The sequence below is a fragment of the Carassius auratus genome, chromosome 10 (genome assembly GCF_003368295.1).
Source record: "Carassius auratus strain Wakin chromosome 10, ASM336829v1, whole genome shotgun sequence".
In the NCBI taxonomy this organism is placed as follows: Eukaryota; Metazoa; Chordata; class Actinopteri; order Cypriniformes; family Cyprinidae; genus Carassius; species Carassius auratus.
Genome location: NC_039252.1, coordinates 5339908 through 5460820, shown reverse-complemented (window position 1 = coordinate 5460820; position 120913 = coordinate 5339908). Strand labels below are relative to the sequence as shown.

The window sequence follows — 120913 nt, the reverse complement described above, 5'->3', positions numbered from 1 at the left end:
TAATCAAATGTAATCAGTTACATTAAAAAAGTAACTGAAATTGTTATGCTACATATTAAATTTTGAACAGGGTAACTTGTAATCTGTAATCTATTAAGTTTCCAAAGGAACCTTGCCAACACTGTTTGAGGTATTTGAGGTATCATTTAAAAAAAAAATTACCTTTCAGTATAGGCCTAAGAGTTTGTTTGGCGCAATAACAAACTTTTCGGTAACACTTTCTATGAAGCCCGTATTTATAATACATTATAAGGGTATTCTTAAAGCATTATAATGAATGCATAATGCATTATAAAAATTATATAAACTCATGAAGAATCATAACAACAATTATAATACATCATAATACTTACGCATTTATAAGTTTAAGAGTATGATTATTTATAACAGCTTTTAGAGAAGATTACCTTCAAGCAAATTTTACAATATTTTAGTACAAATGGATTACTTGCCAATGCTCAACATGCCTATCGACCAGGACACTCCACAAGTACTGCTCTTATACATATGACAGATGAATGGTTAGCATGTCTAGATAATAAGAAACTGGTTGGTGCTGTTTTAATTGATTTTACAGCAGCCTTTGATGTCATTGACCATGATATTCTTATGGCTAAACTAAAATGTTATGGTTTTTCATTGACAGCCCTTAATTGGATGGGAAGCTATCTTTCTAATAGAAAACAGAGAGTGTTTTATAATGGATCTTTTTCAGATGCTAAAAATACTTATTGTGGTGTTCCACAAGGAAGTTGCTTAGGTCCTTTATTGTTTTCTATTTTTATAAATGATTTACCATATGTTGTTAATAATGCTAATATAGTTATGTATGCAGATGACTCTACAATGTTTTCTGCAGCACATTCTTCAGCTGAACTAAAGAAAAATTTGAGTGATGAGCTTTTAACAATTTCTAAATGGGTTCAAATTAACAAATTAATTTTAAATATAGAAAAAACTAAATGCATAATTTTTAGCCAAAAATACAATATTTCTAGGGCTGCAGATTTGAATTTATTTATTGATGGGACGCCAGTGGAACAAGTAACAGATGTTACTTTGTTGGGCGTGATACTTGACAATACATTGTCCTGGTCCAAACATATAGATCATATAGTAAGCAGCATGGGTAAAGGTATAGCAGTAGCCAGGAAATGTTCTGCATTTATTTCGTCTTTGGTTTTAAAAGATGTGGTGCAGTCAATAGTTTTATCGCATCTTGAGTACTGCCCTATAATATGGTCAAGTGCATCAGAAAAGCACTTAAAAAAACTTCAGATTGTTCAGAATAGAGCAGCTAGGTTGGTGCTCCATTATCAATTTCAGGCCAGTGTTGCTGATATGCATAGAAAATTATCATGGCTTTTAGTGAAGGACAAATTACATTTACGAGTGTTGGTATATTTTTATAAGGTAATCAAGTATCACACACCATGTTTTTTCTTTGAAAAGCTTGTATATGTTGGTTTTAGACACGATCATAAAACACGTCAAGTGAGTAAGTCTCAACTGTTTTTACCATGTCCACAATCAAATTTGCTGAAAAAGACTGTATTTTATCGTGGCTCTGCTGCTTGGAATGTTGTTCCTATAAATATACGTAAAAGTAATTCAACACATGTGTTTAAAAGAAATTGTGTAAACATGTTGTTAAAGGTATAGACGTACTTCTGCTTGTGCTGCTACTATTAATATGTATGGGTATAGTTTTGTGATGTGACTGGATTAGCAATTGTATTTTTGTTATTATTTTATTTGTTTGAATGATTTTTTTGTATTGTGCAACTCTGTGGACCCCAGGAAGATTAGCAACCACTTTGTGGAAGCTAATGGGGATCCAAATTAACAATAAACAATAAACAATAACACACAATGAACACCATATTAAATCTACTTCATGTACAGTATAATGGACTGTATCATATCTTGACATTGTTTAAGATCTGCACAGTTTCTTACTACAGCTCGTGAGTGGTTAGATGTTGAGTGTTATTTGAGTGTTTCTGTGGAGCTAATGTTAATTAATTTATGTGAGTTTAATACTCCAACTGAAAAAACAAAAAAAAATGCAATGGTTTATATGGTTACATTTTATTTTGATGGCCCCTTTAATTAGTCGACTAGCTCCATTAGTGACCATGGACACCCCATTTCCATCTATAGTGTATATATATATATATTCTCATACTTTTTACAATATTTATGAAGTGGGCATCATATTCTAACAAACATGCGGGAACCCTGCTTGTATATTCACTGATACAGACACTTTAGATCTTTTTTTCCAGGATACTATCTTTGAAAATTAACAGAGGGTTACCATTTTTTTCATAATTTTACATGTGCATCGATATTTCAAAATAAATGTCAGATGCGTAGCCTTTTGCCTGAAATAAAAAAATTACAGTTGCTGTGTTAAATATATATTGAATATAATAATAATAATAATAATAATCTATTCACCAAATAAGAAAACCAGAGTCTTTAAGCTTTCAAATGATATATATATATAGTTTGACAAGATTACTTTAGGTTTAGACTAAGAAATTACTGTTATAAACAATAATATCTTCAATAAACAATAAAATGATTTTTTTTTTATCAGTATATATTAGGGTTGTACACTTCCTGCTTTAGGACCCCAAACAGAATTTAAAAAGTGTAATTCTACAATATGAGCACAAGGTGGCAGCAGCGTCGAGCTCGCGCTCCAGTGAGACGGAGTGACGTCAGCATTCTCATCTCGCTGCACTTGACCCTACTCTCTACCACACATTCGAATATGTTTGTTGCAGACACACGTTTAGTAGGCTACTATTATTACTTAACATAATGATGGCTTCTTGCAGATTTTTTTTTTTTTTCATTCTTGCAGAACTAGGATTATCTGGCCCTTTAAGTGGTGTTTCCATTCATAAAACTTGCATATATTCATCAAAATCCATCCAACTATAAAGATGAAATACACACTTTGCTTTGTGTGTGTGTGTGTGTGTGTGTGTGTGTGTGTGTGTGTGTGTGTAGTTGTGAATGCACTGCGACAGAGCATGCGTGCTGTCTTTGAGTTGTGAGTGCGTCAGCCTAAAGTGACTTCACCAAGACAAGATGGTGGCTGTGGAGGGGGCCGCAGCGAAGCCATGATGCAATCTCTCAATATGTGTGTGTGTGTGTGTGTGTGTGTGTGTGTGTGTGATGTCCCCCGCACAGCTGTGTCAGTCAGAGAAAGGTCCACCAGGCACTGCTAGCAAAGCGGGCACACTGACAGAGACACAGGGACATCAGGCACTTGATGCCCACTCAGCACACAAAGACACGGCCAAGCTGCCCGTCACACGCCACTGTGCTCAAAATATTGGAGAAATGCAGATTCAAATCTTTTATTGAAGGCCACTGTGGTCGGCGAACTCAAACGACGAGTCACACAATAGCACACATTCACAATCTACTCTGAAAAGAACAGCACCTTATCTAAGCTGAAAAATTGAATATTATGTAATATAATAAGAGCAAATCTGTATGTTTTTGTAAACATTAATCATATTTCTTATTAGATTTCACGTATGACTGAAACTGGTGCTAGAATGTATGATTTATTTTGGTAACTGAGAAAAAAGTTGATCACCCTTACTTAGGAATGTTACATTTCATATTTTTAATGTTTTTATTATTATTATTATTAATGTTCATACAAACACATTTTTTATTAAAAAGCATCAAAACTACAATATGAAATGTTCTATAATATATTAAGAGCAAATTTGTTTGGTGAACATATTTTATTAAAAATATTAAATTGATCATTATTAAAAACATTTATTTAGGAAACTAAAAATAATGTAGAGCTGAAATAAGTTTTATAAATTAGTTTACATTTAAAATATATATTATTTTATATTTTATTCAATATATATATATATATATATATATATATATATATATATATATATATATATATATATATATATATATACGCATGCGTGTGCACACACACACACACACACACACACACACTGCAAGCAACTGGAATATTTTGAAACATTTAAAACAAAAAATACATTGTTCAAGGTGAACCTGTCATTCTACTGCAGTATTATAGTATGTGGCTTTCTATTTGTTTTTTCAATCACGTGAAAATGCTTTTTGTGTGCCTGTCGGCTATTTGTGGGTGAAGTGTTTTTCAACACAACAGTGTTCTGGGGTTGGTATTACTGCTCTGAACAAGCCTGGGAAAAAGCTCTAACATGCACTTTAAACAAAAGCAAGTCATTTTTTCCCAGCTTATTTTGGTTACATTTGGAGTCATTATGTATGTCGTATGCACTAATTCCACACTTTCTCTTTCTTTGGAAGCTGATTTATTTAAGGACGGATCTGCTGGTGACAGCGCAGGAACAGCCTGTCATGTCCTGAACGGCTAAGTACATGTAAAGTGACTGGATTACATGTCTTGGTGCTTTAACACTTTGTCATCTAAATCTAGAGCTCATGCCGCATCCACCACACACACACACACACCACTGAACTCATTTTACTGTCAGTCCTGTACAACCTGCAAAATTACCAGCTGTGCTTCTAAAGACGATATAACAAAAGCCAAGATAAGTACACATGCAATCCGTTTGCTTAATCATGGCATATATAAATATATATATATATGTGTGTGTGTGTGTGTGTGTGTGTGTGTGTGTATGTAGTTTCAGCATGCACATATCAGTGTGATAGTCCAAATTCATAGTGATAATGGTATTTTCGGAAGACAGTTGGAAGTGTCCCCTCATGTGACTCTCTGTGGCCCCAGGGCCCCCCTTGCCCCTCAGACTTCACATTACCACATGAATGGCCGGCTGCAAAGGGCCAGTTCAGCCTCGGACGCCAACAGAAGGCAGGAGATTAGCAATTCAATCTGCTCCTGGTCGGGACAGACCTGTCTCCAGTGTGACTGAGACCGAGTGGGTGGGGACCCCCACATCACCCCAGAGCACACGACAGCACTGAGCCATGCCTGAGCAGACCGCTGAGACATCATGGGTACATTTAAATCCCATTACTAATAATAATTATAATCAGTAATACAATAGCTGGACTTGGAGCCTGCCATTAAGGAGACTTCTGAGCAGAATTTAAACAGTAAAACATTCATGAAAAACAAAAAAACATTTGTACTTGATGTTCAAATTTATGTAGCTAAGTGTGGTTCAATTATGAACTTAGATTTTTTTTATTGGGTGTGTGTGTGTGTGTGTGTGTGTGTGTTTCATTAAAATAGAAAAGAATAGAATAGAATAGACGCACCCAATATGTTTCGTAATTTATCTGCAATTTAATATAAATTACAAAAATATTTTTGATTATTCTTAACAGATAACCTTTCCATCAAAACATTTGTAAGTTCTTCGTCATGTATAATGGAGCAAATACCCAAAGGTTGTTTCTGAGTCAACACACAGAACAGAAACGCCCTCTACAGCAAATGGGCTCCTGAGAGGAAGAAGTCATTTCCGGTGAAGAGAGTCGAATATTTCCGGGTTGTACAGCAACATGGCGGCGCCCTTAGGTCTGCACCTGGAGTTTGGGTTTGTATTTATCGCTTTGTTTATGACTCATCGCCTTTGCCTTGTGTTCCATTTGTTACATTAATATACGTAATGAATGAAAAGTCTTCAGACCAACTCAACTGAAGCTTTACCTAAGGGACTGTGCTGATAAAGACGGTTTAACGGCAGTGGCGACAAGAAAAGGTGGTTTAAATGAGAAAGTAAACTAATAAAAATGAAATTCATGTTACGTATTTTCTTGAAGCAGCGCGCGTTCACGGTGTCGTCAGAGCTGTCAATCACGTAGGCGTCGCTTGCACTTGAAATGGACTAAAATAATAAACTGCTTCACTCACCTAAACTGAACAAATTAATATTCGATGTTGACGTAAACTCGGTTGGAGAAGCTTTAGCCTTAAAAGAAATGAGGTTTCCGGATGTTTCTAAAAAGGAACAATGGTTACATCAATCAGAAGATATTTCAATGCTACACTGAAATGTCAGCTAGAGATTTTACCTCGTGGCAGAAAAAGGATCGACACACACTTAGTTTTTTTTTTTTTTTAACAGTGCTTAAATTATACTGCATATCAGATAAATACAGCTCTTATTTTAATAATCAAATCATTGTTTTTCCATTAGTGGTGGATTATTGCTGCTAACTGAACGTTTTGACATATCAGTTTATGAGGAAATGTATATTACTAAGTTTTATGGGGTTTTTACTCCCTTTTTTATAGAATATAGTAGAGAGTGGAAAGACAGAAAATGATGTGGAAAGAGAGATTTTATTCCTTTTTTTTTTGTTTGTTTGCATTTCAACATTAACAGAACATTATAGACTTACAGACTGAGACGTGTTTATTAATAATGCATACTATAACCGAAAAACAAAACAAGAAATAATAACAAAAATAATGCATACATAAACTTTGTAGGGGTTTAAACAAAGAAATACTGATTAAACAAACCAAATAATTTCCTGGCCTTATAGCCTCTCATAGTTTTTACAACCTCAGAAAAAAATGAAGAATGGAATTTGGATTAGTTTGCCAGCTGGATTCGAATCATATAAGCATCACAACTCAGTATGTCAGATCATGTGCACTAACAGCTTCATTACAGCACAACCTCTAGACAATTTTCTGAATTTCAGAGGAGAAATATTAGGCTGTGAGATATACATACCCTGAATACTGCCCAAACGGTACAGATTATCCAACAATAAACATTTCAAACAGTAGTATGCGATTCTCACACAAAGTCATTTCATTGTACAGTTCAGCGAATGCTGTTCAGTTATAATCTTGTAAATGATCATAGCTTTTTTTTTTTTTTTTTATCAAATTCTGTGTTAAAATGTTAAGACATGCAGCTGCATAATCCCAAAATGAGTCAAAAAGTTGTGTTAAGCGCATTGTATTGTGAGTGAAATACAGTATCCAACATAGTTCCCTCTGTTGTATGTGTAGTATATACCACACATGTACTTTGCCATCAGGGTATACCATTCAAACAGAAAAGTTGCGTACTGTGCAAAGTACATGTACAGATGCTGGTCATATAATTAGAATATCATCAAAAAGTTGATTACACTAATTCCATTCAAAAAGTTAAATTGTATATTATATTCATTCATTACACACAGTCTGATATATTTCAAATTTTTATTTCTTTTAATTTTGATGATTATAACTAGGGGGGCGCCGATCACGATCGGCCAATCGTTATGCGCATCTCGTCAGTAAAGCCGGTTCTCTAATCAGCAGTAAATTCAATCAGGTGTGTGATTTCACATAAACCGGCTTTACTGACGAGATGCGCATTAACGATCGTGATCGGCACATCCCGAACTATAACTGACAACTAAGGAAAATCCCAAATTCAGTATCTCAGAAAATTTGAATATTGTGAAAAGGTTCAATATTTAAGACACCTGGTGCCACACTCTAATCAGCTAATTAACTCAAAACACCTACAAAGCCTTTAAATGGTCTCTCAGTCTAGTTCTGTAGGCTACACAATCATGGGGAAGACTGCTGACTTGACAGTTGTCCAAAAGATGACCAGTGACACCTTGCACAAGGAGGGCAAGACACAAAAGGTCATTGCAAAAGAGGCTGGCTGTTCACAGAGCTCTGTGTCCAAGCACATTAATAGAGAGGCGAAGGGAAGGAAAAGATGTGGTAGAAAAAAGTTTAAAGCAATAGGGATAACCGCACCCTGGAGAGGATTGTGAAACAAAACCCATTCAAAAATGTGGGGGAGACTCACAAAGAGTGGACTGCAGCTGGAGTTAGTGCTTCAAGAACCACTACACACAGACGTATCTAACACATGGGTTTCAGCTTCGCATTCTTTGTGTCAAGCCACTCTTGAACAACAGACAGCGTCTGTAAGGTCGCCTGACCTTAACTGGGGGTATAGAAAATCTATGGGGTATTGTGAAGAGGAATATGCGATATGCCAGACCCAAGAATGCAGAAGATCTGAAAGCCACTATCAGAGCGACCTGGTCTCTCATAACACCTGAGCAGTGCCACAGACTGATCGACTCCATGCCACGCCGCATTGCTGCAGTAATTCAGGCAAAAGGAGCCCCAACTAAGTAATGATATTACTTAATACGATATTCTAATTATATGACCAGCACCTGTATTGTATAATACATAATTAATAAGTGTAGTATTGCAGTATGCTATTTAGAAACTTAGGCATAAAGCGACAGAGAACGTAGATGGCATCAGGGTGGCAGAAAGAGCGTCTCAAAACAAATCTTGGCCAGAATCACTGGGTGCAGAGAAATTTTGCTTTTGGCTTTTGGTCAAAGTCCTCACTGCTTTCAAGTCGCAACAGAGTCCTGTGTGACTGTCTATGGACAGAGGTGGTGTTTGTGAGTGGCCTTTCTGAGGCTGGCACACAGGCTGGCTTCTCTCTGTAGCGCTAGAGGACGGGCATCTGGCCAGGCCGGGCGATCTGGAGGACAACTGGGCATTCTCCAGGAGATGTGAGCTCTCTTTATTGGGCCTGCACCTGCTACATGAGTCCTACTCTGACTTCATGTCCCTATCTGTTGTTTTTTTTTCACTGACATGCACCTTCTCCGGTTCTTACACCGATCTCTGTCACTTACGGAGTTGCATTTATTAAATGCTGCTTGAATGCTTGAATGTATACTGTGTTATTCTTTCTTGCTTAAAATTATCAAATCAATTTTGTTTTAAATCTCTTTGTCACAAATGACAAAATATTAAGGACAAGAAACTGAGTTTTGCCATAGACTATAGATGTCAAGTCATTTAAAGCTGCATGGAGCATACTGCTAAATGATTTTAGAAACAGAAGAACATTCACCGAACATTTTTGTTGTTGAAGGTCTACCTGTAAGAGGCAATAACAGCATTATGCACACTGTGTTTTTGCCTGTTTTAGAGGAGGGGCTGAACTTCTCTTTGATGGGGTCAAGAATCATCATGTGACACTCCCTGGCCAATCAGATCCCTGTGAGTATTTAAAAATGTGAATCGTAACAAACCCCTAACTCCACGTTTGCTGTCTGCTTATCTTGTTCTGGATACACCGCTCGTTCCATGTTGTCAAATCATGTCACATCTTGTCATTACATCCTGTTTTCAGTTCTTTTAGAATAATTTGGTCTGTTTTGCGTTCATGTTTCATTCGAACCGCACCAGCGTTCCTTTGGAAGTGGACCAAGACCCATGTTTTTTGTTTGGTTTGCACCAGTGTTCAGATAGCAGCGCTAAACCTTACTCAAATGAACTGCATTTACAGAGTTTGTTTTAATCGCACCAAACATGACAAGTGTGAACACACCCTAGGTGACATAGCTCTGATCATTTGACTTGTTAAGGACAGGAAAGTAACCACCAAGCAATGCTCTAGTCCACCCAGAACACCTCAGCAACCACAGCAAACTATCATTAAACTGTAGTGTTGTGCCAGCTGTTTAGCGCCTTTTCTATACCAAGCCAGTGCTTTACTATTCCCTGCACTGATGACTTAATTAGCTGCAAATATCCTCTGCCTTTCTCTCCCAATACCAGAGATTCGGAAGTAAGATTCACTTATTGGCCTTATGCCCTGCTGGAATTAAAGGATGTCTTTTTTTCTCCGCTACTCCTATAGAAGAGAGTCACACAAATCATAGCAAATTATGTGGCTCTTTCTCCACATCTATCTTTCTTCTGCCTTCCCTCTGTCTGATGCCCTTTTCCCATTCGCCTCCTTTCCTCCCCTGACCTCTGAGCCCTGGTTCACACGCTTCCCTGGACACCTTTTCTTCTAGCCAGTCCTGCTTTCATCCTGATGCCGGGCCAATGGCGAACCAGTGACGGCTTGCCATCACAAATCGAGTTTTCCCCCCTCCACACACCCCTCCCTCTCTCAACAACAATGGAGCTGAGCCCCTTCTCCATACATCCCACCTCCCCCTCAACCACCAACATCTGTGAGCCTCCCTGCACTCGGCCATTCTTCCCCTAACTGCTCCATTATTGGGCCCCTTTCACTTGTAAATGCAGCCAGTGATACTGTTGATGGATCTTTTATGCCTAGTGCTGGGGTCACAGGAAAGGTATGGAGAATGGAGGGCCAGTAAAGGAGGGAGTGACAATTGTTACAAAGCACTAAATCCTTTTTGTGTGCAGTCATTTTTTGGGATGCCTGACAGTACGAATGCCTCACTCCAACAAACACCGTGCGCTCCTACAGCTTCCTGGTGGGACATTTGGGTGAAAGTGGTGGGATGTTTGGTTGTGGGGGAGCAGTTGTATTGCCCCCTGTATTTAAGCACAGAGTGGGTTACATGTTCTCTGCCATCACTGGATTGGAAGGCAAGTCATTTGAGAGTCATTAGTGCAAAAGATGGATTAGGTAAGCGAGACCTTATATCCCGTGTACATGGTCAGAAGTGCCTGCCTGGAAGAACTGTAGATGACATTTTTGATCAGTAGATAATGGTGATATGTTGAGAGCAGGGAGGAGATTCACAAATTCCAGCTGACTAATTGCTGTATCAACAGTTATGAGACATTATAATTTTTCTTAAAGCTTACAAATGTGGGTTAGTTTCTACACATATTTAGTTATTAAGTTAAAGAAACTTTTTCCCCCTTCCTTAAAGGGATAGTTAACCCAAAAATGAAAATTCAGTCATTAATTACTCACCCTCATGTTGTTACAAACCTGTATCTTCAGAATACAAGTTAAGATACTTTTTATGAAATCCAAGAGCTTTCTGACTCTGAATAGACAGCAATGCAACTACCATGTTTAAGGCTCAGAAAAGTACAAGGACATCATTAAAATAGTCCATGTGACATCAGTGGATCAACAGTAATATTATTAAGCTACATCATGAATCTCTCATGAATGCGCATTGAAGACTGACACAGAAGAGAAAACATTGTTAAAGTCATTATTTTGGTTTTCTGTGCACACAAAAAACTAATATCCTCAGAGCTTCTTCAAATTAGGATTGAATCACTGATGTCACATGGACTGTTTTAAAAATGTCACTATCACCTTTCTGGCCAGTTCAGTTGCATTGCTGTTTATGCTGTGTCAGATAGCTCTCGGATTTCACAAATAAGATAGCAAAAATATCTTAATTTGTGTTCCAAAGATGAATAAGAACTAAGGTGTGTGGAACTGTGTAAGTTAGGAACATTATATAAGAATGTGTAGTCTATGTTGAACGTTTACAACGTTTTTTAAAATAGTTATTCTTAGTTCTTATTTAACCTTTACTTAGCCAATTTAATATAATTGAATTATGTCCAGTTTAGTTCTTTGCAGTCCTGTGTCTTTTGTCTAGCACCTTGATCCTGGAGAAACGCTGTCTCGTTTCACTGTATACTCTGACTATCTGACTCTAAACAAAGGTCTTATGGGTTTGGAACGACATGAGGGTAATTAAAGACAGAATTTTCATTTTTTTTTGGTTAAAAGCGTAAAAACTATAAAATAGAGCTGTAAACGTTGTGATTTTTGTGTTTAGTTGGAGAATCTGTTTGGGACAGACGTTCAGAAACTATTAGCATTTGTTGAGATTTTTGTGGTTGCCTAGTAGTAGTTCTCTTTATTTATAGCCAGTCACTTTATCTGCCCGTTCATTGGCCTTAGTCTTTCACTCGGGTCTGAGGTGTATTGAACAGAAATATAACTTTTGACCAAGTGTGTTAGTATTTTTGCATCCCTGTTCCAGCTCTGAGGTTGGGAATATTTTGAGATGCTTGTACTTTGGTGGCCTTTCCAAACAAGAGAAAGGTCAAGCTCTGTGGCACCAGAGTATCCACGACAACATGTCCACAAAAGTGAACGGCGGGAGGGAATGTGGCCACTGAGACCTCGCAGGGGCCTGGGGGATGACCTTGGAGCACTTTTGAATCCCATAGTCCATACGCATGTTTGTGGGCATGATTTAAGTATTTCACGGATGACTGGCTATGATTGCTAAGGCCGACACTGATGCTCAACACTAATCCCGCCTAAATTTTCTGTCCACTGGTCGACGGTGATTGATGAGTAGTGTTGAGCCCCCCTGCTGCCGGACACACATACACACGATCGTCACAGAAATGCCAACCCTCATATGCCAAGCAAGATGAATGACTTCATTGCCTCCCACCCACAGATAGTGGTGATAATGATGATCGTCATGCAAAGAGAAAGGAAACGGAGAGAGTTAGCCAGCCACTATGCTACACAGACGCCGCCACCCTCCCACGCATTCCTTATCCCAGCATGCACCTGTCCGCAGTGACGCATACTCCCCCCCTCCCATTCGTGTGTTTCCTCGTTCTCCTCCTACCTCACCATGACCTATCCAGTTCTTTTCATCTTCCATTCTATCTCGAATGAGGGCAAAAGAGACGTGGGGCATCTTGTTGACCCATCACTCTTCGCCCCTGACTCAAATAAAACACCATTTGTACAAGAAAACGAAGCAGAAGACTCTCTCGCTTCGCTTTTTTATGAACTTCCCCCAATCAAAGAACTGATGTGGCTGAAAGTGATCACGTCTGTTTTTTGCCCCTGCTTTTGGAGCTAGTCAATATCCATTGCGGTAGCATAGCACTGATGCAAGCATCACTCTTCTTTATAGGTTCAGGATTGTGGGCTAGCCGAGCTGCAAGGTACAACGATCGTTACACAACTGAAGAGGCTGACAGCGATCCAATTAACCTGAAACAGCCTCTGATGCTCGACCCCTGGCTCTCGCTGAGAGGCACGCCACACTCTTACAAGCGCACACACTTGCACGTATTGGTGCTGACTTCTCTGAAAGCTTCAGTTCTGGTGGAAACTTGCCCATTCGAGAGTATTGTATAGACCCGCACTCCTGCACCCACTTACTAATTTCTCCTGGTCTAATTACACATGCTTGCATAGCCAGTTAGCTGTAGCACAACTTTGGAAGCAACTACATCTACTAGTCATCATTTTTCGTCAAACTCATCAAGGGTTTCCCAGCCTCCCTTCACGGGTTCTCTGGTTCTAGACGCCATCGCCCATCTGAGACGTAAATGTCCATCCCTGCGGCTCGAATTGAGATTGAGGTGCCAGTAAAATCTACCACCACATGAAGAGTGCGAGAGGACGGTGTTCAGTGTTAAATGTTGCCAAACGCCTCAGTTAATGGAACTCCTTTAAAAAAAAAAACTTCCCTTAAGGGATTTACAGCCGAGATATATGCTGACACGCATAAGAACGCCTACACATTGCCAGCTATCCTGTAATGCCCCTTCAGATATGTCCTAGGATTATATAAAATGAAATTGCATTAGACGTCTTGTGGTAATATTTTCATCCTATTTATTCCAACAATTCACGTAAATTCTAAATGTTGTTGTGGATGTTTATTCACACATGGATTAAACATATGCACAGGATTATATAATGCAGAACTGGGATCAGCAGCAGTATGGATTTTTATTTTTTATTTCTTGTGCAGGTGAGTCCATGCATGTGTTCGGATAGGGTAGACAGAGCAGTAGCTATTTTTGATGTTTTCCAAAGCACCGTCTCTGATGTCACATTTCCAATAAGTGTAATGGGCTTTCTTACAGAAGATGTTCAAGAATACAAAATACGCTAAGTGTGCGATTTGCGTGCTCAGCCTTAACAATGTCAACCACAGCAAACTCGCAAACAATAAATTCAGACTCCACCCCAGATCAACTGAAAACATCTCCATCTCTTCCCTTTTCTTTTTTCTCCCCCCCTTCCTCACTCTTTCTCCGTCTTTGTCTCCACCACCCCTCTAAGCAGAAAACTGGTACGTTCCAGAAATGGACGCTGATGATACAATGTAAATGTTGGACATACCGTTTTGTCCTCCATGTTGGATGACTAGACTTCATTGCTTACACACATGTGCAGAAATACAACAGTTATCCAATTCAATTAGTGCAATAACAGCCAGTAGCTTTGATTGGATAATATTTGACTTTTTATCATAGGTTTACAATGATCGTCTGCCTAAGCACATTTTGTTTTCATTGGGGTGGGGGGGGGGGTTGCTAGACATCCTAGATTTCATTTGAATTCACATAGGACTGCTGGGTTTATGTCCATCAATCACCCCCCCCCCCCCACCTCCATAGATATTTGGCTTTTCGACGCTATCCTTATAACCTGCCTATTCCAGTCACGTTTATCTGGTCGGTGCTTTTGGGCTGATATGGCTTCAGTCGATGGCGTTTACGAATCTGAATTTAAACACCATCACTGCTATGTTTTCAATGACATGCTCAAAAATGATAGTGGGTGAGTCTATTCTTGATATACCTCCTTCAAACCTCCCCCCACCTTGCATTCGAAGCTCTGTCGCGTCACATCGACCATGGGGCTGGCTCACTAAACTCTGACCTGTGACCCTTGACCTCTGTGGTACTCTTACAGGGGACATGAAACAGCTGCTTGCTTGGATCCGAGGGAACATGCTAAAGGAGCGCCCAGAGCTCTTTATGCAGGGCGACACTGTGTAAGTACACAAACGCAGATGCACAGAAAATACGTTACCGATGCAGGATGATGCTCAGGCAAACATACACACACGCGGTAGACACACACTCGTAATAAATGCAGTGCTTCGCATTAGATGCAGAATTGCTGTGAGGTCAAGGAGGCAGAATCACACCACGCTCTCTGGTGCGACATGTAGATATTTGGCCATTGATGAAATAATTATTGCATTAGTAAAGGTAAAGGAAATGTTTATTTAAATGTGTGTGGTGTGCTCAGAATTAGTATGGTTAGTATAGTTCTACAGTCTTGCTTTCTCAGCTCATACTAAACTGTGGTTAGTTTTTTTATTTATTTTTATCATTCTGATACAATCACTTTATCCCCAAAAATATACTTTGGCGTTCTCCAACAGGTTTTTTTTTTTTTTGAGAGAGAGATTTGTCATAAATGACCTTTATTCTTGCACTGACGTAGCTGTAGCATGGACTGGTTACTGAAAAAAAGGAAATCATCTGTGGATAACTGCAGTAAGCCTCTGGTACACAGTGTAGCCTTTAATGGCGGATGAAGCATCCCGTCGACTGTTTAGCCGTGAGGAGCCACCCTTTCACCTACAATAGCACCTTAAAATCTAATCTAAAATACAAAACATTTTAATAAAAAATGTATTTAGATGATTAACAATTTTTTTTTTTTTTTGAGTATCTGATTAGGCAGGTATTAATGGACACTTAAAGCAAAATCCAAAGTGATATTTTACTGTTATATTGTATATAAAGCTGTATTGTGTTAGTGTATTGATCGCTGTAATTATAAATTGTGTGTTAATCTTCATTAGATGATGTTCTTCTATGCACAGCCTTTATTGTGCTTCATCTTGCATGTGTATGTTAGTACGAGAGAAGCTCATTCATTTAATAAACTGCAGATGCAAGGGTCTTAGAAAACCGCAGTCCTGGCGATTTTCATTGTGTATAAACAGGCTGCATTATATTATCAGAGAGCTGCTTTACTGTCATGTTTTCAGTGTAGCTCACATCACTTACATGAGCTCTTCTTTTTTACACACAGTAGACCTGGGATTCTCGTATTGATCAACGACGCAGACTGGGAACTGATGGTAAGAGTGTGTGTGTGTGTGTGTGTGTGTACGGTTCCTCAATCACTCCTTAGGTCCAGTGTCAGCTTCTCTTCATTCATCTAATGTACATAAAGGTTGTGCTGGGTTGCTCTTTCAGGAAAACATGTATTGGCATCAGGATGTAATTTAAAGAAACACAATCAATGGAAAAAAAAGTCAATGTCTCAACTGTCAATGACGACCAAAACCTACAAATCATGTGTTGATTTAAAGCAGAGATCCTTTCTAGTATTTTCCATGTTTTATATTACATGTACATATTTTTTGGTATCTTCAGTGTAGATCATTTTCTTTTATAATGTATGCATCCCTTACAGGGTGAACTGGAGTACCAGCTTCAGGACCAGGATAATGTTGTCTTTATCTCCACACTTCATGGAGGCTAACAGACTTTAAATCAACACCACGCCCATACAGGAGCCCCTCCACCCTTCAATAGGTCAGAAATCAGTTGATCCATCAACAACGGCATCGGTGACCGATTTCAATCCCAGCCACGGGCTTCTCGACCAATCCTGTGAAAAGACTTATTTTGATTTTATTTCTATTGATTTTAAGTCTAATAAAGTGTAACATCATTGGGAATCTGGCTGTGGAGGGGCGTTCACTGTGCCCTGTACCTTACAGGAGCGTGGCAGGGTTAGGATGGGGAGCAAGGGCTCATTAGGAAGGTCACTCTGTCTAGCCAGTGTCCAGATGGATTCTCCTGAGACGTGGTGGACCGGTTGCCCCATGTCAAATGGCTCAGTTATCATTTTCATTCATTTTCTTTTCGAAGCCTTTAGAGTCATCTATTGTATGTTAACTATGCAAATCCGTATTTTTTTATTTTTTACCTGAAATTATTTTTTTTAAATGGTCACAGTATTGTTTTATTTGTGATTTTATATGTAGTGCAAAAATGCAAATCCAAATTCATGTTGTTAGTACTTAAATAAAGATATCTACAATATGTATTCATGTTTTATATTTGTCATAATATCAACCTAAGATTAAGTATTTATTTGAGGACAGGTTTTTTTTTTCTATTTCCTTCTCATAGATTGCAAATAGCTATACCCCAAAATAGTCCTAAATGTACCTCTAAATATTATTTTGTAATTTTGAGACGAGACATTTAGCGTCATCATATCATGCTGAGAAAAAAAGGCAGTTCTCTAGAAAGATTATGTATTATTTTTATGTTGTAGATTGATTTGCGTATACTTCCTTGTAGGGTTCACCTATAGCATCTTCATTAGAATAAACTATAGGATGATGGCGGGAGGTCGAGCACAAATCTCTCCTGGCTGAAGACTCGATTTGCCACGGAAACCCGTGTGATAATAGTAACACTGATACAGATGCTAATGCTGTCGAAGAAGAAATGCGTGATGTCAGTATTTGTGTGTGTGTGTGTGTGTGTGTGTGTTCTCATGCTTCTCCAGGAGTGTGAGCTGTTGGGAGGCCATGAGTCAATTTCTCTTCTATTAAAGACACTTCCTACTAAGATATAAACTAGGCTTATTTAGGTAATCCGCACTCTTGATTTTCGCCAAATTTTCAAAGCGTTTTATAAATAGGATTAGACATATATATATATATAGCTATTCTGGGATAATTTTTTAGCATAAACGGATAAAATGTTATTCAATTATTCTAAATATTTTATGAAACTTGCCCAACATTATAACGATGCAAGAGATTGAACACAAATTTAACCACTTATGCTTAGTTTTATTAATAGTACGTACCCCAAGGTTTATAAAGATATTTACATTTCACTCGTCTTTTTTTCTCATGATAGAATGAATACTACTCGTTTTATCATTCTGTTATTACGAGTTATTCCTATACAATACAGCTATTAATTAATTCTCAGACTAAGCTAGACAATTATGAGGCTTTATGTAATTTTAACTATTTTGTATCTTTTTTTTATTAACTTTATTAATTTATATGTATGTATGTATATATATATATATATATATATATATATATATATATATATATATATATATATATATATATATATGAGAACAAACACAACAAAGTGTGTATCGTTCAGGTGTTTAATATCGTAGCAATAAACATATCGTAGCAATAAAAATATATTTCTATCGGACATCGAAAATCTAAATAACACTTTGCCTACATTGTAATTTTGCCGTACGAATTAAGGAATAGGCCTAATTAAAATATTGTTAATCTGTACACTTTCTTAAATCTTAAAAATCTTATTTTTTATTTTATTTTATTTTTTCAAACACATTAAAAATGTATATAGCTATATTTTTCATTGAGTCTATAATTTGATAATGTTTTCTCGTTTAATACCAAATAAATATATTTTTTTTTGTGTGTGTGTGTTGAGGCCAAGTTCAAGTTCAGGCCTGAAACCTAGCGTAGGTTTAAGCTTAAAAAAAAGTAAACATAGCTTTCTGAATTTTTGCTTCCTCTCGTTTGAATCCACCTGTCCGCCAGGATACGACTGTATAAGTAAAAGCCTAATGTTCTTTTAGTATTCGCTATGTATTTTGGAAACCCGTGCTTCCACCGGAACTAGTTTAGTCAACGGCTCGACGTCGATAACCGTTAGAAGTGCGCCATCGACAGGCAAGGTAATAGCATTTACAAGCTTATCAACATAACAGTGACAGAGAAAAATATAATCGACATTTCTTTTTGGACATCTTGCAAACACACATTCGTTTGAATTTCGTTTAGAGGTTAAATAGCCTACTGTCAAATTGCAATCTACAGTATTTTGAAGCCCGGGAGTGAATACGCTACTTTGATAGGATTGTTTATGGAGATTGTGTAATTGAATAACTTTTGTGATTAAAGTTTTCGTAAAATAATCTAAACGGTCAAGCTCTGGTCAATTTAAGATAGGCCTGCAGGAATCCTTTGGTTCGACTTAGTCATTAGGTTTAAGTAGGTCTGTAGCCTAGCAAAACTTTATTTATGTCTGGCTTGTGTTCCTCCAACGATCCACAATGTGATTAGATTGCTACTTTTAATATAGGCTACTGTTTTATTATCAAACGATTGCTTATAATGCAAAGATGTTGAGGGGCCCACAGCAGGCACCTGTGTTTACCTTTTATTACAATGCACAAAAGATCAACTTAATGGTCAAACGAGGGAGTGCATTGAAATAAGTGGTAGAGCACGCGTTTCTACTTTATTATTTTCATTATTCCCTTTAATTTCTGAACCACACGTGGTGCACGTGCAAAGGTGTCATTCGAACTCAGGTCGATGCTTCCAAAACTCAAACTAAATTCCATCCGTTTTGGTGTTGTGTTTTCCGTTGTCAAAAACCTCACTGAAACTACTTTGTAGTGTAATTAGCAGTTTATTGATTTAGCAAGTGAAACGTATAATTACCAATACAATCAATCGAGTGTCTGAAATTGAATATCAAATCAAGGCAAAATAACTATTTAGCGACAGCTGCCCTGCTATTAAACTGCATTTGGCTTGATGATTGAAGAAAATTCAGAATCACCTTAAATTATTTTTTAGTGTTTGTCCTCGAGAGTCAGACAGATGCCAGCGCGCGCGCACACACACACACACACACACACACTTTTTTTTCCTGTCCCTGTGTCTGTAATATACATGCCTGCAGTGTGCTTTGAAACACATACACACATACAGACAGTAAAATGCGAAACTGCGAAAGAAAAGCAGTAACCAAAAACAATCTATGCAGTGATACAAGTAGCTTAATAAATGAGACAGAAATGATTTGAGTAAATGGCGTTTTACTTCACGCCGTTCCTTTGAAAAGTCCTTCACCATGCAGCTTTGGGCAAAAGATGGCAGTCTCAGTGAATGAGAAACTCAGGCATGCTCAAAGCATTTTCCCACCATGCTTTTATAATCAGCGTGACTTTTTATTCATCTACCAGACACAATGAGACAAGCACAAATACTGTTATGAACAAAACATTAGGAAAAGTCTTACACTTAACGAATTTCGTTTGGGAAATTGTTGAAGATAACTTTAGTAAACAACATTCAAATAACCGCTTCAGTTCTACGTAGACTACACACAATTGTTTTCAGAGAAAATAGAGTCTATATTCAGTTTCCCAGACGAATATGTTCAAGGATGCAAATGTATCAAACAAAAATGTTAGGATAATTATTTTATTTCAGTGCGTTTATCTAGGGAACGTTATTGAAAAGAAAATGTGAATAACTGATAAAAATAATCGTCCCTGTATCATATAATGTTCTTCTTACCTTTAGCGAAACTTTACTAAAAATGAATAGCCTATTTAGTGTAGCTACCGAAAGCAGGGCCTATCTCTCCTCCAGTACGAAGACGATGAATCTCCAGCAACAGATGTCCAGGCACAATTCTTGGATTTAAATTATATTTTACAAGAATTGCGTTTGGACAATCAGTCTCTGGGACCCTTTGATCAGCTTATTTTTCAACTCCGTGGAAATAGATTCTCTGTGTACACCAACTGAAATCTCACATTGTGTCCCTGTGGCTGTTGGGCCTATTAGTAGATTTTCACACAAGATGGTTTTCTTTTATAACCTGTTTAAACACTTACGTTCCGCATTTCTCATTCTTTTAATGCCTGCATTTTACTTTTTTATTTACTAAAGTACATCGCTTTGTTTGCTGTAATGAAATAAACAGACAAACCTATGTTAGTTTATAGTTCTGGCACGTACATTTTACCTCAGGATTAACGAATTCGATTTCAGCTTTCTTACTTTTAAACAAAAAGTTACAACCGGTATTTAAAAAATATAGCTATATAAGTCACGTATTCCTAAACGGGTTTTAACTTATAAACCACAATTTTCATTTTAATCGACTCCATAGTAAAATAAAGATAAAAAAAAATAAAATAACCCTAACATATTTTAGAAAGCTTTTCCTTTGAGAAGAGGGTTAAAAGTTTGACGCGCGTTCAGTGCGCTTGTTAAATCTGGATAGACTAAACCTAAGATAAACCTCAGCTCACCACATAAAAATAAACACTTTTGGGAAAAAAAGAGAGAAATCAAATAAAATGAGCTATAGGAGCAGTTTCGCAAAGTCCTGATTGTTACAGAAGCAGCTCTTCGCCATTTCTGCACCTGTAAGGGCGCACATCCTTGTAGTTCCACCTCTCGACATCAGGCGAAGGAATATCATCTTCTGATGCCGGCAAAACCCGAAAAACTACCAAAAACCATTTCCAGTCGAACCATTTCGATAGTTTAGTTGCCCGTGGTGTGATGTGTCACAGCAAAGCCTCTTCTCTCAACGCAGTGCTGATGAAAATGCGCGGAAGCTTCTGTCCTGTGCGCGCGAGCGCTGTATCCTCACTAACGCAAGCGGAGAAAATGGTCAAATGCGAGAAGGAGGGATGCATTAGGTCGCTCGAAGATCCCTCACGCCCTCAGTAATGCCTTGATGGGACGGTTCTTATGGAATGGCACGGACCATCACGTTCCTATGAAGGCTTTTCTCAAGCTCCCGTAACAATACCGGTGTTGCCACGACGGATGGCGAGAGGGAGTGGGGATGATCTTCGCTTGGTACTGAATTTGAATAACACCATGGGGTGATAAATGTCCATTGTGCTGTAGAAGTAATGAATCTCCACTGTCTTCTATTGCACACAAGCCAGCAGCTGCGAGAGAGGGACCAGCAGCCTCTTAAAGACACAACAGCCCCATTTTCTCCTCAAAAGTGATCACAATCCGTACTCTGTTTATTCTGTCAACACACACTGCATGACGTTTGTTTTCTGGACACCTTTACTAGGGTGAGGAAAGCTAGTACAACGCTGTAACCAGGCACTTACGTAAAATGCATGACCACTTGATCATTTTAAAACAAACCAAATGTCCTCAAAAAAAGAAAGAAAGAAAGACAGAAAGAAGGAAAAGAAAAAAATAGGCTAATAATAATAATAACAATTTATTGTTAGGCTATTATTAGGCCTTATTATTATTATTAAACAATACTGTACATTTTTAAACACATTTTTCCACTAAAAGAGAACTATAGCCTACCCTACAAAAAAATAAAATAAATTTCACTAACGTTATCGTCTATCTGTTATAGTTTAACAAAAACAATATTTTACTTGTAATTTCAATGAAGACTTATAAATATCTCTGAGTAGCCTACTAAATATATAGGCTATATATAAATTATAAAACGTTGAGGCTACATTCAGTAACATCACTGCATTTTTTGGGTGAAGAAAAAAAAAACCTGCCATTTCACTTCACTGTTATTTTTTCAACCCATGTTTCCCCCCTTGTATATTTGTGAATAAACCATCCACCAGTTACTGGTTTTGTGGTAGCCTAGATAGTCTAAATGCAAAACTATTTCTCTAAAGGTTTTAAAAAATGTGTACATTGTGTATATGTTTCACTTCAAATGCAAAACACTACGAAACGTTCTCTTATAACATCAAATATAAACATATTTTAGTTCACTCGCAGTTTCACCTCAGAAAGCGCGAAAACACTTTTATTTTTTTTTTCCTATGATGTATTAGATTAAGCAGGTGTTTCCGGTGAGATACTTAAAAGAAAAAGAGTTAAAGATTATTTATTACATCTACCGCCCGATATACAAGAATAAGCCTTCAAATCTAAGCAAAGTGCTGAGGTAACATATTCAAAACCATCAAAATCATCTAACATTAACTCTCGCTCGAGCGCTCATCCCGTCAGCGTGACTAGCGCGAGCTGAAGGATCCCCTCGACGTCCCTTTTCTCCTAATAAATCATGGCCTAACTCCCGCCTCCTGGGCACTGCTCCTCCCTCTTAAAGTGAAACTATTTTATTCTTTCATCTGTCTGTGTGAAGTAAGCGAGTTAACCTCCTCTTCAGTTCCGCGGGGTGTCTCGCCCGCGTGCAATCCATTGCTCATTTGGCGCTAAAAGCGTCTTTCCCGCCGCCGCCTTTTCACAGTCAAGCATTCAATAGCACCAATCCACTTGAGAGGGTTAACCGCTATCCAGAGTAATAATGCTTGTTTAATGCGAGTATTAACAGAACCCCTCTGACGTTTAGATTTAATTGATGGCTTTTACGTATAGCTTAATGGAAGGGTTGTGCTTTGAATTGCATTTTAAAGAGAAAGTCTGTGCTAGCCTGACACACTTTTCACACGAGCAAATGTTAGGTAGGGTAGGGTTATTTTTGAAATGCAGTTTATATATAGACACAAGTCTTTACTACAAAATAAAAGCTGTTTAACTTCTACACTAATGTTAAGTTCACTAGATTACTTGTGTGATGACACAAGTGTATGAAATGTGTATGAGATGTCTATGAAAACACCACTTAAAAAAGGTTTGCACTAAGCAATTGCTAGATCTTACAATGAATCACAAAGAAACAGGAAGTAGGCTAAATAACATTGAATTACACATGGAATTTTGTAGTAGAAAGACTGAAATAGTATTTTCTTGTAAATCATTCTCCAAAAAAATTAATTTTACATTGAATATATGAAACAGCGGTCATGCCATCGTAAAAAAAATTCTAGTTAATAAACTGACATAAATACATAACTAATCAAATAAATAAATAGCCTAATAATAATAATAAAATAGAAAAAAAAGAATGTACACTCTTTAAAATAATGTCTCTTTATTTGTATCTTTGTTTCCATGAAGAACATTTAATACCCAAACTAACACTGAAATAAACATGGAATTTTGAAGTAGAAAGTAAATAGAATTTAATTATATTAATTATTGATTTTAATTTACATTTTCTAATCATACTCCAATTGTTTTTAGATTGAATATGATATGAAATAGCAGAATGTAATTGTATAAATTCTAGTTAATAAACTGTAAAAAATAAATAATAATAGTAATAATAATAATTTATTGGATGTACACTCTTTAAAAAAATAAATGTTCTTTATAGGTATCCTTGGTTTCATGAACATCCAAAAAAATCTTTCCATTGCACATAAGTTTCTTTATAGTGGAGAAATAGCAAGTAACACTGAATGTTCTTTGCGAAACCCAATATGGTTCTTTGGGCATTATTCTGTGGCATATTTATGATGATTTTTAAATTGGAATTACATGGATATGATTCACGAACATAAAGACATTTTGAAACCAGTAGTTTTAACACCTGTAAGTTGCTTTCTATTTTCTGGATTTCTAGGCTTCTTCGCATTGTGGTACTCAACAAATTTGAAACTCAGATGCAACAAACCTCTAGCAGGGAGAAAAATCCACAAAACTCAAGTTGCCCAGTGGGCCAGCTGGGCAGGATATTGTCATGTCATGCACATCAGGACAGTGGGAAACATTGATTTGTTTTGGCACTGTGCTTTCCCTTTTCACAGATAAATGTTTAACCCAGAAGCTGAAAGGAGCAGTGGGGGAGAGGAGTCCAGATCCACGGGGTAGGCAATGAAACTGGTCCTCTGAGGAAAAGAGGAGGAGGGGAACAATGGACCAGGGAGATTTCCAAAATAAGCTTTCCCAGATGAAGGCATCTCAAGCGCGCTATATAATCCAAACAAGATAGACTGGATCAATGTACACCTAGACCATCTGTGAGAAGATGCTTATAGAGGATAATGAGCTAAAGAAACTTTAATAGTTTATGTATTACGACTGGCTATATAACCATAAAGGACAATTTGTTAGCTTTCATTATTGACATTTTTCACTTTTACTCATGCTAAATTCTGCCAACATACTCCACAACCTGCAGAAATAAACTCTAACTGCAAATCACACCTAATGCGACTGTGTCTGATGATGAAATCTTTTGTTGCTGGAAATTATGAAGATTGCTGTAGATTTCAGATTTGGTATTTGCTTGTGTTTTATCTTGAAGTTTGTCACATTTAAGTAATGTGTGTCTAAAAAGGCTCAGTGTTGTTTCCAATAAAACAATATTTTTGTGCTGATGTCATTATCATAGTTTATTTTTCATTGCTCGCCATTGGCTTTATTCCATCACAACTGCGTTATAGATTTTCTTCACGTAAGTGCAATCTATAAATAGTATAGAGTATCTGCCTGGACTGGATATATTAAAGAACAAAACGATGCGTACAACAGCCTCGGGATATCTACCATCTCCAGGACATCTGTGATTTCAGAGGAAACATCAGTTCCTCAATGGATTCGCAGTAGGTTTTTTATCTTCATTTTTTATTATATCAGATTTGAAAGACTAAGTGATGTTTTCACTGGTTGGATGTATAATAGTTCATATAGTTGCTAATTTGCTGTTCTCATATTTTTTGTCATTTACTGCATTACTAATCCTAGTATTATTGCTCCTTAAAAAAAGAAACGCCAACCTTCAATAGTAAACTTCAGTCCTGCATCACTTGTGTTACAGACACAAATCATGCAGCTAGTTTAGATGTTGATATTACTTTTTAAAATTATTACACCAATGAAATCCTACAGTCAGTATGTACAGTACACATTACTATTCAGATTTTTTTTAAATTGTAATCTAAAAATAAAAATATATTATATTTTATATATATCACATGTATTATATTTTATTTATTATTTGAACAGTGAAATATCACAAACTTTAAGAAGTGGCTGTTAGATTCAAATTTAGCACACAGAGAAAATATTATTTTACTTGTAAATTTTGACGATTTTGCACAATCCCCATGTGGGATATTGCACACATGTCAAAATATTTGATAGCGTTAAATATTTGATGACATCATTATAGCTAATGACATGAAGTGTGTTGCAGCAACAACAACAACAACAAAAAAGTGTGGCACTGGATTAATTTCTGACACTCTTCTTGTTTCCAGCATTCCGGACGCTTCTTGTTAACTTCCTGCACCCCATGCTTAGTTAGCAAACTGTGGAGGAGGTCTGTATACATAGGTCCGTCTCATAGTCTCTCTCACACTTTCTCTTGTTGCCCCCTTCACTAAGGGGAAAAAAGGCACACAAATTCTTTCACTGTGGTTGGCTGGTTGCCAGGCAACACAGACAGTAAGTGAAGCAGCGGTGACTTAGGTTAAAGAGTCTACTGGGAAATTCAACCCTTGTTGTAGGTTTCACAGAGCCACGGTGCTTTAAGTACACACATCCACTCTCAACAAAGCCACAACAACAAGAGACACTGGCTTTTCAAAATGATTTCTATGCTGTCTTATCAGTTCACAAGAGTTAATAGTTCATTCACAGAAATCAAAAATCGCAGTGCAAATAAAACTTCAAAGGAACAGTCAATGAAGTGCTTTTATTTTGAAATGAACGCCGCTGGACAGTTGATTTAAGCAAGCTGGCTGCAACTACTGAAAGGACTTAATTAGGCCATAATACCATTTGCCAGCTGTTGAATCATAGAGAAAGTAATAAAGCAATAGAGAAGATGGCACTATCTGGAGTCCTCAGGTGCACTTGCTCTTACCATTAGGCAAATTGCACCACAGTCTGTGCTTATGTTGTTCACGGAAGCAAAACCTGTCTGTCGTTACTGCTGAAAGTTAAAGGAACAATTCAAAGTCTGAAAATAAAGCTTATTCACCATTATGTCATTTAAAACCTTTCATTCTTGTGAAGAACAAAAAACAAGATGTTTTGAAGAATGTTCAAGTTGCTCTGTTCCTGACAGTGACTCTAAATAGCTGTTACACTTCTCAAGTGACAAAAAAACAATAACATAAACCACCATGAAAACAGACATTTAAAGTTCACTCAAAAATTTGATTTGGAGCAACACGAGGGACTGAATTATCATTTTTTTGAGTGTAATTGCATGCAATGTGCATTTACAAAATAGATCACATTTACAAAAGCCCTTACATTTCAGTTGCAGATAGAAGGTTTCATTTTGTCAATTTTAAATCTCATTTATGCTTTTTCAAATATAGAACTTCGTGTTCAAGAAAGAATTTAGTGTTATTGATTACGAGTTTGCACATTTAATCTTATGCAAACGTGAATGAGATTTGGAAAAGGAGTGAATTGAAACATGTTCTTATATAGTATATTTCACACAACACTATTAGGAATATTTATTTTGTGTACCTCCCTCAACTTTACTGCACTGGGTAAAGTATGGACAAACCCAGCGACTGGATTGTTTTGACCCAGCGAATGGGTTAAATATTTAACCCAACCTTCTGTGTGTTTAAAAAGTATGGCTAGCTTAAAAATCAGACACAATCATGCAATAATCAAAAGGTGAACATTTCTTAATAAGCAATTCATAAAAATAAAAATAAATCAAGTTTTAGATTGTTGGTGTTTGGTGGGTCTTACTCAACAGCAATGGTTAACAGAAGTGTGTTAAGCAAAGCGTGTGCTTAAAAAGGTGTCACTGAATCCCAACTCTACTGATGGAACAAAATCACTGCAACTGCTATAGATTTACAGAGGCAATTTCATCTAAGTGCATTGGTCATCCTGCAGTATTGGCCAAGTGGGAACATATGAGCTGCCCAGTGGTCTGATTACCAGTCAATTTATCTATACTACCAACACATCCCCAGTAGCTCTCCTTCCTCAAGATGCATGTTTTTGTTTTATCAGCCACAAAGACAGTGAATAATTGAAATGCATTTCACTTTCACAGTAGTGCTGGTGGTATTATTAGTCAGACTCAATCTTTTTTGTGCTTCAGAAGGTGGTTAGTATATTTAAAATGGCATACTACCATAAACTGGAAAAAAAAAGAAAGAAAAAGAAACCTTTCACTCAGAAATTCCTAGTCAATTTAGTCAATCCTAGTCAAAACAATTCCGAAGTAATAGTAATAGTAAGTATTGGTAACATTTACCAATTAACTCCAACAGTCTTAACTTTGAAAAATCAAGGTAATTACTTTGCAGAAACTAAAAATGATATACCATTCTATATATGAATATATGTATCACTGTGTGTCGTATGAATGCAGTCTGTACGCATGTCATGTCACGTCACTGCCGTTCACAATTCTTTCCCGTGGCTTCGTGACACAATAAATTGCCCAACAGATGTGCACTTGAGAATCTAGCCAAAATAAGCAACAGGTCCTTCAGGTACCATTCACTTATTGTTTTTCATGTACTATGTAGAAGCAAAATATGCAAATATGAATGCAGTTTAAATGAAGTTTTATACTTTTGTGCTAATGAAGTTGATCATATGAATGTGCTCCACCTGCGTTGAATTGGTTGATTAGCCGAACACACTTCTCCCAAACTTTGTTAATAAAACATCATCTAACAAAATGTTCATCCATCTCAAGTGCAACACCATACCAGGTGTGCTACCAAGCAAGTTTACTCATTATATGACGTAAATATCAAAATGTATTCATTCACAAATCATGCACTAGGGTAATGTTTTGTAGTCATAACATATTATTTTGCAAGGACCTGTACAAAAATAAGCCTTTATTAATAATCTACCCCTCTGATCATTATTTGTGTGAACCGCAATAAAAGTTGAATGTAAAAATGTGTGTATAAGTATGTTTTTTTGAGTTTTTCCAATGGTCCTATGTTGCATTAAACATGCTGTTGTTGCATTCCCTTCAAAACACAGCTGATGTCTTTTTAACGAATCATACTTCCCAAAACGATTCGGTCAAGATTCAAACAAATTTGACAAACTGACATTCATTCAGTGTTGGCCTGTCACTTCACGACTGCTGAGTAAGTTTGCACGATTGAGCTGAGCGTGGGACCGTGAGTGACATTTATTGAGCTGATGAGCCGTGAGACGTCTGTATGGGAACATGTTATTGATTATCACAACGCTGGATGAAGTTCGAGGCTTTCCCATAGTGTCCCAGCTGCCCTTTTGGGGATTTTGACTGACCAGCAGACCCCCCGCACCTCCCATCCCCTTCACTTGTATGCCACATGCTTCATATATCCATAGGCTCACGACAGACCCCCCACTGGGCATGGGATAAAGTGGCTTAATCAAAGTTATCCAGGGGGGGGGAAATGTCCCCACCTTCTCTGAATAAATGTTTGGGCCCGGACTAGTTGTCTTGTGTGCCCCCGACCCCCCGCCACACCCTGCTGCCCTGCTCCTCAGACCTTTGACCCAGCAGTGAAAAGTTAGTTGGGATGTTGGTGAACTCTCTCAGGGTTGGCTGTGCTGAAAGCGCTGGGAAAGTGCCCTCCGAGGGCCATGGGGTTGGAAGGGTAGGTGTGGGTACCACGAAACGACACTCCCTTTGACCCAAGTCTCCAGACCAGGCCTGAACACAGCGCTAATTTAATTGTTACAGGCAGTGCAACGGCCCAATGATAGCAGGGCCACTTGAAAGCCTCTGAAATCAGTTTCGCTGGAAGTCAGCTGTATTCCGTTGACTCTCTCAGCGCCTTTATCTCTTTGTTCTTTGTAGGCTGTTTTCTTTTCTGATTACGCCCTCCAAGGTTTTGCTCTTCAGCAGCATCTCCTCCTTGAGCTTCCAGCTTTCACTGGATCTCTCTGTGAGGAGCGTCTCAGCATTCATAAAGACAAGAACTCAATAGTGTGGATGGCCAATGATCAATTTACATGCAGATAAACAATCAGCAAAAAACTGAATCAATATGGAGTTTTTAAAATGGTTTGGTTGAGTTATACAACAGCTGCATCTTTTATTTTACAAACTTGTAAAACATTTGTTACATTTTATATCATGGCATCTGTAGGTTTTGATATCTATCTATCTATCTATCTATCTATCTATCTATCTATCTATCTATCTATCTATCTATCTATCTATCTAAGCGTCGCATAAGGAAAAATAGCTCTTTTAATGTCAAACCAGTGGAGACACGTCATATTGAAATGCCAGCTGGTTCATTTGTAAAAGCTCAACAAGTCCCTCTTGTGGTTATTCACTGTAGGCAAACGTTGAATTTTCCGAGAACTTTGATTGTTTTGTAAAATATGAACGCTTTCCATCCAAGCAGCTACACATTATTGTTTTAAGTGTATTTGTTTGTTAATATACGATATCTGATTTATGTTGACACACTAATTGTGTGGTTTCAAATTGATTCTATTTTATCAAACTGGTATTTCTTATTTTTGTTCATTCAGAAAGAATGTACATGAAAAAAAACGTTAAGGAATTAGTAATGTACTCTCGGAATTCGCACTTAACATGACAGAAATTTCACCGTAAATGCTCATCTATCTCTATTAATGTCGCTGATTTGGTCTGACAGAAAAAAATAGCTGAAATGGCAGCGGTTCAGGACTCTTTCTTTCTTTGGTTGCCACAAAAACAAGAAAAAAGAAGGTTATTCCTGTTCAGTATGGAAAAACCACAAATGAACGTCAGCATACGGCCCTGAAGATTTTGGCTAGTGAAACAATGTAGCGAAACATTAACGGAACATTCAACGTTCTAAAATGTAACAGTTTTGAAAAGATGTTCCGATGAAATATTCTAAATCATAGTCAATGTAAACGTTACAGAGAACATGAAATGTAACAGTTCGACGAACAAATCCTCACACGGAAGTTGTAACTCAAGACTAGCAAACAGAACACGTTGGCTTGCTCCGGGGGGAACGGAGATTCTGAGGGGGAGTGTGAAGTTTAGGGAAGAGCCCTCTTTTCTTCAGCTGCTGACGCGGATGGGACTGTTTGTGCAACGACGCCGAGGACCACCGAAATCCAACCATGTTAACTTGGATCATAAGTGTTTGGAGCATTCTTGTGGTAGCACAGTGTTACTTTTCGGAGGAAAATTATACCGAAGAGTCAAAGATGCAGCCACCCACGGTCGTTATAGCTATAATCGCACGGAACGCCGCTCATTCTTTACCCTACTACCTCGGAGCTCTCGAGAGATTAAACTATCCCAAAGAGCGCATCTCTATCTGGTAGGTAACTTCCTTCTCTGCCGTTCAAGCTCGCGGATGATCTTTCTTATTATTTGTAGATGTCAAAAGGTCAGTCTTATTTGCATTCAGTCCCCTCCTCCCCTTGACTTTTTCAGACTTTTCCCCAAAACCAAACCCCTTCCCCCAACTAATAATGGTCGGGATAATTATATATATTCTGTGTGTATATATATATATATATATATATATATATATATATATATATATATATATATATATATATATATATATATTGAACTTAAAATCGTTTATCAGCACACTATTGAGAAAATTAACTGGATAAAAATAATGATAATGTAATAATTTTAAATAAATTTTTTTTCTGATTAAAATGGACATGATAAGTCTAATGCTACATTGCAAACAACAAAAAAAGTTTGTTCTTGTAGTTAATTTGTATTAATCCGTATTTCGGTCACTGACAAATAAGATTTCAATCTTTACATTTTTTATTTAAAATGTCACGTGGTTTAACTATCAAGAAATGCCATATTTTCCTTATACCCTGAATAAATATGCGCACACATCATGATCATAATTTTTCCAAACCTTTTTTAGATTTTTTTAGACATACAATTAATATTTACAAAGATCATGAATTATAAATTCATAAATATCATAAATATCACAAAACATTTTAGGAGTTGCACCACGTGACATTTTATGACCTGGACTAACTTTGCCTGTCATAAAAAGGTCACTGTAATGAGGGTCTTTACAGGTCCAGTCTATGATATCACTTCCTGTTGCTTTTTCCAGTACATTTATGAATTGTGGTTGCACCACATGACTTTATAGAAAACCTTTAAATGCAGGTAAATGCTTACATACGTATATAGTTATGTGCACTAATTCCTGTCTCTCTGTTTATTGTTTCCTTTAGGGCAGCGACAGACCACAACATTGACAACACAACATTAGTCCTGCGAGAATGGCTCACTGTCATGCAAACACAATATCACTATATCGAGTGGAGACCTTCAGATAAACCCACGTGAGATGATCATCACACAGCATGCACATATGGCAGAAACTTTGTCCTTTTAAAACTTTTTTTTTTAAGTTTTTGAAATTTAGGTGCTACCACTGAAGCTTGAATTGGTTTGTTTTATCCACACAGATCTTATGTAGGTGAGCTGGGGCCCAAGCACTGGACTAACGGCCGCTATGAGTATGTTATGAAGCTCAAACAGGCAGCGTTGAACTTTGCCAAGAAACGCTGGGCTGACTACATTCTGGTATGACCCAGTTAGAGCATACAGTATACACCCCGATTTTGGATCACACGTTGCTCAAATATAGATATACCAGGAGTATTAAAGATTCAACCGGGTCAGAATTCTTCAAAGTTCATGTAGGCTCAGATCTTGCTGTGGTCATGAATATGAATTGTGCTGGAATGCACTAGAATCATTTTTGCTCATATCATGTCAGTGTTTTATATTTGTTAATATCATGACTATTAAATTGTATAATTAGAATTGTGTCATTCTTTTTGTGTTTATTTCCTCATCTGCAGTATTCAGACACAGACAACATCCTGACAAACCCGGACACACTGCACCTCTTGATGGCGGAAAACAAGTCAGTCATTGCCCCCATGCTGGACTCACAGTCAGCGTACTCCAACTACTGGTGTGGCATCACTCCACAGGTACAGTGCAACCAATTTCCAGTTTGGATGTGTGTATGAGTGTGTGTGCATGTGTACGTTCCAACAACGCAATGAATGATAGCTAACGTTTCATCTTGCAATACACCACATTAATAAAGTTGCCATATCTGCTTTCACTGCTGCTGATCAGTGTATCTTCTCCATTTACAGACTACTGGTGATTTAAATAAGTTTGGGGTCACAGTTGTTTTTTTTCTTTAAAAAAAATGTATACCTTTTATTTAGTACAGATGCATTAAATTATCAGAAATGTCAGCCTTTAATAGTCAAGCCATTTAGATTCTAAGAAAAAAATTCTATTTCAAATAAATGTTTAATAATGTTTCATAATTTTTAGTGCTGGTCAACGATTAATCGCGATTAATTGCATACAAAATAAAAGGTTTTGTTTACATAACATGTATGTGTACTGTTTAGGGTATATTTATTATGTATATATAAATACACTCACATGCATGTGCATATTTAAGAAAAATAGGTTGTTTATATATTAAATATATTTAAGTATAATATGAATATAATTATATACATGTGAATATTTTCTAAATATATACTGTATGTGTTTGTCTTTATATATACATAATAAATATACACCGTACACACACATACATTATGTAAACAAAAACTTTTCTTTTGGATGCGATTAATCGCGATTAATTGTTGCCAGCTCTAATCATTTTTAGCATCAAATCATCATATTAGAGTGATTTCTATAGGATGATATGACACTGAAGACCAGAGTAATGTTGCTGAAAAATCAACTTTGCATCACAGAAATAAATGCCATATGAAAATATATTCAAACAGTTGTTTTAATTGTAATAATATTTCACAATATTTCATCAAATTAATGCAGCATTTTGGGAGCTTAAGAGACTTCTTATAGAACCCCAAACATTTAAATAGTAGTTGAGTAGTATATATATATATATAGCATTCAATTATAATTTAAATAATGTGAATATTTACCTTTATTACCGCTTTCACCAAATATGTAACTAAATATATTGCTACAAAAAGACATGAAATGTTGCATTGGAACTTCTGCATGGAAGATTAAATCTGTGACTTTTTCTTTTGGTTAATTTACGTGAATTGTTCAAGCAAATTGATTCATTAATCACACTTCACAAAGCACACTATGCATAAACAGTGTGGAAAAACAATTCCTCAGTTCAGTTTAAGTGAGGATCTCCTAAGAAATACAACATCACATTTGAAGATAGTAGTTTATTATAAGTCTGTTTGCTCAAACACTTTGTCCTTTGGCTGTGTTGTTGAGTTTTCTGTCTATCTCAGGGTTACTATCGTCGTACTGCTGAGTACTTTCCCACAAAACAGCGTCAAAGGCTGGGCTGCTACCCTGTGCCGATGGTCCACTCCACTATTCTGCTGGACCTGCGCAAGGCAGGCACCAAGAAAGTGTCCTTTCACCCCCCTCACAAAGACTACTCCTGGCCCTTTGACGACATCATCGTTTTTGCCTTCTCCTGCCGAATATCAGGTATAGTGCCCCCTTCTGGATGACTCCAGTAGATGTAATTTCTCTTACGCAATATGATCAGTTTAACATTTGGATTTAGTTGAGGGAAAAATTCCAACCTGTATCCAACTCACAATAACATTTTTTAGCATTGACAGTCAAATAGCTTTGGAAAGAGATGGACTGAGTAAAATTACTGACACTATTCATCTGATATGATTCACTCTCTGAAACAGAGGTGCAGATGTATCTGTGTAACAAGGAGCGTTACGGGTATCTGAACGTACCTGCAAAGCCTCATCAGACCGTGGAGGATGATCGGATCAATTTTGTCCACCTTTACCTGGAATCTCTGAGTGAGTAACACTGACATTTAGATATTCAGTTAGATTATTCGAATAAAACTTGTGCGATGACTTGAAGAACTGACAATTTCAGGATGTCACTTTAAAAACAGCATGCAAGACCTAGCTAGCATGACCTTTGTAAAAAAGAAATGCACTTGTATTAAAGGTGCAACTATAGTACTTCTTTAAAGAATAGTAAAAAAAAATGTAAACACAGATTATATAATGATAGTAAAATAAAAGGCCACTTAAAGACATATTGAGCATGTTGCTGTATATAAATAAAGTATATAAGTAAAATAAGTTTTAAATAATTGTCTTTTAATAATTTTTATCATGCTTTGACGAAATAGACTTTAGAAGTACATTTTATTTTGATGTGCTGACTAACATACTAAAGCACATGAGTACTTGACTATATTTTGAATGATATTATGTTATTTATTATTATAATTACAGTAAATATATATTTTAAATGTATTAAATTGCACCTTTAACAATACATATGTGTAATTACTAATTTATGTAAATACATGACATATACATTTAAATAGAAATGACTTTAAAGTATATTTTAGACAGTAGAAGTACAATAGTACATACAATAGAAGTAATTATGAAACTATATTTAAATATTTACATTAGTATAAAATAAGTGGGTCAAAAAAACTACTAATTTCAGCTAATTGAATCGAATATAAATTTAAGCTTTAAAAAAAATGTATGGAATTGTAACTAACATGCAATTAAGTGTCTGAAAACATTACATCACATTTGCATATAAGAAAAATCTTAAAGTGGATTATTTAAAAAAAAATTAATACACTTTTAAAATATGTAAAAGTGTATTTCTTTTACACAAGAGTGGCAACTGAGAATAATAATAATAAAAAAACATGAGGGATATTATGAGATGAACATTATATTATGAAATTGAAGACATAAATGTGAGATATTAATTCAGAGTATGAGATAAATGTTGCAGTTCTACTTGTGATATGAAGTCACAATAACAAGATATGAAGTTAATTATGAGAAAAAGCTACAAAAACCTTTTAATTTGAAAGGTAAAAACCTGCTTCCATAGCTCTAAGCTTCACAAAATCTGATGATCATGCAGCATGAAATGATTTTCAGTGAGATCTCAGTGTATTTGAATATTGTAGTAATCTGCTGCTAATTAGCTATCAGCTCCTTAATCAAAGGATTTGTGTCCTAACTGAAGAAGTCATTTCTCCCACAGTCCACGGGCCACCAATGTACTTGTCTCGCTATGTCCACGTTCCTCCCAAACGGTCTGATCTCATGGGCTTTGATGAGGTAAAGTGGAGCACATACTCTGTATTTTACCATTGCTTTGAGCTGCATTCACCCCGTGTGTTTGTTCTCCTCAGATCTACCTGATAAACCTGCGCAGACGTCCAGACCGCAGGGACAGGATGCTATGGTCGCTGTATGAGATGGAGATTGATGCCAAAGTTGTGGATGCTATAGATGGAGCGTAAGTACAGACATTTATCCATCCATTGTTATATATGCAAATGAAAATGAGAGCAATAATTGAGTTTTTTCACCGGTGTGTGCATGCAGAGCTCTGAACAGCAGCGATATTAAGATCCTAGGTGTCGATCTCTTACCTGGTTACTACGACCCTTTCTCCGGCCGCACGCTGACCAAGGGAGAGGTGGGCTGCTTCCTCAGCCACTACTACATCTGGAAAGAGGTCAGCCGCCCCTAAAACTATTTCAGTAAACGCCACTGTGTTTGATATTTTGTTATCGCTAACACTTTACACTAAGGCTCCATCAGTTAATGTTGGTTAATGCATTCGCTAATGAACAATACATTTATTACAGTATTTATCAAGCTTTTTCTAAATTTTGGTTAATAGAAATACAACTGTTCATTGTTAGTTGAATTACACTATTATTATCATTACAACGTTATATTAACAGATAGAACTTTTAATTAATAATGTATTACTGAATGTTTAAATTAGCATGAACTAAGATTAATAAATGCTTTAGAAGTATTTCTCATTGTTAGCTAGTTTAGTCAACTAATGTTAACAAATGCAGTCTAAAAAAGAACTTAAGAAATATCTTGAATTCTAATGCTGAGACATTTTTAAAGACATTTTTAGTTGTGTTAACATTTTTCAAGTGTTGAATGTAGCTAAAATAATACTACTAAATAAAAAGTATAAAGGTTTAATGTCTGGATGTTAAGGCTGAATTTATTTGATCAAAAATGGTGAATATTGTGAAATATTATTACAATTTAAAATAATGTCTTCAGTGTCACAAGATTCTTCAGAAATCATAATAATATGCTGTTGAGAACAGTTGTGCTGCTTCATATTTGTGTGGAATCTGTAATAATATTTTTTTCAGGGTTCTTTTATGAAAATTCAATAATTCAATGAAAAGTTCAAAAGAACAACATTTATTAGAAATAGAAAGCTTTGTAACATTATACATGTTTTCACTGTCACTTTTGATCAGTTGGGTGCATCCTTGTGAAGTATTAAATTCAAACCTAACTTCTGAATGGTAGTCTATATTCAAATAATTCAATCTGAAATATCATATCGTGTTTATAGTATGTCAAAATGATTAGCTGTTCTTTCAATCATAGATGGTGGACATGCAGCTAGACAAGGCGCTGATCTTTGAGGACGACATGCGTTTCCAAGCCAACTTTAAGCGTCGCCTGCTGCGTCTGATGGAGGAGGTGGAGCAGGTGGAGCTGGACTGGGACATCATGTGAGTGACACCTGTCTGTCACACGGTTGCTGTGGTAGCTACAAGAAACCAGAATCAGAATATTGCTTTTGCGTTTATTTTTATTTTATAACATACATTTCCCATATCCATGTAGACAATTTCAAATTCTTAGATATTTAAAAGATCCTCCCGCAATCCAACAGTAAACTCATCACAGATGTAGTGCCCTCATCAGGTGTCTTTGACTGTTGCAGATACCTGGGCAGGAAGAAGGTGAACCCTGAAGAGGAAGTCCCAGTGGAGAATGTGAGGAACCTGGTGTACGCCGATTACTCCTACTGGACGCTGTCTTACGCCATCTCTCTTCAGGGAGCTCAGAAGCTCCTCAACGCCGAACCGATATCCAAGATGCTTCCTGTGGATGAGTTTCTACCCATCATGTATGACAAGCACCCCAAGTGAGTAAGACGGTGTTCAGGCCTAAACTAATTTTACTTTAATAGTTCACCCAGAAATGAAAATATAGTCTACCTCGAAAATATAGTCTACCGGCAGCCATATCACCCTGGAGCCCAAGACCGGTTGCCCACTGAAGCTAAGCAGGGCTGAGCCTGGTCAGTACCTGGATGGGAGACCTCCTGAGAAAACTAGGTTGCTGCTGGAAGAGGTGCTAGTGAGGCCAGCAGGGGGTGCTCACCCTGTGGTCTGTGTGGGTCCTAGCGCCCCAGTGTAGTGATAGGGACACTAAACTGTCAACAAGCACCGTCCTTCGGATGAGACGTTAAACCGAGGTCCTGACTCTCTGTGGTCATTAAAAATCCCAGGATGTCTTTCGAAAAGAGTAGAGGTGTGACCTCGGCATCCTGGCTCAATTCACCCATTGGTCTCTGACCATCATGGCCTCCTAACAATCCCCATACCTACTGATTGGCTTCATCACGCTGTCTCCTCTCCACCAGTAAGCTGGTGTGTGGTGGGCGTTCTGGCGCAATATGGCTGCCGTCGCATCATCCAGGTGGATGCTGCACACTGGTGGTGGATGAGGAGATACCCCCTGACAATGTAAAGCGCTTTGAGTGTCTAGAAAAGCGCTATATAAAATGTAACAAATTATTATTATTATTATTATTATTACCTCAGACCATCCCAGATGTAGATGAGTTTGTTTCTTCATCTGAACAGATTTAAAGAAATAGTAGCGTTACATCACTTGTTCACCAATGGATCCTCTGTGGTGAATGGGTGCCGTCAGAATGAGAGTCCTAACAGCTGATAAAAACATGCCAATAATCCACACCAGTCCATCAGTTAACGTCTTGTGAAGAAACAAATCCATCCAGAACTTTTAACCTTTGCTTGACTTGCTTCTGGTGTGGATCACTTGTGGATTATTGTGATGTTTTTATCAGCTGTTTGGACTCTCATCCTGACGGCACCCATTCACTGCAGAGCATCCACTGGTGAACAAGTGATGTAATGATAGATTTCTCCAAATCTGATGAAGAAGCAAACTCATCTACATTTTTGATCACCTGGGGGTGAATATATTTTCAGCCAATTTTAATTTTTGGTGAAACTGTTTCTTTAAATGTTAAAATTATTTGTGAAGTTTAAAGAGTGATGTTGCTCATTATAGTTGAGAAAGTATGCATTCTTCCCCATAAAGACAAATGCATACCGTCATTTTCTCCTTGTTTATATTTTATGAGTACTTCATATTTTTGCAAAGTATGCCTGCCGGAAATATCTCACCACAAATGTGTGTTTTGGTACTCTCTACATAGTTTCTTAACTATGTGATAGTCCTTTGATTTTTATAGACAGAGAGAAACCCAGATCTTGAGTTGGCATTAGCTTTGATTCCTCAGCGCGAGTGGTTTTGTGTGCGCTGTGGATTGGCGTGATGCCATCCATTTCCCCTGTCCGTTTCCTCTCCATCTCTGACTCTTATTCATTTAGCTTGGCACGTCCCGCCTGAAGATCCTCATCCCCACAGAGACAGATCAGAGCAGCCTTATTCAATCTTTCCAGCGATCCGGTGTGCTGCTGCTGCCCCGCGGACGGCTAACCCTTTAAACACCCTTCCCTGTCTTCCCCGTTACACATTCCAGCTAAACGAGTTTCTACTTTAGCCGGTGTTTGCTGCTTTGCTCTCCTTCCAGGTCTGACAAAGCCAAGGGCCGTCTGCCAGCAGGCCCAGTACACACGTTTACCCTCAGCACGTGAAGCACCTCTTCAGGCTTCTGCTGAAAGTATTTGACATTTTATTCAAGCAGCACGAGCCCTAAAGCAATTCATCATCTGATTCTGGATCCTAACCCTAAGTTCCAAGTTATTATTATATTATATTATATTATATTATATTATATTATATTATATTATATTATATTATATTATATTATATTGCTCATACTGAGTGGTAGAACATTGTTTTACATTAGGATAAAATATGGATATAGTGTAAAAATTATTAGATATTATTAGTATTATCATTGCACTCATTGTCTGTTCATTATTACATTATTTTATATTATGTTATATTATTGCTTACACTTATGGTTAGGGATTATTTTTTTCAAATCTGGAATAAAATTTGGATTTTTATATATTAATAAAATAGAATAAAATATTTTATAGATCTACACACACACACATATATATTATAGTATAATTTTGTTTATTTACTTTTATTTGATTGTATTGCAGGTTTTTTATTTATATTGCATATACTTGGGGATAAAATATAGATTTTATAATTAATATAATATTGCTCATACTGAGGGGTAGGAACATCAGGATAAAATATGGATATAGTGTAAATATATCTAGTATAAACATTGTATTATTAGTATAATAGTATTATTAATCATCTTGCTTGGTAATAATATTATATTATATTACTGCTTGTAGGGATTTATATGTATGTGTGTGTGTGTGTGTGTGTGTATATATATATATACATATATATATATATATATTTATATACATATATATATATATATATATATATATATATATATATATATATATATATATATATATATATATATATATATATATATATATATATATAATTTTATTTATATTGTATAATTTTATTTATTTTAACCATAATATTTTCATTTATTTTATTTTATGTACATTATTTATTTCTTAAATGTATGGTTAGGGGTCTGGTGATGTCACATGAACATATTTTAGACCTATTTTCTAAAGCCTTTAATAATAAGCGCTCACATTGCTAAAGTGTTTTATTTTGATGTTTCCTCTCAACAGTGAGGACTACAAATCCCATTTTCCCAATCGGAATCTGATGGCGTATTCCACACACCCCCTTCTGGTGCAGCCCTGCCATTACGCCGGTGACCCGGAGTGGGTGAGCGACACAGAGACCTCTACGCTGTGGGATGATGACAATGTGCTCACGGACTGGAGGGGCTCCTATAAAACTCTGAAGGGCTCTCAGCCACCGGCCGGCCTGCAGAGCGCCACCTACAAGGACGAGTTGTGAGGTACAGCCCCAAAGCCTCATGAATGGGCATCTTCTAAGAGCAGAAGGATCAGGAGTGAGCAGCTCTTTATTAGGAGAGAAATGTCACTCATCATGGAGACCTCAAAACTGGAAGAGACGAGGGAGACCTGGGACCAATCCTTAGGAAGAGTCACTCTACAACAACAAAAATACATTTTTCTTGTTTTCCAGTAAAAATTTTTAAAAAAATCTCTTCGTTAAGATACATTTACTTAGTAAAATAAATGATATGAAGGCACGTTTTCATGCCAGCGCAAATCCAACGGCGAGAAAATTGGAAAAATCAACATTAAAAATGGAAAACATTTTTATTGTAAAACAAGAACTGTAAAGGTAAAAGGGTGCGATACATTTGATGACTCTTATATCTGACCACGAATTAAAACATTTTATTATATATTTGAGGTTGAAAGTTTTTGTCCATTTTTTGGTATGGATTAAGCTAATTTTGCTTTTTTTATCAGGTTATTTTTCTTTATTAACTATAAAAAAGGACATTTGATAGCTTTTACAGAAGTGGTGCATTATAAATTGTATTACTGGAGTTTAAACAGCTGTCATAAGGACTATCATGCTCAGACAATCAAACAAACAGAGCTTAGTGTATATTAGAAATGGTGTGGTCAATTTCTCTCTCTCTTTTTGTGCACTTTTGCTGTTCATGACAAATTTCTGTTCCCATCATTTGTTCTTATTTATTATTTTCCCAGTCTTATTCCCTTCTGTGTCTCTCCAAACTGAACAGTGGGACCAAATTAAATGGCATGATAAGAGTATGCATGAGAGTTTCGGAAATTTTTGTTGTTATTGAAATAAAGAATTACGTTTTTTTAAACATTACATTGTTGGATGTCAGTTGGACGTTTTCTTCTCTTGTCTCTTGGACAAACAATAAATACAGAGGCAGTAGACCCATTACTAGTTAGGACCAGAATATAATCATAAGGTTTTATCAAATTTGACAAAAAGTTGACTTGGCAACACATTGTGGGAAGTAGTTTTACTTCACTTCCAGGAGCTGCTCGCTCTGCTGCGGTTCTATCGCCATCTGTTGGTAAGATTACAAATGGACAGGTACAACCTTTCGGTTTTCTAGAGTGTATATATTTTGAGCGAGTAATTAACTAGGACCTTTTTTTTTTTAATTATTTGGTTGGACTTTATTTTAAGGTGTTCTTGTTACAGTGTAATTAGTACCCTAAAAAGGAACCCTAAACCAAACCATAATCCTAACTAGCAATATTGCAAATACATGTAGTTAATTAACATTACTCAGTACTTAAATGTATAGTTACACTGGAACAAGGACACCTTAAAATAGTGTTACCAATTATTTAAATTTTTTATTATTATTATTTTTTTTTTTAGAAATAGGCTACATTAAACTACCATTAAATTAAACATTACCTGAAATAAAATATAAAAAATAAAATAAACTTATTTCAGATAGTTGCTAAAGGCGACATTTGTCATTTTAAAACTTACAACAAAAAAAAGAATGTAAATGACAAAATAACCAAAGACAAAATTCAACTAAAATTGAATTGAAAACATACATTTATAGTACTATATCAAGGATGCTAAAATAACACTGAATAGACTGAATTTACAGTACATACAGTAGCTTGTACGCAAAGTTTACAAATGTTTGAAGTAGTCTGAAATAGTCGTTCTCAATCCGAGTGAACTTCCTGACATTATTTACAAGAGGCAATTCACATTTCATGAGATCGATGAGTAAAATACACTTCTGAGTGTTTTCAGTTCCACATAAACTATCGACAAGCACCACGGCAGTTTCTTCAGACATTCAGTACCAGACAGGAAACAATCAATACAACAATAAAGCTCAATAAATTAGTAAAAAAAAGCTCTTGTAAATGACACAGAGTCCTTAGTCACATACTGAGATAATCTTTTATGACATAACTGTTCCTCTCACAATACTGAGATGTTGTTAAGGGTTCAGACTGATGCTTATGTCTTTCAGAGCAGTGCAGGGGTCATGTGACAGGGTTCAGTGTCTGAAAGAGGGACTTTCTCAGCTGAAGGCATGTCCCCTCATGACCCCAGTGAACCCTGTTTCATAAGAACAGCAAAACTGCACTGCGTCTGGATTCACATCTGAGCAGTTCATTCTCAAATGAGACACAATCAATGGGTTTGCAATGATTACATTGTAATGATTACTGCACAGAAACAGCAGTTTGAAATGTCTAATCAGATGGTTTTGATCTTCTCTGTGTCAAACCGTTAGCTTGTTATCTTATGTTCTAGGGCTCTGTAGGTTAAACACTGCTCTGCTCTTCAATAAATAATCTCCGGTGCCTTTTTAATATAATTTTACAACAGTTTGTAAGTATCTGAATGAATGGAGGCAGTAATATTGTGGGTGTTGTCACTGATATGCTTCTGTCATTGCTTCATGCAGTGTGTTGTCATATTTCCCTGGCCAGGGGGTGGGCTCACTAAACCTCCTCTGATTGGCTGTCTCAAAGTGTCTAAAACAGAGCTCTCCAGGGTGTTTTTTGGGCTTGTACATAGAAATAGGTCAGCCAATAATGTTCACAGTACATGGTCTCTGGAAAACACTTGTTATTCTGTCAGTGACTCCGTTTCTGTCTGTAAAATTTTAAGACCTTACATTAAAAACACTTTTTGTGTGAAATTAATAATCAAATTTGCATGCATACTGACACCAATTTTATATTTTATATTCATGTTTGTGTTTTATAATATGTTTGGAGTCTAGATCTTTCACCACATAGTTTTAAGAGTTATATTCCTCCTGAAATGCTCAATTATATCCACAATATTTTCTAGGAGCAATGAAGCCTCCTGTAGTTCAGAATCCTTACAGTAGAGCAGATGTCTGAGATCAACCTTTCTGCTCTAATTGTGATCTGCTCCGAGGGAAAACTGACAGCTGAGTCTTCACATGCCAAATACATATGTATAAATCAGAATAAAGCTAACATCTTTTTTCCATATATTTAAACATGTATAACGTAGTAAATAACATTTCTTCCAACTGTTTCTGCAGTCAGACTGAACCTACTACAGATCTTAGTGGGTGGAGAGTTTACACTAGGGTTAATGTCTATTTGGCCGCTTGCAAACCAATGGATCTGAGCAGCAGGCAATAGCACGTTTAAGCTGCAGTGTGCACTAAACAGCACATAACATCAGCAACAGCTAAACCTTTTCTTGTGTTTGTTGTTTTTCCCTCGTGGATTTATTCATCTGACAGGTAAGCAATGCATGCATTTTTCTGGATCTCTCTGAAAAACACTCAGGCTGTCTCAGAACCAGTTTTTTTTTTTTTTTTGGAATGACACACTCCTCTGATGTTTTTAAATGTCAGGTTAACTGACTGGAAACGTAAAGTAAGGTCACTTTTAACCCAATGTGAACGCTTCACGCTTGTAATTTTAAATCCGAATTTGAAAACCCATCTGAAGAAAGAAAAAAAATAAACAGCATATGCTGGTTAGGTATGTTTTGACGCTGAGATGCTGGTCCTTTGCCAGCACATGACCAGCATAAACCAGCAAAGGACCACCATATGCTGTTTTTTTCAACTGGGAATCCAAATTGTAGCTACAAGTTTATCCCAGAACTATCGCGAGCTGTTTAGCAACAGACAACCAACTCATAATTTATGAAATATTCGTGCACTTTACGACATAGGCTACTTTCAGCTCATAAAAGTTCGTAGAAAGTGTATGAAAATTTCCCAAACTGACGATCAAGCAGTTATTGCAAAAGGTCGCGTGCTCGAGCGTTACCTGTCTGGACACCCATCGATATTAATTCCGTCAAATTATGCAAATAAGAACATCAACTTTTCCCTCAAACAGGTTCGCAAATAGACACAATTGTGAGCTGCCGAGACCTGACTACACAGGAGCCCCTTCGCAAAGCCTCTACTCCAGCGTGAAGTGTGAAATCTTGAGTCTGTGGTCAGACACGTCGCAGCTCTCTGTCCGTCTCATTCACTCTTCTGCAGTTCAGAAGTTCTCCACAGCACAGCTGTGTTCGTCCACATGCTGTGTCAGGCAGCAATCAGCCATATTTGAGCACCAGTTGCTCTGTTTATGGACATACTTAACAGCAGTCCCACACTCTTAAAGAAGTAGCTAACAAACAGAGGATTTGCGCTCTTTCAGTAAGTTTTAAAGTGGGCGACAAAACGCGAAGTTACAGAATACTGACTTCACACACGCTGACTGCTTTATGGTGGTCTGTTTGTTTTTGTATTGCATGCCAGGCATCTGTTTTACAAAACGCGTGAATTTAGTTTGAAATGTCGACTGTTTCGCACATTATTATTCTTTATTTAGTCGTCAAGTAGTTTACAATTTCACCGTGTTTGCATTGCATACGCTGAGAATCGGAAAAATGCTTCAGCATACATTTGATTTACCATCATGTTCTGCAAAGACAAGTTGGCCAGTGTTTCTAGATGATTGGTTTTGTAAACAATGCCGGTAGGTAGGCTGACTTCTCTACATTTAAAACATTTCTGGATTTCCTGTAAATCATTTCACAGAACAATTCAAATCATCTGCACAAAGACTGAGTAATGTAAGCGGACTCGCAAGGAAACTAAATACTTGTAAAATGATGATCAAATGTTAAGAATAGAATAAAGATAAAGAGAATTGAAACTTTTAGCATTAGATGAATGAATGAAAAAAAAACATTTTTATTTTTAATAGACAAGTAAAATTGCAACTGTTTATTATAATATGCATTATTTGATAGGAAAAACTTTTTTTTTTTTAATGGGCAGGTATTCTCTGTCAGATACTGATATTGAATGAATGAATAATTGATTAATTAACAAACAATGTGAGATAAAAATGGGCCCAGCACTGAACTCTGAGGGACTCCTTTACGGTCCGTTAACAGTTTGTAATGAAAGTATGTGTTTATGGTCTTGTACCATTGCAGGGGCCATGGCCTTCTTTGGAAGAGCAGCACGGAGGGTGATGGCATGCCGACAGCCCCTCTCACCCCTCGGACGTGCCACCACCCGCTGCTATAGCTCCCAGTCGACACACACCACAGAGAAGAGCGTCCCCTATGAGAAGACCCTCAAAGAGGAGGATGGCATCGGTGGGCCCACCAAACCGCTGCCCAAGTCTGCAGATGTTGTGGTGGTTGGAGGAGGAAGCCTGGGTTGCCAGACCCTCTACCACCTGTGTAAACTAGGCATGACCAATGTGGTTCTGCTGGAGAGGGACAGATTGACTGCAGGCACCACCTGGCACACGGCAGGTATTGCACTTTGTTTACTTTGTGATTAGAGACTCTTTTGAGTAGAGTTTCTTTCCGTGCTCCAAAAAATTAAATAAAGTTTCAGTGCATAATGTGTACAAAAAAAGAGAAAAGAACCTAGGTTGCATGTTGCATAATTAATGTTACAAAGCAGATTTAATCCCTCACTTGTACAGTGAGTGTAGTTCAAGAGTTTACTCCATGAATAGGCTTACATAGTTGATTTTGTAATACTTAAAGCCAAATCATTTGACGTACCAGTACCATTCTTTTGAATTTTGCTTCTGTTTATATAATACAGTCTTTTTTACCTTTTCATAGGACTTTTGTGGCAGTTAAGACCTAGTGATACTGAGGTGGAGCTGTTGGCTCACACTCGCAACGTGATCAGCTCAGAGTTGGAGGAGGAGACTGGCCTCGAGACGGGCTGGATCCAAAATGGAGGCCTGTTCATTGCTTCCAACAAGCAGCGACTTGACGAGTACAAGCGCCTCATGTCGGTATGACACAAATACTAAACCATCTCATAGATCCTTCCCTAGAAAATCTATAATTGATTAAACATAATGAATGAAATGTGAGGGATTAAAGATGAACTGATATGTAAAATAGATTTTGCATTTCAGCTGGGTAAAGCGTACGGTATTGAGTCGTACGTCCTTTCACCTGCTGAGACCAAGGACCTGTATCCTCTGATGAATGTGAAAGATCTTTATGGCACGCTGTATGTGCCTAAAGATGGCACCATGGACCCAGCGGGCACCTGCACCACCCTCTCCAGAGCAGCCACCGCACGCGGTGCCACAGTACGTCTCCATACCCTTTACTTTTTAAAGTGATGCTTGAATGATTCTGTATAGAAGCTAATGGAGCACAGGGTGAATTACTGTATTGTAAGCCAGTGGTCTGGTTTAAGTTATGACTGAATGTATGAACCATATTGTTATGTTTATCATTGATTACAGGTGATTGAGAATTGTCCAGTGACTGGTATCCAGGTTAAGGTTGATGATTCGGGTGTTAAGAGAGTGAAAGCGGTGGAAACTGCTCATGGGACCATCCAAACACCCTGTGTGGTGAATTGTGCAGGTCAGAAGGATGCAGACATCACCAGCAGAGGGCAGTCTGTGATAGCGAAATGACTTTTAACACAAGCAGCTGTAAAAGTTTTTCCAACTTCTTATTTTATTAAATGATCCTTCTGAAAGCAGATTTTTTAAAATTATATTCGACAAAATTACCTTAACTTAACAACGCTCTTTTGAACAACTTTTAATGATTATACTATTTTTTAATTTGTGGTTTATTTGAGGTTATGATTTCTTTATCAAATCTCATCCAGTATCTGTTTGAGTACAATAATATACAGCAAAATCATGTTTGTGTTTTTTTTTCAGGTGTCTGGGGCACTAAGTTGGGGGAAATGGCAGGCGTCAATGTTCCTTTGATTGCCATGCACCACGCTTACGTCGTCACAGAAAGAATCGAAGGGATTCAGGTGAGCTCACTGTCCAGTTCGGCACAGAACACAGCAGACACTCAAATTCCCATCAAGGAGAGAGATGCACATATTAAAACCAGTGAGGTGGTCATTTGCATGATTTATTCATACTATGGTGCATTCAGGGAAACAGAGCAGAGTCCAGCATCCATTATTGATTGATTGATAATAATGATTACACTAGAAAAAAAAATTACAGAGCAGTTCCATCACTTTAGTATGTGATATTTTGGTTCTAAACCCTGTGTTTAATTCTCTTTGCAGTTCAGTTTAATCATGTGCTGCAGTAGCACTGCTCCATATTTAAATGAAGTAATTAGCATTATATTTAGTGCAAATATAGGTCGGTTTAATTTAATGGAAAAGGATTTTACATTCAGTCATTAAAGTTATTTCAGATATAGCCACTTGCACCATCCGACTAGTGCTGCAGGATTTTCTATCTTGTATAAGTGTTTTTACACTGTCTATAGAAGACTTGTGCTAATTTAAAAATGTTACCAAGGAAACCAAGGGATTGTACTAAATGAAATGTGCTACCAAGGAAACCAAAGAAAATGACGTGTGACAGACAAGCATCAGTTAGACTGGTGTGAAAGTCAAGAATAGATCAGTAATGTTTCCCACTAGATTACTGTTTCCCAGCAGACATGGAGTTACATTTGTGTTTTTACATACATACATTATATATTATGAAGAAATTTGAAACATTTATACTGCTGTTCAAAAGTTTGGCATCACGTTTTTTTATGTGTTTTTTTTTTTTAATGGATTGCGCTCATTAAGGCTGCATTTATTTGATCAAAAATACAGTAAAATTGTGAAATATTTAATATGGTTAAAATAATCTTCTATTTAATATGGTTTCAAATATAATTTCTATCTGTGAAGCAATGCTGAATTTTCATCAGCCATTACTCCAGTCTTCAGTGTCACATGTAAATTAGAAGTGATTTTAATATGCTGATTTATTATCAATGGAGGAATAAAATATTAAAAGAAACAGCATTTATTCCAAACAGAAAGCCTTTACTATCACTGTTTAGCAATTTAACGTATCCTTGCTGAAAAAATAAATAATTTTTCAAAAAGGAAAGAAAAAAAGTACTGATCCCAAACCTTTGAACAGTAGTGTATAGGTACAAAATATTTCTATTTTGAATAAATGCTGTTCTTTAAAATTTTCTATTCATCAAAGAATTTAAAAAAAGTATCCTGTGTTCCAAAAAAAAATTTAATAATATTGAAAGCTAAAATATGTAACTAAAATTTATCCTGTTTGTAATGGGGCCAATAAAAATGGCAGAGCAATTGATAACCAAACTATTTAAGATGTATTTTCTAAACATCATGGCAACTTATATTTATTAAATGAAGGTCATCTCCGGTTCCTGAATCACAGTGAAGCTGTACACTGCTAGATTGTATATTCCTGCACTATTTTCCTCAACTTAGCACTCAACATTGAATATAATTTCGTTCAGCACTGATTTTGTCACTGCATTCATTCCGTCACCTGATGTCTGTAAGTCCTTTAGTGAATTGGTCATCATTAGTCGATGCACATCTGTGTTGTGTCTGTCTTTCTTTTGTCTTTCTTTGTCTGTTTTTGAGCCCTATGGGGGCGTTTTGCTCTATTCATGCTACACTGCAGTGGCAAAACACAACAGAAGCTGTGGCATAAGCATTTAACTCACAGCCTCTCTGTGGTTTATGCGACACTGTGTGTGTGTGTGTGTCTGAGCTTGTAGTTTGATGCATGGTTGATGACAGCCGTGTTACTCCTCACAGAGAGGCCAGCTAGTCATCACTGAGAATGAAGAGATGAAATGTTTGTCAAGTCAGCATATTAGCCTGATTTCTGAAGGATCATGTGACACTGAAGACTGGAGTAACGATGCTGAAAAACGGCTTTGCATCACAGGAATAAATAAGACTTTAAAATAGATTCACAAAGAAAATAGTTCATTTAAATTGTAAAAATATTTCATGATATTACTGTTTTTCCGAAACTTACATTTTTATGAAATAAATGCAAACTTGGTGCAAAGAAGGGACTTCTTTGAAAAACAAAAAGCTGGTAGTGTGTGACTGAACACACTGCTTGAAGCAGCATGTGGTGAGATGGAGTCATGTTGTTGTTTAGTAAAGCACCATATGGCCTCTACAAAAAGCCTTGTCATACATGAACGTAATGAGCTAGTTGTCTTTTGAAATGATGAGATTTGAAATATGATATGAACTAAAATGTCTTTTTTCACTAGAATATGCCCAACGTCAGGGACCATGATGCATCAGTCTACCTCCGTCTGCAGGGTGATGCTCTCTCTGTGGGAGGCTACGAACAGAACCCCATATTCTGGAATGATGTAAGCTGAAGTATCTGTGTTTACAAATCTGACAGTAAAATAATTTTAATGAGACGTAACAGTTGCTATTCTTTCCATATTTTTGGATGTGGTTGTTTGTGATATATTTTCTGTCTTTGGTTTGAGATCCACAACCTATATTTTAGTTTAGATATGCATGATCACACAATGCCTCTGATTAGTTTTTCATTAAGAAGTTGATTTGATGTGCATTTCATGTGCACATTAGGTGCATAACTGAGGTTCCCTATCTCTCGGTCACTACGAGTTATGTTGAACGACATATGGGGTCTCACTTGGGAGGTCAATCATCTCTGAGTTTAAGAGAAAACGCCAATGAAAATTGGCTAGTGGATTTAACCTTACCTGAGCCACTCCCCGTGCCAACGGGTATAAATAGAGCGACAGGTGCATCCACTAATTAGATTTTTGCTTCGGAGCCGAGTAGTTGTATGAAAGCTGTTATACTCCACAAAGCCATTCATCTGCTGTGTCGGGAAGCTGTTCTGGTTTGTGGTATGGCGCAAACAGTGGTGTCCCTTTCAGCGATTCCCCTGGGAGCTTCAACTAAGAGAGCAGATTTCCTAAAAGAGCAAATCATGGACGTTGTCTTCCATGTCTGGGCATTCAGCACGCTGAAGATGCGTTCGTGGATGGTTCATGCATGCACTGCGTGTGTGACCATGGCAACGCTGCGATCGCGTCTCTCCTTTGTTAAAAGGAAAGGAGCAGACCCCTCTATCACTACCCGTTCCAGTTTCTCTGCCACAAGCAGAGGACCGCTGGCTAGTGCTCTGGGAGATTTGAAGGTGACAGTGAGAGCTTCTCCGCAGAGCCACGCCCCACGGACCTCTTACCCCTTCTGCAGTGTTTGTCCTGTGCGGCTGCTGGGTGATTTTGCTGGGCTGTTTTATGACAGTCTCAACGGGTCATTCAGTTTGCCGTCGGCTCACAACCGCGTTTTACTCTGGTTCCTTTCTTCCCGGATGTGCATGGGGATGGCCCATTTTTACGGCCGGAAGCAGCTCATTTCGTTCCTTCATCCTCACTACCCTCGATGGCGGGGCAGCTAGGGGTGCGTTGACATTCCCCTGCAGGAGAGTGCGATTGCGGTGCACTTGTGTCCGCAAAACGCTGCCACTGGGAGGAATAGTCTGCGCCTCTCACCCAAGGCCTGTAAACTGTCGGCCGCTCTCGCTACCAAGGCTTACAGTGCTGTGGGCCAAGCTGCCTCTGGTTTGCATGCCATGGCTATCCTGCAAACTCAGCAAGCCAAGGCTTTAACAAATGCAAGAGGGTAGAACCAACCCGAGGTTGATGCAGGAGCTGCGCACAGCGACTGACCTCCCCCTTCCGGGTGACGGAAGTCACGGGTCCCTCGGGAAGGCGATGTTCACTCTGGTGGTCCAGTAGTGCCGTTTCTGGTTCAGCCTTGTATGTATGAGAGACATTGACAAAGTGCACTTTCTCGATGCTCTCATCTGCCAGGCTGTCCTGTGTGGCGATGCTGTCAGGGGCTGTATACAGCACATCTTGCCACGACGTGATCCTCCGGTTGCCACCATTCCGTCGTGGGCAGTGCCTCAGCCTGCTCGTCGACGTGGGTGCCCCCCTGCGTCCTCCACACCAGCTCCGGCCCGTGCTGAGAGTTCTTCGAGGCCAGTGCATCATGCCCCGCGTATGTCCTCTAGGAAGACGACTAAGCGGCCCTGACACGGGCAAGTCGGAGATGTGGGAGACTGCTCTTCAGGAGCTGGCGGAGACAGAGCCACTCCTTCCCCCGGAGGAGGGCCGGGTGGAGAATCCTCAGTTTTTGTTTCTTTCTGTTCTGCCGCTGGTCCAATGGCCGACTGCACTCACTTTTTCATAGAAGAGCAATTTCCCTTTCCTCCGAGGTGCAAGGCTCACGGGTTGACGATGAGTGACGCACTGCCTCCTCATTTTCACCCACAATGCCCCCTTTCGGTAAAGAGGTCACTGTTCGTAAACACAACTCCTCTCCACGCGTCTCTGGCCAGTTCTTCCAGGAACATGAGGATTGTGGCTGTGATGACTCGGAACGCAATGCCTGCTTGGCCATCCGACACAACTCCTCATTGCTGCGGGTATGTCGACTGTCCCTTTGGTGCCACTTGTACGGGAGTTTGGGAGCGTGGCTTGCGCTGCCCAACCCGTCACGCTGGCTCATTCGGACGGTCCGACTCGGTTATGCGATTCAGTTTGCCCGGCGACATCCCAAGTTCAATGCGTGCTCGGGACTTCGGTGGCAGTCCGGGACACCTCTGTTTTGCGTGAGGAGATTGCTTTCCTGCTGGCAAAGGATGCAATCGAGCCGGTCCCTCCAGCCGAGATGAGGACAGGGTTTTACAGCCCTTACTTCATCGTACCCAAGAAAAGCGGTGTCCTTTGGCCTATCCTGGATCTGCGAGTCCTGAATCGGGCCCTGCACAAGCTCCTGTTCAAGATGCTGACACAGAAACACATTATCAAATGCATTCATCCCCAGGACTGGTTTGCAGTGATCGACCTGAAAGACGCTTACTTTCATGTCTCGATCCTCCCTCGCCACAGACCTTTTCTGCGGTTTGCATTCGAGGGTCAGGCATGGCAGTACAAGGTCCTCCCCTTCGGGCTCTCCCTGTCCCCCCGTGTCTTCATGATGGTCACGGAGGACACCCTTGCCCCACTCTGGGAAGTTGGCATCAGGATCCTCAACTATCTCGACGACTGGCTCATTATGGCCCGGTCCCGAGAGCAGTTGTGCGATCACAGGGACTTGGTGCCACGGCACCTCGGTCAGCTGGGGCTTCAGGTCAACCGAGAGAAGAGCAAGCTCTCCCCTGTGCAGAGAAGCTTTTATCTCGGTATGGAGTTAGACTCGGTGAGTATGACGGCACTCAACCGTGCAGCCGACACGCTCTCACGACAGCTCACCTTTCCCGGGGAATGGCGACTCCATCCCCAGATGGTCCAGCTAATCTATAGTCGATTTGGGGAAGCCCAGGTAGACCTGTTTGCTTCCCACAAGTCCTCCCACTGCCAGCTGTACTATTCCCTGTCCCAGGCCCCCCTGGGCACGAATGCACTGGCACACAGCTGGCCTCGGGCTCTACGCAATTATGCCTTTCCCCCAGTAAGCCTGCTCGCACAGATGCTGTGCAAGGTCAGGGAGGACGAGGAACAGGTCCTGTTGGTTGCGCCTTACTGGCCCACCCGGACCTGGTTTTCGGAACTCATGCTCCTCGTGACAGCCTCTCTCTGGTGCATCCCCTTGAGGAGGGACCTCCTCTTTCAGGGGCTTGGCACCATTTGGCACCCGTGTCTAGATCTTTGGAACCTCCACGTGTGGCTTCTGGACAGGACGCGGCAGACCTAAGTGATCTGCCACCAGCGGTGGTAGACACTATCACTCAGGCTAAAGCCCCCTCTAGAAGGCAGGCCTATGCTCTGAAGTGGAGTCTGTTCATGAATTGGTGTTCTTCTCACTGAGAAGACCCCCGGAGATGCCCGGTCAGAGTCATGCTTTCTTCCCTGCAAGAAAGGTTGGAGCGTGGTTACCCTCCACCCTGGAAGTGTATGTGGCTGCCATTGCAGCCCATCACAATGCAGTGGACGGCCGGTCCCTGGGAAGGCATGACCTGATCATTAGGTTCCTGAGGGGTGCCAGAAGGTTACATCCTGCTAGGACACCCTTGAATCCCTCTTGGGACCTCTCTATTTTCCTGGTGGGACTTCAGAGGGGTTCCTTTGAGCCGCTGGATTCAGTTGAGCTTAAGTTCCTGTCTCTAAAAGACAGCGCTCCTGGTCATGCTCACTTCCATCAAAAGGGTCGGGGACCTCCAAGCATTTTTGGTAAGTGAATAGTGCCTCGTGTTCAGGCCGGCCTACTCTCACATTGTCCTGAGACCCCGGCTGAGATACGTGCCCAATGTTCCCACCACTCCCTTCCTTCAGAAGCTCTGAGCAGCTCCTGGTCTGCTTTGGAGGCCAGCAGAAGGGGAAGGCTGTCTCCAAGCAGAGGTTGGCCAATTCCCCCTAACACGGGGATGTGACTGCCTTTATTCTCCCAGCAGAGTTCCCCAGTTGGCGTACCCTGGTCGAGCATCCTCCAGCACCCTCGGCAGTCAGACTTGGCGGAGCAGTCTGTCGTCAGGCCCAGTACTGGTGTTAGCATGCCCGGAGTTCCGGTCAGCCCCTGTGCTGGGCTAGGTGTTCATATGGCTCGATTCCCTACTGGTAATCCCATATGTTTATTTTTCCACGGTAAGGTTTCCCTCTTGGCAAACCCCTGCCTTCCCTTGACAGACCCGCTATGTCAGTCTCTTCTGGCAGCTGTTCCATACCTACTCTAAGGTAGGACCTGCCTCAGAGAACCATTCCATATGTAGTACTGCCCCCTGGGTCAGTCCATATCGGTATGTCATGTCACCTCCCTACGGGTAGGATGTGGTCTCCGTAGCAACCTTTTCCAAAGGCTCGCTTCCCCATTGTCTTGCCAAGCTGAAAGAACAAATAGGGAAGATTTGAAGCAATCTTTCACTTAAGGTTGAAATCCCTTCCATTAACTTTATGTGGGTGGAACAGCAGTGTGGCCTTCTCCAGCAGCGATGTACTCACCCTCTGGCCCCTTCGGTACCAAGGTCAGTGAATTTGTGCTAGGGCTTTGGGAAGGTTACGACCTTAAGCGTAGCTTTTGTGGCACGCCACGTCTTGCCGACAATTGCAGCGCCACAGGGTTGTGACAGTGGTCAGGTTGTGGTGTTTTCCATAGGACCCCATATGTCGTTCGACATAACTCGTAGTGACCGACTGATAGGGAAGGTCTCGGTTACGTACGTAACCCTCGTTCCTTGATGGAGAGAACGGAGACGTTATGTCCCCATGCCACAACCTTGAACCGGTCGCTGTTGCCGGGACACGTTCTCGGCTCCTCAGCATAAAACCTAATGAGTGGATGCACCTGTCACTCTATTTATACCCGTTGGGATGGGGAGTGGCTCAAGTATGTTAAATCCACTAGCCAATTTTCATTGGCGTTTTCTCCCAAGTGAGACCCAATATGTCGTTCGACATAATGTCCGCGAGGGTTACGTACATAACCGAGAAGTTTCATTAAAATATCTCAAAGTACGTTTGATATTAATGATTCTTAATGAGCATTGGTCAATATTGTGCATGCAAATTTCTGCCTGTTTTTACATTTAGATTAACTTTTTTATCATCTAACAAAAGTTCATTTTTAAAAAACATTTTACAAGCATTTCAGTGTTACTTTAGTATTGTTTATATATATTAATTATATTTATTACTATTTAGAATTAGCTTTTATATTTCTATTCAGCTTTAATTTATGTAATTTTACATTTGAGAATAAAAGTAGCACCTTTCTTTGCATAAACATTTGGGCGGTGTTATGCAAATCTTTCATATTTTTGATATTTAAGTAAATTTTTTAGGTAATGTTCATTTTATTTAAAGTAATGAATATGTTTTTATGGTTTTAGTTAACCATAATAAACTCTTTACACCAAAAATAAATAAAATTAAACCGATGGTGAAACATTTTGTACTCAGAAATTGCTAATAAACGTCATAAATAATTATAAAGAAACTGCAAAGGAACAGATTGAATTAAACATGAAATGCTGAAATAGAAAGTATGAAATAGTATTTTTTTGTTAAACATACTTAAGTAATCTTTCTTTTATGTACATCTTTAACTCTATTTTTAGTGTATTTACTGCATATAATTTTTGTGCCTGAAAAAGAATTTAACGTTGTTCAGTCCAATCAAATAAGAAGGGGGAAAAAAAAAAAGAGTTTTCATGTAACTAATATGGGGCTCTTTGCACTGATATCAAATTTATTTGTCAAGAAGTTTGCATACTGTGCACAATATACTGAAATTGTATTACTGTACAGTAGTGTGATATTCCATACGTAGCGTGTGTGTGTTTGTGAGTGCTTCTGTCTACAGAGGTTTTTTTAACCCTGTCACCTCACATTTGACCACATTTATACAGCATTGCCTTTATATGAACTCCAGCCAGCAGTATTCTGTGTGCAACTAAGCTTTCTCATTAAATTCACCCTCTGTTAGCTCATGCTTTCAATAGAGAAAGCAACAGTCATGCTATGAAACAGCGGATCAATATCTCAGGGAAGTGTGAAGAATTTGAGAAATGTGTTTGTAGAAACGGTGGCGGTCTGAAACTCTTAATGAGACAGTGTGAAGCCTGGCAGGGTTCTCAGCACATGCAGTCTCTACAGTTTTATTTTTACACTTCAGTCTGCTCCACACCGACCACATATTCTCTCCGTTTTTGTGATCAGCATTTCATCAGCTGTCAGATTGCTCACACCGTCTGCTGCTGCTTTCCATCCCATGGTTTCGATTTTCATTGTCAGTCCCCTGTGGGAGCGAGAGAAGACAGTGGCAAGTAGAGGACTTTGCTTAAATAAAATTACAAATTGAGAAGTGTTCATGGTGGAAGCAAGCTTGTTGTGCCAAGAAAGTGAAGTTGGAGCTATGCGGATAGTGGGAGGAGGTTCAGTCTGTTCTGTAAAATTAACATGAAATCAAAACTGACTCTATAAACGTTCTTAATAGATGTCGTCTTATGCTGTAAAGAATAAGGCCCAATCCCAATTCTATTTTATACCCCTTCCCCTACCCCTCCGCCTACCCCTTCCCCTTGTCCCTTGAAACAGAGTGTCACATGACGTCATTCATCGTCTAGCTCTTACAATACACACATATACTGGTGTGCATTAGAGCCTTTAATTATCGTTCTGTATTAATGAGCTGCTTACTGACACACATATCGGAAATCGCGCAGCTCACACATCCAGGAGAAAATAAACTTGTCAACGCTGCCCCATGACTTTTATTAAATACAGTTTAAATACTGAATCGCTACATTATATTTTCCAGCGACGAGAGGATACAATCGCTGTTTTTAAGTAAACTCACTCTAAAAAGATAAATGCACAGACGCGAATACACGCAACTTCTCTCTCTTTCTCTCTCGAATAGGCAATATTTGAGAAAATGGTTTAGCGATTTCTAATTATTGGGGGGATTAGCCCCCATCAATGTCTACGGCAGTTATTGCCCTGATCAGACATATGCTGTGACACTATCATGCAGTCTGTAATAATATGATGTTAGCAAATATTAGCAAGATTTGGCAAACATTTCTTTGAGTAACATGACCGTTAATATGAACTCACAATTTAATGTAACATAAATCAAATTATTACTTTTCGTTAAAATATTTATTTATGCCAAAAAAGCTTACATTTATGTGTCTTTTTGTTCGCTGTAGCAGCCATGTTTCAGAGATAATTCATACCCCTTCGTCTGAGGTGTGGTCTCAAAATCTTCATTTGAAGGGCTATATGGCCCTTCCCCCTTCCCCTCAAACCAAAAGAAAATCGAGACACCCCTACCCCTTCACATGAACGCACGAAACGGAGGGGTAGGGGGAAAGGCTAAGGGGTAGTATTGGGATTGGGCCTAAAACTGACTTTAATATATATAGATGCAATAGATATATAACTTTACCTTAATAGATATAAAGAAATTTTCAAGATATAAACTCACAGTTGCAAGATCTAAACTTGGAATTCAGAGAAAATAAATCTGTATACTGTAGAGAGATGTAATGTCTGAATTGCGATAAATAACGTCTGAATTGCAAGATATAACGTCTGAATTGCGAGATTTAATGTCTGAATTGTGAATTGTGAGATGTAACGTCTGAATTGCGAGATGTAAAATCCACATTGCAAGATGTAAAATCTGAATTGCGAAATACGTCCATATTGCATGATGAAGGTATGAATTACAAGCTTTAAAATCAGAATTGAGAGCTGCTAATCAGAATTGCATGATGTAAAGTTCAAATCGGAGATATAAACTTGGTTCAAAGTGGCAAGAAAGTCTGAACTGTGAGATGTAATGTCTGAATTGCGAGAAATAACATCTGAAATGTGAGATGTAAAGTCTGAATTGTGAAACTCAGAATTGAGAAATGTAAAGTCCGAACTGCAAGAAATCCAAATTGCAAATTTTTCGTAAGGTGAGGTGTGTATAATATCTGAATTGAGATGTAAAACTTGAATTGTGAGACGAAAGTATTAATTGTGAGATACAATGTTTGAATTATGAGATGTAAATTCCGAATTACATGGTGGAAGTATAAATTGCAAGCTATAACATCCTAAGAGATGTAAAGTCCAAATGGTGAGATGTAAACTCACAATTCAAAAAAGAATAGACACTTAATTAGACACTGTCCAAAATAACTAACTAGTTATTTAAAAAAATTTGATGCAAAGGTGATATAAAATAAAGTATAGTGTTATAAATGTACATGCATTTAAAAAGAAAAAACGAAACTGGATTTACGATGCTGGTTATCGTTAAATGTGTCAAAACAGCCCTGTGGAAAAAGTATTCGTTTTGAGATAAAAAGTTGTAATTACACTTTTAGATTTTTATTCAGTGGCAGAAAGAGCTATGAGATAAGTAAAGTGGACTGGGGTCATAATCCTGAGTTTATTTCTCTCATTTCTGTCTTTTATGGGACTTTTTTTGTGATTTTTAAAATGTTGCAATTACCTTTTTATTTATTTATCCTGTGGCAGGCTTTTAAAACTCCAAATGCACAGATCCTCCGTAGGGTTTGGCAAAGGGTCAATTGGACACCAGTAGTTTAACATGATTGGGGGTCCATATGTCAATGACATGTTATCATCCAGTAAGACCTTCCTCTTGGATCATAGATTCAGTGCTGGATTTATGAGCTTTATATGAGATTCAGTGAGCTCATTACTTCTGACCAGGTCACTCCATTATCGTGTGTGTGTGCTATAACATTGTGTATTTGTTCTGTGATTCTCCAGGTGTCTGATAAGTTTGCCTTCAGCTTGTTTGATCTGGACTGGGATGTCTTTATGCAGCACATTGATGGTGCTGTGAACAGAGTACCTGCTCTGGAACAAACTGGAATCAAATCCACTGTCTGTGGTCCAGGTACGTAAACACACACACACACACACACAGACAAATGCATCAAACGCTCATTTGACAACATCTGTCTCTGACACATTTAAAGAACCGGCTCATAAGTGTTGTCTGTTTGGGAATCGATCTACACTTTTATCACTGTGTGTTTTTTATCATATAAAGGAATGGCCCATAAGAGTCATTAATTCTGGAATTAAGCTACACTATGTGCAAAGTTTAATGTGTTTCTGTAGTCATTGTATCTTTATCAGAGCATTACACAGACTTCATGACACTGAGTTTGCTTTCGCTGTGCTCTGCCCGTCCATCTCACCAGCTGATTGGTTTACTAGACTGCCAGTCAAATGACTCTGCACTCTGATTGGCTGATTTGTCACCATTCAGGCTCTCTCCAGAGATTCAGTCAAGTAATAAAAGATGACCGGTGTGAAATGCGGCTAAAACACTGTAGTGACCGTCATGTAGAAAACTCATTTACTTCAGAATAAAAGAAAACATAGCAGCAACAGGAGGAAGTGACAAGGCTTAAAATTTAAAACAACATTCTCAGCACACTTAGAATGTACTTCTATTCAGAAAACGCAATAATTATTCTGTAACAAAGGTTGCAACACGGTCACTTGCAGAAGGGTTTCGGGTCAGTGGATGAGCACTCCTCAAATCACTTTAAGAGAGAGCTAGCACAGGCTCCATTTACCCACTCGTCAGCTATTGAAAACTAGATGTTGAGCATATGTATAATTCAACTCTGCTGTCATTGGACTTTGCATGAATACCATTTAACACTTAATTATACCTTTTGGTGTGACAGCAGTGTCCCATTGGCCATTAACTGCATCCACTATAGTCAAGAACTACACTTGAAAATCAGCGTTACGTGATTGAAGGCCACCTGTGTACAGTGGTGACTCACATGATTTCAGAATTTGCTGCTCACACTCGTGCTGTGTATCATTGGCCTTCTGTGACGTGAGTCAGTATATCATGAACATTGCTCAGAAGTCTTCATCCACTAAACGTTGATGACTCAATTAACTAGTGACACCATTATGTGGTTTCACAGTAAATATCTTCAACAGATTGCTGTATTATATGATTACTGATAATCCTTCGAGGTCCGGTCTGGATATTGTTTTATCATGAATTTTTGTGTTAAAAACTAAAGAGTCATGAAATATGCATGTGTTTTCAATTTCTGCTGTCTTTTATTTTATGGTGCCATTGTGTGAGTTTTTGGAATAGGAAATGATAATACTATACTAAACTATAATAATAACTACAATAAAATTAACTGATTTAAATTCTTATATTTAATTTTAATTTAATAAAAAATACAGTAAAAACTGTAATATTGTGAAATATTATTGCAGTTTTAATTAACTGTTTTCTATGTTAAGATATTATAAAATGTAATTTATTTCTGTGATGCAAAGCTGAATTTTCAGCACCATTAATCCTTACTCAATGTTGAAAATAGTTTTAATTGCTTAATATTTCTATGGAAATCACAACACATTTTTTTCTTTTTTTTAAATTACCATTTACATTTTTTAAACAAAGAACAGTATTTATTTGAAATAGATATCTTTTGAAAGTCTATAAACTTATTTTATATATATATATATAAACATTTTTAATACAAATAAAGAACATAAAATGGAAAGAAAACAACTTTACTCATACTGAGAATGTCATTTGTATTAAAGAAAAGTTTTATTGAAATAGAAATGTATCAAAAAAAAAAAATGAGACCACATTATACTTATGAGATTCATCTACTATTAACAATTTTTCTTTAAACTAAAAAACAAGATTTTGTAAAATAATAATTTGTGGCAGATCATTGTTCATTTTGTTCATGGAAGCAGAAGTTGCTCAAATTGTAATGTTAATATAATAATAGAATTTGCAATTAATTCATTTTAAAAATGATAATTTTCACTAATGATCTCATTTTTGGACTTCCTTTATATCAACTCAGACGTGTTGTATTTGAGTTTGGATGGCTTGATCGCACCACACTTTCTCACTGGATCATGTTTAGTCACTTTCTCGTGCTCCAAAGCCTTTGGTTTGCTGTTGTTGAAAGCCGTGTTTGACACCACAAGGTGACCTATGAGGACGGCAGTCAGAGCGCTTCGGCGATAGCGGCGTGTGTATGTGTGTGTGGTGAAATATGAATAAGAGCAATAGAGGAGAGGAAGATGGATAAATAAAATATAGCTGCAGCCTCACCCTCTCCTTTTGCTCTCAGAGAGCAAATGATGCTGTGGAAAACACTTTCTCATGTGGAGTAATGGAAAAGGTGTGTCTCTGCTCTTCATCTCTTTTGCACTCGCAGCCTTTGTTTCTCTGATGCTTTTGAGGGTCATCCCATGATATCTTACTACTGAAAGCTTTGACCATTACGAATAGACCATTAAGTGAGCGCACAGCAGCGATATATATCTTTAAAAAGCCTTTCAGAATAATCTGATCTGACCCACAGTTTCCCACCTCTCACCCTTATTTTCTTAACTTTTTGTGTTTAAAAGAGCCGCATTATAAACTCTCAAAGCAATTAGTTTTCTTTCTGAAGTGCTTTTCAAGTGTTAGTCAAGTTTTCTTCCACCATTAACAGTCGTAATTTCACCACAGGCTGGTCCAGAATGTATCTAACTGACATTGTACATGTAAATGTGTTGTTACCTCAAGAATGTTTGTTGCTTAATGTAATATCCTCCTGTGTAGGCTCTTAATATAAAACATGTCATAGTGAATAACATTAAAGGGATAGTTCACCCAAAAATGAAAAACATCTCGGTTACGTATGTAACCTTGGTTCCCTGAATAGGGAACGAGATGCTGCGGTGACGTCACCACGTATGGGAACACCTCCGGTGTGACGAATGTCTGAAGCCCTATACCATCCCGCCAATCCTATTGGCCAAATGGCGCATAGCACCACCCTACGCATGCGCACGCATGATATACCTGGGTGCAGCGCGCCATTTCGCTCAGATTTCATGACTGAAGATGAAGAAATTATCAAGGTACGGAACGGCCAGAACCGCAGCATCTCGTTCCCTATTCAGGGAACCAAGGTTACATACGTAACCGAGATGTTCCCTATCATAGGTCACTTCGATGCTGCGGTGACGTCACCACGTATGGGAACGATATACCAAAACGCCTGACGTACCTGATAACTGAGATCCGAGGAAGCATCTGCTCAAGCGGAGAGAACCCGGGAGCCAGGAGCCATCCTCACATCCAGACTGTAGGACCATCCTGCCGCAGCACAGATATCATCCATAGAAGATCCACTGAGAAAAGCTTGAGAAGAAGCCACAGCTCAAGTGGAATGAGCCTCAATTCCTAAGGGCGAAGCGAGTCCGCGCGCCTCATAGGCCAAAGAAATTGCCTCCACCAGCCAATGGGACATGCGCTGCTTTGTAACCGCATGGCCCTTACTTTTATGTCCAAAACAGACAAACAGCTGGTCAGATTCATGCCAAGGGGCTGTACGATCCACATAAGTCTTTAAATCTCTCACAGGGCAAAGACTTAGATCTCTTGAACCAGCCTCAGCAGGTGAAAAAGCTTCCAGGAACACTTACTGAAAGCGAAAGAGGTTAGATGCGACCTAGGAACATAGTTAGGCCTGGGCCGCAGCAGCACCTTCACAGAGCCCGGTGCAAATTCCATGCATGAGGGTGAAACAGAAAGAGCCTGTAAATCCCCAACTCTCTTGAGGGAGGATAAAGCCATGAGAAGAAATGTCTTCAGTGTCAAGAATTTATCCGATACGGGCTCCAAGGGCTCAAACGGATGCCCTGATAAACCTAGCAACACAATGGATAAACCCCATGAAGGAACTCGCACAGGGCGGAAAGGCCTCAGCCGTCGCGCACGCTGTACGAAACGAGAAACTAGTGGATGACGCCTCATAGAGGCACCGCCTATGTATTCGTGGTAAGCTGAAATGGCTGCCACGTAAACCTTAAAAGTGGCTGGTGTTACGCCATCCGAAAAACAATCCTGGAGGAACTCCAGCACTGAAGCCACTGGGCAGTAAACTGGATCCACATTACGATTGCCACACCAGGCTGTAATCAGTCTCAACTTGAAAGCATATAAGCGTCTCGTAGAAGCTGCTCTAGAATTCAATATAGTCTCAGTGGTTTCAACAGAAAGACCGGGACATACTAATGCACTCTGCTCAGTGGCCACGCCCACAGTTTCCACAGATCCGGCCTCGGGTGCCAAATCAGCCCCTGTGCTTGTGATAATAAATCCTGTCTGAGGGGAATCTCCACGGAGAGCCCGCTAGCAGACTGATAGATCCGCAAACCACGGCTGCGTGTGCCATCGCGGAGCCACCAGAAGCAGCTGTTCCACTCTGTCCCGCCGTATTCTGCATAATACCGCTGGGATCAAACGAATCGGAGGAAAAGCATACAGACTGGTCCTGGGCCAGCTGTGAGCTAATGCATCCACGCCCAGGGGCGATGGGGGGCATAGGGAGAACCATAGCGGGCAATGCGTAGTCATGTTTGACGCGAATAAATCCACTTTCGCTTTGCCGAATATCCACCATAAAAGATCCACCGTCTGGGGGTGTAATCGCCATTCTCCCTGTTCCAGAGCCTGTCTGGATAGCAGGTCCGCTCCGAAATTCAATCGTCCGGGGACATGAACAACTCGGATCGACAGAAATTTTCTCTGAGACCAGAGAAGAACATGTCTCGCCAGCCTGCACAGGGGGCGAGAGCGTAATCCTTCCTAATGATTCAGGTATGAGACAAACGCTGTGTTGTCTGATCTGAGCAGCACAAGACGGCCGATCAGCAGATTCGCGAATTACTGGAGAGCCAGAAAACTGCCAGTAATTCCAACCGGTTTATATACCAACTGCGTTGTGCAGCTGTCCACACTCCATGGGCTGGTAGCCCTTTACAAACAGCTCCCCAACCGGTCAAAGACGCATCCGTCGTGACGGTCTCTGGGAAAGCTCAAATCCCCAGCCGAACCCCGGTAGGAGAAACTCGGTTGGCATCCATAGTTTTAACGACATCACACAACTCTGTGTCACCGAAATCGTCGGATGCGGAAGACAACGGGGTGAAATATTTCGTCTTTCCGCCCACTTTTCCACTGAAAAGGGCGCATGTGAAGTAACCCCAGACAAATTACGGGTAATGCCGCTGTCAATCGTCCAAGTGGTTAACAGACGGACGCCCTGGAGCCGCAACGGGGCCAGAGCTACATCCATGCATTGAGAAGTACGGGGTCTACGACTTCTATAGCCCCTTTGCTCAGCAGAGTTGACATCTCCTGTCACAACACTGCTATTACCATCAGTCTACCACCGTGGAAAGAATTCAGCGGAAAGAGGCGGGCCTCTAAAAAGCGAATTGGTGTATCCGTGACAATTGTGCGTAACACCCATTGAGAAATGCCGGGCAAGCGTTACACGCGACCCAAAACGATACCAGCAGTCTCAAATTTCCGCTTTCTGCAACGTTGTCATACACATAATGTCCGTGCACGGAAAAGCCTGCAGCATTCGTGCACAGGGGAAGTGTATGCATAAGAGCTATTGCGTCCCGTTGTGTATAATCCTGAACGTGTCCACGGCAGGAATTAGACCAACGAATTGAACATCAGGCTCTGCCGCTAACTAAAACGGCGGCTGTGCGAGCCGTCATAAACGGGTCGTCTGTGTAAGACCCTTGAATCACCCCTCAAAATCTGAAAGCTGGATTGCGCAGTGTCTGAGGGATTATTAGTTATTATTTACGCCTGGCGTCACAGCCCGATCCAATGCTGCTCGAAGCGCTGTTTGCTGCGAGACAGTCAATGTTAGAGCGTAGGGACTGCAGTGAGAGTGTTGGATGCGCATTAGCGGTCCAACAGCACTCTATAGTGGAGGGCACAGTCCCTGGCGAACATGAAGTAAAGCGCATGCGTAAACTCGCTGCGTTTCGTTGTGTATAATCCTGAAGCGTATCCACGGCAGGATTTAATTCACCAAGATAAAAATCGGGCCACGTCGCCATTGCGAGAACGTGGCGGCTGTATGAGCAGTCATAAACTGGCCATCTTTGCCAGCCTTTTGTGCCGCCCCTCAAACTCTGAAGGCTGAATAGTGCAGAGTGTCTGAGGGGGCGCTCAAATGATAACTCAATCCAATGATGCTCGAGGTGCCTTTGCTGCGAAGACAGTCAATGTTAGAGCGTGGGGACTGCAGTGAAAGGGTTGGATGTGCATTAGCAGTCCAACAGCACTCTCTAGTGGAAGGCACAGACCCTGGCAAACATAGAAGGAAAGCGCAAGCGTCAAACTCGCCGCGTTTCGTTGTGTATAATCCTGAAGCGTGTTCACGGCAGGATTTAATCCAACAAGATAACAGTAGGCCACGCCGCTAGCGAGAACGTGGCAGCTGTGTGAGCCATCATAACTGGCCATATCCGCCAGTCTCTCGTGGCGTCCCTCAGACTCTGAAGGCTGAATAGTGCAGAGTGTCTGAGGGGGCGCTCAAATGATAGCTCAATCCAATGATGCTCGAGGTGCCTTTGCTGCGAGACAGTCAATGTTAGAGCGTGGGGACTGCAGTGAAAGGGTTGGATGTGCATTAGCAGTCCAACAGCACTCTCTAGTGGAGGGCACAGACCCTGGCAAACATGAAGTAAAGCGCATGCGTCAAACTCGCTGCGTTTCGTTGTGTATAATCCTGAAGCGTGTTCACGGCAGGATTTAATACAACAAGAAAACATTAGGCCACGCCGCTAGCGAGATCGTGGCAGCTGTGTGAGCCGTCATAAACTGGCCATATCCGCCAGTCTCTCGTGGCGTCCCTCAGACTCTGAAGGCTGAATAGTGCAGAGTGTCTGAGGGGGCGCTCAAATAACAGCTCAGTTCAGTGACGCTCGAAGTGCTTGTGCTGCGAGACAGTCAATGTTAGAGCGTGGGGACTGCAGTGAGAGGGTTGGATGTGCATTAGCAGTCCAACAGCACTCTTCAGTGGAGGGCACAGACCCCGGCAAACATAGAAGGAAATGCATGCGTCAAACTCGCTGTGTTTCGTTGTGTATTATCCTGAAGCGTGTCCACGGCAGGATTTAAACCAAAAAGATAAACATAGGGCCACGCCGCTAGCGAGAACGCGGCAGCTGTGTGAGCCGTCATAAACTGGCCAAATTCGCCAGTCTCTTGTGCCGTCCCTCAAACTCTGAAGACTGAATTGTGCAGTGTCTGAGGGGCGCTCAAATAACAGCTCAGTTCAGTGACGCTCGAAGTGCTTGTGCTGCGAGACAGTCAATGTTAGAGCGTGGGGGAAGAACGAGAGGCTTCTCGTAAAGAACCGTAATAAGAGAATGAAATTTTTCCGAAATAGACACGACTCGATACGTCTAGACGAGACTAGGTCGCGGCGGAGTTTGGCGCGATCCGTTCGGCTAGAGAGGTAGTCAAACGGCATCGCTATATAATAGCATGTCACTTAATCGTGGCAAAAACCCGCGCCGTTCGTGATATGCGCTGATAAGGCTGCTTCCAGGACCTCGAACCTCTTGGTGGAGGTCCGTGAGAAGGGTAGTTTATCCACCGCGTGGATAGCCACATAATAGCACACTGAGGAAGGGGAAGCGCGTTTCTCCTGTCCGCTCGGAGGGAGAGAACCGCTTATGCCGGTCAGAGCCTACTCTGAGTAGAAGCTGCGGTTAGACAACATAGTATAAAGCAAAACTGCTCTGATTAACGCGCTCGAGTAGGGGAGAGCGAGCAAGTGGAAACTCCAGTGCATCACTGTACTCATAGTCAAGCCGCACATATCGCCCCTAACCAACACCTCGTGCGGGGCCTCGGCGACCGCAGAAGCGAACGGTGGGGGTTAGACGCGAGGCGACTGAAGAAATAGACTCCAGAGCGCGGATACTTTTCTTATTTACCATAGCCGTAGGCTATCACAGAGAGAACATGAGAGAGGCTGCAAACGAATCTCTCATGAGTGCCTCCCTGTGATAAACCCATATACGGCTCTTACCTTTCGTTGACTCATCGCGTCCGCGAAAGAGGAGTTAACACTGCTCGAAGAAAATCGCTGGAGAACGCGAGATGATAGGGCACAGATGATTCGCTATTCCTGAAGGAATGAAATCTGAGCGAAATGGCGCGCTGCACCCAGGTATATCATGCGTGCGCATGCGTAGGGTGGTGCTATGCGCCATTTGGCCAATAGGATTGGCGGGATGGTATAGGGCTTCAGACATTCGTCACACCGGAGGTGTTCCCATACGTGGTGACGTCATCGCAGCATCGAAGTGACCTATGATAGGGAAATTTTGTTTATCTGTTTACTCCCAGGGTATCCAAGATGTAGGTGACTTTGTTTCTTCAGCAAAACACAAACAGAGATTTTTAACTCAAACTGTTGCAGTCTGTCAGTCATATAATGGAAGTGGACAGGAATCACGGCTTTGAGAGTCAAAAAATATACACAAACAAAACCAAATTAAACCCTGTGACTTGTGATGATACACTGATGTGCAAAGACACAAAATGATCGGTCTGTGCAAGAAACTGAACAGTATTTATATAGTTTTTTACCTGATCATTTTCAACGCAATATCTGACTGTTCTGAGCCCGTTCGCGTGAAGCATCTTCTTCTTGCTTTATGGCGGATCGCAGACTTATAAGTGCATTACCGCCACCTATCTCTCAAATGGACCATTGACACTCTGTCTACAATCTCAATCTCGAGTGTCAATGGTCCACTTGAGAGAGAGAAATCATCAGGAAATTTTTATACTGGAAGTGAACTTATCCTTTAATAATCTGAGGGGCGGCAGAGTTTTGTGTTGGGAATGCTAACACAAATGCCAATATAATAAACTGTTCTCTGCTATCTTAAAAGATAATGTTTCTTCCTGTAGTTCTGGTTAAAAATCCAGTAAATGGAAATGTATTTTGAAATGGAAGTGTATTTTTACACTCTTGCTGGTTTGTTTTCCTCCAGAATCCTTCACTGCAGACCACAAGCCCCTGATGGGTGAAGCCCCGGAAGTGAGAGGCTTTTTCCTTGGATGTGGCTTCAACAGTGCAGGTAAGAGCATGGCGCTTAAACACAGTCCACACACACCTTTCTCTTCCACAGCTGACCAGTGCCAAATGAATATTTTAACCATGAAAACCTGCAGTGTTCAAATGCAAAATCCAGTCCCACCCACTCCCCATGTACAGCCACCTACTCGAGATCAACGCAACCTGATCTCTGACCCCTGCATGTCCAGTACTTAAGCATCCGGTCTGCTCTTCCTCTTGCATAGTCTTTCACTAGCGACAGTCCTGGACCATGTTGTTGCTTCCTATGACTATTTTAAGATTTTTATTTGTACTGTATTTGTACTATATCACCCAGTACATTTAAATTCAAGAAAAAATTGCAAATGAAAGCATTTTAAGGGGGTATTTTTGGATGCAGATTGCTTGTGATTTTGAAGGTCAGATGAAACTCAGTCCGGATCTGAAGTAATGCTGAATGTGCTCAGCTTGGGGCCGGGTCACCTTGCAGGCCTCAGACATGCTGACGGACAACAGCCCATGATCGTGTGAACGGATCAGAATACATGGCCATACGAATCACAATCAGATATTAGACGCATGCTTGCTTTTTTATGACACATTGTTTCCTGACCTCAGCATGCAAAACTCATTTCCTGGAACGAAAGGAGTACAAGAGGGTGTGATTTGGTTATGTTATATGATATACAGTACCAGTCGTAATTCAGACACATTTACTCATTCCGAACCTGGCTTTCTTCATACAGTGTAGAGATGTTTTTGTCTGGACCCCGTGGACTGTTTTTATTTTCTTCTTATCTTTTTAATATGCATAACCAGACAAAAGTTTGCAATTATCAAGATTTTTTACAGGAATACAGAAATAGAGAACAGTTCTTTTAAATTGTAATAATATTTCACAATATTATTACTTGTACTGTATTTTTCTGTTAAATAAATACAGCCGAAAATGTATCAGTGGTGTAGGTCATACAGATTTGTAATGACATGAGGAGGAATAAATGACGACGTACTTTTCATTTATAGGTCACTAATCATTTTTGGACAAACCATTATATCGTCCTTAAACCATTAGATAAACCATTCAGTCTGGAAAGAAGCATTGAATGTTTGATTAATTGCACATCTTTTGCTCTTTGAGAAAAACGGTGCATTCTAATACAGAGACGATTACCCTATGAATGTCAAAACTGTAATGAAAAGTGGGTATTAGCCTGGTACTTACAGCGTAAGATGTTGATCAGGGATTCTCCTTGGGTGTGATTGCATCAGAGCTGTGGGATATTATTATGTGTGTGTGTCCATCAGTATGCATGACCACAGAGATGTCGTCCTTCCATCGTGTCTGCACGTTTGTCTTCAGTCTGGCTTTTCCCTCTCTCTGTTCTCAATGCTAATCTTACACCAAAAATATGCAAGTGAAAGTCGTTTTGAAGAGTTTCAGGGCAACCGGTTAAATGGTCAGACTTTTGATGTGTTCCTGGTAGCAGAAAAGTTCAATCTGAGGCAGATGGTGGCCCATTGGGGATGTGATTGAAAAGAGCTGCTATCCTTATAGAGAAAAACACATAGTCTCTCCCTGCATCTGAATATGCTGACTTTTCTACTATATAGTAGGCAAAAAACAGCCGTCTGAATTAGAATTTTTTTTTTCTGTATTTATTACTAATGAACCAAAATTAAAAAAAATTTTTTATTTTTTTTGAATAAATCTGTAATGAAAACTTGTTTTTATTAAAAAATGTATTAAAATATTTTGGAGCATCTAGTATTTTTAAAGTTTGGCTAAAATATACTGTGGGTTGTTCTCTAGCGTTTCCTCAATAAATGTAGTACCTCTCTAATCGATATTCAATTTCAGATGCAGCTTCTATTTCAAAAGCTAGTAAGCCATCTACAAACCCGATTCCGAAAAAGTTGGCACACTTTACAAATTGTGAGTAAAAAAGGAATGGAATAATTTACAAATCGCATAAACTTATATTTCATCTACAATAGAATATAGATAACATATAAAATGTTGAAAGTGAGACATTTTGAAATGTCATGCCAAATATTGGCTCATTTTGGATTTCATGAGAGCTACACATTCCAAAAAAATTGGGACAGGTAGTAATAAGATGCCGGAAAAGTTAAATGTGCATATAAGGAACAGCTGGAGGACCAATTGGCAACTTATTAGGTCAATTGGTAACATGATTGGGTATAAAAAGAGCCTCTCAGCGTGGCAGTGTCTCTCAAAAGTCAAGATGGCCAGAGGATCGCCAATTCCCCCAATGCTGCGGCGAAAAATAGTGAAGCAATATCAGAAAGGGGTTTTTCAGAGAAAAATTGCAAAGAGTTTGAAGTTATCACCTATAGTGCATAATATCATCCAAAGTTTCAGAGAATCTGGAACAATCTCTGTGCGTAAGGGTCAAGACAGGAAAACCATACTGGATGCTCGTGATCTTCGGGTCCTTAGACAGCACTGCATCACATACAGGAATGATACTGTTATGGAAATCACGGCTCAGGAATACTTCTAGAAAACATTGTCGGTGAACACAATCCACCGTGCCATTTGCCGTTGCCGGCTAAAACTCTACAGGTCAAAAAAGAAGCCATATCGAAACATGATCCAGAAGCCCAGGGGTTTTCTCTGGGCCAAGGCTCATTTAAAATGGACTGTGGCAAAGTGGAAAACTGTTCTGTGGTCAGACGAATCAAAATTTGAAGTTATTTTTGGAAAACTGGGACGCCATGTCATCATGACTAAAGAGGACAAGGACAACCCAAGTTGTTATCAGCTTAGTTCAGTTATCAGCGCTCAGTTCAGAAGCCTGCATCGCTGATGGTATGGGGTTGCATGAGTGTGTGTGGCAGGAGCAGCTTACACATCTGGAAAGGCACCATCAATGCTGAAAGTCATATCCAAGTTCTAGAACAACATATGCTACCATCCAGACGTCGTCTCTTTCAAGGAAGACCTTGGATTTTCCAATGTGACAATGCCAGACCACATACTGCATCAATTACAACATCATGGCTGCATAGAAGAAGGATCCGGGGACTGAAGTGGCCAGCCTGCAGTCCAGATCTTTCACCCATAGAAAACATTTGGCGCATCATAAAGAGGAAGATGTGACAAAGAAGACCTAAGACAGTTGAGCAACTTGAAGCCTGTATTAGACAAGAATGGGACAACATTTCTATTCATAAACTTGAGCAACTTGTCTCCTCAGTCCCCAGACGTTTGCAGACTGTTTTAAAAAAAGAGGGGTTGCTACAAACTGGTAAACATGACCTTGTCCCAACTTTTTTGAGATGTGTTGTTGCCATGAAATTTAAAATCAACGTATTTTTCCCTTAAAATGATACATTTTCACAGTTTAAACTTTTGATATGTCATCTGTATTGTATTCTGAATAAAATATTGAAATTTGAAACTTCAACATCATTGCATTCTGTTTTTATTCACAATTTGTACAGTGTCCCAACATTTTTGGAATCGGGTTTGTACCTAGACAGCATTTATGGTATATTTTGACATTCAGGAAGTATAATAGTTCTGCCATGGCAACTTTCTGAGAGTTTGGCATGGTACTGTACATGACAGTGTTAATGTGTTTGGTCTTGGTGGAACAGATCTGCTACACTGCTGGCGCGACAGCGCAAGTACTGTGACTTGCTACTGCCAATACATCCAAAGATATAATGCTGTGGGCATGTAAAAATTACTACAGCTTGACATATAATATGTATGAAAGAACCCCTGTAGATAACATATGAAATTAACCCATAGCAGATCTGTAAGGTGGAGCTGGGGAAGTAGAGGTTTTCTGAAGCTCACTGCAACTGCTAAAACAAGCACTTGCTGAGTATTTTCATGTTGAGCAGCAAGCTCATTGACTGCTGATGTGAAAAGAAACCAATCAGCTGCATCATGTGATTTGATTGTATCAGCCTGCGTCATTTAGAGTTTCATGACAGAACATTTTATGCAACATTTGGTGAGAAAGATATCCTGAAATACAGCAACATCAGTGGAGAAAAAAAATCATTCAAGATGGTCAACAAAGAGAGAAATTAACCAAATAAGTATTGACTTAAAATAGTTCAGTGTAATAAACATTAGATCAGCTGTAAGCTTAGCCACATGCTAACAGTGATTTACTCTTAAATCAGTTGTGGGTTAAAGCTGCTGTGGGGTTCATGTCATTTTCTGTCTACATTGTGTAAAGCTTATTTAATCAGTTCCTTAATGAGTTTTCACGGTTAAAACTGAGTGAACAAATTAATCTGAAGTAATTATGAGTATAAGAAGGTGGAGCCACAGAGCAAAACCCACCCATTGCATAAACCAATGGCAACGGCAGCCATATCACCCTGGAGCCCAAGACCGGTTTCCCACTGAAGCTAAGCAGGGCTGAGCCTGGTCAGTACCTGGATGGGAGACCTCCTGAGAAAACTAGGTTGCTGCTGGAAGAGGTGCTAGTGAGGCCAGCAGGGGGTGCTCACCCTGTGGTCTGTGTGGGTCCTAGCGCCCCAGTGTAGTGATGGGGACACTATACTGTCAACAAGCACCGTCCTTCGGATGAGACGTTAAACCGAGGTCCTGACTCTCTGTGGTCATTAAAAATCCCAGGATGTCTTTCGAAAAGAGTAGAGGTGTGACCTCGGCATCCTGGCTCAATTCGCCCATTGGCCTCTGACCATCATGGCCTCCTAACAATCCCCATATCTGCTGATTGGCTTCATCACTCTGTCTCCTCTCCATCAGTAAGCTGGTGTGTGGTGGGCGTTCTGGCGCAATATGGCTGCCTTCGCATCATCCAGGTGGATGCTGCACACTGGTGGTGGATGAGGAGATACCCCCTGACAATGTAAAGCGCTTTGAGTGTCTAGAAAAGCGCTATATAAATGTAACAAATTATTATTATTATAATTAATTAATGTTAAACAGTCAACAGGAAGTTTTCCTTTCCTTCAGATTTTGTTTGAAATTGTCACACATTTCACTTGAAGTATGTCAGGGCCTTTAGGATGCTGTATTGGAAGGCAGCTAACTATGTGGGCAGTTCTTGGTTTTGATACAGAGCCATATATTCTCATGCACCTACACACACATATATGTGATCAGGTTGTCTTATATAGCGCTCTGAAGCTTCCTTCTCTCACAACATCCTTCTCTCTTTCATTTTATTCCCCCTTGTTTTCTCTCTCATCTCCCCTGACATTTTCAGAAATACCGCTAGTGATTTGGTCGCTGCTTTGATGAAGAAAGAGAACTGGTATGTGTGTGTGTGTGTGTATATATATCCTAAGAGGAAAACATAGACTGGAAAGTCTATCCACATGGTAGCATTAACTCATGTAATGTTGAGCTCTCATTCCTGCCCCAAGAGTTCAACGGTAGCTCAACACAGACCTGCTGTTGAGGCTCTGCAGTCATCAGGGAGGCTCATGTGCTGCACACTTCATGGATGTTTGTAGACTTGCATATTGCTCACAAAATGGCAAGAGCTTGCTGAAGTCAGTGACTGAAATCTGGTCGGTTGGCCATTTCCAGAGGTGTAAATGTTTCTAATGGTGCATCACTTGAAATGGATATTTCAGCCAGAAATAAAAATAATTTACTCATTTTGTTGGTACAAACCTGTATGACTGCCTTTCTTCTGTTTTGTCAGGACAGTATAAGTAAAAAAAGAATGGCCCTCACTTAAAATATCTTCTTTTATCTTCCACAAAAGAAATTAAGTCACTTTTGAAATGGCACGATTGTGAGTAATGCTCTGTACACACCAAAAGATAATTGGGCTGATTTTGGGCCGATTTCCCCCGTTCCGACAATCCTAGCTATGTCCCGATTATCTTGATGGTTCTACATATTATCTAATCAGTTTTTCCCTTTGTGTTAGGTGTTTTAAGAGTGTCCGAACCTGATCGGAAGAACGTTCTTAGCCGGCCCTAATCGCAAATCGTAAATATTCAACATGTTTACTATTTATGATCAGAATTCCTGATGTGTGGGGGGAACCCAGAGGACAAACGTGCGCACGCTCTGGAGATTATCACGTGAAACGAAACCATATCCAATCAGAAAGTGAGATGATGGAAGACGGAAACAGTCATGACCATTGCTCACCTCTAGCTCACTCTGTAACTTGTACAGACCATGTTCCCGCCACCTCCACGACTTCACCCAAACCCTTTTCTTTTTTTTCCAATTAATTTCTCGCAAGATTTTGTGAGATTTCCTGTGTTCACAGTTGGGATTCTGGGTGAAAATCTGTTCATGTGTGGTGTTCTGTCACACACTATAGGAGCAAAACGGTTAAATTTAGGATTTTTTAATCTCATGTTTGTGGTCGATCACATTTTGAAAATCCTTTAAGATGTAAAAAATCTTTTGGTTTTTACCCAGCATAAATTATTAAAATGTAAATTTTTGGGTGAACTGAATATTTTACTTAGAAACGCCTTGAGGCAGATTCAGGGTCGGGTGGGGTGGTACAAAAAGGCAGAATTTCATGATTTTCTAGCAGTTCTCAACAGAAACAGTTCTTAGTGACGTAAAAAGCACTATGTGCAGGTTCAGACAGAAAATGTTTTTGCATCACACTGTGCGCCTGTTTTTCTTGGAGTTTTTCTATGTAAACTCTAAAAAGATGCGTTTGATCTTTTGCAGAGTCTCGTGCATGACGCATACATGCTATAAATTATAAACATGATCAAGGCTTAGCTGAAAAAGTGCTGTTCACAAACTTTCTGTTGATTGATAGAAAGTAAAAGGCCTTTTATTATAATTGTTAAAACATCCACCCTTGATTTTATAAAGTAAACATAAGAATAACTTTGATGTCGGCGGCAATAGCTTTGAGGTTATTGCACCAACACATAGCACAACTATGTTTGTGACTACCCGAGTTCGAATCCCATCTCTTTAGGTCCTTTGCCGATCCCGCTCCCCTCTTTTCACCCAGTGCTTTGCAGTCTGTGCTCTACTTTCCTGTCCATTAAAAGCATAAAAGTCCATTAATAAAACTTAGAAAAACTAATAACTTTGATATTGTTAGTAATTTCTTAAGATTAATATTTGCTGGACTAAAACTTAAGTTTACTTGATTATCCATGTATCATTTTTAAAGAAAATCCTGTTTAATTTTAAGTATCTAATATGACCATCAACCTTTTGAGGAATGTTTAATATTTTACTGACCTTATTGTGTATCAGTCACTCCTATATTCCTTCTCTGCTAATGTCTCCACTGCTAAAATGACATCCTACCATAACAAAATTAACAATTCGTCTAACTCTCGCATGCTTTTTAAAACATTTTCCTCACTGCTTTGTTCTCCTCCTCCCCTTCCTGCTTCCTCTCTAATAGCTGATGACTTTGCCACGTTTTTCATTAATAAAATTAAACACATCAGTGCACAATTTTCCACACCACAATCAGTCAAGCAAATATCACCAGCAAACTTACTCTTATTTACATCCTTCTCTTCACTCTCTGAGGCAGAAGTCTCAAAACTCATCCTATCTAATCACCCTACTACTTGCTCGCTTGATCCTATTCCATCTCATCTCCTTCAAGCCATTTCTCCTGCAGTTGTACCTGCACTTACTCACATTATCAACACATCCCTCCACACTGGTGTTTTTCCCTCATCATTTAGACAGGCACGTATAACTCCACTACTTAAGAAACCCAACCTCAACCCATCTCTTTTAGAGAACTACAGACCAGTTTCCCTTCTTCCTTTCATTGCAAAAACACTTGAACAAGCTGTGTTCAAACAAGTCTCTACATTTCTCACACTCAATAACCTCCTTGACAGCAACTAATCTGGCTTCAGAAGTGGACATTCAACTGAGACTGCCTTTCTCTCAGTTGTTGAAGCTCTAAGACTGGCAAGAGCGGAATCCAAATCTTCAGTACTTATCCTGCTTGATATGTCTGCTGCTTTTTACACTGTTAACCACCAGATCGTCCTATCAACCCTACTGGCAAAAGGCATCTCAGGAACCACACTTCAATGGTTTGAGTCTTACCTATCAGATATCCTTTAAAGTATCTTGGAGAGGTGAGGTGTCCAAGTCACAACATCTAACTACTGGGGTGCCTCAGGGCTCAGTTCTTGGACCACTTCTCTTCTCTGTCTATATGGCATCATTAGGTTCTGTCATTCAGAAACATGGCTTTTCATACCACTGCTATGCTGATGACACTTAACTCTACCTCTCATTCCATCCTGATGATCTGACGGTAGCTATCCGCATCTCAGCTTGTCTAACAGACATTTCTTGCTGGATGAAGGACCAACACCTTCAACTCAACCTTGCCAAGACAGAACTGCTTGTGATTCCAGCAAAACCCATCGTTTCAACACAATTTCACCATATAGTTAGCACATCAACCATAACTCCTAAAAACAGCTAGAAGCCTTGGAGTTATGATTGATGATCAGCTGACTTTCTCAGACCACATTGCTAAAACTGTCCGATCCTGCAGATTTGCTTTATTCAACATCAAGAAGATCAAGCCCTTTCTTCAGAACATGCTGCGCAACTCCTTGTTCAAGCTCTTGTTCTGTCCAGGCTGGACTATTGCAATGCCCTCTTAGCAGGTCTTCCAGCCAGCTCTATCAAACCTTTACAATTAATCCAGAACACGGCAGCAAGATTAATTTTTAATGAGCCAAAAAGATTACATGCCACACCTCTGTTTATCAATTTGCACTGGCTTCCAATAGCTGCTTTCATAAAATTCAAGGCATTGATGTTTGCCTGCAAAACTACCACTGGCTCTGCACCCATTTACCTAAATTTTTTACTTCAGACTTATGTGCCCTCTAGAAGCTTGCATTCTGCAAGTGAACGTTGCTTGATTGTGCCATCCCAAAGAAGCACAAAGTCACTTTTACAGACTTTTTAAATTAAATGTTCACTCCTGGTGGAATGACCTCCCCAACTCAATCCGAGCAGCTGAGTCTTTAGCCATCTTCAAGAATCGGCTTAAAACCCATCTCTTCCATCTTTATTTAACCCTCTAACTTTAACACTCACTATTCTAATTCTGTTCTTTAAAAAAATCTAACTACCTTTCTAATCTTTTTGTATTGTATTTTATTTTCATTTATTATGCAATTGTGTTTGTGAAAAGACCTCTAACACAAGCTTGCTCTATTCTTTTTTTTTTATTATATCTGTTTTCTTTGTATTTATTATATTATTTAAAGGCCCATGCTACATGAACTGTGTTAACTGAGACTTGTTATAGCACATATATCCTTACTCTTTTTGTTGTTTTTGATTGCTTCCACTGTCCTCATTTGTAAGTAACTTTGGATAAAAACGTCTGCTAAATTAATAAATGTGTAATCTAAATGTTTATTTGTTCACATCTCAATCATTTTTGTATTACATGCTATATTTTGCCTCCACAATAAGAACTACAGATCTTTGATCATGAAATAATAATTTAAATATCATCTTACTTAGAAATTTTATTGGGAGATATAGATTGCAAACTGATATTCATATGCATTTTATGTAAGTAGTCTGTTATACTATTATAAATAATATATACAAGAATTATTTTTGCTATACACCAAGAACAATAACTATAAAGATAAGATATAGTTCTAAAATCATTCTCCATATTAAAGAAGTCCACACCACAGCTATAATGATAAAGTCACTGAGAAACAATATAGTTGGAATCACTTTCAGTGATTTTTTTTTTTTCAGCTGACGAATGAAAAAAACATTAACAGCCAATCAGAATCCACCTTTCTATAACTAGCTCGAGAATTTAAAGCAGACCTTAGGTCTATATTCCAAAATGTTCATAAATTAAAACAATTTAAGTCTGGAAAGTGCACTTTAATGACTATTTAAAAAACTTGGGATGACAGTTAAGGGGTTGAACTCAAAAATACATTCGCTGTATCTCTCTGCTTTGTCATGAGTGCTCAAGAAATGCTGAAGAGTTTAAAAAAGAAAGTAAGATGAAAATTCTAAGCTTCCTATCACTGTTTATAAGTCCTGTACATTAGGTTTAAATCCATCCAAGGTTAAAAAACATTGTCATTTTGTCAAAATATCATTTTAAAATTACCTCAATTCTCAGAGATCCCCAAACGGTTTGCGCGAAGCTGTTCAAAAGATTCAGTTTCCTTAAACCCCACCTTTCGGTAGCATACTGTGTTCTGATTGGTCAACTGACATAGTCAGGTTTGATTGGTTGTTCCGCACACGCCCCCACGGTAAACAATGCGTTAGCATCTGTTTGGGGTGAATTATGTCTTATTCCTCTCATCACGAAGCAAACAGTAAAATAAAAAAACTTGAACAGTCTCGCTGCTTTTTCTTCTGTGTGGGTGTATTCAAGCCGCGCGCTTCAGTTTGAATCTGAATAGCGCATTCAGCGCGGGGCATGGTCACATATAACGAAGGGAGACATGAAAAACAGATATTGCGTTGTTTTCATATCGATTACTTTATCACAGAATATCTGTTAGCAGCACTTGTTTAGTTTTAAAGTAGACATGTCAAGCTTTCTATAGATATCGCTCTCATGTCTTTTCGTTGAGTATTCACGGAGTTACACTTCATTTTAATGACGTTTTTGTACATGACGATCAGCGCAGACAGGCCGCAGACAGCACACATACTGATAAGACGCTCGGGAGAAAACAGACACATAACTTCATTATCATACTTCGCGTTGTGATTGTGATTCGGACTTTGTGTGGGGGTGGGGCAGCTCAGAGATCCGTTTCTCCCAGGACGGTAGGCGGAGATTATTATGCAAAGTGTTCCTAGTGACGTACATAGAGATGGGCAAAAGATTTGAAATCTATAACGACTCGTTTCAGCGATTGAGAGTCGACTCCTTACTTTAGAAGCAAATAACTTTATAAATCGTGTAGTTTTTGGTTTAATTTCTTTGCACATTGTTTACACTGATGGACAGCTACATCATACACTGTAATACAGGTAATTTTTGATTTCCCATCTGTGTGGCTCTTTAAGCGATGACATGGCATGGACTTCAAGGCGGCCATTACTCAGCAATTCTGTGGTTGCTGGCTAATGTTAATGAAGTCATCAGCCAGCTAATGAGCCTAAAGTCCTTTAGAGACACGCTAACATCTCCACTGGCTCTCGCCACGACACTCACACTCGCCCATTTATTTCACTCCCCATTTGATTTGCCTCTCACTTCACGATGTCCTTCATTCCTCCTTGGTAGTACTCTGCTTCTGTTCATTATTCCTCTCCTGTCTGCTCAGAGCTGGCAAAGTTTGATTTGCTCTGATGGTGCAACTCTTTTGGGTCTCGTTCGTGATGAATTGATTGGCAGCTGTGTCACATTGTTTCTAGAGAAGTACTTTGTAAGTTGTTAAACACAAGTTTGATTGTCTGAAGTAGGATGAAGTTGGATGTCAGTTATGAATGTGGTGGGATGATGATTGACGTATCCTCTGTGATTTGATTGGCAGGTATGATGTTAGGAGGAGGATGCGGCAAAGAGCTGGCTCACTGGATCATTCACGGCCGTCCCGAGAAAGACATGTACGGATATGATATCAGGTGCGTTTTGTGCAAACAAGCATTTCTCTGAGTTAGTCGTGACACAAGTAATTATTTGCGCTTCACTGAGTCAAGAACTATTCTGGGGTGCGTATCCCAAAAGCATTATTAGCTAATTGGGGTCATTAGTTCCATTGAACTCTGTTGGAAACGATGGAACTTGTGACCGTAGTTGCTTTAGGGAAATGCACGCGGAACTATTCAATGAGTCATTCAATTGTTAGATGATTAAAACCAGTAACTTATTCATTTTTTAATTTTCTAAAAGATTGTGAAAGTGATAAGTTCACAGTTAAGTCTAGGGTTGCTCAAAATAAAGCCAAAATCACAATATGACTCAATGCGACTATTAAATCATAAGAGATGCACATTAATTAAATAAATGCACTGCATGTTTTAAAGTGAAGCACTGCTTCATGTTTATTTACATGTGAGCAGCTCATGATCCATTGTTTTTAGTCTTTTTGTTTTAGTCTCAGGTCACAGTAAACGATGCCCGCACAAACTCAGTGCTAACCCAGCTTTTGTCAACAAAAGAGAAACTTTTCCATCCATTCGGTTGACTGCCAAAATAACAGCTGGATCAAAAATTACGAAATTCAGATAAATATTAGTTGTAATGTAATTGTATAGTCCTAATGCAAAATGATTATTATTATATTTTTCTAAAATACTCCTTTATTAAATTTTAAGTAATAAATTATTATTAATCATTTAAATACGAATTATTAAACAATTAATAATAGTCATAATTATTATTAATTAAATATTAATTAAATTATTATTAAATCATCACAATTGTGTAGCAAACCTAGAGCTTATTTATTATTATTTATTATTATTTAATGATGTTAAATTGTGATTTTTATTATTTTTTTTATTAGAAAATGTTATCCAAAACGATTATTGCAGCCCTTAATAAGACTATACTGACATATTTTAAAATGGTGTTTTGTCCAAACTGGTGAAAGAATTCAGACATTTAGGAAGCATTAACCACACCAAACATCACGATGATCAAGCTTTCTAATAAATAACTAATAGAGTCTGAAGGAGTGTTAGAAACACCACACACAGGTTCTGTTCATACGCAGTGTTCAGTGGCCGCATAATTGCATCTGTGAAAGGAGCCTCATGACCCTGAGCTCAGGACATGGTCAGCTGCATTCAGGACACTCTGAACTCATATTCCAGCCTGCGCTAGCATTCACTCCTGTGCCTTCATGATGTTGCGTATCTGAATGTGTGTCTCAGTTTCTTATTTGATCTCTCTTGTGCTGTCTCAGGCGGTTCCACCATTCCCTGACCAACAACAACCGATGGATCCGAGAGCGAAGTCACGAGTCGTATGCCAAAAACTATTCAGTAGTTTTCCCGTTTGATGAGCCTCTGGCCAGCCGCAACATGAGGAAAGACCCCTTCCACCAGGTTCAGCCCTGCTCTTTCTTCTTTTTATCCCCTTTGAACCACCGACTCGAGACGTCTTTATTTTACTGTCCACAATAATTAAATATAATTTCCTATACATGCATGCACATTAAATGGACCCATATGGGGAAAAAGCTCATTTTATCTAAAGGAGGAATATTTTTTTTTCTCTGATTTTGTAGTGAAATATGTCCAGAACATATCAGGTAGATGGTATTTTTTGCTGTTAACACACCTTTAGTAGTGAGCTTAATTAGCTTTGTCAAGACAATAATGTAGCGGAGTACTAATGGGAAAAAAATGCATCTTCCTCATTTTCTCTTTCTCTCTGTCTTCCGGTCAGTTTGTAAATGCTCATATTGAGACTACAAACTTTCCACAAGCCTATCCCGAGAACAAATTGTGTTAATTACATCAAAGCGCCATTCCTTTAAGTGTAAATCATTATTTAAGTTGAGAAATCTCACGATTGGCAACTTGGCTTACACTTAGCTAGCCAAAAGTCTTATGTGTGAATCTATTAGCCAGTGTTTCGCTGCCAGCATCTGTGGGGCTCGAAGGACTTGTTGCTAAGCTACTGCTAAAAAGACGATGTTTAAGTGTTTCCAAAAATACCGCTTTGTTCTGGCTAGGCTCCAGGCGTGAAGCCGCACAAGAAGACTTCATCCTTGTGAATAATAGCCTGCTGAAATATAGATAGCTAGCAATAATAACAGTCTGCGTTCATTTAGACCACTGAGCCTCACTAAGATGACTATAAATTAGACATTCCTCCTGAATATTTCATCTTATTCCAGCTTGGAAATCTTCCTGAGCTAATCCAGCTAAGTGCTAGCAAAGGGATGTGATACTGATATAACTTGGTTAAGAAGACGTCCGCCTTTCATCTAATCTCAAAAGTGAACTTTTCACTCTTTATCCATATTAATATGTGGAAACGTTGAGTTGTGCAACGTTGTGTGTTTGAGGAAAGATTACAGTTCTGTCAACATTCACTCACTCTTACAGACTTTCTTCTGTAGAATTCCAAACAAAGATATTTGAAAGAATGATCAGGCTGTTGTTTTCCATTTAATGTGGGTTTTTATAAGGACTGCAAAATATTGTGTGATTGCTAAACGTGAATTGAATTATAAATACACAAAAAAAGTCACCTATTTCAACTTACAAAATTCAAGGTAGCAGCATGTTTTAAGTTAAACTTAAATTACATTAAACTGACTTGTTTGAATCTTGAGTTGAATCTCATATACAAAAAATATCTCTATCTATATAATATATAATTCAATTATATAAAAATATATTTAAATGTTCTTGTAATATATGAAAAAAATATTTAGTTTTATATATATTTATATTTTTTTGGTACAAAACTTATTTTTTTAATTGATAACTTTTTTTTAATTGATCAACTTATTTTGATGAGTTAATGTAAAAACATAAGTTGCTATGACTTACTGATCATATTATTTTTTACAATGTGTATATATTAGTATGTGTGTTAATATATGCATAGATATATGTGAAGTATTGAAATCACAAGCTACTCTTGTGTAAATTAATGTAGTGCCATGTTTCCCTCTGAAACATTATGCAAACCACCAAAATAAAAGCTTGATTTAACATTTGAAAATGAAAAAAGATTTAGTGAATTTAAAGTGTGCTATAAAATAAAGTTATTTATTATTAAATATTCCTGTTTTTTTATTCTACAGTGCAATAGTTGTGTTGCAATGTATTTATTATTTTGTTTAATATTTTTATTCAATAATAATGACAATAAAAATCTGATTATTTTATTGGCTATTAAATGGGTGAAAAACAGTGGGAATTCACCAATGAAAACCCAGGAACCTTTCTTTTCTTTCTTTTTTATGTTGAAAAGTTGTTGTTTTTTGGGAGAATTCCTAAAAAAAATTAAAATAATTAAAATAGTAATATATATATATATATATATATATATATATATATATATATATATATATATATATATATATATATATATATAACAGAAAAAAATAAATATCACAACATCACTTTTTATCCATTTGTTAGAGAAAGACCTTTTGTTATTTTTGGAGGTTGACCGTCTCCTTTTGTCTCCCACTGAAGATTTTGACCAACATCAGAGTGAATAAATGATAACAGATTTTCATTTTTGTGTGAACTATTCCTTAAACTCCCAATCTTATAGACACCACATGATATGTTTAGGAAAGCAGCTTGAGGATCTTTCTCAGGTTTGTTTTTACCTCCAGACTCTTCTTCTCAGTCTCTACCAGCACCTAAGAGTGTGTATTCTGACACACACTTCCATAAATTGCTCTGTTAAGTAACGGCATGGACAGCATGTACCCGAGTGGCTCATTGGCATGGCAACAGCAGCCAAATTAATTCCTGCAAATCATATTTTTAGCCTGAGCCTGTTAAAGAAACGTTAACCTTATCATTATCAAAAACAATAAATAACAGTGTTTGATGCTGAATAAGACGAGGAGCCGCTGTGCGTGACTCATGGAGAGCTCGTCAGCTCGTACTTTACTCCAGGAGAATAATGTATGGACTTCAAAAACCCTGGAGGAGGAGGGCAAATTGCCTAGCAACTGGTGTTTCTCTGGCCGGGGAGAGAGAAAGAGAGAACGTGGTGCTGTGTGGGGGGCCGGGACGGAGGGAGGAACCGTTCCTTCTTTTTGTTTTAGAGCTCAAGAATAGCTGGAGAAATCGTGACGGGTTATTTCGAGCGGTGCTAAACAAAAGCGTGAGAGAAGGATAGCACATCCAAAACTCTTGTGTGGACAAGTTTGCACTGCGTTTCTGCTCAAACCCGGATTGATTTGGGCATCATATCACATTTACCTACATGATTAAAGACCCCAAGCCTCAGTATATTTGTGTGAAGACATCAATGACACAGTAAATTGTGAAGAAAACAGTTGCTCACAACTGGGAAAGTTACTGGGAAAGTTGGTGAGAATGGCACTGAGCTTCTTCAAAAAGTGTAAACATTTCAGGGGAAGCTTTCAAAAATGCATTCAAAATATGATTTTGATGGTGGTTTCATGGCATTTAATCTAAGTTGGCCAACTGATCTAATTTCTGATATTTCAAGTTGTTTGTACTTTTAATGTCAGTGGGTTTTAGTCAAGTGAAAAACAACATGTTTTTTTTTTTTTAGGGAAAATAAAGTCATTTCTGCACATATTTGCCATTTAATGTGTTAAAAAATAAATAATGCCAATTTGTTAAGAATTGTTAATAAATGCTTAATAAAATAAATAATTTTGCCATTTAAATGATACTGCAGTATTGCATGAGTGTAATTTTATCCTCAAAAAAAAAACTAAATTTATTGGATATAATATTAATCCATTTTAAGCAATGGTGCCATTAATATTTGCTTTTATAGTACTAAATAAAAAGTGCTTAAATTAAAATATATATGTATTTTAAATACCGACTTTGTTTTAACATTAATTTTAAAATCAGTGTGAAAATGTAATTGATTAATGCAATTTATACTTTTTAAGTCGATCAACAGCCCTAGTATTTTAATATTTTTTTATATTTTTCATTACTAGTTAAGTTTCAATTAAAACATTTTAGTGTTCACTAAAACTGTTAGTATTCATAAGAATACTTACAGGTTTGCAACGACATGAGGGTGAGTCATAAATGACATAATTTTCATTTTTGGCCGAACTAACCCTTTAACCAGCTAGATAATCAGAAGACGAATCAGCAGAAATTGCAACAACAATGTATAATACATCACAGATCAATGAAGATAAGACTTGCAGTGGTGATATAGCAATGAATGTAGTGCTACAGGGATTGAGGTTCATTTTTGGCCTGATATTTGATGGTTGTGTTGTTTAACAGGTGCTACAGGAACAGGGCTGTGTGTTTCAGGAGAGACACGGCTGGGAGAGACCCGGATGGTTCAACCGGGGTGGACCTGCTCCTGTGAGATCTCAACACACACACACACACACACACACACACACACACACACACACACACTCGCACAAATGCACGATTCTATAGGGCAGAAATTTTTCTGTGTTCATTGTGACTCATACAACCCACTCAAACCAAACCACTGAAGTCTGTATCAGATGACGATTGATTGATTAATTGATTTGTCTGCTAAACAATTGCAATTGTCCTTTTCTCAGGTTCTGGATTATGATTACTACGGTGCCTATGATGTTCCCAAAAACACTGATTACAAATACAGTGAGATACTGGGCAAAGAGTATACGTTTGACTTCCCTCCACATCACGATGTGGTGAGCATGTGTGTTTGTTTTTTAATCTACATTTTTTTGTTGTTGTTGTTTTTTGTGTTTGTATTTTTTGTTGTTTTGCTTTAAAAATATTTACAAAATATATTTTTATTTTTTAAATTTAATTCTAGATTCAGTCTGACCTGTTGGAATGCTGTTGCTGTGTGTGATTTATTTTATTTTATGTTATTTCGTTTTCTGTTTTGTTTTCCATTTTTTCTTTTGTGTTGTGTTGGTTTTTTGCGTTTGTTTTTCTTTTTGTATATAAAATGATTTTACACATTTTTGTTTAATGCCAGATTCGGGACGAGTGTCTGAGCTGCAGGAATGCTGTTGCTGTGTTTGATATGTCCTATTTTGGTAAATTTTACCTGACTGGTCCGGATGCAAAGAAGGCAGCTGATTGGCTGTTCACAGCTGATGTCAACAAAGCTCCAGGTGAGAAGCTCTGTCTGTCAGTTCAATCCTCCATCTAGCACAATGAGTCAGTGCATGTATTTTCACTTCCTTTTTTCTATTCTTCACATATATACAGTATTCACTGACATTCATTTCCTTGTCTGACCACATAGTTTCAGTGGTAAACCCGACTGAAGTGTAATCATCTTGACCGTTTGTGTGCTTCAGGGTCCACAGTCTACACCTGCATGTTAAACAAGAGGGGCGGGGTCGAGTCTGACCTCACTGTCAGTCGTCTGGAACCAAGCCCTGCCCACCTCCCACTGACACCCGAATCTAATGGTACACGACACATGTGATTTATTTTGTTCAGGGTCACAGATCTGATGTGTTAGGCATAGAGATAGGAAGTTAGAGGAAGTCCTGTGCGTCCCATCATCATGTGATGAGGATGTGGGGAGTTTGTATTCACCTCACTCTTGATGTGTGTGTGTTTGTCCTCAAGGTGAGGCGTATTACCTGGCCATCGGAGGTGGTGTGGCGCAGCATAACTGGAGCCACATTCAGGCAGTGCTGCAGGACCAGGGTTTCCGCTGCACATTAAGAGACCACACTGAGGACATGGGCATGATCAGCATACAGGGGCCCAAGAGGTTAGCACAAGTACACACAAGTACACACTTGTATAAATAAGCTCTATATAAACTTGTATATGCATACACACACACACACACACACAGGTGCATCTAAAAAAGAAAATGAATATCGTGAAGAGGTTACATTTTCTTTGTAACTTATTTCTAGTGAAACTTTCATATATGCTAGAGTCATTATATGTAAAGTAAAACATTTCAAAAGTTTTTTTTTATGATTAGGGCTTACAGCTAATGAAAGTCAAGTATTTCAAAATATTACAATATTTACATTTGAGTTTCATTAAATGACTATCCCTACAGTATAAATTCTGGGTATCACTTGTTCTTTGAAAACACAATAATGGGAAAGACTGCTAACTTGGCACTGGCATTGACACCCTCCACAAAGACAGTAAGTCACAGAAGGTCATTACTGAAAGGGAGGGGGATGGTCACAGAGTGCTGTATCAAAGCATATTAAATGCAAAGTTGACTGGAAGGAAGAAATTAGGTAGGGAAAGGTGCACAAGCAACAGGGAGGACCGCAGACTTGAGAATAGTCAAAGCTGATTCAAACATTTAGGAGAGCTTCACAAGGAGTTCCCTGAAGCTGGAGTAAGTGCCTCAAGAGTGACATGCTCAGACGTCTTCGGGAAAAGGGCTACCAAACCACTTCTGAAGCAGAAACAACATCAGAAGCATCTTACCTGGGCTAAAGAAAAAAAGAACTGGACTGTTGCTCAGTGCCCCAAAGTCCTCTTTTCACATAAAAGTAAATTTGGAAATCAAGGTCTGGAGGAAGACTGGAGAGGCACAGAATGCAAGCTGCTTGAAGTGCAGTGTGACGTTTCTAAAGTTAGTAATGATTTGGGGTGCCGTGACATCTGCTAGTGTTGGTCCATTGTGTTTTATCAAGTTCAAAGTCAGTGCAGTAGTCTACCAGGAGATTTTGGAGCACTTTGTTTAGATCTGCAGACAAGCTTTATGGAGATGCTGATTTCCTTTTCCAGCACCTTTAGCACCTGCCCACAGTGCCAAAACCACTTCCAAGCATATTTTGAAATACTGGATTTTTGATATTCATGAGCTGTAAGCTCTAATCATCAAAATAAAAATAAAAAATACAAATAAAACCAGTGAAATGTTTTATTTTACATGTAATGAATCTAGGATATATGAAAGTTTTACTTTTGAAATGTTAAACAACAAAAAAAAAAACTTTCTAATGCACCTGTAATCTTTTGGCCAAATTCTAATGACTTGATGACCAAGAATTTTAAAGGTAGGGTTGAGATTTCAGGATTCCCCCATTCATTTAGATAGGACTTGTCTTGTTTGAGCTGCCCAGAGGCATTGTGAATATGGCTGCTAAGTGAACAGGCTTTCCTTGAAAGGGACTTGGAGTATATAGTATATTTTCTGACTCATTCTTATAAGAAGTTATTTCAAACACTTGACCAATGTTGAGAAGTAAAAACAAGTTATAATTCTCTCTTTTGTCGGACAACAGGTTTAGTTGTTTCAGGAGAGTTTGTTGTGTGTTGCTTTTTCAAATGTGCGTTATAAGCGGGGAAGTGTTCCCTCATCTCAGCACATAGACTCAGGGGCACACAAACAGATAAATAAAACCCACAGAAATTATTTAAACGAAAAAGCTCATATTGGACCGTGGATGTTGTACCGAATGGTTAAATATTATTTTGAGGATTGTGATATCCCAAATAAATACATATAAATACATTTAGACGATTGCTGTCGAGATGTCAAGAGACTTTCTACAAGCATAACATAAATGTTTTTAAACCAAATCACCTACCCTGTCTTTAACTGGAATGATAACTATATTAGTGTCATAACACATATTGATAATTCTGTATGTAATGATTTTTTTATTAAAAGTGAGGGCTGCATTTGATATCTGTCACTTTAAATGCTCAAACAATTTAAAGTTGGTGGATTCTGATTGGCTGTCAGTGTTGTTCATCAGCTGTAAAAAACATAAACCATATAAAACATGAACGTAGTGTGTGTGACGTCCCTGTAGATTTCTGAAGAGCGTTTTTTAAGCTCAAAGTGGGCGGAGCGGGCCGTCATCATCTTGGCAGCGCGTCACTCCCAGATAATCGAAAATGGGCAAAGAGGCGGGATTAAGTTGGTTGCTGAAGCCACGCCTACCTAGCTCAACAGTTGTGACTGCAGCGGCAATCCACCTGTCACTCAAGTAGCCACGCCCTTAATTATGCAGAACTTTAAGGCTTTATATAATTTAAACAGATGAGTTATTAACAAAAAAATTCACCCCCCTCACAGTTATCATGAAAGGCAAAGTTAGCTATATAGACCAAAAATTTTTGTACCAGGCTGTAAACACATTTTTTCTGCTGTAATGGACTACATGGACATCAAAATATGACCTGTTATTATCAGATATTAACCCCCGCTGGTAGATGCTGTAGTCTGAGCAAAATATCCCTCTCTCTATTGACTATTATATTATAGTATATCTCTGTATTATATTAAAGTAACTCTTTGCCTGATGCTCTTAAAAGCATGAAATTGACTTATTTTGTTTTTATCCCTGTCTGTTGACTTTTATCCAGAAAGTCTCTCAGAATGAGTGGATTTTGCACCTTTGTATCAAATAAAGGCCTTTCTGACTCCGACTTCGGAAAGAAAGGGAAATGAGATTTTTCATTATCTGAGCCCTTTAAAACACTTGTGCTTTGCTCATCACGACAGTGTGTCCTTGCTCTGTGTCCTTCAGTCCTTTTCCTCTTATGTCCAGATGAAAGTGAGATGAAAGAGTCAGCAGCTTTGTGAAATCTCCCTCTTCATGCTCATCTCTTGCTCTGTGCTCTTCATGGTTTAGGAGAGGGCCGTGGCTCCTGTCAGCTCTGTCCGTCACTCCATCATTATGAGAACAGCAGGGTTTCTAATGAACACAGCTCCTCTGCTTCTCCGTCTGATCTCCTGGTCATCTTTCCAAATGTTCCAGTGAGAATCCCTCAAAATGTGATTTCCTGAAGTACGACAAATTCCAGGTTTAATATTTCTGAAACAACAAAGGATGTTGATTCATGAGCTTGTTCTCCTAGCATAAATCAGGCGGCTTTGTGATGTCTAGATGTTATTTAGGGGTGACAGACAGTATAGCCCCGCCAGCTCATAGGATGCAGTGTGTTCAGGTAAAGATGTTATGAGCCACATTGTGTCTGAAGGACTGCATATTGAAATGATCCCGGTGTCATAAAGGAGTGAGATTTATGCAGCGTTAGCAGAGCGAGCGACAGTGTGCTTATGTGGACTCCTGGAGTGTGAATATATGCTTTGCCTTCGTCTAGAGACATGCTTCTACAGATGAATATTATATCAGGATGTTTTATCAGTCAAAGCAGCCAGATTTTGTTTTTTCCTACAAAGAAAATTTTAATGAACAGTTCACACAGAAATTAAAATTCATGTAATGATGTATTCACCCTCATGTCTGTCTTTCTACTCTGGAACACAAAAGGAGTTATTTATAGCAGTAAATCCAAGCTGTTGCATTTTACAAATAATGAGGTCAAAATTGATAGCCTGAATGCACTGTAAGTCGCTTTGGATAAAAGCGTCTGCTAAATGCATAAATTTAATTTTAAATTACATTTTTAATTTTAGTCTGTTCCTCATGCAAAACTTCTGAAGGTCTTCAGAACACATAGAATATAGCGCACAAGCCACATGGATTACTTCTATTTTTGTCTCTTATGTTATAAATTTTGGTCCCCATCGACTTTCATTGAATGGAAGAGAGCAGCTTGAACATTCTACTAAATGTCTCTTTTTGTGTTCTATGAAAGTAAGACGGTCGCAGGTTTGGAACGTCACTGAGCATTGTAAATGATGCAGATTTAATTGAGGCTTGCTATGAAATTGCTATTAGCTTGTTTGTTTTGTGCATCAGTTACTTTTAAAACTAATGCATTACAATATTGTGTTACTCCATAAAAAAGTAACTAATTGCTTTATTTAGTTTTTATGAAAAGACCCAAAAGTTTAACAGGAAACCGAAAAACCCAGAAGGTATACTTTTGCGACCATAAAGGTGCTTTAACACCAAGAGTGAGATTAATAAGCGTCAGGCTGAAGAAAAAACCTCTGTCTCTGCCTCTGTCTCTTGCTCCAAATGTCTCTCAATACGGAGTCGGTGTCGGTGAATGAATAGGAAAACAGAGTCACTTTCATTACTTATAAGTAACTCAGATATTTTCTTGTTCATTTGTGTGATGATGTGTTACTTTACTAATTATTTGAAAAAAATTATAATAATCTAATGACGTAGCTCCTGTTACTTGTTGTGTGTGTGTGTGTGTGTGTGTGTATAGGAATACATTTAAAACTGATTTTTTGTAGTTCAATATCAATTTCTTCATTTTAATGTAACCTCTCACAGAAATATTTCTTTCAGGAGACATTAGTAAATGTTATGCACGTTATGATTTTCAGAGCGTTTTGGTTCAGCGCCTCGCTCTGTTTCTCATCATTTGTGCTCTGTGGTGAAAAGTGATTTCATTAAGACTTTATCTGATCCTTGCTTAACTGACACTGCTAAAGGAGAGGCAGAGCGCCTAATTAGATCCACACACACACACACACACACACTGTATAATTAGAGTGGTTGTTGGCCTCTTGAGCTTCAGTGAACAGAGTGATGTTTGAGTGGGTGGAGGGGAGGAGTCTTCTCTTAAGCACACCAAAGCTCTCCACACACACACACACACACACACTGTCACAAATGATGTGCTCTTTCAAAAACATGGCATTCCTCCTCATCATTTCAATCCTCATACGTCCCATCAGTCTCCTCCATCACCTTTCTAAACTGTTTCTTCCTCTCTTCTCTCTGCCCACACAGATGTGGCGTTCCTCTGTTAGATACATGTAGCATGAAGCCCAACACACTCTTGTTCTTGAGGCCTCCTTCTGCTTTTGTTAACACACATGCTAATGCAAAACAGGCCAAGCTGTTCCCGTCCCCCCACATGATGCAGCTAGAACAAGTCCATCACACCCACACACACACAGTCGCAGGGAAAGCGCGGGTCAGACAAGGGCTGCAGGTCTAAAATAGAAAGAACTTCTGGAGAGGAGCAGTGGTGGAGAGAGAGAGTGATGGATGACCTGATGAAATAGAAAGAGTTTAATGGTGACACAAATCCATTCTCCTGCATTTCATAAATAATATATAATAATAACCAATGTTCTTATATTAATTTGTTGCTTAAAGTGTGCTTTTTCTCTAGGTTTGATATTTTTATATAATGCAATGACATTTAATACATTTTAAGTGTGGCTCAAGTGTCCTACTATGTGTGTGTTTGTGTGTGTGTGCGTGTGTGATGTATATATGTATGTGTGTGTAAAAAAAAAAAACTTCTTACGTTTTTGTTTATATAATATATTTGTGTACTGTGTATATTTATTTTATATATATATATATATATATATATATGTATATGTATATATATATATATATATATATATATATATATATATATATGTATATATATATATATATATATATATATATATATATATATATATATAAATACAAATACACACACATGCATGTCTATATATATATAATAGATTTGTTATTTATTTTTTATATATTTATTTATATAGTAATGCATTTTAAGTGTGAATTAAGTGTCTAAATACTTTTCAAACCACTGAATTATTTTGATTTTACTAATTATTGTATTTATCTTATTTTATTATTTATTCTAGAATGAAATGTTTCCTTAAAATACTATTTTAAATTCATTTTAAGTTTTATGATTTTAAACCTCTTTTGTGAAATGCTTTGCTTGAAAAATGGGTGTTTCTTTGATGCAAATGCCTCTTGATTTGATGTATTTTGTAAGTATTAACACACTTTAAGTGCGGATTAAATGCCCCTAGACTTTTGGGGTCATTGTATTTATTCCAATTTCACTAATTATTTTATTTATAACATGTATACCATTAAAATATATGAATACAATAAAATAAAATATATATATATATATATAAAATTAAATGATTAAATTGGGAAAGCAAGACATTTACTAACTTTTAAAACTCATAAAGCTGACGCTGATTTATGAGGTATTGATTTAGTTGGTATGGTTCTATGCTGACTGTACAGGGCTAGTTTCCAGTGAACTGATGGTAAAGTGTGTGATTTGTGTGTTGACAGCCGTGAGCTGCTGCAGGAAGTGCTGGACTCTGACCTCAGCAATGATGCGTTTCCCTTCTCCACACACAAGATAGTGAACGCCGCTGGACACAAGGTAATGTTCTCCGTTTCTCCCTGACCTCCATCTTTGTGCAGTTCCTGCTCTGTCAGACTCTCTCAGACTCATGTGCTTATGCTCTAATTAGTGCCACTCGCTTCAGCAAAAGCATCACTATTATTATACATCAAGTTTTGTTATTTTTCCAGCCAAAAATTCAGCTCATAACTCACCCCACACCATGTGTCATAGACATGAAAGATAGTTCAAATCATGCCTCTTACTGAGATGTGTGCTGATTTATGCATATGTATTTATGCATATGCACTGTGATACACTTTCTGCATGTACTGTATGTGTATGTGTTTGTGTTTGTTTGTGTGTGCATCAGACAGATGGTCTGCTTCCACTCTTGTGACTAACATAGACACACAGCTCTATTGGCTGATGGCATCCTCTCTTATCCCTGCTCACTCCGTCACTTTCTTTCTCTTTTACACCTTGGAAGGTGGTCATTTAAAACTGTATTTCAAGAAAAGCAAAGAAAAAAAAAGTTTGTAGTTTATGCAGTTAATAGTTAAGCAGTTAATTAGTTATGCAGTTAACTAGTTAATAATTGTTATCTATGCATACATAACACATTACATTGCAGTAGATTTATTTTCTTGTAGATGCTTCATAACCAAAGACTTAGACCTGACTAGCCAGCTGGTCAATTTAAACAACAGTGAAAACTTAATCAAATAGACTTTGAGCTTGTGGTCAGTCAATGCATGGATATGAAAAAAAAAAAAAAGATGTTCAAAAACACCACTTAAACAGCATATAGTAAATTATTTTTCAGTAATTTCATAATTTCATATATTTAATTGGTTATTTTCAATAATTTTAATGATTATTTCTTAATAAAGTATCATTAAAAAGTGCAGTACTTTTCAAACGTTTAAGGAAATATGAATTTAAGTCTCCTTTGCACACCAAGGCTGCATTTATTCAATCAAAAATACAGTAGAAATAGGTATACTGTGAACTATTATTAACATTTTAAAATAACTGTTTTCTGTTGGAATATATGTTACAATTTAATTTAATCCTGTGATCAAAGCTGTATTTTCAGCATCATACAGCATACTGCAGTCTTCAGTGTCACATGATCCCTCAGAAATCATTCTGATATACTGATTTGCTGCTCAAGAAACATTTCTGATTATTATTATTATTATCAGTGTTGAAAACAGTTGTGCAGTTTCTGTTGAAACTGTTAGAATTTTGATTAATAGAATGTTCAAAAGAACATCTATTTAAAATAGAAATCATTTGTAACATTGAAATGGTCTGTATAGACACTTTTGATCAATCCAGTGCATCCTTGCAGAATAAAACTTTTAACTAAAAACAAAAAGATTCTGCTTAAATGAATTTTTGGTGACATTAAGAAGTGGGTAAATCTGAAATCAGGTATATGCACATACATTGTCCTGCTTCTGTTTGTTTTAATTTTAACTTGAGGATCTTTCAAACTTTTTCTACCCTTAAAATTGCAAACAACAAATCCAGTGGTTCTTTGATGAAAGAGCTGCTGGGAACGCTGCACCTTCACCCCGGCCAGGTGATGAAGATGTGCTCTCTGACTCCCACATACTGCATAAAGCCAGCCAATCAGATTTGAACCGGCGATTTTTGCCAGTTTTTTGGTTGTATATGCTTCAAGCGGCCTGTGAACGGTCTGCAGATGGGTTATCTGAGGCTAAGACTAGTGGATTGTGGGTAACAGGATCTCAAGCTGTTGAAACAGTGTCTTGAATTAGACTTCTACTGATGGTTAGAAAGGCTTACTGTATCTCCCTGCAGGTTACAGTGGAGAGCGCAGTGCTAGTTGCTGGCTGATAATCGTTTCCTTCACATGATCTCAGCCCTGCCAGATTGATTTCAGCCCCTCGGGCCACATTCAGCAATCCACACACTCGGCTGCGTCTGTTCTGGAGCGCGGCCAGCCTATTATCTAAGTGACTGTGCTGTTTAGGGCTGTTGATTCTTCTTTGGCCCGCTGCTGTATCTTGATCCCCGGTTGGGTGTTAATGTGTGTTTGGTAAGAGCGAGAGGCAGGTTCTTCAGCTCAGTTTAATGAACAGTTGAGCTGAAGAACGTCTTCTGAAACTGCTCACCTCATTTGTCACGATGTACTCGAACTCTCTATGGAAAATACTCTGTTCATCATGTAACTCTTGTACCGTAATTCACCAAAATTGGCTCAAATCATCTTCAGCAAATGCTAGGAAAAAGTTATCAAAAGATTTCCGATAGACCAAACCGTTCTCGGAAAGCGTGCTCAAAAATGGACATGAGGCTATATCTTTGCAATGCTTTAGAGGATTCTGACCAAACTTTTACGAAGCATGAATTGAGGGCATGTGAGTAGTTTCGGCACAGTGCCATCTAGTGGTCAAAAGATAGAAAAATGACACCCAATTTTCAATCAAACAAACTACAGTACACTTGTGTACAGACACAAACAAATGGATGCAGTTTTGGGTCTTCATAAAATCATAAAATTGTATTTTTCTTTCATTAATGTATGTTGTGTGTGTTTATAGGTGAGGGCCATGCGTCTGTCGTTCGTGGGGGAGATGGGCTGGGAGCTTCACGTCCCTAAAGAGTCCTGTTTGCCCGTCTACCACGCCGTCATGGCTGCAGGGGCCAAGTTTGGCATCTGCAATGCTGGCTATAGAGCCATTGACTCCTTGAGCATTGAGAAAGGTATGGGTTAATGTTACTAAGGAAGCAACCAACCTAACCGCTCTTTCAACCACGCAAACACTCTGCAATGCCTTCGCAGTAACCCAAAAATTGTGTCCGACAGTTTGCACAGGATCACTTACATTTTCTTCTGAAAGCATAAAAATGTAGCTCAGTGGTAAAAGATGACATTTCCACGGCTCCTCATGCATTATGAGTGTCGGGGATCTGTTTCTTGAGGTGCTGTAGTAAAAGCATGCTTTTAGTGTGTCGGGATCAGTTGATTTACTGTGGGATTGTGTTGATGAACAGTGTTTGGGCCACTGGAGTTTCACTCAACAGATCTTGATTGAGCTGAGATGCATTTTCTATTCACACCGCAAGCATAACACATTATTGTATCGCTCTCCAATAGTTACACACATATAAATCATTCTTAATGCTGCTTTCAGCCTTAAACTGCAGCACTGGTCGAGCATACAGTCAGTGCACACAGGTGGAGATAATCGTTCAGATGTACTGTAGGTTGGTAGGTGTCCCTAATGCACTGAGCTCTGGAAGCTAAAGAAGTAGACAGTAGGGCACAATAAAAACTCATTACTGCAGCTGAACACTTCAGCACTTCCACTGCACTCTTGAGACTCAGCTCATCTTCACTGTTTGTTCACTATGTAGGTCATATCTGCTAGACTGTGAAATACTCCACCTGAGTGCAAGATCCATCTCTGTTTATGTGAATGCATCAGCATGCTAGTGATTTCATGTGTAGTGTTTGGTTCAGTGACGTGATGCTCTTTGGATCTATTAATTATTGAAAAGTATTTAAAAATGCAATTTATATAGAATGCATTAATTGTAATACCTTTTGAGGGGTTAAGTTTAAAATGTTAAGATTGTAAGATATTGTAACAAAGAAAAAAATCATATTAAAAGCTTAAACTCTTGAATTATTATTGTTAGAATAGATTTTTATTTGTCTAAAAAAATTACTATTCCCTTTTAAATAAAACTTGTATGGTAAATACAATATTACGTATTGTTTAATATTATTACTATTTAAAATAATTATTTTAAGTAAAGTAGTAAATTGTTTAATGTATTTTATTCATGAGATGCATGAATAAAACCTTCCGAACCTTCAGAATTCTTTTTTCAGTATTTTTATTTTTATTTTTTATGATGAATAGAAAGCCCAAAAAGAACAGATTTTTTTTAACCTCTTTTGTAACTTTTGACTTATATAATGCATCCTTGCTAAATAATTTAGCAAATTTATTAATTTCTTTAGAAAAAAATCTCACTCTCGTCATTCTGTTCAAATAATTTTTTTAAATTATTAAATCAAAGCTTTCATTGACCATTGTAATTTAAAACAAAATGGTAAATGTTGTATTAAACTAAATGAAACCAACATGAATACAAACATTCAGTTTTCTAAGAACTTTCTCTCTCACTCACTCTCACTCTCTCTCTCTCTCTCTCTCTCTCTCTCTCTCTCTCTCTCTCTCACTCTCTCTCTCTCTCTCTCTCTCTCTCTCTCTCTCTCTCTCTCTCTCTCTCTCTCTCAGGTTACAGACACTGGCACGCAGATCTGCGTCCTGATGACACTCCTCTGGAGGCGGGACTTGCGTTCACCTGTAAGATGAAGACCTCTGTTCCCTTCCTGGGGCGGCAGGCGCTGGAGGCCCAGAAGGCCGAGGGTCTGCGCAGACGGATCGTCTGCTTCACAGTTGATGAGTGAGTCACAGCGCAACAAAGAAGAGATTTCAACAACTTACTGTTAACACTGTTATGAATGTACATAGCAGGAATATTGAAGTGGTAGATTAACGGGAGAATTTGACTTAATTTTTAATCCAAAAATCTATCGCGCTCTTTGATTAAAAAAAAATAAAAAAAACACGACATGAGTGAAAAGTAAGAAGTTTGGCAGATTTACTGCTGAATGTGATCTTAGGGGTTAAAGTGATAGTTCACCCAAAACTTTAAATCTGCTGAAAATATATTCACCTTCAGGTCATCCAAGATCTGGATTAGTTTGTTTCTTAATCAGATTTGGAGATATGTATCATTGCATCACTTGTCCACCAGTGGATGCTCTGCAGTGAATGGGTGCCGTCAGGATGAGAGTCCAAACAGCTGATAAAAACATCATAATAATCCACAAGTGATCCACACCACTCCAGTGCATCAGTTAACGTCTTGTGAAGCAAACAACTTGTGTCCGTTATCTATAATATTGTTTTCTGCAGTGGAAAAGTCATCTCATCTGAATCTGGTGAAAAATAGGTATGCATCTCCCTTCTGGGGGAAAAGCTTTTTTTTACCAGAGGTAGCGTTATTATGGATTGTGAACTCGTATTCTAGCCAAAAGCAATTAAGTTAAAAAACACCTTGATGGATTTGTTTCTTACAAACACGGAGCTCTTTCTTGAAAAGGTGTTAATTGATGGACTGGAGTGGTGTGGATGATTGTGAAGAAACAAACTCATCTACATCCTGCATGGCCTGAGCGGAGGTTTATTCTCCGAAAATATTTTCTTTTTTGGAGTGAACTATTCCTTTAAAATTCAAAGCCCACCAGCAGACTAATATGATGGTCATCGCTGGTTTCATAGCTTCAGGTCTTTGCCAAGATTTTTGATATTTATATACAAACCGTCTGACTTAAAAGTGAATAATCGCTGTAATTCTGAACTAATGTTATCATACAGCGCCGTACATTTGCCTGATGAGATTTTTCAAGGAGACTTGAACCAACACTTTTCACTTTTCATGTCCACTCAGAGCTCCGTTCTGTCCTGTCATGAGTTTTAGTTACAGCAGTCCAATGCCCGAACAACTTCTTCCCCAAACACAGATCACTGAAGTCGAACTCCTAACACAGATTCAGTCATCTTAAAATGTTTCCGAGGTTTTTTCAGACACATCCAGATCTGTATGTGGCCTGAAGCACCTGTCATGGATGGACCAGTGTTCAGGTTATTTAGAGTCTCGTTTGATCAGCGCTGATCAGTTGTTTGTTCTTCCTCTAGGAAAGTGCCAATGTTTGGTCTGGAAGCTATTTTCCGCAACGGCGTTCCTGTGGGCCACCTGCGGCGCTCCGAATTTGGATTTGCCATTGACAAGACCATTGGCTATGGTTATATTCGCAACCCAGACGGTGGAGTGGTGAGTACCTTACAACAGCTGTCTGCCTTAAATTAGTCGACTGTTTATCTAGACAGCATTTAAAGCGGAACGGTGCACCTAAAGCTTAAAGGTGCTCTGCCAAAACATGCATTTCATACAGACTTATGCATTACCAAATCAGATTTGATCGGCCTTAAAACAGCTTCCTTTGTAGGCAGTAGAAAGTAAGGCTCAGTCTTCAGTCTTCTGTTTCACTCACACAGTCAGATCAGACATCAGAATATGAGAATGGGTCACTTCTTATCATCAGCATGATATTTTCAGTATAGTTGCACTTCTGTGTCTTTGTTGCATATGCACTTGTTTCCGTCTCTGCTGTTATGATTGAGTCACTCGAGCTGTTCCTCATATAGAGCGATGATTAGATGAAGGACACTGTGTCGTCTCTGCTGAGAACATCACTTTCTGTCCTGAAATGAAAGGGGGGGTTGAGTGGGGCTTAACCTTATATCATCATATGATCGGTGGGAATAACACATCGCTAGTTTTTGGAGGAATTTCAATGAAATGTACTGAGCAACCTATAACATAAATAACCATGAAACATAAAGTATTAAATAATAATAATTTATGTCACGTAGGTTTGTCAAGTTCTCTCGTCTATGTATAAAATGTTATATGTATTTTTTTTGTGGAAATTCAATGGGAAAAAAAATATTTACAGGTACTGCATACTTTCTGAATATTTGATAATGATACTTATTATTTAAAAAAATATATAATTTATTTGAACAATTTTTATTATTTGGTGGAACTACATAAATAAAAATGTGTTAATTAAAATAAAATAAAAAATAATCTATTAAATGGTTACACTTTATTTAAGGTGTCCTTGTTACAGTGGTAATATACATTTAAGCACTGAGTGATATTAAATTAACTACATGCACTTACTACTATATGGTAAGGCTTAGGATGGATGGATGGATGGATGGATAGATAGATTGATAGATAATTATGTTAAATGTAATTTAATAATAAACTAATAACACTGTATGAAAATAAGTGTCTAACAATGAAGGTAAATCTCTCTCATGCCGTTTATATATTATTATGGTTTTGTTGTGTTTTTTCTTCTTAATTTTTGGCTACGTCACACCATAGGACAAATTTATGGTATCGTTCATAAAAAATGTAAAAACAAATAATATTTTACAATTTATAATAATAATAATGGAAGAACTGACAAAGTTAGTGACCCTTTATATTTTCTCAAAGATCAGACTTCATACTAAAATATATACATTTCTTCTTCAAAAATTTTATTTTACAAAATTACACATTTTTTACAGCCTATTTGTCAACTACCCACGTGTGTGTGTGTGTATGTATGTATGTGTGTGTATATATATATATATATATATATATATATATATATATATATATATATATATATATATATATATATATATATAAATATATATATACAGTTTTGTTCAAAATAATAGCAGTACAATGTGACTAACCAGAATAATCAAGGTTTTTAGTATATTTTTTATTGCTACGTGGCAAACAAGTTACCAGTAGGTTCAGTAGATTGTCAGAAAACAAACAAGACCCAGCATTCATGATATGCACGCTCTTAAGGCTGTGCAATTGGGCAATTAGTTGAAAGGGGTGTGTTCAAAAAAATAGCAGTGTCTACCTTTGACTGTACAAACTCAAAACTATTTTGTACAAACATTTTTTTTTCTGGGATTTAGCAATCCTGTGAATCACTAAACTAATATTTAGTTGTATGACCACAGTTTTTTTAAAACTGCTTGACATCTGTGTGGCATGGAGTCAACCAACTTGTGGCACCTCTCAGCTGTTATTCCACTCCATGATTCTTTAACAACATTCCACAATTCATTCACATTTCTTGGTTTTGCTTCAGAAACAGCATTTTTGATATCACCCCACAAGTTCTCAATTGAATTAAGGTCTGGAGATTGGGCTGGCCACTCTATAACATTAATTTTGTTGGTTTGGAACCAAGACTTTGCCCGTTTACTAGTGTGTTTTGGGTCATTGTCTTGTTGAAACAACCATTTCAAGGGCATGTCCTCTTCAGCATAGGGCAACATGACCTCTTCAAGTATTTTAACATATGCAAACTGATCCATGATCCCTGGTATGCGATAAATAGGCCCAACACCATAGTAGGAGAAACATGCCCATATCATGATGCTTGCACCTCCATGCTTCACTGTCTTCACTGTGTACTGTGGCTTGAATTCAGAGTTTGGGCGTCGTCTCACAAACTGCCTGTGGCCCTTGGACCCAAAAAGAGCAATTTTACTCTCATCAGTCCACAAAATGTTCCTCCATTTCTCTTTAGGCCAGTTGATGTGTTCTTTGGCAAATTGTAACCTCTTCTGCACATGCCTTTTTTTTAACAGAGGGACTTTGCGGGGGATTCTTGAAAATAGATTAGCTTCACACAGACGTCTTCTAACTGTCACAGTACTTACAGGTAACTCCAGACTGTCTTTGATCATCCTGGAGGTGATCATTGGCTGAGCCTTTGCCATTCTGGTTATTCTTCTATCCATTTTGATGGTTGTCTTCCGTTTTCTTCCACGTCTCTCTGGTTTTGCTCTCCATTTTAAGGCATTGGAGATCATTTTAGCTGAACAGCCTATCATTTTTTGCACCTCTTTATAGGTTTTCCCCTCTCTAATCAACTTTTTAATCAAAGTACGCTGTTCTTCTGAACAATGTCTTGAACGACCCATTTTCCTCAGCTTTCAAATGCATGTTCAACAAGTGTTGGCTTCATCCTTAAATAGGGGCCACCTGATTCACACCTGTTTCTTCACAAAATTGATGACCTCAGTGACTGAATGCCACACTGCTATTTTTTTGAACACACCCCTTTCAACTAATTCAACTAATTGCCAAATTGCACAGCCTTAAGAGCGTGCATATCATGAATGCTGGGTCTCATTTGTTTTCTGAGAATCTACTGAACCTACTGGTAACTTGTTTGCCACGTAGCAATAAAAAATATACGAAAAACCTTGATTATTCTGGTTAGTCACATTGTACTGCTATTATTTTGAACAATACTGTATATATATATATAAAGCATGTGTAAATGTTATGTACATGTGTGTGTGTGGTTATATATATATAGTTAGTTATTTGGTTTCATTTAATTATTTGGTTTAATATTTATAATATACTTTAATTATTCTATATTAAAAGGGTTAAGAGGTTTTCATGTAAAATAGTGCTTTTGTGTGTTGGTTTGGAGGGAAGAGAAGCTGTGTGTGTGTGTGTGTGTGTGTGTTATTACACACTGTGGTGGCTCTGAAGTCACTGTACTGTGAGTATGACATGATACAGGGGGATGTGTTCTTAATGTTAACTGACAGAGAGCTCGATGAGGAGGGACAGATGGGGAGGTAGAGCGGAGACGTCTCCACTCCACGACGTGGACAGCAGTGCTGTTGAACAGGGCTGAGCACTGATCTGATCAGACCTTTACTCTCTCTGCTCACTGCATTACACACCACTGACACATCACTGGACATGACGGCAGAGAACTGCTGTTCACGGCCCACAGACCTCCAGACCGCATGCACAAGACTTTCCATAGTTTCCAAACCCATCTAAATTTCCTTCTACTCTGAAGCACAGAAGAAAACATTCGGAAAAAATGTCCTGCTCCTTCCATTTCGTGCATTAACAGTGAAGAGGGAGATTTCAGGCTACAAAAGGATAATATTAAACTTCAGCTGATTCATCACACAGAACATTAACCAGGGCTTCAAATTGTGTTAACATGGTTGTACATGTAGAAAAAAAAATGAAGAGCATAACCTAAAAGCCCACAAGAGGTTTTGTCAGATACCAGTGTTTTACTACAATCAACAACAAACACTGGCCAGTCATCATGTCCAGTCAGGAACAAATGAATCTCAGCATGTTCTGTCAAATAAGTCCAGGAAGTCAAAAAGATCAATTCGATATCAAATCTTACAATGGTGCGTACTTTAGATTTGATGCATTAGTATTTACTGGGTGGTTGTTCATATGACATGTAAATAAATCAAAATATAAACATTTTCTATTTTTAAGAAATTCAAACAATAAATGCCTTTTTTGTGGCTCTTTGACAGATCACTTGAATCGATCAACTCTTCCTCTTTACTGGTAATAGCACGTAATAAACATAAATGAATGTCAGAACGTACTTATCTTGTTTCATCTGCGGAAAGAAGTCAAATACTTATTACACTCACTGAAATGCAAATCAATTCTAACCTTTATGTAATGTGTTTTTTATAGATTTTTTGGTTGGTTTTCTCTCTATACGATAAAATAAACCTGCCATAAAAATTACAGGCCCTTCATGTCTTTGTAAGTGGGAAAGCTTACAAAATCGGGCAGGGGACCAGATAAATATTTTCCCGACTGTAGAGTCATTGTACAACATTTTTCCCTTTAGTTAGTGTAGTCCCAGCCGCTTACTGCCTGATTCTGAGCAGCAATCAGTGGATATCTACCAGTGTGCCAATTAAAACTGCAGTGTGCCCACTTTAAGAGGTCAGGCTAGTTTTCCAGCCACTGCGTCTTGATCTGGACTCCACAGGGTCATGCCTGCAGCTCGCTCAGATTTAATTAAAAAGAGATGCAACCCCTGACAAACAGAGAGAGAAAGAGAGGGAGGAGAGAGCAGAGCTCATGTCAATCTGAGATGTGAATGAAAAAATGAATAGGCCTTTTAATTTCAATCATAAATCAATGTTAAGCTCATCTTGAATTTGTCTGTGTTCACTTCTCCCCCAGGTGAGCCCTGATTTCGTCCGCAGCGGTGAATTCACTCTGGAGAGGATGGGTGTCACATACAAGGCTACGGCTCACCTGAGATCTCCCTTTGACCCCGAGAACAAGCGCGTGAAGGGCATCTACGGCTGAGCCGAGCCAGAATGAAACTGATCCAGACTGATTGAGTGTTTACAGACCTTCATCCAACACATCAGCAGCAGCATTCCAGACAAAACGAAATACTCCTCACTGTCTTAAAGGGATGATTCGCCATAAAGGAGCCTAGAAGAACACATCCGAACTCAACCCATCTTCCCGCGCCTTTAAATTTCATGGTTTTCAGAAAGAAATCAATCATATTTTTTCCGAAAACAACATTTTAGTGAGCAATCATGAGCCCGTCTCTTATCTTTTTTGTACTTGATTTGAATATTAGTGAGTGTTTTTGTGGAATAGCTGTGCATTGCAGATGTTAGTCTTGGTTAAATGTCAAATAACATTTCTAAAAATAATAAAATGGTTTAATTACTGTAACTTCTTGTCAGATATAAGTCTGTGGAATTAAATAAGATGCCTGTGGTGTTTTGTGTACTGTTTACAAATCGTATTGTATGCTGTGTTTTCCATGATTTCTGCACTTTGAGTGAATTTGCAAAATGCATGAAGATTAAAAGCTAGTGATGTCATATTTGGAACTCTGCAATCTGACATATTGACAAACTGGAATCCAATTGTTTGGATTAATGTTTTTCTTTTTCTTTTGATAAAAATCAATTCTTTTAATTAGCAAGAATGTATTAAATTTACCAAAATTACAGTAAAGCAATTTATAAAAGTATCAAATATTTGTTTTTATTATAGATAAATGCTGTCCTTTTTTTAACTTTCTATTTATTAAAAAAAAAAAAAAAAAGTTTACACAAAAATGTTAATCAGCACAACTATTTTCAACACTGGTAATATTAAATGTTTCTTGAGCAGCAAATCAGCATATTAGAATGATTCCTGAAGGATCATGTGAATTTACAGCATTTTTGATTAAATAAATGCAGCCTTTGTTAGCAGAAGAGACTTTAATAATGATGTCAATCATAATAATAGTAATATAATGTTATTGTTTAAAAAACATTAGAAAAATCTTACCGATCCCAAACTTTGAAATTGGATGCACACTACATATTTTGTCAAATTTAGTAGCTCAAGTGTACAGTATAAATGCTTTGGAAAAATATCCCACAATGCATTGCACTCAAATCCAGTGTGGAGGAAGAACAGTAAATAATGCCACAAACAAAACTAAATTCAGAATAGTTATTTAAAATGGTCGTTTTTATTTTTAAGATGTAACCGTATGACACTCGTGGAAGCAAGAATGAAATGATGTCCTAAGACAATTTAGCATGCTACTATTTGAAAGGTTTATCATTGCATAATTGCTCACTATTTTGCTTACTATTTTAAAAAAAGTAGATGGTATTCATTGTGTACTGCACAATCATCCTTAAAAATGCTGTTCCTATTTCCACTACACAGCACCTTCCCACATAACAGTAGTGTAACAATAATCTAAACACAAAACAGTGCTTGGGTAACTGATTTGATGTGATTCCAGGCTGCAGCATGAGAGCGGGAAAGGTTGAGCTCAGCGGGAGTCAGATGCATGTGTGGGCATCAGACGCTGCTGTCGGGCTTGACCTCTGTAGGGTTGTTGTTCTCAGAGGACGCTCGACGGCTTAATTCACACGGGTACGGGGCTCTCTGGAGCGCCGCCGTCACCACCGGTATCTCCTGATGCTCCCATTCACCCTAAAAGACAAGAGAACTTACCATTCAGTGAGATTAACTGACTTGATGCTTGATGCATTTCCAATCTGGCAACACACTGCTTTGCAATAAAAAAAAAAACAATTATTGTAGGGATGTTGTGTCCACACTCTGCTGAGACACATGTATATGCAAACACCATGTATGTAAAAGTGAATTTTGCATCCAAGAATAATGTTTTTGTGCGAAAATATTGGTAATTCTCACCATGCACTCAAAGTTTATAAGACTATGTCACATCTGTTTGGACGATTAGAGTCTAGCTGCAAATAAGTGAATGCATCTGAACTACTCTAGATGGTGAAAGGGTGGTTTAATGTTGTGCTTACAGGAAAGAGCTCAGCGGTGGACTGGTTGCAGTGCATTGAGATTGGGGAGGTAAGGTAGAGGGAGTTCAGCACCTCCCCGCTGAAGCCGTCCCAGGACAGCGAGGAGAACTGCTCTTCCACCGTAGTCCCGGGACAACTGCAACTGTCACGTCCTTGAAACCTACAGAGAGGACAGTAAAATCAGACCTTTAATTGTTCACCTCATAAGGCCACAAACCCACTTTCATAATCCACTTTATTCCACTACTGCATTGTGATTGTTTTTTTAAGATGGAAAAATGCAATTTGCCAGTACAAAACGGATGAATACGAATGTCATCTGCCTTTCTTTGTTTTATTCATTTCTGAGGAAAACATATTTCAGTTTTTTCCGTCTGATTTCGTAGAGGAAATGAAAGCATTCCTCTTGTCCTCAGGCAGATATTCGTTTTCATACGCGCTGGTTTTTGTTGTTGGAGGCTGACTGGGTCAGAGCGGTGAGAGCTACTGACTGTCTGGGACGAGTTAGACGCTCGTACAGGAGGGTCACGTTTGCTGTTTTTGGTGGTTTAGGAACGTTTCTTTCTTAGATATTTGCACCTGTTGATGAGACTGAAGTATTTCTGCAGGTAATCTGTGTCCACGTGGCTCTTGCACAGCTCCAGCTGTGTGCGGGGGTAATAATGGACGTAATTCACACACATTTCTTCCATGATCCCAAACCCCCCCTGCAGAAGAGAGACAACAAAACCACTGGATTTGAAGTGAATAGTGGCTAAAATCTCTCTCTTCCATAAATCTCTCATTCACACTAGCTTTAGAAGACTTTGAATATAACATACATATTGTACAGACTGGATTTGAGGCTTTTAACCTGTCATTTTGGAGCCAGTCCTCTTTCACTTTTACAGAAGAAAAATCATACAGGTTTGGAAAGACATGGGGGGGGGGTATCCTTTTTGGGGGGAACCATTGCTTTAAGGGGGAGGTACTATTTTGTACTCTAAATTTCGACCTTGTAAAATTTCTTGGCATAAAATAACTAAAATGGATGTTTCCTGGTATATTTGTGCCAACTTTTGGTTCATAATATAAAAGTAATAAATCATGTTTCACAATAGGTAACATTGCTAAGGGTTACATTAGTAAGTTTTTATTTTATTTGGAAAAACTTATCTTCCTTGGCATTTTTCATTTTAAGGGGGAAATAAAAGGCACATAAATGTGTTTTATTATTAAATTATTTATTAAATGAGCGACTCGCAAAAGGGTTGGTTTTACCAAGCACTGATAAGCTGATCACATAAAAAAAATAAAACAAATTCACACAAACATGTATTTAAAAATAAAAGTCTTATTTGGTTTTATGTAATATGTTCAATATTGAATATTTAATAAGGTGATGCATAAGTTTATTTTTAACATTTACCTTGGGGATAATAAAAGAAAAAAGATGAGATATGACAAAAAAACAGTTTTATTAAATAATTTGTCAAATGAGAAACTGACAAAGGGTCTGAAAATTACCAACCAATTATATGCTGATCACATAAAAAAAAAAAAGAAAGAAAAAAAGGTTTTCTTGGGTGTTCAATAATATAGTATATATTTGTATAATATTTTTGTCTATTTTGCATATTTCAAAATGTTACCTGGGTGAATACAAACTATTCAATATGACAAGATAATTATTATTTAATTTGACAGTTTATTGTTGATTTGAAAAACAGAATGAATCTTGTTGAAATGTAATAGTGTATTTATGTGAGTTTCATTTACTTTAAGCAGCTCTTAAATAAAGTGTGTATTGTGAACTTATATTCTGCAAAATGATGTCTGAGAGTTTGTCCTGTTTGATTTCCAGCCAATCAATCTGTAACATCTAGATCAAACATCTACCACACTAAAGGGTGTATTTGGGTGTATTTGAGTAGTTTTTTTCAGTCTTGAGCAGTGTTGGACTTACCATGGTAACTTTGTTCCTGTCTTCAGTGTTGTACGAGCACTTAGTCACAAGAGCGTCGCCCTGTGGGGTAGACAAAAGCACAAAGCAGTGATCGCACATGATCAGATGGGGTTTAGCACTCAGCTATTTGTAGAACGTGCTAGAATGAATGTCTCTTGGCAGGTTAGCATTAAATTGGCAGGCTCAGCCGTGTGTGGGTGCTGGTATTGACTGTCTAAATGCAGCAGATCTGTGCTTTTGTTGGTGGCTTGCTGGCTCCAGGCGTTTCCTGTCTCTCTGTCTCTCATCTAAACACACTTCAGCTTTTACATGTGTGACGAGAAACTTACTGGCAGAACAGTCACCATCTTCCTCAAAACACGGATAATCTGCACAGAATGGGAGAGGTTACAAATGTTAGTATTTGCTTTTTCTCGAGAGTTTTATTTTTAATGTATGTAGTATTTGAACCAAAACCGGATATATCCGTTCACAGCATCCTAGGATCGTGTCAGGTCGGTGTTTTTGTGGTACTGAGGTACTATAGTACAGTCAGCGCAGCAGATGGCAATTTACATGATAGCCCTGGTATTTTAAAGCCATGGTACTTATCTAAAATAATATGGTAATATTCAAAAGGCAGCATAAAAATAAACCACTTCATGTTTACATGTATTTCATTTAGGGATTTTTATTATACGACTGTGTTTGCGAGCGTGATAAAATGGTGTGGGAGTGACAGAAGCATCAAGTGTTCAGGTACACCGCAGGGAATCGTGGGTAGTTGACACGTCTCAAGCCGTGAGCAGTGTGTCGCAGTGTGACATGATGTACTTCATCTGAAACTGTCAAAGACTGCATTCATATCGACTGAGAGACTCAAAGAGACACCTTTACTTTAAAAGTATTGAAGCCAGCTGCAAAAGAGCTGAAAATTAATGGTGAGCAGTTACAGCATCTTAAATGATCACAAATCAGCATATTAGAATGATTTCTGAAGGATCATGTGACACTGAAGACTGGAGTAATGATGCTGAAAATACAGATTTGATCACAGGAATAAATTACATTTTACCATGTAAAACAGTTATTTTAAACTGAAATAATATTTTTTTTTAAATGTTGTTTTTTTATCTAATAAATGCATCCTTGGTAAGCATAATTCTTGAAAAAAAAGTAAAAATGTAAAAATGTACAGTGTATTTTAAAGTCAACATTTCACTTCCACCATGTGACTTGTTCATGAAATTATGGAAGCCCGTTTCTGCCAATGAAAAAAAAAAAGTTTTTCTTTTATCTTTTATCTCACAATTAGAACTTTTTTCTCACAATTGCTAGTTTAAATCTCACAATTCTGACTTTTTTCGCAGAAATTGTGCGATATAAACTTGCCATTGCGAGTTATAAAGTCCAATTCTGAGGGAAAAAAGTCTGATATTTTCTCAGAATTGCAAGTTTATATCTCACAATTCTGACATAACTCGTGTTATAATGTCACCATTGCGAGATATAAACTTCATCTTCAGCTGCAAATCTCACAATTCTGAGGAAGATGTCAAATGTCACAAATTTTTTATTCAGTGGTAGAAATGGACTTCCATACTAAATGTAGCAAGAAACTCTTGATTTAATAGATTGGGAAGTGATTTGGATTGTGAACATCGTCGTTGGTGGGTGTGGTCTCTGTGTGATTGGCTGAAAAATTTGAGGGCTTGATGATGTCAGTAGAAAAAGAGTTTAGTTTAGTTTATTACAAGGACAATGCATATTAACATGACAAGTCAAAATATGCCAGAGTTAGCCAAGAGGCTAGTTTTCATCTGCAGTCCTAGGCCAGATGTACAACAGGCAACCTAAAAATACAATGTAGATACAACAATTTAATCAAAACATAACAAAATATAACATAATACACCAAACCCTACAGTTTCCGAAAGCAACAGAAAAAAAAAAAAAGAAAAAAAAATTAATGTTGACTTCAGTGGTAGGGTTATAATGAATTATGCACAATAAAACAAGGAAATTGAAATTTGAAGTGAAAAGGCACATTTTTAGGTTGTACACATGTTGAGAACCCAAACTTAAAAGGATAGTTCAACCCAAATTAAGATATTTTGGATGAAATCCGAGAGCTTTCTGACCCTCCCATTGACAGCAATGCAACTGAAATGTTCACAGACCCAGAAATGTAGGACATCGGTTAAATAGACCATGACCATATTCTACATCATTCTACACAATGACCATATTCTACATCCCTAATCCTATATAATACCTAAACTTAAAAACTACCTTACTAACTATTAATAAGCAGTAAATTATCAGTTTTTTGAAGCAAAAGTCAGTTAATGGTTTATTAATAGCGCAAAATGGACTTTAAAGTGTGACCAAACTTGGTAATACCTGGTAATGAGTGCTGAAATGTTTGTCCTCCTGTACCACTTCCACCTCTCTGCCTCCTCGTACCAGGACGGTCCTCACCCCGAGTCCAGCCAGATGAGTGTGCAGCTGGGACGCAAAGATGTGTATCCCACCTACAGGAAGAGCCTGCAGGACAGAAAACACAGCTTCAATAATTCATACGCGAACTATATTTTAATATTTTATGAAGGAAATGTGAGTGATTTTAACGCCAGGGTGTTCTGAGTGATCACATTTTTGCATGATTTGCCCCAACAAGCAACATGATTTGAACTATCATTCAGTTACATAACAATATTTGTAACATTATTTCTCTAGATGACGGGCTTTTTCCACTGTGGGCTGGTTAATGAGGTTTTTATTACAGCATAAATGAGAGTGTTTTTCTTTTTTAATGGGGAGTCTCTTGCTATTGTGTAATTTGGTGGATATTTTCCTTAATCTGTTTTCAGGAAGCCACTCAAAGTGTTTTATTTGAATTCGAAGGCTGAATGCAGTCAGAGCTGTATGTACTTGATTTATCTTAGAGTCAGAATGTAGCAGCTTTGGCTGCATCTTGAATTTATTTGGCTGGCTTGAGTGAAGTGCAGTGTTTAGGAGTGTGTGTGGCGCGCGGACCGTCTGTGTGCATTTGGCGGTGCAGTAGCCAGTCAGCTGGAAAGAGGGCTGGCGGGGAGGAATGGCCATGACAGGGGTGTAGACTAGCCCCAGCTCCATGATGCCTGCGTCAAACCTCCTCAGAGATGGAGTGTACCACAAACGAATGCCTGAGGAGTCCCTCCGTCCTGTGACCAACACACAGAATGAGTCAAGACGAGATGTGCACTCAGAAATTAAACGAAGTGACCTGATGAAAAGTTCAGAACAGAGATTGGCAAAAACATTAGGGCATTTCTGTACACACAGTTTCATCAACTACAGGCACAAAGCTGAAAACAATTGGCTTATTCACTAATAACTGCAGGGATTATTCATATTTATGTGAACAGGAGAAAGTTTCACATAAAGAAAATTTGTTCTTAACTTCATTTTACTGGTAAAGAATTCAGAGTGTAATAAATTAGTGACCACGGGCCTGAGGTTAATCATTTGCATAAAATGCATCCAAACTCGTCCATATAATTTTTTTAAATATATTTCTGTACCAAAATTTATGAATTGTGATTTTATTAAAAAATAAATAAATTATATATATATATATATATATATATATATATATATATATATATATATATATATATATATATATATATATATATATATATATATATATATACATACACACACATTAATTGTTACATTTTTTTATATAAAAAAAATTACCTTTCTGTATTGTTAAACTAATTTTACAATTTCTACTGTCTCCTTCTTAATTTATTTAGGCTGACAAAAATTGAGACATATTACACCAAAGTAATTAAAAAATGTAAAATAAGTCATTTTTATTTGATAACTGAAGTAAATACATAATGAGGTCATGAGATGACAATGTAGCATTCTAGCACTCTTAAATCATGTCTAATACTTCACATGCTAGTTTTTAAGGATTGCTAAGCAGTGTATAGTGTATACTGTTATGCAGCATTCTGAACCTAGTCTTAGTCAGCTGGGCTGAAGTGCATCTTTGACACACTTTATGTGATGGATACCTGATAAAAGGAGAGGGTTGTGGTAATGAACTTCAAGCCGAAGGAACCTAGAAGAACCTTCTCCTCCTAGAGGCGAGCCAGCATCAGCAGGGTAGAAGAATGGCTGCGTGCACAGACACACGTACAGAACTTTATATGAACTTTAATAAGATTGATTGGGGTGCAGTGTAGCTGCTGATTTATGCTTTGCAGGCTAAAAGATATTGGAGCCAATGCACAAGAAGCTAATGCCAACTCTGACTCAGTCAGAGCCAGAAAAGTCTCGTAGATCCATGACAGATCACAACCAGAGGTTCAATCTACTTTTAAAACTTACGTGTGGAAGACCTCTTTACATAACCGTCCTACTTCCACCTCCAGTTTCTCGCCCCATTCCCGTGTCTCTCTCTATCACACTCTCCTGGCTCTCACCCACTCCCCCACTAAAAGACAAAAACTGCAATCTACTGAAGAAAAACATCTCATTTTTGCTACATAATCTCATCTCTCCAGCTTGACATTGGCAGCTAGCAGAACACATGATTTGTGTTTGTTTTACTCCATCCAATCTCATTGGAGGCCCGTCTCTCTCTCTCTCTCTCTATCTCTCTCTCCGAGCTCGGCATCGGGCCTTGGCTCCATAACTGATTTATCAGGACGCCTCTGCTTTCAGATTGGCTCACAGCTCTGCTCAAACCATGACTGGCACCTACCTAGAGTGGGCGAATTGGCACAGATAAAGCCCATCTGTATGTTTGCCTCCTAAAATGGACTTCTAAAGATGTTCATAATCATATGTTCTGTTTTTAGCTCGCAAACTTAGCGCTAAAGAGAGAGAATCTGATGTAGAAGATGACCTCTATCAATGTGATTCATGATGAAACTTCGAAAGCATGCGGTCAGAAAGGACAGCCATAAAAGTACTATTAAACTAAAAGGGGAAGACCTTCATTTGGCTCATTTCCTCACATAAAGCAATTAAGTGGCTTGATATATAGCAAATGTGACCACTTTTATGGTCATTTTACGGAACTTTGTGTCTATTTTGGAGCTTGAGACACCCTGGTTATCCTATACTTTTATAGGAAAAGAGCTGCATGAACATTCTTCAAAATATCTCTTTTTATGTTCTTCAAAAGTAAGCAAGCCATACAGGTTTTGAATGTCATAGTAAGCTACTTTTAACAGAATTTTTTAAATTGGCCGTTACTATAATTCTGTAATATGTATTTTAAATGCAGTATGCAGTAGTTCACGTACCTCCGCTCCCATGGCCCAGGCTGCCAGAACATGTCGGCAGTAATTGAGTTTGCGGGGCTTCATCTTTGAATCGCAGGAGCCGCTGAATTGAGGCACAGTTTCCATCTGAGGAGAGCATTCAAACACTTCCATGTGATGAACGATGGCTTCATTACCAGGAGTGATCACAGACTCGTACTGCAAAAAAATAAGAGTCGTTTGTTTTCACCATTAATAACCAAGATTAAGACATGCAAATTGATTGAGGAGAGGAAAACAAGTTAAAAACAAAATTTTCCTTCAGAATGTGCAAAAAAAGAACAAAAAGAGGTGCATTGTGCAGCATAAAAGAACGAGCGATCCTCAAATGGATTTTGGAAACGTCCCACTTTATTTTTAGGTCCAATTATTGCTATTTTTTAACTTATAACTGCTACTTTTGCCTCTGAAAACTGCTGATTTGCTGCTTATTAATTAGTGAGTAAAGTAGTTGTTAAGTTAGGTATTGAGTAGGATTAGGGATGTAGAATACGGTCATGCAGAATGTGTGTTTTATAATAAACAGCCAACTAGTTAATAAGCAACTAGTTATTAGTGAGAATTGGTCTCTATACTAAAGTGTTACCAAAATATTTTCTAGAAATGTTTGACTTAAAACCGAGATGCTTGTGTGTGATTCACAGAATTATTGTGATTCGCTGTGCATTTATCCGAAATTTGTCTTTAAAAACAATTAAAAAGCAGCATAGTAGAACAAAAATGTGTTAAGTGTGTTTATTATATTCAGATCCAGTTTTTACATCACCCTATAATTGGTCAAAGTATCTCGTATACACCAGATATATAGGTATCATGTCTCCGAAAGTTCAGATAGAAAGGTTAAATGTAATTTCAGGTTACCATAACAATGTGGTTCTTGGGCATATTGGGCGGGAGCTGATAGATGTGGCACCAGTAAGTGGTTTCCTGGGTGGGGATGATGACGTCAGGGGCCAGGACCTCCAGCGTGAGGACATCTTTCGGGAGAGCAGGGGACGGAGCGTCTGGACGCAGGAGCAGCACTCGCTGGACACCAGGCTGGAGACGGGATATGTTGAGCTCTCGCAAAGATAGGATGGGTCGCTCCAGCACAGCGTAGAGGATGTGCACAGTACCTTCCTGGAAATAAGGATTCCTTTTGTCATTATTTATATATTTATATTCCATACCTATGTTCAATTCTGCGGAAAAGAGCAGCCTGAACATTCTGCAAAACATCTTGTTTTGTATTTCAGGGGGGGAAAAGAAAACAATACTGATTTTGAATTATATGAGCGTATACAGTATATGGATTTAATTTGGTCTCTTTTCTAACACTTCCATTTAACATTTAAGCCAGGAAACAATACTATTATTTTCTGACTCAGTATTATAGTCCACATGTCTGTTTGTATTACCTCTACCCTCTCTATCTGCTATTCTGATTCATTTGTTAACTCCCGCACGCACCTCTATGATGTAGTCGTGCGGGTCGCAGGTGCTGAAGGGTCTTTTGAAGAGCAGGAAGAAGCCTTCAGTCGACTGATGAGTCTCCAGCAGCTCATAGTCCTGCTGAGTGTCCAACATCACTCGGCCTTCATTGTCACTCCAAGCATCCTAAGAATATGAAATGCAGTCAGGAAAACATCATTTTGACTACATGTATGTCTCTATACCATTCATATGTTTTACGTCTTTTATTTATGGAAGACCATCTCTGCCATGAAATAAAGTAATCGTGGATTTTTTTCCTCACAATTCTGATATGAAGAAGTCAGAATTATAAGAAAAAGTTGGAAGTGAACGACAAAATTCTGGGGGAAAAAGAAAAGAATTACAAGATTTAAACATAGAATTGTGAGGTATAAGCTCGGAATTTGCTAAACAAGGATCAGATTTCTGAGTTTATAGCTCACAATTTGGAGTTTATTTCTTGCAATTTTACATTTATATCTTACAATCTTTTTTCTACTATTTTCTCATGTTTTTTTTTTTTTTACTTGTGAGTTTATATCTCACAATTCAGATTTTTTTTCCTCAGAATTGTGAATTAATGTCTAAAGGCCATTGTGAGTTCATATCTTTTTTCATATCTTTTTTTTCTCTGAATTGTGAATTTATATCTTGCCATTCTGAGTTTATATCGTGCAGTTCTGACCTTTTTACAACTTATAATTGCAAAGAAAAAGTCAGAATTGTAAGATAAGAAGTGACAACTAATACAATAAAAAATACAGTAAAAATAATAATTTTAAAAAATACACTTTTATAACTATTATTTGATATAAGATCCTTCAGAAATCATTCTAATGTGCTGAATTTGCCAGCCATTTCCCAGCCCTACAGTGTTTTGACTCACTGTCTGTAACTCTTCTTCTTGACGAACGCTGTGGGAGGAAGGCTGAGCGGCTGGCCATACAACATTTACTCAAAACGAACCGAACTGTGCAGTCCAAAGGCAAAATCATGAAATAAATCATGCATAATGAATGAAGGTGGGCAATGACACACACATGACCTTCTAATATCAAGCACTTTATTTGGGGTGCGGCAGGCAGAACCCGGACGTGAGCTGTTCAGCTGGATGTTAGGAAGCAGTGTTGCACTACACGACTGAACGAGAGCTCTGTGTGTGTGGGTGTCTACTGTAGCTGGGCAATCATAACAAGATCCAGAAACCAAGACTTTTCAGACTCAAGGGTAACAGAGAGAGCTTGCTCTGACACCGGGGTTAGAAATTTGTCTTCAGTCGTCCATTATTCAACAACAAAAAAAATCTCAAGTTGAGTGCAGCCTTCTAAATAGTTGAATTCAGACATCATTTACTCAACTTCATATTGTTCCAAACCTGTGACTAATGTTTCTTCTTGTTAAACACAAAATACATTTTTAAGGCAAGACACACACACACACACACACATATGATAACATTTTCATTTTTGTGTGAACTATGTCTTTACGAAAAACAAAAACCCTCATATTGACAAGATGCTACATTATGTTGCATCATTTTTTTGCTCATCTCAAACACGTATTTTGCAAAAGCACATAATCCTACACCATCCCTGGAGCAGCTTTGCAATACCATAAAGCAAAAAGCATCATAAAATCAAATCGTATAAACTATTCTTACCCCAAAATAGGATTTGTGACCGTCGTCCCACAGAAGGACCAGGTCGGCATTTGTGGGCTCTCCCCGATCGGACATGCCCAGCAAAACACCATGGCGGAGCTCTTTGACTTTCAGCTCCAGATAGACCTCCTGGGTGGGATAGCTGATGTTCCAGGACAGCTCCATCTGACCCGAGGGGTCTAAGGGGATGTGGTAGGCCAGGGCGGGTCTGGAGTGGACCGCAGGAGCCTGGTAAGATGCCACCAAGAGCACCACCACAGTGGCCAAAACGGTGAGGTACATGAGGGTGACGTCTTGCAAGCGCAGGTCTTTGTTCAGAAGACGCATTGCCTGGGTCGTCTTCTGCTTGAAGGCCCTTTTGGCGTCTTTGAAGATATTCTCTCACCTCAAGTTGTAAAAACGTTTGGTTAGATTTTTTTTTTTGGTATCACTCACTTGTTTCCTCTGCTGTTGTTCTTTGTCATATCCGTCGTTTTTTTATTATCTTGACTTCAGATCCGGTTTAAGTTTGATGTCTCCGTTGGTAGATGTCCACTGGTCCCCGTCTTGGTCCACTTCTGCTGGCTGTGGACTCTCTCTGGCTTTTAAGAGCACGACCCTGTGACAGCCTCTACTTTATCCTTCCTTAATTCTATTAGCTGGGTTAACGAAAATTCAATTGTTTATTTTGCCCCCTGGTCAAACTTTTTTCCGACATCTGCTTGTTGTGGACTAGCAGGGCGGATATCTGTAATGAGAACTTCTTTCAGTGATGTAGATGTGAATAAGCACATGGTGAATACATTCTGTTATTCCCACTGCTGTAAGGCTTTTAAATCTGTAAGATGCCATTTAATTGTTTTGCATTTGCCAGTTGCTTGTCTCATGTATTTACATAATTATAACAGCATAATTATGTGCATTTATACAATTAAAAAATACAAGCAACTAGCCTAATCCTAAACCTAACCCCAAACCTATAGTAAGTACATTGTTAATTAATATTGTGCAATTACAGTGTAATAATAGGTTAATAAGTGTAACAAAAAAGTATTGATGTATCAAGTTAATACTAATAATTATAACAAATTCTCAACTTGATAACACATATCTAAGATCCTTTATAAAAAGATTGTACACATCTGTTATTTATTTTTCATAATTATGATAATCATTTGTATTTTAATTATTATTATTATTACAAAATGGCTATGGGATCTCTGCGACTGCCAAAATGTGCTTTATAGTGCATCACAACAATTATGATTCATTGATATTGAGGTCATATCAAAGATGTCTGTTTGGTGCCTGGGAAGGATTTTTTTTTTCCTTTTAGTGGGAAATAAAAGGCTACACATTAGAGAGCATAAATGTCAAGTTATTACGGTTAATGGAAACAAAAACACTAATTAAGCTCTAAATGAATGTGCCGTTTGCTGCCTTCGTCTCTTTCAGTGATTTCCAATAGTGGGAGGAAGAGAGATTTGGTCAGACCATTAAACATTCAATAGCTGAAATGCATAGACTTAAAATTGATTATTCTATTATACATATTTTTTTTTTTTTACATTTGTATATATTCTTTAAAATGTATTTTGTAAGTGTTAATATACACACATAATATGCATCATTGATGTATTTGTTTATTGTTACTTTATTTAAACAGCAGTGTATTTCATATTAGAGTGTATAAAACTGTCCATTAATAGTGTATTTGTTTAGCTGGGCTTTATATGTGCACAGTATTATATAACAGCATGTGTGACAGACGTGTGCTCTGCTGTTTGCTTGGAGAAAGACTTTTTCTAACGGCCGTGCTTCTGGAAGGAGCCACCTGTGTCTTCATCCTTTCACTGGTTTATATGAAATTAAAAGATTTTGAGATGAAATACTTGCAATAATAATCTCCTTAACGCACATGCTCAAATGCCTCGGAGCCAAAGAGACACAAAGGGTGCAGCTGCTGCCAATTGTGTCATCTCAATCAAGAAGCATGGAGAGCTGGTCTGAGGAATAAAGGTTATGTAGGTCCCTGTGGCAGTGACGGGAGGCAGTGTGAATGTGGGAGGGGCGAGACAGGAACAGATGCAGGTCTGATCCGCTAATGAAATGAAGTTGCAGGGGCAGAGGGGCGTTCAGTGCCTCAGGACATGACTGTTTCTTGAGCTGGAGCAGCAGATCATCAGGCCTGAGACACGCTGAACCCAGCCTGATCTGGACCCAAAGAAAGAAGAATTCCAAGTAGAACTGGATTCTGGATTTGTACGTTTTATGAAGGAAGTGTGAGCTGCGCAACTGTTACCAGAGTATTGTGACTGGTTGTCAGAAGAGGGTTTCATGGTTACCAAGGTGTTCTGAGCATTTTGTTTGTTTTGTTTTTGTTGCTATATTGCATTGCTAGAGTGTTATTTGTGATTTCTAGGCTCAGCTAAAAATCAAAAGAGAGAAAGAAAAAGAAAAAGCAACAAATGAGAAAGAGAAATTAAGACAGGGAACGTGCAGAAGGACAGGAAAATAGAAAACAAATACTTGAAGGATCCAAATTTGTTGTCCCTGAAATCGAACATTTTTTTTTGTCTTTGATTTACAGAAGTAAAAATATTATGTTTTGCTTTTGTTTTGCTTTGTTTTACAAAGGAGACAATAAAGAGGATCAAAAACAAAAAAAGTCCTTAAAATCATTTTAAAACCATTTTGAACTGCACATGCCAAAAACATTCTAACTAAAAGGCAGGAAATTTTCAAAACTTTCCAGAAATTTGGGACATTTATGGGCAATTTGTGCTAGTGTCATCTAGAAACAGTTGAATTTGCTCCAAAATGCTGTAGAGTTTAATTGCACCTCCACTATGACAACAACAAAAAATAAAAGTAGCATTTTCCATCTTTTTAAAAAGTTAATAATGCAAGTTATTAACCTTTAAAAGGTATTCTGCCTATGCATGATTATATGGTTAGTTGCATTATACTAATCCAATTCTGCTTTATTATTACCCTTTTCCCTGCTGTTACGATCAGCCCATTTAAGGTCGTGCCCCATCAGTTTTAGTGTATATTTTGCATGTCGTACACACATGAATGTAATGCATGCAGACACACACCACTGAGTCATCAGATGGCCTGAGGCTCAAACTGACATTATCCAGCTTAGAACAGTCAGTCAGTCTGTATTACCCCAAACACACTAAACACACAGAGAGAGAGAGTTGTTTGGTCGTGTGTCAGGAGACGTATCAGACTCAGGGTATAAGAAACATTTCTGATTATCAATTCTGCAAACTGTCCTTTTTAAAAATTATTTGATTAATAGACAGTTCAAAAGGGTAGCATTTATTTGCAATAGAAGTGATTGAAGATTGATTTATATAAAACAAATCTAACTGACCATTAAACTTTTGAATGGTAGTGTAAACTGCATTAGTTTAAAGAGCCAGCGGCCTTGTTATTTGCTGTGGAATGTGTGCACTGCGCTAGCTGGACACATTAGAAAAATAAAACTACAAATAGCTGGTACAACACAAAAAAAATTGTTAAATGCACAAATATACAAATCCTAGTGCTTAAAGTGCTGTTCAGACAGGATGCGTTAACTATTCCATTGTTCCATTGTGTAAATGCGCTAGACGAACGCGTTTGACTGTTGTGCTCATGTTTTTTTGCAGTCAAATACACAGTCTGTGCAATAAATAAATTAGGTCTCATATAGTTGAAACTCATGATAAACAATGTAACTTTTTTACGAGGTGGCATGAATTTGCATACTGCAATTCATACAAAAACATATGATTTTAGAAAAAAGCATGAACCTTCTCGACTAAACATAAGTGTCGGCAGGGTTTAAGCAGATTGTATGAAATCATGCAAAGGCACTCATACAAGATCATATGAATTAGCCGCTAATTCACCAAATTGTAAAATAGTTATATTATTGATATTGCTAAATCTGTATAGCAGATGACTCCTGTTGTCCTGACAACCACTCAACTCAAGACGAACCCCAAGATGAAGTTATGACTAAAAAAGCTGGAGAAAAGGCTGGTAATGCTTTAAACCTTTATAAGAGCACTCTAATATCCACAACCCAACCCAACCATCAAACAGAACTGATAGCGACAACATTACACTCTGAAACTGCAGCTTTCAGCAGAAAGAACTGGAAAGATTATTGTCATAATAGACCACATAGATGGAGAATCGGATGATCTGACTGTATCTGATAGCTGATGAATTTTTGGTTGGTATTTTTGACTGATAAACAAAATGCATTGCGGCCATTAATACACGGAGTCCATTCTGTGCCTTCAGATGGAGAGGCTACAGAGTTCCTGCTGTGTGTGTATCCTACAAGTCATTATCATGTTGGCCAAAATCAATGCGCAGGCCCTATACAGATGGGCTACTGCTTATCTTGGCCTTCGTCCATCTCCACTGGGCGGCTCTTTTGTTCGGTCTTCAGAACAACCTTACGGCCAGATTTCAGCAGTTAAGGAGCTGAAGGAAATCAGCAGCTGACATGACTAGATCATCTACAGTAGATCTTAATTCAACATTTTGCGTGAGAGAAAGGAAGACTGTGAGGGTGGGTGTGTAATACTCAACACTCATTGCTTCAACCAAGAATTATATGTGCTGTTGACTGTAAACAGCCACTGGTTCCAACGAATTGCAAATCGGGAAAGAGCAATCAATGAGAAATGCAAATATGACTAACACGCCGTTTTATCGCACTTCACAACAGCTGTCTTGGACCTCTTTGATGTGTCGCACATAAAGTGAAAATGTGAAATGCTGCATTTGTAAATATAGTAAACGCTTAAAGAATAATCAGATATAAAAAAATTTATGTTCATGACTATAAATACAGCTTTAAATGTGAAGTGATTTATCCGGTGTTTATGAATAGGATACAGTTTGCAATATCAAGCAGCTTAATATGAACTCACAATTTTGAGTTTATGTCTGGCAAATCTGACTTCTCAGAATTGTGAGAAATAAACTCACAATTAATAGTTATAAAGTCCGATCTGAGGAAGAAAGACTTATAACTTATAATGCAATGGCTTGTTATAACATCAGAAATGTGAGATATAAATGCAAATTTGTGAATAAAATCTGTACAACAAATAAAAAGTCAGAAATACAAGTTTAAATCATGCAATTCTGAAAACAAAATTAAGAATTGTGAGATAAAAAGTTGCAATTACCAATATTCAACATTTAATTTACAAATGGTCTGATCTTAGGTTTAAAATAAAGTGGATAAAATAGAAGCAACAGCATTAAAAGCCACCATTATTTAATAAATAGATGAGTAATAATAATCAAAATAAACATTTAATCTGGCAAATAATAGGTCATCATCCTAACTGTATACCGTTTACAGTTTCCATGCTCATAAACATTGGTATTTTTTTGGTTGCTATAGCTGGAAACCAACCAAAAAATTAAATTTTTCTACCTATAAGATTGTGTTTTATTAATGTCTACACACACCTCCACCTAAAACCTCCACCTTACAATAATGCAAATACAGTATTGTTGTTCAGCGTGACAAATTAGGCTGATGTGCGCATGCTCAGTAGCTGCAGCTGTATTTATCAGCATTTAACATCAGTTTAGAACGCGGCTCATC

The 120913-nt window shown here is 38.2% G+C and overlaps 4 protein-coding genes across 6 annotated transcripts; 3 read left to right on the top strand and 1 right to left on the bottom strand.

The window, feature by feature from the left end:
• Nucleotides 1-5424: 5424 nt before the first annotated feature.
• On the top strand, nt 5425-16620 carry LOC113109653 (ubiquitin-related modifier 1). 2 transcript variants are annotated; one of them, XM_026273353.1, is made up of 5 exons: nt 5425-5573; nt 8967-9037; nt 14460-14541; nt 15600-15645; nt 15984-16620. In XM_026273353.1, exons 1-5 carry the CDS (start codon nt 5539-5541, stop codon nt 16050-16052), a joined length of 303 nt encoding a protein of 100 aa, XP_026129138.1. In that variant the 5' UTR covers nt 5425-5538; the 3' UTR covers nt 16053-16620. The 2 variants fall into 2 exon arrangements, with proteins under 2 accessions (XP_026129138.1, XP_026129137.1); XM_026273352.1 differs by having other exon boundaries at nt 5434-5573; nt 15597-15645.
• A 13531-nt stretch (nt 16621-30151) lies between these two features.
• On the top strand, nt 30152-41033 carry LOC113109652 (probable inactive glycosyltransferase 25 family member 3). The gene is made up of 12 exons (XM_026273351.1): nt 30152-30476; nt 31381-31491; nt 31618-31735; nt 32017-32151; nt 33472-33676; nt 33892-34011; nt 35246-35322; nt 35397-35503; nt 35593-35725; nt 36640-36767; nt 36983-37186; nt 40005-41033. The coding sequence occupies exons 1-12, from the start codon at nt 30274-30276 to the stop codon at nt 40237-40239; spliced, it is 1776 nt and encodes a 591-aa protein (XP_026129136.1). The 5' UTR covers nt 30152-30273; the 3' UTR covers nt 40240-41033.
• Nucleotides 41034-43356: 2323 nt separating this feature from the next.
• On the top strand, nt 43357-103602 carry LOC113109650 (sarcosine dehydrogenase, mitochondrial-like). 2 transcript variants are annotated; one of them, XM_026273349.1, is made up of 21 exons: nt 43357-43510; nt 45217-45543; nt 45865-46043; nt 46170-46349; nt 46509-46632; nt 46941-47041; nt 49309-49413; nt 58324-58453; nt 67447-67533; nt 79005-79095; nt 80382-80523; nt 84403-84486; nt 84699-84812; nt 85109-85247; nt 85437-85550; nt 85714-85861; nt 92064-92157; nt 94695-94857; nt 96405-96573; nt 97872-98007; nt 102808-103602. In XM_026273349.1, the coding sequence occupies exons 2-21, from the start codon at nt 45222-45224 to the stop codon at nt 102934-102936; spliced, it is 2751 nt and encodes a 916-aa protein (XP_026129134.1). In that variant the 5' UTR covers nt 43357-43510; nt 45217-45221; the 3' UTR covers nt 102937-103602. The 2 variants fall into 2 exon arrangements, with proteins under 2 accessions (XP_026129134.1, XP_026129135.1); XM_026273350.1 differs by lacking the exon at nt 43357-43510 and adding an exon at nt 44161-44428.
• Nucleotides 103603-103985: 383 nt separating this feature from the next.
• LOC113109649 (dopamine beta-hydroxylase-like) lies at nt 103986-115942 on the bottom strand. Its single transcript, XM_026273348.1, has 12 exons — nt 115303-115942; nt 113640-113786; nt 113052-113309; nt 112173-112349; nt 110934-111036; nt 109903-110069; nt 109267-109410; nt 107214-107252; nt 106885-106944; nt 105519-105646; nt 104940-105099; nt 103986-104592 (listed from the first exon to the last, which is right to left on the bottom strand). The coding sequence occupies exons 1-12, from the start codon at nt 115627-115629 to the stop codon at nt 104458-104460; spliced, it is 1845 nt and encodes a 614-aa protein (XP_026129133.1). The 5' UTR covers nt 115630-115942; the 3' UTR covers nt 103986-104457.
• Between the last annotated feature and the right edge of the window lie 4971 nt (nt 115943-120913).

What these genes read in the sequence shown, in the direction of transcription:
- LOC113109653 (XM_026273352.1), top strand. Translation starts at nt 5,539, where the DNA reads ATGGCGGCGCCCTTAGGTCTGCACCTGGAGTTTGG. An exon ending in GGTCTGCACCTGGAGTTTGG is followed by an intron (nt 5,574 to 8,966) that starts GTTTGTATTTAT and finishes TGCCTGTTTTAG; the next exon opens with AGGAGGGGCTGAACTTCTCT. An exon ending in TTTATGCAGGGCGACACTGT is followed by an intron (nt 14,542 to 15,596) that starts GTAAGTACACAA and finishes TTTTACACACAG; the next exon opens with TAGACCTGGGATTCTCGTAT.
- LOC113109652 (XM_026273351.1), top strand. Translation starts at nt 30,274, where the DNA reads ATGTTAACTTGGATCATAAGTGTTTGGAGCATTCTTGTGGTAGCACAG. An exon ending in GCTGGGCTGACTACATTCTG is followed by an intron (nt 31,736 to 32,016) that starts GTATGACCCAGT and finishes CCTCATCTGCAG; the next exon opens with TATTCAGACACAGACAACAT. An exon ending in CCTTTACCTGGAATCTCTGA is followed by an intron (nt 34,012 to 35,245) that starts GTGAGTAACACT and finishes TTTCTCCCACAG; the next exon opens with TCCACGGGCCACCAATGTAC.
- LOC113109649 (XM_026273348.1), bottom strand. Translation starts at nt 115,629, where the DNA reads ATGCGTCTTCTGAACAAAGACCTGCGCTTGCAAGACGTCACCCTCATG. An exon ending in CAACCCTCTCCTTTTATCAG is followed by an intron (nt 110,070 to 110,933) that starts GTATCCATCACA and finishes TGTTGGTCACAG; the next exon opens with GACGGAGGGACTCCTCAGGC. An exon ending in AGATGGTGACTGTTCTGCCA is followed by an intron (nt 106,945 to 107,213) that starts GTAAGTTTCTCG and finishes TCTACCCCACAG; the next exon opens with GGCGACGCTCTTGTGACTAA.
- LOC113109650 (XM_026273349.1), top strand. Translation starts at nt 45,222, where the DNA reads ATGGCCTTCTTTGGAAGAGCAGCACGGAGGGTGATGGCATGCCGACAG. An exon ending in AGTACAAGCGCCTCATGTCG is followed by an intron (nt 46,044 to 46,169) that starts GTATGACACAAA and finishes TTTGCATTTCAG; the next exon opens with CTGGGTAAAGCGTACGGTAT. An exon ending in CCACCGCACGCGGTGCCACA is followed by an intron (nt 46,350 to 46,508) that starts GTACGTCTCCAT and finishes CATTGATTACAG; the next exon opens with GTGATTGAGAATTGTCCAGT.